Source organism: Melospiza melodia, chromosome 2, assembly GCF_035770615.1.
Source record: "Melospiza melodia melodia isolate bMelMel2 chromosome 2, bMelMel2.pri, whole genome shotgun sequence".
Lineage (NCBI taxonomy): Eukaryota > Metazoa > Chordata > Aves > Passeriformes > Passerellidae > Melospiza > Melospiza melodia.
The window spans coordinates 79,630,860-79,752,755 of NC_086195.1; the positions used below are offsets into that span (position 1 = coordinate 79,630,860).

The following is a 121,896-nucleotide window of genomic DNA, read 5'->3' on the forward strand; positions in this document are numbered from 1 at the left end:
GTCACCCACCTGGACCAATCAGGCTTTTACTGTAATCAGACATTCTAGAGACAATGTTAGCAGATAGTTTAACCTACTGGAATTTAGTGAAAAGGTATGAACTATGTGCTTTCAACATATCAGAAGATACCTGAGAAAAAAAGACAGTATATCTTTATATACACACTAGAATATATAAACACAGAATTTCAATGTAACAGTGTTTTCCTTTCCACTGAAATTGACTTTTACACTTCCATCAACCCCAGCACTTTCACAGATGCAGATATCAGATCTCTGTGTCCTTAACTTGGCTTCTGGCTTTCAGAACCCAGACCTCACTTCACCAATCGCTTCTGTTTATAACTGTATCAATTTAAGTTATTACTCATTATCAGCAGCATGAGCCAGAGAGGGATCAGAGCTAGTTTCAATTTTCTGCTATGACTACTGACAGATTCAGAGCTACAGACAGAAAAATAAGTGCAGAATGAATGCTTCTGAAGTGTCTTCAAATTCAAAATTGCTGGTGAAGAAACGTGGAAAATGGTTCTTTGGGCCTCCCAGGTTACACTCACTTTGCTTGGTGGAGAGATCTGAATTCTAATTCTGACCATGATAAGTTCTGATCAAAACCTCATGGGACAAACTTCTCCCAGAAAAAGAAACATGTTTTGAAGCAACAAAATTTGTTAGCAATCACATTCATTTAGCACCATACTAGGATCAAATGTTTTCAACATAAAGGAAAATGCTGGGAGAAATCGATACTATAAACAGTTGCACCTTTTGATATTACACAGTCCTTGTCTTTTTTTTTTTTTCATTCAGGATATTGCACTATTTCATTAAAACATGAAGGGAAAAATCATGTGATTTACAGGAAAAAAAGAGATGTTTCAAAATCATGCAGAATTATTTTAATATATTATGTTCTGTATAATAAGGAATGTTCAAAATTTCTGCAGTTCCAAGCTAAGAACAAAAAAGCACTACAGTGAGAAAAAGCCCCATGGGAGGTAATTGTGCATTTGTACCAGCTCTATTAATAGCCCTGAAATTCTGATTAAATTTGGGCTGCAGGCCATAAAGTTAGGATTATCTTCATATGGAATTTGAAAGAAAAAATGGACCTTGAAAATTAGCAACTATTAACTAATTAGAAAGCTCATTACATTGGAACAGCCTGTCAGAGGAATTCATGGAAGATCTTTCTCTTGCAGCACTGAATACACAGATGGACAAAAACATTTAAAAAGTTCTGCTATGGACAAGAAAAGAATCTGATAGATTGATCCATCCCAGCAAAACATTTCCATCTCTACTATTTGTCCCTGTCAGTGAACAGTAGATGCTGAGTTTTATCAAGAAGACTGAGTTTGATCTAAATGCTGCTGAGCCTTTTGGAGTTTCATCATTTCAGCTTTCAAAAATACTTCAGCTAATTCAAGAAATTTCTCAAACCTGAATGTTTTCTTTCATCTTTCAGAGGAAATTATTCTGAGCACTGCATGAGGAGTATTTTCAGCTCTGAGATTTGAACTCACAGTAGTAATTGGAAATGTGAAATTTTTTAAGTAAGCTAAGTTTTCTCCTTGAAACTTCACTCTCTGAGGCATATTTCCAGATAAGCTCTTTCACAGACACAGCATGTTCCAAATTGTCCAGTCCTCCCATGCACTGGAAATGTAGCACTTGTACCACCAGGAACAGCATGACTGCTTTTCTGGATTTTTGATTTCTAACATTTCCTTAAGCAGTTGTTTACCTCCATCCAAGTAGCAAAGTTATTTGATACACATAAAATACTTTAATGATGAAATTTTAAGGATAATCATTCATTGTTTTGTTCCATCCAGTTCATTTTTTCCAGTTTGTATGGTGAAAACCATGTGATATACATAGTAAATTCCTTGCTAGTTAAAATATATTCCACTCTCAATTTTCCAGGAACTCAATATGATCACACTGTACTTCAAGAAATGAAAAATTGACTTTCTGAAAACAAGAAAGTGTCCAAGGCTCCAAATCACTTAATTTTCTGTGGTTGGTTAGAAGATTCCATTCCCTGAAATCTGTGGTCTGGTCATTGCCTCCCACAGCTTTGTTATTTCCTTGTTGCACTGTGAAGTAATACAAATAATGTCAGCAACATTGCTAATAAGCCGGTTAAATAAATAATGCACTTGATGTGACCCTTTCAGGACCTGGATGATTCCAGTTAGCACACAATCTACACATCCAAGATATCCTCAACCATGCTAGCTCTAAGAAACAAATCCAAATTGCTTTCATTTTCACACAGTACCTCTGCCAGTGTTCCCCAGCAATAAATCATAAATCAAGATCCCACACAAGTCTCGAAGGCACACTGCAGCCTGCACCTACTTCTACATGAAGTCCTCAGCTGACAATTCATGTCTCCAGCACAATAAAACTCATTAAGGCAAGAATAAAGACTTCTCTGTACAGGTGAGCAGGGCTCCCAGACTTTCTGGGAAGGCAGCACTGAACACTGAGGTGCGCTTGCATTGAAAGCAGAGACAGCGCCCAGCCTCCCTGCCTGCTGCTCCCAGGGCAGAGCACACTGCTTTGACCCTGTCTCCTCTAAAAAGAGCCACACCTGTGCATATTGATACACCTTCTTTAGGCTTTTCAAAATTAAACAACCTCCTGGAAAATCTTCAACGGAAAGGAAAAACAATAAAGCATACTACATATTAGTCACATGAAAGGTTTCGCTGCCATAAGGTTCTGGGATGTTGAGAAATAAGCACAGCAAGCATTGCATAGCATAGCAGAGAAGGCAAAGCAAGTTAGTTTGGCTAATTTCCACTCAAATCAGGGAAATTATCCAGCTCAAACCCTCCCTACATATGCCTACAATCTCCTTATTTTCACTTCTTATCTTAAAAGGTGATTCACTAGTTGCAACAGGAGAGCTCTACCTGAAAAGTGACTTCATTAAGGAAAGAACATGCTTTTCTTACTATGCCTTGCCTATGTCAGGGGCAATGGCATGAGTTTAATGCTTTATTAATGAAGTACTGACCATTTTTAAAAATCCAAGTGCTGGTAAAATACAAATACACCTACATTAATAACATATTCCTTGCTTATATGAAGGAAAGTTTTCATTTTATCTGTCCAACTGCACCAACCTTGAGTTCCAGGAAAATTAAGGCTTTCAGATGAAATCTGAAACCAGTTATCACTGCAGCTACTACATTTGTAAAATGTCATTTTGCACTGGCCAGGTTAGTTTCATGCCAGCTGAGATATTTGCTTTAAACAGCAATACTCTTAGAGAAATCACAGCACTGAGCATTTCCCTGTATGTGGGCCGGTGTAAGAAGCCTGTTACCATAGACAACTCAGTGGTGCTCCTGACATTTTTCAATAGCTGCTAAGAATAGGACACCTAAAGCCATTTCCTCCAGTTCCCCATCTGGGAATGCAGGGAAGTTATAACAATGATCCAGAAGAAGCCACAAGAAGTTGCTTTCAACTCTGTTTTAATTGGACTCCATGGGCAGCAATAAAAAAAAAAGGCATGGAAAAAAACCCCAGTATTTATGGTAATGTGAAGGAACACATAAAAATGTCTGCTAAGATTGCCACAGAAATAAAGATGAGCTGCAGGGGAGAGGGAAACAGGAGCAGGATGCTGGGCTGAGAGCCTAAAGATGTGAGATTCTTCTGGGACAGCTTGTGGACTCAGAAAGTGACTTCACTCCCTTGTGTCATGGACCTCTTCTCTGTAAATGGCTTCAAGTGACCATTTCTGTAAAACACTTTCAACCCAATACAAAACAAAATGATGTAAGGACTAGACATCAGTAAGTTATACTCATCCACAGCAAATTTCTGACCCAATCTCCATGTGTTTCTTGAGACAATACTGGCACTTGCTGCCAAGCTGACCATGAAAGCAGGCAAAAAATCATTTTTCTATATCAAACAAATAGGCTGGATTGGCCATGTAAAGCTGTTCCCAGGAACATCCCAATGACTGATTCCTGCACATCAAGCTCTCTTATTCCCACAGCACCACTGAGCAGATGAGAGATGCAGGTTTTGTGCTCTTCAGCTCTTCCTGCAGTGCAGTGTCACACTTTTCTTCAGAGCTTACACAGCTGCTGAGTGAAACATTTACCTGCCAGGCCAAATTTTAAGTTACATGCTCACATCTTAGATGTGTCACTTTCCTTCAGTTCTTCTTGTCCCCTTTGGCCCTGCTCTGCATCCCAGTCACGTAATGTGGCTCTCCCAGTTCCATTACAGGTGGCAGAAGGTGCACAAGGCAAGGAGAGGCAGATATCTGTCTGAGCATCACAGCAAGGGCTCCAGCAGGAAAATTCAAATTATGGGCCACAGAGGAAAGGAAGGAAAAATAAATAAGGTAGTAATTACAGCACAGGACATGAGGAACACACTACAAGGACCTGGATCAGAAGAAGCCAGCTGGAAATGAAGACTAAGAACATGGCAGAGCAGACATTTATTCAAGAGGAAACAACACCTCTTCAATTTAAAGGTCACCATGGTTGACCAAAGGAAGCAAACTTTCCTCCAGTCAGCAGCCTCACTAATTTCAGTGGGATATATAAAGTTGGTCTAGCTGTAGGCCCTGAGCTCTCCTTGGGTTATTTATTGTCTCTAATAGTCTGCAAGGAACAGGCTGTACCATCTCATAGTGGTGCTCCACAAAGATCAAACTCTTTAGAAAGAATCCACCTACAGGGTTGAGGATTTTGGAAGGCAAGTGTAACCCACTTACTGCTCTGGGTGTTACATGAAAGCCTGCTTTTGTCAGAGTAGGTGAAAGGAACAAGAGGGATTTTATTGTCTGGTAAAAACCAATATGGGAAGCTGAAATATTAAGATTAACTTTGGTTTTAACAATTAACAGCAGGGCTTTTTCACTTGTACGGCTTCTGTGTTTTGAAGCAAGAGCACTACAGATAGCAACACAATGCATTGAAAAGAACAACACAGAAAAGAATTTGGGAAAGAAAATGCCCTTTGAGCAAAGGAAAGGTTCAGTAGTTACTTGGGAAGCAAAATCACAGCCTTGTACTATTGGATAGCCCATTGAGCAGAAGGAAAGTAATGGGCATGAAAACAAGCACAGATTTTAGCCCCGCCAAATGCAGCATTGTGTAAAAGGTACTGTGTGTCTCTGGAGAGTAGATTTACTCAGATACAGAGAACAGAACATCACTCCAAAGCTCTCAGTAACAGGAAGTCAAGATACAGATTTTGGGGGCCTTTCAAACTCTACAATGTTCATCAAGTGAAAGGGTCCTCCGTCAGTTTTACTTTCTGCCTTAAGATATTAGCTTTTATATTTTTCATATATTTGCAATCCTGCAATTCTTTAGTATATAAACTCCATGTAGAGTGTTAGCTACTGTTCTGCCATTTTATTCAGACAAACCAATTCCTCTCTAGGCTTGAAACTCAAGGACAACTCACTCTCTACCTGAGAGAAGTAAACAACAGTGAATTGGGGGGGGGGGCAAACTTGGAGTAAATGACTTCATTACCTGAAGCTGTAATTGGAGGATTAACCCCTGATATGTAAATGGACCAAACTTTACAACTGCGTGACTGTCATCTGTCTTGGGGGCAGTGCCTGAGAGGCTTTTGACTGCCCAAGGTGTACCTATTGAAGGCCTTCAAAAAATACCCACTTTTATTCTCTTAATGTTGTCTGTCTTCTCTTTTAGGTAGCCACTCCAAGGCATCATACTGACAGCTAATACCCAGAGCTGGGCTTTTGTTCCTGTTGATAGTGACATCTCCTTGTCACTATTTTTGGTAGAGCTCTGTGCTCTGCAAACCAGCTCGCTGCACACAAGGACCCTGCCTAAACAAGTAATTGCCTTCACCACAGAGCCCAATTAGAAGAGGCAAACTCTTTGTCTCAACTTGGTTAACAAAGAAAAACTGCAAATTGACTTCTCTGCACAGAAATTTTAGATAGAACTAGTAAATTAATTCTAGATAAAAACATTTCCCAGAAATTAGGGTAGGGGCTGAGGATTCAACTATTACTGTCAAGAACAAGAGCTGATAACTTGCTACATAGCAGCTCCTTAAAAAATTTTACCATTCATACAGCAGAAAGAAAAGTGTTCTGATAGACCCTTTGATTTAAGTGACATGCACTCAATTTTTTTGCCAGTACTAAGTGATGCCTAGAATTTTTTAAAGTAGTCTCTCACTTTCCTAACTTGTGGAAAAAAATCTATATTAGGCTTTGTCTTGACACAGAAAAGATAACTGATTATAGAAGGGGATGCTTCAATTGTAGTGGCTGCTCCAGAAGTGCTTGTGCATTGATTACAGGTCGTGTGGCAAAAGTCTTGACCACTAAATGTGGCACAAAGCCAAAGATTGTTATTCACTAAATCAGTTATGACAATGAAGTAAAAACACATAAACAAATGACCATTGAGAGAAGTTTAGAATACTTCCCAAGGTGCCCAAAAGGCCTAATGAAAAATAGGGCTAATTAACAAATCAGCTGGAGAAAGAAAAAGAAAGTAACACAGAGATAATGGTTATGCAAATAAGCATACTCACCTTAAGCCCCAGAAATTTATGAAGAATGAAAAGGAAAACAAAGCCACAAATACAATTACATGACCTTCAGACTTATGAATAACATGTTGGATTTTAAGCATCTCAGGTATAATACCAACTTTGCTAGCAATTAAATTCCTATGCTGCAGATAAACATTTGTCTCAGACAATTATGAAAAGTAGGCAGAAATGTTCAAGAAATAATAGGATTCTTCTTTGGTTAAAAAAATATATTGCCATCAAGTTTATGTCAAAATACTTTTCAATCAGTTATAAATAAATTAACTACTAAATAATAGGTTGTTTATTTATTTAACAAGTGAATAAAATAATTATTAATTTCCTTTAATTAGTTAATTTTAACTTGTTTTAATTAGTTAATTAATTATGTAAGAAGTAAATAAAGATAAACATTTAAGCATGTCTGTCTAAATGGCATGGGAGAGTTTGAAGCAGCCAGCCCAGGACTTTTCTGGCTTATTTGTGCTGAGCTTATTTGTTTAGTCCATATGGAATGTGGATCTTAAAACACCTAGGGCCTTTCAAAATGTCTTGGCATTAGGAGGAATAGTGTTTGGCTACTGTGACCTGAGCACTTACAAGCTTGTTGGCTTGGCACTGATCCCCAGGAAAGTAAGAATGAGAGTGACATGCACTCAGTTAACACAGAACGACAGAAGTTAGTGCAATCTTTGAATATCAATGTGCATTTATAGAAAACAGATTTGGTGAAGCAGCTGAATGAATTTTTTTTCATGGCTTCCTATATTTGGATGATAAAATGACTAGTGCTGATATAATAACAGCAGACCTAAGTAAGCAAGTTTGCTTAAGACTGCATGACATTTTAAACTAAATATAACCACACAATATCAACATGGCATGTATTATGTGGACTAAAAGCTGCCAAAATGATAAAATCTCTCAATTTTCCAAGCAGGATGTTTTAGAGAGATTTGATCATCACTTTTTAATATCTCAGATATTGTCATAATGGGGTTCTTTTGAACCCCATTTTGAACTTTTATTTTTTTCATTATGCTGAAAAACCACAAGTAATATGGATCCACTGGGTGGAAGCTGAAGTTAAATGGGTGAGCAATTACCCACAGGAAAGGCTTCCTGGGGGTCACACTCGAGTCCTCCTCCATGTATATTTGAAAATTCAATAATGTTGCTCTAGATCAGGCATACATGAAGTCAGCATAATCCTATGACTTGTGGTATGAAAAGTTGAACTAAAGGATGGCCCCATCTGGCCTTAATTTACACATTGTTGAGATCAGAACATGTGCCTGGGTGAACCTGAACAGTCTGTGTGGATTCCCAGGCAGAAACACCGAAAAGGGAACAATCATTCGTATCTATATGAATTTTGGTTCTGGCTTCAGAGGCAAGATTAAGCAACTGAGAATCCATCTGCTCTGGCTGCCAGGTTTGCTGCATTGACATTTGTTCCAGCAAGAAAAAGTGTGGTGAATTCATCAGCTTCATGCACGGCACAGAGTTCCTGCTGTTCACTGGGCTCTCTGAGAGGGCAGAGACACTTTCAGAGAAATGGGTTGGATCAGGCAGCAGAAATTAGTAGCAATTACTAGAAGAAATTGTCCAGGGAAGCTGTGGATGCCCCATCCCTGGAAGTGTTCAAGGCCAGGCTGGATGGGGCCCTGAGCAAACCCATCTAGGGAGAGCTGTCCCTGCCCATGGCAGCAGGTGGAATTGGATGATCTTTAAGGTCCCTTCCAACCCAAACCGTCCTATGATTCTATGGATGTTAGTTTCATCTTTCCTTCATTTGCAACACAACTATGGGACTGGCTTGCAATTTTGAAGGTATAAAATATCTATCCAGATAAATACAATCATTTTTACACAAACAGAGCATTAAGGGAGCATGAACAAAGTCAGAGTCAAAAGGGCACATCCTCACTTACGAGGCAGGTCATGATATTAACTGAGAGGATTCTCAGAAAGGCATGAAGACAAATGACTTCTGCTTAAATAAAGGAATCATACAGGGACAAAGCTGATTTTAAAGACCACACTAAATTTACCCTTGTGTCCAAAGTTATGCAAAAATCTATTCTTTTTTTAAGTTTATTTGAACTCCAGATGGGATTTAAGAAATGCTAAGACCAGCGTTAAAATGAATTCAGAATAAGTCATTGCTTCATTTAAAAACATTCTCAGAAGTATTTCCTCTTGCAGCAGGTGGCATGTTACTGTGAAAAAGAAAAGGCATGTAATCTCCTGGTGGCAGAACGCTCCTTGAACTGAATTATACGTGACCGAAAGCCCTGTCATTGCAGTGAGAGCTGCAATGAAACAAAGCACAGGTTTTTCACTCCTGAAGAGAAATTAAATATCTCTTAAAGCAGAAGTGAAGAACAGTTTCATGAGTATTGTCTGATATTCAGAAGGGGGGGGGGGCTATCCTTTCTTTTGTCTTTATGAATCCATATTAGCAGTGGAATTATTCCAAGTGTGAAGCAGTGGTGGAAAGCAGTGAGACCCACGTGTGAGAAGACAGAATTAGCCTGTTTTAGTGAGGTAATCATGAACAAGACAAGTGAAAGATGAGAAAAAGAATTAATAACAATTATTATCTCCAAGGCACTGTGCTAACACTGATGTCTGTTCTTACAGCTAGAGGTCATGTTCCATGGCTTCTCTTCTAGTAAGGGAATTCCATCACTAATTGGATTTTTATTTGCTTCACAGACTTAATGGGAGCAGGCAATATTAACTACAAATAAATAATCAGATTTCATTTCTTCTGCCTGTCCATTTTTGATTGCTACTGAGCCTTAGCCTGGAGTAAAACCTCAAAATAAAATCTTCTGAAAAGTATTCTGTTAGTGAATTGAAAACAATATGGGCAGATACTTTAGGATTCTTATGCCTAGATTTAGGTAAAATATCCCAAGGTGAACATAACAACCATAGAATAATGCTTGCACACCATTTTTCTGCTGCATTTATAGTGGATGAGTTGCTAAGACTCACAGAATAGCTGAGGATGGAAGGGACACATGGAGATCACCTAGTTCAAGCCCCTGCTCAGAGCAGGGTAAGCTAGGTCCATGGCCAGTCTGAGTTCCCTGACAAGTTGCTTTCCAGCCAGCTGGCCACCGAGTTAATTCTTTGTCTGCTGTTAATAAATAAACACAGTTCCACTCACCTGACTGGCACCTACAGTGCTTTAGAGCTTGTCTACCTTTTTAATTTAGAGAGGATCCATAATAATCTCTAGGTATTGTAAATGTTGCTCATGCAAATGCACATCTCCTGCAGGAAAAGCAAGACTGGATTAAGTATTCAGACATCATCAACGCTGATCAGACAAAAAGGACAGATTTTCTTTAATGAAGAAATAATGTGTTGAATTACACTCAAGTTTATTTTAAATGAATACTTCATTAAGTGTGAAATGGAGATGTATTTATCATCCTGCATAACAAATGATACAATGTAGAAGCAGACTGGCTTATTAAATGCATATTATTACTGGTTTTACTGTGATGGTGATGGTACCTCATGGAAGTACAGTGAAGGAGAAAAGGACAACAAATAAAGAACTGAAGGATCAACGTTATTCATCCACAGCCACAAAACTGGAAGCTCACTCCAGATCTCCCAAATTTCAATCTATTCATGTCTTGGAAGCTAGGCATTAAAAAAACTTGGTGGAAAATTTTCCTTCAGATTTTTTTCAGTGTGTTGAACTAAAAACAACTCCAAGGATGGCTGGATTTCTGTTCTGTTCCAAGCTAGATACCTATTTAAATTTGACATCTGTCTTGCTCCAAAGGTAGACTGATTCAGGGTCCCACAAAACTGGGATCCATGACTTTAACACAGCCTCCTGCATTTTGGGGTAGGAGCTCTTCTAAGATCACTGACCTGATACATTTGCTGAAGCCATCACCTTCTGCGGAAAACAAAAGGGAAAATGAGAGCAGGTAAAATCACAGGCCTGCCTTAAAATGGGATGATTCATGCCTTGGAGGACTCTACTTCTCTCCAAAACAGGGAATGAGGAAGCCTTGATGACTTGCTTAATCCTTATCACTCCTTTAGATGGCTAGATGGTTGCAGAGAGGTACCCAACAGGATCTATACAATACAGAAGTCTACTCTCCTCATGATTGCCTGCTATTAATGTTTTAACTCAGCTTTCAGCCCCAAGTGAAAAGAGAAGTTAACAGTGAATATTCTCAAAAAATAACGCAGTCAAAGGCAGAATTGTTCACTGTTGTAAACAGAACAAAAATAACCATGTCTGCGCCAGCAGGTATGCGAACCAATATCACTGGGATTTGGTAGGATAAGAGCTGGGACATGTGGAACAGTCTGGTGGGGAGATGGGAAAAGTGCAAAGAGAAATGTACAGGGGCAGACAGCACAGCCTGAGCTCTGCTGCTGTACACCCTGAATGGCACAGGGCACTGGGAGGGACCAGCAAGAAGCAGTCATTGTGCCTGGCAAGGCAGAGCACAGAAAAGGTCAGGATGAGTGGAGCTGGAGCCGGGCTCAGCTGTGCCGCCAGAACTCCTGAGACACAGCACATCCCTGAGCCAGAGCACTGAACCACATCTTGGGGGGACTGGGTCAGGGGGAAAATCCTGGACAATGCTTGACATTGTTAAGAGAATCATGAGAGGGTAGAAGAGACTAAAAGGTGAAAATAATTTATTTTAAATTGTGAATTAAATTTTGAATAATTTGTTTTAAATTGGGATTTTAAATGCACGGTTTGCTGTGCATAGTCTTTATCTGTCACATGAACATGGAGATTGACACAGTGGAACAAATCAGTCCAATTTAATTAATTACTTGATGCTTCATAGAAAACAGAATGATGAGTCTTCTTATGCCCTGTCACTGGCCTATGCATCGAAGCATAAAGATTGCTAGCTTATTTTTTCATTCATTCAGTTTACTTGTGGATGACCTAATTTTCCATATTATTCTTGATCTCTTGTTCTCCCTTGGCTCTAAAAAAAATTAAAGAAAGAAACAAAATTCACTGTCTTTCCAAATCTAATCCATGTTTTGCCTCTTACTTCAGTTCAAAACCATTGCTGTCATGTTTGCCTCTTTGGTGACAAAGAAATATCGGCAAAGGGATGCCCAAATATCAGTGAGGGCTACTCAAGTCTTTCTCTGCAAATTACAGATAACTACTTTATCTTTCTGATGACTACAATCCATTATCAGAAAAAATCCCCCATTAATCTTCAAATTATATATAGAATGTTTCCAAATTGTGTGGCATTCCATAAGCATGCTTTTCCAGATTTTTTAAGAGTTGGTTTAAACAGACTCAATTAATGCCTCATTTTGGAGATAACTGAAGTTGCTGCCTTTTCAGAAAGCAATGATCTCTGCCCTCTATAAACTAGGTGCTGTCTGAACACCAAAAAAAATTTAAAATCACTGAGAATTTTGAAATAAAACATTTTTTTAAAAAACACCCAACAAAATTTACCACTCCAATTCTAATTTAGTGAAGCAAATTATTTTTCTCCAGTGTTTCCTGAGTGTCACTTACTAACTGATCTGCTTGTAGGAGATCTGAAAAATACTCTTTAAAACAAGCACTGTCATGTGCTTCAGCACAAAGCATCACCCAGCATCCTCTGGAAATGATTCTTCCCAGGAAAGCCTGCTGATGTGCTGGGCTCTTCTGAAACAGCATATCTATTTGCTGAGACCACCTAGGAATATAGATGGGGAATTGAAAATTTGATTCATGGCCTATTCAAATAAATAGCAATTCCAACATATTTCTACAGGCTCTGCCTCAGGATATTTAGCAAACAGCTTTTAGTTATTAGCTTGGCTTGTAGATAAATCATTTACTTGACATAATTCCTACACACTGAATCTTTCTGCAGCCTGCATCCCATCTTGTGGGGCTTGGTCTTGCTGGGCATCACTTGTGTGTAACAGGAATGGAAATAATTTTCAGAGTACTTTGAATAAATTAACCTGCCACGAGAAATCTGGCATTTCCTTTGCTCTTGTCAGTCTTCTTGATCCCATTGTAAAAGATCAGCTGTTGATACCATTGACAGCTTTATTATTACTAAGTGACAGCATGTGTCAGGAAATCAAAAGAAAGCACAGCAAGAATATGAAAAGGTTAAAAGCAATAGAGGCGACATTACTGTTGCCATGGTACAGATCAGCACCTAGCAAAGCCAGCAGGGCAGTAGCAGAGACAGCCAGTGCTCAGGCAGTTTCCTTTGCTCAGATAATTCCAATAAAGTGTCTGGAAAGAGGCAGAGATCATCCTGCAGAGTCCTAGTCTGAGTGAGGACTCAGCGAGAGCCACGCTGTCAGTTTACTCTGAAAAGCTGAAGCTGATGAGGATGGAATGCCCCATCCTCCCCAAGGTGCAGGGACAGCCACTTAGTCATTTACCTCAAGGGCTGCCAGTCATATGTTTTGGCAGTGGCTCTGATCAGCCACTGAATAACATTTTATCACTTGCCAATTCTTGTCCAGTTCATGGAGCAGATTGAAAGAATGGGCCATTAATCACATCAAAAGAAGCAAACACACTTGGTATTTGCGACTCTGAAGTCCATGGGGGAAAACAAGTCAAAAGCAGCTTGTTGTCCAGTTTTGAGCTTCCCAACTTTCTTTATTTTTATTATTCTAAACATTTTGCCTGCTTTAAGACATAAATATGGTAGGGAAGAAAGCAAAATAAATAGCTGATTTAATGCTGGTGGGAAATTAAACCTGGATAAAATGTTGTATTGTGCTATTCCCTACAAATACTTTTATTTCCAATTATTTCCACCTTTTGTTTATTTTTGGCTACCCTGTCTCAGAATTATTTCTTTCAGTGGAGAGACATAGCAGAGTTATGTATGTGCAATTGCCTCAACAGCTAAACAAGGATGAAGGATTATAGGAAGGAAGGATTATAGGAATCTTCTTATGCTCATGACTGAGCCACCCTGCACCCAAGACCATGGCAGAACACCAACCTTCCTGCAAACAAAGCTGTACTCAGAGTGACTCTCTTTGAAGAACTGAGTATACAGCTTCAACCAAAGCATTTGGCTCTAACACAGTAATAGTCTTTAAACTCATTCCTTTGGGAACAACACATATCAATGTTTTATGTATTCCAAGCATAAGTTTTGTATAAAAGCTTTTACCAGAACAAACACCTCAGCTCACTGGCAGAAGCAGCCTAAGCAACTTCCCAATACTTTTGGAGGCACAGAGGGCAAACCCAGTCAGGTTCACAGCAGCTGTGTTCGTTCAGACCCACGGCAAGGGAGCAGACAGACTGTTACAGAAGAGGACCCTTGTATTTCTTCCTCCTCATCTTTGACCTCACCTGCCTTTTCCTGCTATTCCCACCACACTGGTGTGTCATGAGGAGTCGCAGCACTGAAGCAGATCACTCAGAAAACCGGCCTGCTGGACAAGTCTCCAGTTTTAGAAATGCAGAAGTTAGGTCAACCCAATCCACCTGAAGACCATCTCCAGCCTCTGCCTGCCAAGGTGGTGATGAGACACTGCTGGCAAGGCCATAGAACACTAAATCCTCAACAGAGCACCCCACATTCTCAGTGTGGGCAAGGGGTAACAAGACATTTTAGCTTCCCATCTCAGTGCTGGGGGCAGTGTGTAGGGCAGCCTTGTAGATCTGTACATCACATGGCAGGGTGTACCAAATGTCTTCCTTCAGCCTGCAGTTTTGTAGTGCACAGGTGTTCAACCACTGCTGCCCTTTAGTCTGACATTCTTGTATCTTCTCTTAATATTTTCTTAACACTTCAAATATTGGGCCAAAACAAATTCCATTATGCAGGGAATGATACTTCTTTGATATAAAATTAAGTTATACATGGCAAAATGATGCAGAAACCAATCATTTGTCTGTAGTCTGTCCCCATATGAAAGTTTCTCCCCACATTATTTATTTTTTTATTTTAATTATAATATTTTTTAAGAGTAAAAATCAGTAAATTTTCCATAAAATACCAAGTAATGCAACTCAGAGAAGGTCCTAAAAAAGTACACCTTCCTTCATGTCTTGTTTGCAAATCCTGTCCCAGCTCCCACTGCTCTGCAATACTATCAGGAAAACAAATGAGACTCTTGGTATCCACATTACTGCAAAGTCATTAATCTGCTTAGGGACCACATGAGTTCTGATTCTCACAGAGAAGGAAGGAAACTTTTGTAACAGGAGAAATTTAGGATCATCATATTTACAGAAGCATCACATGGAAATATGCACAGAGCAGTTTTGACAGACAGCTCAGTGTGTTTCTTCCATATTCCCTTTAATGCTTTTCATAGGGTTTGCAATCAAATGAATGGAGATCTTATTTCTATTACGTTCTTAGAGCTTCCACAGAGAAAGAGCCAGCTTTTAGAACCCAGGCCAAACTGAGGGAAGTTATTTGGATTCAAATCCTTCCCCTCACAAGGATTTCTTAATCTTCAACTCAGGAAAGATTTTTCAACGTGCCTGCCACAATGCTACTATCAAAACTTCCCAGCTTTGAAAACATCCCTTGGGGTTAGCCTGTTGGAGGCATCATATGCTGAACACTTCTCAGAATCTGCTAAATATAAATCCAGTGTTTGACTGAGTATTTAACCTAGTGACTTGATTTCATCCGAGAAGGATGAAATATTCTTTTCAATCTGAAGTGCAAAGAAAACATATAAATATGCTGTTTTTTCAAACAGTGGACATTGGCTGACCAGGGAGGTGGTGAACTCACTATCCCCAAAGGTGTTCAACTTGTCAAAGTGGTGATCAGTCAAAGATTGGACTCGATGATCCTGGAGGTCTTTTCCAACCTAAACAATTCTGTGATTCTGTGAAATGCAACTTGTGATATACCAAAAGGTTTGGTGATACTTTGATTGGAGCACCAGGTCCAGGTTTGGGCACTGTACATGATGAAATAGTCCTCACTGGGAACCTAGACAAGAGCAGACTGGAATAAACTCCAAACTTATGGACACAGTGAGGCACTGGAAGAGGACAGATTAGAAGACTGTGTAGTCAGAGCTTTTAAGAAAATGTTGAATAATTAAGAATCATTAATTGTATAGACACAAATTAACCCTGGCTTAGTAAGGAAAGACAAGCTAAACAGAATCTCAAGGTCTGGGGTTTTTTGTTTTCCTAAATGCTTTGTTTTTATGACAATTCACATTCAGGTTACAAGAAAGTCCTGCAGCATTTTACTCAGACAGGTTGCATAATATAGGAAGGAAAAGCTATTTAAATCAGCTTGCTTTTTTGTGCAAAGAAACCAAGAAAATGGCAGATCTAACATTTCCAGGTCCTGATCCAAAGCAGTTTGTAACCCCCTCTTTAAGAGGTGTGTAAGAAAATTGTCTGGACTTCATGGACACAGACAACCTCACTTAGCTCCTTCTCTAATCCAGGTGCTTCTGCTGAGAAGTAGGATGAAGGGCGTCATCTTCATCTTCATTCTTAACAATGTCTCTTTATAGCTTTTTACCATTTCAGCTAAAGTAAGACTAATTCAGACAGCTCAGTGGTGGGTCTTCAGTTTCTTCCAGCTTCCTTTATGCATATGGACACAAACGCCACACACTGTTTACAGAATAATTTCCATCTTCCTCATCAAATAAAAACTATCTATCTTTTCACTCTTAACTCTTTAGTGAACAGATAAAAAAAAAATTAATAGATTTCTAGATATCAGTATCTAACTCCTCTGTACTAGACAAGCCATTATTAGACCAGTTGATTGCTGTCTCAGGGGACTAAGGCACTGCTGCAAGCAGGAGACAGAGGCAATTGACTGGCCTAGGAGCACACATACTTCAAGCCACTAAAGGAAAAGGGTTGTTAGAAATTACAGACATTCATCTGCCCTGGGAGAAATCAAGGACTAGATTTCCTAGAAGCTGTTCTCCCAGAAACACTCAGAATCTGACCCAGCAATCAATTAAGCCAAAGAGCAAGCAAGCCAGCAACAGGCAGCTGAGCCATCTCTCAGACTCAATTCAAAATTATTTATGCCAAATACAAATAACATCAGCACATCCTCAGGAAAATCAAAACCCCATTAATCTGGGGAAAAGTATTCCAAGCAGGGTTTTTTAATAACATAAGTTTGCTAACACCAGAGAGAAAAAATTACAAACCTTGCTCAAGATATTGTTTCTACTAGTGTGTAACAGAGGTCTTTTAAAATAAGTGGATCAAGCATTGATCTCACAGATTACAGGACTTAAACACCTACAGGAAAATGTATTTTTGATGTCCAGAAATCCATCCTTACTGATCCTATTAATTTCAGATGGCATGCTTGGGTTTATTCTTGCAGTATGAGCTCACCCATCCTGGGGAGCTACATGGCACCAGTCTTTGACTGCTCAGAACCTTTCCAAGACCTTATTTTGGAGAAGAGTCCACAATGGAAAATTCTATCTAGTGTTTTAGGCAGCTCACTTTATAAATCTCTTGCTTGGCAAAAATGGCAGCTCTGACTTTAACCTTGACTACTGGGAAAGTTGGCAGGAGGCAGCAGGCTCTGGAGATGGGGATGATGCCTCCAGCCTGTAACTTCCTGGGGACCTCTGCTTTCTCTTGAGCCCCTCCCTCACTGGGCACCTCCAGGCCATCAGTCCCTCTTCTGCAATGGTGTTCAGTGAGACTTCCTAGGGAAAGTGCCTTTCCCTTGCAGTCCCTGACTTACCCTGAGCATTGAGAACCTGTTCTGCAGAGCATTTACAGACTGCTGGCTCACAACCCCACCTCTTGTCACACCAACAAAACACTCGAGCCTAACAGTTTAGCTAAACCATAACATTAAAAGTATCTCCATGTACTTTCGTGTCCTTCCCTAACTGATGTCAAAACTGATGGAATAGCTAATACAAAAATTAGAATCAAACAAACAAACAAACAAACAAAAAAAAAAAGCTGCAAAACTCAAAACCAAATAAATTGTCTCAAAATAAATTACAAAAAAAAAAGAAAATTAAGCTACCTTCAGTAGAAAGCAGTCTCCATATTTCTGTCCTAGGCATTTCCAAAAGAACTGAACTGAGGAGAACTTATGATAGAGTTAAGCCATGCTTGGGTAACAGGAGATATAATAAATAACAGACATGGTAGCAGAAGCAATAATGTTTTTATACTGCCGTCTGGAAAAGCTTATTAGTATTTTTTCCATTTTGCAATTTTCCCCTTAGCAGCGTTAAAGAATGACACATACCCTACCTGTAGGGTTTATGAGAAAGGGACTGCATGCTTTCTACATGAGAAGATATTCACAGTCTTTGCACCATCAAATCAGCAGTTTGCTAACTCCATATAACTTGTTGACCCAGCAAATACGTGTTCTGGACAGCGTACTTGCCAAATGCTGGTCACTGGGCTGTTAGTGCCCATTGTTTCCTGCCAAACAAAACTGAAGTATGTGCCTTTTTAATGAAATTGCATAGAAAGACATGTTAGAGCTTTTTAATAAAAAAAAAGGGAGACTTTAGATGAAATCACAGCTCTTTATTCAAGCAGTATCACAATCAACTTGATGTTTCAGTTTTTCTATTACTAACAGCTGTGGATGCAGAGCAAACTCGAGCTTCATGCAATATGGTCTCTTTTGTCTAACATTTTATATGTAAATTGTGTCCAAAAGGCTTCACAGAAGTGAAAACTCAGCTACAGGGGAAAATAGCAGAGTCTGAGAGAAGTGAAGAAGAAGAGCACAGAACTGGAGACTGAAGAGGCAAATAGATACAGGTATCCTTGGAGGCAGTCACTGCAGAGGATGACAGTCAGAAGGACAAGGTTAGGGAAGAGCCTCTACATAGAAGTGAAGGAAAAGGTTTGTGGAAGTTCAGCAGGAACCCTAAATCTGACCTTACATCATATCAATCACCTCTTGAAGGTGTTTCACGGGGAATGGGGGCTGCCATGAAGCTCTCAGCAGCTCAAGCTAGCAGGACATTCTTGAGGACAAGGTTTCAGAGCAAAATTAAAGGGAAATAAAGCAATCAATTTAACATAAACTAATAGAGACAGATGAACCATACACGCATTCTTTCAGCAACAAAGAAATTAATTATGCAGCTGTGAAGCCAGAACTGCATTTTGAGCCTAGTACTAACTGTGGGTTCTCTTCTCTGCCATATGCTTAAACTAATTAGATGAGATACTAAGAGAAAAAAACAGTGTAAATTTCCTATGACTGTCATTAGAAATGTCTGACAAACTGCTAGTAAACAGGTATTTCAAAAACAGCAAAGCAAGACTAAATAGCTACATTCAGCTATTGTGCAGTGTTGTGTATATTTTAAGCATAAAAGGATAATTCCTTAGCTAATCTTTATTATTTATAGATTTTGGTACATTATGCAAAATATTGGCCACTATTAACTGCTGCACATTTATGTAGAAGTTGTTCCTATCTTCCTTTTAACTCAGAAGAAATTAAAGAAATTTACCATAGATGTTTAAATGTAGCTGAGTTTAAAATCTCAAGAGAAGAAAGGAAAATTCTTATTTTAGAAAAGAGATTATTTAATTTATTTATACATGGTAAAGATACCTACTTCCACTGCAAAGCAAATGTTCTAGGAAAAAATCTTCCCACATCTACTCCATAAAATGACTATGCATTGCAGCAATAATACAGATGTTACAAAGCTTTGGCCTAACATACATTTAGATTTCTGGATCTTAAAATTAATACATTCTGAGTGTTCATAATGCAATTACTTAAACCAGATTACTTGATTAGAATGGCACGTTAATATAAGAATCTTGCCGTTTAGATTTTGCTCTTATTTTGCTCCCCTTTTTCCCTGGGTAATCATCATCACAGTAATGACAACAATAAAGGCCCATGTGTTTCTTTGTCTCACACGCTGCTGATTGAGGGAGCGTGGTGCAAGTTAATGCAGAATGAGCTTCACAGCTCCCTGTGCCAGATAAAGATGCCCACACAGAATTACATCAGAGCAGCCGTGGCCCCAAGGAGCAGAGCATCCTGGAAGGCTGACTGCAGAGATGGGGGCACGGCTCAGTGGGGGTTGAAAAATCAGCAGGGAGAAGGAGACAACACACTTAACACAGGCTCTGCCATGTGATTGCTTAATCATAGCCACAGACACCTACATTTGTTAAGATGAAAGAAGCTAATGCTGTCTGATGGGGTATTAATGTTGGATGTGCAGGAAGCACATGCTGCAGATGTCCCATCCAGCACAAAAGCCATGTTTTGAAAGCTGGCAGCCCCTCCAGTGAGGTCATTCATGTCTGTAACCCTCCTCTTGTCTGGAGGCACGTTTGCCACTGGTGCAGCCGTGCTGGTGCAGCTCTGTCAGGTGAGCATGGTTCACTGGTTCATATATAGCAGCACAGCTAGCTGGGTCTGCACCAGGAAAGTCTGAACCCCAGGTGCAGTTCAGTTGCCAGAGTATGAAAAATCAGTACCCACCCCTGACCTGCTGCTGTGGCTGCTGTAGTACAGACCACAGGAAGGAGCAGACTGAGAGCAAGGTTTATGAGAAGAGCTGGTGCCACATAATAGGAAGATCTTTGCAATAGTTTTTCCTGTCCAGAAAGGTAAGGATTTTTTCATGGGCTCTATTTCAGCATTTCTGCAGCTATGCAAACAAAGAGTTATCTTTTTGTTCTGCCCACAGACAACAGTGAGCCTTGTCATATAGGAGCACAATCTGTTCTCCCAGTTTTGCTTACTTTTTCCCACTTAACCTGAACACTTTTTGCAAGACAGGAGAGCACCTATGTCCATCCCCTTGCTGTGAATTTGTAATGTAAGAAAACAGAAGGTGGCTGTCTTTTTCTTTTGAAGGCTAATCTTGATGTGTCATTACTTGATGCTGGATGCCCATTGTGTTGCACACTGTAATCTTCCCCTCAGCAATATCAATTTAATCTAGACTGTGACTGTTTAGCAGAAAAATCCTGTGCATGGCTGGCAATGGTCATGTGAGTGTACACACATGCTATGCTGCCCTGTCTACTCAGTATCCTCTGCTGATATCCACAAAGATGGCTTAAAAGCACAAATACCTTTCTGGCACTGCCTTTGTGTTTAAATTTTTCTCATAAGTAATGATTAAAATTTGTGCCCATAAGAAACAGAGAGAAAATAAAGAAGAGACAAAGGGAGAAAGAACCACTACCATGTTAGATGAACTAAATTGCTACTGCCATTTCAAATACTTTATGAGGTTCAGTGTGCATATGGGGAAATCACTGGCATGCACATTTTCAGACTAAACACTACTTTTCATGAACTTCATTCATGCAAAGAGACACTCAGTTTAAAATAACTTGGCCTTGGTTTCTTTAGAGGTGCTGAGCATTATTGTTTTATACTGACCTGAGTGTCTGTTATGGATGCTTCGCTTTTCTGAAAACCAGTCCCATACTGGCCATACAACATTTCTATTTGCAACCAAATATGTATGCCTCAATGTGTAGCATATAATAAAATAGTTTTTTCCAGTGTTCAAAAAAAAGAAAGGTAAAGAATGTCACTGGGGTTCAAAGTATCATTGATTTGATTCACATCTCAGTTGATTTGGGAGAAACTTTCTCTTCCAAAGAGAAGCTGGCCTCATTAACACTGCTGTTAATGCTTGACAGCAGAAAGGAAAGACTGGCTCCATAATTTAAAGCAGCTCTATAGATTGCTTTTATAAATAAGGAAGAGCAGCAATTTCTGTATAACCTTTGTCCTCCCTCTTCATACTAAAAAAAATAGAAAATTAACAATTCTGTTGACCTCAGCAGTGCAACATTTGTGGGTTGGGGTAAAGACTGTAACCATCCAGCTCATCTTTCTTCTGCAAAATCTACTATTGATTGCTAATGGTATTGATGGATTGATCTCAATTTTCTTTTTCCAAGTGAAACCTTATATTTTGCCTCAAAAACAGTCCAACGTCTTGTTTAACTGTCCAAGGAATAGCTTTGGAGGGGAGGCTGCATTCCTTGCCAACACCACTTGCCTTGTGGAAAGCTTTCTGGCTTAGGAAGCACTAAATGCTTCAACACCCATCACAGCTTTTCCTCTTCTTTCTTAAAAGATGTTTCATCTCCACTTGGGCAGATACTTTAAATGGAGTGGGAAGTCTTTTTGGGAAATGGGAGAAGACCACTTTGTGAAAAATAACCTTAAAGTCTCTAACAGCCTTTCCTGAAGGCTACAGACAATAAACCACTAATTTTGGCATGACAGAGGGAAGTCAAGCCCGGCATTAGCAGACTTTTCTAGTTCACATCACAGCTGACCTCTCTCCACAATACATACTCAAAGCATATTTGTTGTTTCTGGAAGAATTATGTCTGACAGAAGGGCTGTATCTTGAAAATTCAGGGTAGCTATTCATCAGAATAGATGTCAAAAGCTTTGGGCACGACCACTCAGCCAAAGCTTTCTTTCTGACAAAAAAGATTTTCTTTATTGATGCAGCTAAAGATGCCAGGCTTGGCTGATCGTTGTTCAGTTTCATGCTGTTAACATTCACCTGTGTTTTACAAAATAATCCTGCGTTTGCAGCACTTCATCGTTTTGGAAAATTACAGAGATTTGAATTTAAAGACTTTTTTTTTTCAATATCTCCTTGTCTTAAAGGGAATTCAATCTAGTGAATTTTGAAGTGATTTGGTGAAGGCTACAGGATGAACAGAAAACCTGGCTTGAGGAAGCATCACTTCACTGTTTTGCCCCTCTATTCCTTTTTAAACTTAGAGAGAGAGGGTCCAGTATGGTATAAGTCAGATCTGTAGTAAAGCAAGATAGAAGAGAGGGTCACTGAATGGGTCAGATATTCTCACAAAAGTGCTTTAATTTCTAGGGCACCCCTTTGGCTGTCTAAGCCTTGTGACTTTTCTGTAGAAACCATTGATGTGTATGGACATTAGTAGTGCTTTCATTGTCCTGTTTCTTTGAGCATAAAACATTTCTTCAAGGCAACAGAAGACAAAACTTAAGAGTATTTTTTCAGTAGAAGTACATCACTGAAAAGGATGTCCAGGGTCACTGGGTCTCGCCTTGCTCTGCAGTAATGTTCCATAAAGACCTTTATGAAGTGAATTAGTTTCACCTCAAAATTTCCTATTTATTTTGGTTCCACCGTTCTTGTTTCAGAGCCTCCTTTCCATGAAGGCAAAAAATATTCTTTTCATTTCTCAAGTAAATGTATTCTTTCAGCAGGATAAGGAGTAGGCTGGCAACTGAAGAGGTAGGGGAGGATCTGTCAAACCTTGGTAAGGAGGTGGGCTAAGGCTTTCCATTCTCCTGAAGAGCACAGGAGGAAAACAATTAAAAACTCCCCCCCTACAAAGAGAGCCTTCCCAATCCACATAAATTGGGGTCTCCCATCACCTTACCCACATCCAAAGTTTCCCAAAAACCTACGGCCAACCCTCCCAGTTGACCGACTTAAATTCCTAGAGAGATACTGACTGAAAGCATTCCCTTAAACTTTTTTTAGCCCTACCTCCCACAGCCCCACAAGAACTGGCCAGCCCTTCCTAGCCTCTCCCTGATGTGCCCACAAAACCCCAGAGCCACCTAGGAAGGCTCCTGGTGCCCATCCTTTCCTGCTCTTTTATGGTATCTACTTTGCCCTTAGTGCAAAACCGAATTACTGCCTGAAGGGCCCTATTTCCAGCAGAATAATTTCATCTGTGTGATTGGGAATTTTCAAGACAAGACTAGGTTTTGTGACAAAATTGTCTATATAGTTTAAACAATCCTATTTCTTCTCCAGTATTATGTTTCTCTTTCATGTGCTAGTCTCCTTTCTGCCGCCTCGAGTTAAATTACGGAAAGCAATAATGCCCACTTTCTAAATTCAGTTCAGTAGAAGAAACTAAGTTCTTTGTTATTTCTCTCAGAGAAGATCCCCTCTGTTTTCCCCACCATGCAAACAGCCCTTTTTAAACAGTGTCTACCCCTCTGCAATTAACTCCTCCTTGAGCATTCCCAGCTTAAGCAGAGACTTACACTCCATGGGCACACTTGTTGGTGAGATTATATCCAGTGGAAATATCTTGCCTTGCTCATTGTTTGAACAAAATTGTGTTTCACAGCTGTAATACAGTCGTGCCTCACACTGGTCCCATAGTGGCTACTGATTTCATCCAGCCCTTAACAACACATCTCTTTCTCTCCAGTTAGGTCTTTCTTAGTGTTGAATTCCTACATTACTGCACAAGATACTTTTCTATTACTTCTGCTTTGTATTGTTTCCCTCTGGGTTTTTTCCCCATTTCTATTACTGCATTTTGAAGACTGCCCTCTTTTCCTTGTGTGACATATCAAGGTCTGTTTGAAGGCAGTGCCTCCCAGCTTGCCCTTTGGTGGCTCCCAGCCACTCTGACTGCCACCCCTCAGGGTCCTGCAGACCACAGACCTGCAGGCTGTGTGCACAGAGGCTGCTGCAGACTTGGAGGTGAGAGAAACGAGCAGATCTCTCTCTCACATGCTTTCTTACTTGGCACTTTCACATTTCTAATTTAAATTCTATCATCTGTTCTCTTCGCTGCTGAGTGAGAAAGGTGATTGCATTGACACAGGCCATCTGTATACTGGAAGGTGTAAGAATGAAAAATGTTCTGCTGCCACGGTAGAAAACAGTCCAAGGGAGTTGTGCTTTAGGTATTACAGTAAAATATGTCTTTGGATAAGAATAATTTTGGAGTTTCTGTTACCTCACAGAAGTTCCCTTCAATTTTGTCTTAATGCTGTGCAACTACGTTTTAAAAAAGGCTTTGGAATAATAAGTCTATTTCTCCCAATCCTAATAATAAAAACAATAAAAACATTTTTTCAGCTTACAAACATTTCCCCTCTGAAATTACTGAAAGTCTCTTGCTGACATCAGCTCTGAGGAATTCCTCCTGCTTGTTAGTTAAATTTACATCATTCGCTATTTAATGCAGGGGAATTTAGCTAGCATTACATCAGTATAACAACCCAAAAACTTACAGGGTAATTATTTGCATGCTCAGTACCATATATTTAATTACAGGAACTTTGCTCAATCTGTATTTATTTGCTTTCTGATTTAGCTCTTTATACTTACCTAAAGACTTTAGTTTTGTAAAGATGAACAAATAAAAAGAAAATGGTTGTTATTAATGTTTTACTCAAATGACCTGAAGAGCTTATTTTGAGTTAGATGGTTGGGGAAGAGGACTGTGGACCTAGGATGAGGTCTAAGGTGGCATAGAGGTGAGAAATATTCAAAAGATGGAATGAACACCACCAGAAATTAAATGGAAAACAAGAACCAAAAAGGTTATAAAGAAAATGAGGCAGATGGAACTGAAATAAACTGGAGAGGACGGGAGCTTCTGTTCATCTCCTTCAGACACCTCACTCCAGAGCTTCAAAAGCCCAAGGAATGTCTCCCCTGCAGATGCCACTGAAGCCAGAAGGAATTAAACATGAGCGCCACTGGCCCTGCAAGAGCTTTGGGTGGGCACCAGTAACAATGCTTACAGCACGTCTGATTATAAAAATACTGATTTCATTTATTAAATTTTTTTTTCATTTATTTCACATCCATACAAAGCTTTCCTAACCACAAACTTTTGAAAAGAAGGAATGAAGAATCTGCTAGAATGGCATAATGTGTACGTACACCATGATCCTTAAGTTGTTTGGCTTCATAAGGATGAAGCCTAGAGATAAAGGAAAACCACATGCTGGTAGAAGCTTTCAAAGATGATAAATACTCAAGCACATAGTGATTGAATGAAAGAACAAACCATTATTAAAAATGCTGAGTGCTTATTGTTAAATGCTATTTTGAAAGGTGTCAGAAAAAAATTATTTTCAAAATGGAAGAAAAAAGAATTTTTATTACTTGAGCAGCAGGCTGGGGAAATTACTTGTTTGACTGAAGTAATGTGATATTACAGTATTTTGAGAAGAAGGACAAGTTAATTTTTGTAATGAGCTCAAAATTCACAATTCTTTCCAAAGCTTCTAAGCCACTTTAATATGATGTACAACAAACAGACTAGGACTGACTTTGCTATTTAATAAATTACCAGATCCCATATTCCATTGTTCAATATGGAAAGCTCCTATCTGACAAGGACTGCATAATAGAAACTATGTTGCTTTCTGCTATGTCATTCTTGAAAATACATGTGTGAGAGTATTAATGCATTAAAATATGGTGCAGGATACAGCTAAAGATATGAGCCCATTTAGATATGATATTAAAATCCACTGAAAGATAATTTGGGCAAAGAAAAATACTTTTTACTTTGTTTATAGATGGCAGAGTTCTGACACAACATTGACAATTACAAATAATATCCCTGTCACACTGCATGAAAAAAGTACTTAAGCTCCACAAACAAAAAAATCAAGTATGTTTGTTGACTCCATCCCTGAAAATTATTTTATTATATCAAACCCCACATATTTTCTTAAAAATGGTGAACCAAATCCAAGATATTTGTGGACTCTTATGCCTATGGAAAAGTAACTGGGCATTCAAGTGGCATTTCACTGCCACACATGAAATAGTTCAGGGTAAACAAAACACTTAAAACAAAATTATAAAAAACAATAAATGACGGAAAATTGTAAAGGAAATGTAAAGGGGAATTGTTTTAAAAGCACTGAAAATCACTAGTTTAATATAGTTCTGGAAAATGGAGTTCATAGTATTCAGTGTTGCTGGTGAATGAAAGTATGAGACAACTTAGTTGTATGCACATTTTTATTCAGATTTTGGAAAAGGTAACGTGATGGCAAGCCTTCACTGGCCAGAATTATCCATAACTGTTATGAACAGTAACCAATGGGCTTCGTGTGTTCTGCTATTTTTAACCTTGATCTCAAAATATTAAACTATTTCAAGATCATGAAAAAAAATGGGCAAAGTATGCTCGCACTTCAAGAGAAACTATTTTCATGGATTACATTTGAAAAGTTAAAATGTTTCCTGCTGCTGAAGATGCTTTTATAAGAAGAGAGAATTTACCCAACAGTGCTGACAGTAATTCTGGAATATGTAGGTACTAAGCAAATTTTTTTCAATTTAATTATTTAATGAGAAGTTTAACCATATTTTTATTTGGAAAAAACCCAAACCAAACAAACACAAAATGAGAAAAAAATCTTAAATTATCAAGTTCATGAATCCCAAAAAAGCTAAATTTAAAGTATTACAAATACAGAATTTTGTCCATTTCTCTATAAAAACTGTACAGGTGGAAGCGAATAATTATTAGCTGAGTTCATTTTGTAACAATTTTACATGATTGATATGGGAGAAAAATGAAAAACTCTTCATTGTGAAACACCAAGTGGCAACATCAAAAATTAAATCCTAACAGCCTAGAAATTCTTAGAAACTTTTACCACTGGCAACATGACATTTTTTGAATCAATGTATTTCCCTGAGGAGCTGCTCTCATTTAATACAAGTAAATATCTTAGAGAGTAATAGTGAGACACCTGTAACTCCCAAAGCAGCCCCACTCAAGTACAGGATTGTGTAGGTCCACAGAAGAAGATTTTTCCTTTTTCATTTGTAGATAATGAAGTCAGTTTCATGGAACTGCTCATCACTACATTTCAATCTGTGGTTCCTTCATATTTATAGAATTAATTTCTTCTGGTGATCTGAATGTGCAGGTTCCTGTACCTTCTGGAAAGCTACTCCCAAAATTGAAACAAGCTCTCAAATGAGTTTTGTTTGAACTATTCCTGTTATACCTGGTCATGAATCACTCTACAGTCCCAATTTGGATTTTAAAACAACTTTTTCATTCTGTTGCTAAATGAAGTGAGTGAAGCAGATGGCACACTACATGAGGAAAATACTAAAATAGCAGAATGCAGAAGTGTTCACACTGGGATTGTGGAGGAAATTTATGTCTCCAAATCCAACAACCAAGTCAGAAGGCTCTACCCTATCACTGCCAAAACTTCCCAGTTGGATGGGTGGAACCACAAGTCCTTTTTGCTTCACCCTGTGCTTTGGTGCACACTCAGAACAGCACAGTCCAAGAGTTCAGTATCTTCCTAAAACCCATTTCAGATCAGACATTAGGCCCTCATGCTGCCATTTCTGCTTCAGTTTCAACCCTGGTAGACAGAGCTGTAACTGGAAGGCCACAGATGTGCAACTTCTGCAGGCATGTCAGAGCCTGAAACTGAGGCAAGTCTTGCCCCAGCTTCCTAACAAGACTTCAAAATAGGCAAAGCTTTTCATGTGGATATGAAAACAGGAAAGCCTCCTTGGTCCAAAGCTAGAGAAAGTCCATGAGAAAGCCCCATAAAGCCCATGGATAGCCACTTGCTAATTTCAGTGAGATTTAGATGAAGTTTTTATTGCATTACTTATAGCTCTGGAATCTACAGGGGAAAAGAAGCCTTGAACATAAATCCTTAGGAAAGGAAATAGAAAGGGAACGCCCAGTGATTTCTCATTCCAATTACAAATTCTGAAGCTAAGGCAAATAGTCAAAATAAACAAGTGTTTTCACAGCTGCTCATAATAGCTTTAAATATATAAAACTTGAGTTATAAGTTATTTTCCTATTTTAGAAATGCATCATAACTTCCACCCCCTCGTGCATTTGCTCAGAGAGCTTGCTAAAAGAATTTGCTGAGAAGTGGAGTGCATTGCCATCTGCTAACAGTCAAAAGAGACCCACTTTTTAAAAAAAATCTTGTCTTCATATTGCTATCAATTTATCTTCATCCTCTGTCTTGATGCAACCTGTTTTCAGCTTCTGAACAAATCCTGAGGTCATGAATATCAGGCAAGAATAATTGGATTGGCCAAGGCTGGCTGAAGGGAGAAAGGTGTGGAGGCAGCCATGTTGTGGCAGTTCTGTGTTCCCCTTGGCATGCCTTTTCCAGCTGCAGTGTGCTTGGAGCCCTGGGCTTTGTGGTTTGCAGAACCCAACCCTAGACATAACTCTAACCCTAGGCTGAACAGTAAAAGCAGCCTTGGCAGAGGTAGGCAAATGTTTGGACTAAATGATTCTATGAAGTCAGGGTGGAAGAACACCAAGTGAACAACAAAATCTGCCTCCTTATAACTACATGATTTCATACACATTTTCTTGCTTTAAGTACATTTTATCGCCTGCCAGTTGTCAGTGTTGCAAGTCTCTGTGTTTCTCCTGCTTCCATTCAGAAGTGATTCTGTAACTTATCGGTTCTTATTCCCACAAAGCATTTCTTCATGTCATGTGAGTATTTAGGATGGCCCTTGACATACATGTCTCACTCATTGCTTACTTCAGGGTAGGTTTGGCTATTCTGACTCTCAGATGAAGGAAAGCTGTACCCCTCTCTCATTGCCAAAGTTTTTGAAATGCTGGGCTCTGCAGTTGCCTCTCTAGCATTTTTAAACAAGGTTCCAGTACAGAGCTACACTGAAAATGGGGATCTTTCTTTCTCATAGTCTCACCCATCATGGACAACATCCCAACTGTTCTGAGTACTGTTGATTGAAGGGTTGTTCTGGTGAGTGAGGAAAAGCCATGGGACTTCTGCTGCTTAAAGAGGTGACTCCAGCAAGCCACATAGCCAAAGGCCACAAATTCCTTCAGAGAAGGAGATATTCCTGTAGTTTTCAGCTAAATAAAGGAAATAGGAAAGGTCTCCATTGTGTTTTGTTGAAGAAGAGTCAGAAGAGAAAGTGGGAACAAAGCCAAACTCCTGGATATACAGATGAGATCATGTATCTCCAGAACATCCATGCAAACCAGCAAGGATGCCTCTTCTCGAGGCCAAAATTAAATACATCACCTTCTCCATCAATTATAGGTATGTAATTCTGAAGAACTTAATCAAAGGCAATGTGTCCTATAAGCAGATGCTGCATTAGTACAATGTGTGGCAATTACTGTTCCTACAAATTGATATTATGATAGTACATTTTAATAACGCCATATGTCAGGTATCCTCTTCTTACCTCTTACTCAAATGACTTCCTTTCTATTGTGCAAAGGCTGTAAATTTTCCCAAATTAATTTTAACTGGAGAAGAGAGAGGAATACCTTTTTTTCTATTTGTTTTCACTGTAGTTCAGACATCAGAACGCCCTGACACTCATCTGAGACAATCTGTGAAACCAGTCTGTTCAAAACTAACCTGCTTTTACTCTTTGCAAAGGAGGTAAGATTTTGCTTGCTTTGCCTCACTAATTGTAAAATTTTCCAGTGACAGGGCCTGAAAAGTTTCATAAACTTAATTTCTGAACCATTTATCCATACATCTTATATTCTCACATTTTCCTCATTAAATTATTTCATCTGTAATCCAGAATAGATGGAATTGTGCCAGAGGTCTGAAAGGTAAGGCAGGGAACAAAAAGACTCCTCAAATCTTTCCATTTTGATATTTTAAGATTAACATACTCTGTTCAGCTGCTGGGTTTCCAGTAAAAGCTCATAAGCAAAGAATGGGTGTTTCAGCCTTTCAAACTTGATTAGCCAGTTCAGTATCATGTTCATGAATGAGCCATAGAAAGGGAAAGCATGAAATGCCAGTTTTGCCTGAAGACATTTCACTATGTACACGTGATGTATTGGGCTGTTTGTGTTAACTTTCAGTAATATTATTCTTTACAGTATTCCTCTAGCTGAAAGCGAGAATGACAAGCCCAAATTCTCAAATGCTCCTGCTGATTTTGGGCCCCATATTTTGGAAGTCATCTGGATGACCTTAGCAAAAACCAACACACTCAAAAACTGAAGAGCAGGTTTTTTCCATAAAATTGCAGGTCTAGAACAACAGAACTGATTGGACTGTAGTTGGTACAAGTAGCTGTTTGGATGGGAGTTTTCTGCCAAAGGATTCACAGTCCCCTCACTCGGCTTCAGGGGTGGTGGGGAGGGGCAAGTAAGCATTTAGATACAAAGACTTAGAGATGCCAAGTCTTGTAGTGTGTCTTTGAACATGTGTCAGACATTTATGTTCTGAATCAAAAAGGGGATTAAAAAAGAGCATGAGGCTGAAATGTTCTGTATCATTATTTCTTTATCAGAGATTGGGGTACGACCACATCCTGAGGTTGCTAGGCCAACAGATGTGAGATTTTTGTATCTAGAGGTCACAGAAATTCTCTGGCAAATTCAAGGTTTCTAAATCTTCTTTTCCTTTGAAGAGATCACTGAACAGCTCTACTGATTTTAGTGTTGTTCTTAGCTCGCCTTGTTGTAAACAAGAAAAGAATGAAAAACAGACATGTACACAAGCAACAATTCTTGTGATGATAGCTGCAATATTTTGTAGAGTTCAGGTACACAGAGAGAAGAAATCAAATAATTGAAACTGAAACATGGCAAGAAACAAAAACACCATAAATTTTCAAACACAATAACAAGAGCAAAAATATATCAGACATTCTGCAGAGACAAGAGATGATGAAGCTACAACAGAAAGACACAGAAACATAATGAAACTACAGCCAAAAACCAAAAACGAAGCGTATTTTGTAACTGCACATGTTGGGAAAGGGTGGGGGTGGGGAGAGGATATGCTGGCACCCATCAGAAAATTTTTTTATGGTAAGCATGTGGAAGATGTGTCTCAAGCCAAGGTGTCAGAAGCAGTAGTTATGAAGTGAAGCAAAAGAAGGAGCAGCAACAACCAGATGGGACAGGACAAGAGGAACTTGCAATTGCTAAAGGTACTCTCAAGGATAAAAAAGCCAAACCACTAAATCCTTTAAAGCTGCTTCACGTGCAGAACAGTGGCAATGGTTTTTTATGAAGGTTTTCAAGAGATTTGAGGAACGCTAAGCAAGTAACCTCGACATTTCACTGAGGAAATTGGTAGCAATTCTTCCCAGGAATAGAATTAGCAGGTACAAAGTGGGGAAGATCAACACAGTCTTTACAGAGATCAAGCCTCGGAAATCTGCCAGAATTCTCTGATTATACTTTAATAAACATGTGGACAAAGAAGATGCATTTAACATAATCTACTTTCATTTCCAAAACAAATTTGGCAGGACTTACTATGAGACGCTTTTATAGAGACAAGCTAAAATGGACAAGAGAAAAGGTCTTTGCATGGCTACATGGCTAGAAAACAAAGGGTAAGAATATTTACTTAGTTTTTATGACTGAGAAGTTGCTATGAAGCCCTGTCTGGGGCTTCACCATATCTTTAAAGAGATAGATAATATGCATAAGGGTTGTCAATGTTTGTTAAGAATACCAAGGTGTGCAAGGTAATACAGATGCCAGCTGACTGCAGAAATGCAGAAGGGTTTTATTGCTAGGTGATCAAGGGAGAAAATGAAAGATCAAGTTCAGTACAGGTAAACCTAAAATCACAGAGAGGAGGGAAATCAAAACTGTCTAATTCCTAAGAAATATTTTTCTCTGGTTAATGTAGCTCATGTAATTTCCCAGAGATTGTGTCACTGTAATTTTCAACCCCTGTGTGTGGTGAAAATATCTGTTATAATTATAAACACCAACCCTGAAATGGCAACTTGAAGTCAAGCAAAATTACCTTCTGGATAAATGGGAATGACACTTTTGAAAATAAGCCAGAGGCCTGCAGATGCAAATATAGGAAGAACCTGAATTGCTTTAGAAAATAATGAAGTAAGAGGAAGTGTTTTCCAGCATACTATGTACCAGAGATGCAATCTGATCATTATATCCACTCAGTCCCTTGGAACATAGTATATTCTATGACTTCACAAAGAATCAGGTCATGGCATTCTAACCATGTGATTTCTCCTAAATACTCTTAGAATGTTTCATAATGAACTGTATGATTTTCTCTGGTGTCTCTCTAATGCAAACCGAATACATTTTCCCTTTGCTATCAAACAGACACACAAAAATCTGACTCTATATAGATTTACTGTACAGGCTGCCAGAACCCTGACTAGGGAAGATCCTCTTATCACCAGATCTTAATGAAGGACAGAAAGGGCCACTAGGGCACCACAGAGCTGCTGCAGAGCCCAGTGCTTTCAGGTGATGTAACAGCAATTGACTCTCCCAAGGGAGAAGGGAGTCTGCTGATAGAGTGAAGAGAGCCTTCCTATTTCCATGGACACCTCAGGAAAGTCTTCATATGATATGTGCTGAAGAACCAGGGGTTAGAAGATCTGTGAGACATCTGATACATGTAATTTGCACTGGAGGGGGGAAATGGTTTATCCCCTGACAGTCGTGCCAGTAAGAATTTCAAAAAGTTCAACAACAGAAAGAAAGTGTGAAGGCCAGCAGTAAGCATATAAAAATTTAAATGGACACCTTTTTTTCTTGATTTCATTATCTATTCCAGCTTTTAGACACATTTGTCAGTCCCCTTGAAAAGGCTGCCTCATGGAGGAAGGCTGCAACCCTGCATCTCAGACCCTCCAGAATCCTTTGATAGACTTCATAAAGAACAGATATGACCCAAAAGCTGCTCGCTAGAGTCAGTGCCAAGGCCCTCTCAGAACTGCACTAGTGGGAAATGGCTTTGTGGATACAGTCTTTGTTTGAGAGGGAACTGGTAATTTTTTTCTTCAATCTGACAAGCTGCCCCAAAAACCTTATTAGTTCCTTCTCCTCAAGAACACAGTGGCAGGAGTAATGTGAGTTCCCATTCCTTTAAGGTTTTTACCTGAAGAAAGCCCACACTGGGCTTTTTTCTCACTGCAACACAGAAACCCAAGTGTGAAAGTAAATGGACCCAGGACAGGGCATTTAGGGTTCCATATTATTACTGATGATGAGAGGAGCTGGACCAACCCTGGGAGCTCTGACTCCCATCGTGTCCCTTCCCAAAAATAACTCTGGCCATCGAGGGCACACTGTACTTAGACCCCACAACATCTGCTGCCAGGCCAAAGGCTAGGACCCCCCATTGGCCCGGGTGGGTGACACAGGGCCGTGCTCTGTCCTTGCCTTCAACAGCATCTGGAAATGCAGCTCAGGTAGCAGAAGAAGAGGCAGGGCTGCAGCAATGGGCAAGAAGGAGAACACCCTGTGTCCAGAGGAAAACAGCTCCTCTGGCTCCTCTTCCTGACTTGCTGTCTGAGTGTTTGTACATGTCCATGGTGCAAAGCATGGTGCAGGTGTCTCTTTGCAACTCAGCAGCTGTGGACAACTTTTGCTGTCTGATGGGAAAGGGACAAAAAGACCTAAGTACACACACTGGCTGCAAGTACAAACAGCAGAAGCTGAAAGACAAAACTACTTCATCTAAATATGCACAGTACTGGCAAAGGCTATCCAAACATCCTGGTGCCACTCCGGGCTCCAGCATGGCTCAGATATCCACTGTGATCTCAGAGCAGGGGAATATGTCCTCCATCCATCCATCCATCCATCCATCCATCCATCCATCCATCCATCCATCCATCCATCCATCCATCCATCCATCCATCCATCCACACTGGATGAAGGTTGTGTACACAGCCGAAGGGCAACTCTGGGTGTTTTGGATCTGTTGTTTAAACAGCTCGTAGTCACAGAATCACAGAATGGGTCAGGTGGGAAGGGGCACTGGTAGGATCATTTGGTCCAACCTCCCTGCTCAGGAAGAGTCTTCTTAGAGCACATGGCTTTGGATTGTGTCCAGACAGTTCTTGAATAACTCCACAACCCCTCTGGGCAATCTGTTCCAGAGCTGGGTCACCCACACTTGACAAAGGTGTTGTCAAGTACACTCAGAGAGGAGAGCCAGGCACTATGGGCACTTGAGGAGCGGCGCCATGTGAGCACATAAGCAACATGGTTTGTTGAAAACAGGCCTGTTTTCTTTTTACTTTTTTACAGCTTTATTTCCAAAAAATACACATTTACAGTAATCTTAATTCTTAATCTCTCTTACAGGTAATTGAAACATGAAGCTGAAGTAATAGGTGTTACTTGGAGAAATTCAGAGCAGACTGCACACCATCTGAAATCCCTTGTGGAGTTCTTTGTTCTTTACTTCGGACTTCTTTTTCTCATTACACATTGCATTTCAGTCTTTAGAGGGTTGACAGGTAATATGTGCTTTTAATATGTGTCTATGGCAACATTTATTTTGTTAAAATATTGTATATGCCATACACATTTGGCAACAAATTGACAGTGTCTAAACTAATTCCAGAAATAAGAACTACAATAATTACACCTTTCCACATTGTCAACAAAGAGATCATTATCATCATCCTCAGCCTCAGCTGATTACTCAGTCCACTCCTGAACTTAATTTTGGTCTAAAACTAACCTTTTCCAGGAAACATTTGAGTGAATGTAAAGCCTTGTACCACTAGAAGGGCACCAAAATAAGTCTGTAGTGAAGTAAAGAATGAAGACACTATGAGACCAGAGGACTCTACCAAGGATCTCAGATCCACATTTCAAAAAGAACATCAAATTAATTACCTTTAAGAAAAGCAGTGGGCCTGCATTCAGCCTTCTCACATATTTATATAGTTGCAATAAGGTCCTCTTCAGTGCTTTACAGGTTAATATTTAATTTCTTGGGCTATTTCTCTACCAGTTGGATTTGCAATGCCTCTAGCATTAGCCTCATTCTCACCTAAATGAAGGATAAATTTCATGTGTTGATCATAGATTGTGTTTCCTTCATTTATTGCCTTATTTTTTTTTATTCTGCTGAATCCTTGCATGGCCTAATACTCTCCTCCAGGTTAACTCTGCCACAGAAGGATTTTGTTGTGCACAGTACACAGAGTTCTATTACACCCCTAATGCCTCTAAGTACTGCCTAAACACGTCATTTACCACATTCAAGTGTTACCTTTTTCCTAGAAAGCTCTGTTCCCAGCAGCAGCGACTTCCTCACCAAGCAAACAGAGTCAATATTGTGCTTCTTGTTAAGAAGATTCAACACAAGGTAGCAGATCATTAGAGATCATTGGCAGAACAGTTCAACAAAAATTAATTAATTCATGTCCTGCTCTAAGTGGACATTGTTGCCAATGTAACTTCTAAATCTGGAAAACTCTAAAAAATACTCTGCAATGACAATCCTTCATCCTCACTGGAAACTGGATCTCTCAATACATATATCCTATCTGTGTTAGTCCTCATGTGTGTTAGAATTCACTATCTTTGGTCTCTCTGACATCAGGTCAGGTAGAAAGGTGCTTAGCATCATCCTGAAGTACGTATTAGCCTTCTGGGATATCAGTAACATTGTAGAGATCTGATATATAATGCCAGCCCATGCCTCCAAGATTAACAAGTGTAAAAGAGTTCAGTCATCAAGAAGAGATGATTAAAGACCCTGGCTAATTCCATCTGCCTCACACCCATCACACCAGTCCCATTTCCTACACTTTATTAATGAGTGCACCATTGGAAAATCTGTTATCAATGTTCTTATTATGCAAAGGTCACAGACTGCATTAGCATTTGCAATACACCAGGTTTTTTCTAGAGGCGTGCAAGTCAGTCACTTGCCAGACAAGCCACCATGTACGGAACCCATCATCTTTCTCACTCCTGCCCAGACTCAGAGCAGAATCTATGAGATGGCAAGAAATTCATGAACATCAAGAAGTCAGTATTATCCATATTGCTCACATCTCTTCTGTAACATCAATTTTCTAGAAAACATCTGTCTACAGAAATCTTAAAAGTAGCACAGCTGAAAGTATCTAGCTGTCAGCATGTTTCAACAAATTTCTATGTTTGTTTTCAGGATGTGATTTTGTGCCTGCCACCAAGTTCTCAAGCAAATGTCAGTGCTGTTCCCAAAGCTGCAGGAACTCTATGCAGAAGACAAATAGGGAAGGAAAACACAACAGCTTTTTTTTAATCGTCAACAAACTTTACAGAACTCTGAGGTCAAAGGATGATGACATTCAGATCTTGATAATGAACATGACATTTTCACAGTTACATTATCTTCTCTAAATGTCAGAACACAGTACTCCAGTCACAATACATGAGGGCACTCAGAGAGGATCTGGTCTTCCATTCCTTCACATCAGTTTTGTACCAGTTTGACTTCATTTACATTCACAGAATTGTAAATTTTGAAAAATGTTTAAAAGAGGAATACAGCACAAGGATGGAGTCAATAATGATTTCTGAAATTCTGCAGGGAACATTTCCCTATGTCAGATATCTTAGACTTTGTAACAGTTGTAAAGTCGATTATACTTGAGGAAGAAATCAACGCAGCCATTCTCTAATATTTCAGACAGTACAATATCTGAAACTGTTCTCAGATGTAAACCAAAACTGACACTTTCCCTGGTGTCTGGTGCCTCCATAAGTGACCCTGAAAATCGGAACTAGACTTGCAGAAGGACAGTTACAAACTGGTTATGCAGAAAATGAAAAGAACAAACCAAAAAAAGGAATTGACTCCCAAATATTGATTCAGCTCCCTTCAGCGCAATCAATTCAGAAACTTTAGCTTTTTGCTCAGAATGCTTGGTTGAAAATATCAGGCAGCTGTGGGTACATGGACAGTTAGAGGAACTATATTGCCAAGACCATTTGTCATTACACTTTTTTTGGTACACATGCAAAACCTCTTAGTGAAGCTAACACAGCCTCTGGCCCATTATCTCTATTTATCCTATCTTTATCTTATCTCTATTTACCTTTTAGATTCAGAACCTGTAGTACAAGAACAAGGAATAAGAAGGGAGCACTTGAATTTTAGATCTCTGCTTGTTTCCCCTACATACTGTCATGAAAATCTTCTTACACTCATAATGATATTTTTAAATACCTTTTAAAAGGTGTAATTAACTAAACAAATACATAACTTGGACAAACCTGTGTCTGCAAACTTGAGTGGGAAAACAAATTTGTTTAATTTGGCAGATGAAAGCTCCATAAAGCACAGAAAATTGCATGGATGTGACAGAGTAACCGAGTATGAGCAGAAAGTGATTTCATTTTAGTTGAGAGCAACTTAATTTTAGCTGAGAGCAAAAAGGCAACCTCACAGTGCATTAACAGACACTACACTGTTGAAGTGTTGAAGTGGTAATAATTCAGTACATAGCATTTTTCTGGTACTCATGTCAGACAAACATTCAGAAAGCTGTTCAAATTACAGTGGCACATCCAGATACAGCTTTGCAGTCAGAGAATTAAAGGCAGTTCTCTAGTGGAAGGCAAACAGAGCATGATCAGTCTCTAGATATCTAAAGAGAAAGAGATATTTCTGAAAGCAGATTAATCTTTAAGCTAGCAAAGACATTATGAGATTCAATCTCTAGATATGGAAACTGGAGAATTTGACCTAAAAATAGGTGAAAACTGTTAACAAGGAATTAAAAACCTTTCTTATAAATGTGATTTATTTTCTTTTAAATTTACAGTATTAAAAGCAAACCTAAATGCAGTTCTAAAGGTTATTAACACTCATAGTCATTAGCAACTAGCACAAAAGACAGTGAGGACTACTAAGAACATTTTTTTTAAAAATAACTTTTATTTAATTCAGCATGCTTAAATCATGCCTACCATAACTGATAACAAAAGTTACAAAGTGTAAAAATTATTGCAAGGACTTTCAAAACTATAGCATTAGAGCTAAATGTGTTGACCTAGAACACATATTTGGGACAGCTTGACTTCCAGCTGACTATTCTCCCAAAGCCAGTGGCTTCTTATCACTTTAAGAAAATCACACATTGCAAGTGTATTTCCCACATGCCACTGCTACACGTGTTTTTTCTGTTGATGCAAATCACTAGCAGTAGAATATAAGCAGTCACATTATGTACAGAGAACAAGTAACGAGAAAATGTCCATTTTCAGATAAGAAAAATGGAGCAAAGTAGAAGAGGAAGAAACTCTAACTGAGTTAATCCTGGTCCAGTACAAAACTTCACCCATTGAACAGCAGAATGCAAGGATATCAGAGTTCAGGCACACTGAGATCTCACTACCAGAACAGTAAAACCTGTGAGCAATAACATCTCCTTGCTTCCTTGAATAACGCACATTTTTCTTGTACAACAAATTTTACCCACTCAATTTAGTTCTGCTTCAAAAAAATTGTAGTTCTGATAGATGATGCCTTATGTCAGCATAGTATCAATTTACAAGCATTACCTGCCCTTTATCTTGTAAAATATCATCATCTTTGAACTTCAAGTTCTTTTGTTTACAAATATTAAGTTACTCATATCTGCAATTCAACTGTGATGGACACAGGAATAAAAATACAAAGATCTGAAGAGTACAATATTTATTAAAATGCTTTAATATACGTTCTCTAAAATAGCCATTACATCTCAATGGCATTATTTTGAAGTGCTTGGATCACTGCAAGCAAGTATCCTCATACAGTTCTAGCATTCTCTTCAGAAACCCCTTCTTCATCTCTTGTTAATAAAAAGGAGACAGGAACATAAAATGCCTTCCAAGCACAGTTTTAAACATTTTCAATTATAAAGTGAACAGCTCTGCATGAAGATTTTTTTTCCCATGCACTTTCTATTTCCCACACTTTTCATTTCTCTCCTAATTTTTAAGATATCTGTTCCAGCAGCTTGAGAGGAGCCATCATTCACACTGACTGGCAAATCTGCAGATCCAGTTTAGTGTCTGACCATCACACAGCTAACAATAAACTCTTGACTATGTGTAATTGTGTAGGTATTCAGTAAAACTCACTTGTTAGACAGTCTTTGTTGTTGATGCTGACGCTCAACCTGCTGATTACCAAACCTACCACTTTGATCAAAAGCTTTGTTTTAAATTCTCAAGTGTATGGAGAACACTTTCAAGATGCTACATATTAAGACTGTAGGAGTAGTGAGACCACAGACAGTGGCTCACTGAGAAGGCTGCTGTAAGATACCCAACCACAGACACCAATCCAGTGCTCCTCACAAGTCTGCTGGGGACAGCTATAGCTAAGGTGCTGGAGGCAAATCCCCTGCTGCCTTACAGACTGGCAGTTCTACATCAATAGGACAGGAATCTGCTCCCAATGGATTGCCTGTGCTAGAGGCTTGATCTGGCAACATTTTGTGTATCTTTCTGCATTGCTCACATTTCTAAATGGCAGTTGTTAGTTCCTGACTGGCTGGTAGCCTCTGGCAGATTCAGTATTTCGAGACCTTTTTCACCTTCACGCAATAAGAAGTATGCTACTCCATTTGGAATTAATTTCTTTATGCTTCCATAGTTACTACTCAATGTGGCCAGCCTGATATTACAAGGATTTATACTGAATCTTTTATTTATTTACTTTTCTTCCAGAACCTTCTTTTCTCGTCCTTGTATTCATTCTTCACCATGAACAAAACAGTTTCAGAGTAACAGAAGAGTTATGTAAGATGAAAAAAGGATATCAGAGATATAAAAATTAAGGAAAACCTCTTAATAGAACAAAATTAAGTAATCCAAAACTTTTGGATTTTTTGGGCAGCAACTGTGATATTCTCCTTATCCCATTCAAATCTACATGCTTGATATTTCAAATTAAAGGTAATTTTCTTATTCCTATTTTTTAAATGAAAAATCCATGCAAAACGTTATATTAGATGTTATTTGATTTTGCTAGCCGCTATGCTACATTTTTATGTGTATTTGTAAGTGGGAGAGTGCATTTATGAAAATCCATCCCCTTCTGCATTGGTTGCCTCTCCTGCAATGAGCTGAGTGCTGGAAGCCCTCTGCCACAGTGTACAGCAACTCAACAGAGTTTAAACTGACAGGAAAGGCTGTCAAAGGGGCAAACATTTCAAAACATTCTGACTTTGGTTTCTCCACAGAGATGTAGTGAAATGCCTTTTTTCAGTTTGTAAAAATAAAGCTATTAAATAAAAAAAGTGGTTTAATTATCAATGCTTGTCCTTACTAACCTATTCTACCTCCCTGTTTCTTCACAAAGGTCTTCCCCAGGGCCTTGTGCACAGTAATATTGTTGGGGTATGCAGGGCACTGGTCTGAACTGCTTGAACTACATAGGTCCACAAGAGCTGTGGCTATAAAGCCATGCCCAAGCTAAAGGCCAAATGAGTAAATTTACCTTCCATACCTTCTCCCACATAATGCATGGAAGATACTAATAATCCAGCCTTTCTAACACAATTTCTCTGTTTGTTCTATTTCACACTTTTGTTTCTTATTTTTCTAATTTTTTCCTAAAATTCAAGTAAATTTTTAAATTGCTCAAAAAGAACTGGAGTATTTCCTAGAAGATTAAGATAAAACAAAACAGTAATGTTCCAAACTAGAGAAGACAAATGCAAGAAATTAAAGTCCATAATGATAGCTAGTTTTAAAAAACAATATGGATTTCATCCAATATAACTCCAGTTAATCCTTAACCAGGTTCTTTCACACAATAACAATCTTTACTTCAACTGGATCAGGACCAGTTACAAAGCTTTGTTATTTTTGGTAGTGATTGCAGTAACTGTAGCAGTAAAAAACCAGCTTTAGTAATTTAAATGGCATTTCAAGCATTTTTAAAAGCAGAGTTTATTTTTTACATTATTGCAAATTCATTCGTTATTCATCTTATATTGCTTGAGGAAAGCTTTAAGAGTAGTTTTTTAAGACTTTAACTCAGTACATGAATTAGATTGTGTTGTCCAAGTATAAACATACTCTAATACTAGACTTTGCACTGTATTCTTTTAAACTCACATGGCTTTACAGAAAGGCTTCCAAACATGTGAGATGTTTGAAATAGTCATAGATAAGTGTATATAAAGATCTCTAGAAATTCACCTAGTAACTTATTTTAGATATAAGCCTTTATCATGGTTGCAGAGAGGCAAGTTCATCTAACATTATTTTCCCACAGCCCTAGCTCCTCCTTTGCTGGACTATTTTCTTTAAAGCACATGAAAGTCATCTGGAGTCAAAACTCCTTCATCAAGAAGCAATCCTGTTAGTGCTTCAGACAGGGTGGGCACTGAGTGAAAATGGCTCCATTAGCAGCTGCAAATTACACAAATGAGAGAGAAGCCTTTCAAAGACAGTGAAGGGAAAGAAGGAGCAGAAAGATCAAAGTGAAGAAAACACAGCAGCAGACTAGATTTTTTCAGTGATGTGCAACTGTAAACAAAAGGCACTGAATATTATAGGGATGTAAGTGTTTAGTTTGTACAGAGTCACACACTCCCTCTGACTCCCCTGCAACCTTCCTACTGGTATCAATGGCTAAGAACTTTCTGCTTTGGGGAATTCACTGGCCTGATTTTATAGTTCTGGCTGCATTAATCATGTTTTGCATAATCAAATCATGGCATTCATTATCACAACATGCCACAGACATCATATACATAAATAGATATAAAATAATTAAACAAATTGCAGAGAGGATCTATCTATGACTATTACACATGACTAATACTTGATCTACTGATTGCAGAAGCTAAACTGACAAACCAGGAAAAGGAGCAATGTGTACGTGCAATGTTTCTCCATGCACCACTATTTACCACTACTTGATAGAGTCCCAGATTCAGAAAGGTTAGAAGGGACTTGTAGAGATAATTAATCTACTCCAACATATCTGCTCCAAGCAGAGTGAACAGGTTGTTCTCAGGTGAGTTTTGAATATCTTCAAGAAAGAAGACTCTAAAGTCTCTGGGCAACCTTTTCCAATGTTTGATCACCTTTTACAGTTAGAAATCTTTTTCTTACATTTAAACAGAATTCTCCACTTTTCCACTTGTGCCACTGCCTCTGGTCCTCTCACTGGATTTCACTGAGAAGACTCTGGCTCCATCTTCTTTCTTCCCTCCCATGAGGTATAAACACTGATTAGGACCCCTGAGTCTTCTCCGGGATAAAGAGTTCTAACTCTCTAAGCCTTTCCTCATAGGGAAGATGAGGAAGGAAAGATGAGGAAGGGAAGATCATAGGGAAGATGCTTCAAGTGCTTAATCATCTACATGCCCCTTTGTGGACTTGTTCTGGTTTGTGCATCATATTCTTACACTCGTCCTTCTTATCTTCCTAGCTTGCTCTTCCAACACATCTATCCCACCATGTTGCTGTGATCACCATGAGATTTAACCCTGCAGTGAGATGCAGTGCTGTAACTCTTCCTTTTTGCTCCCCATGGAGCATGCAGCTGCAAAGAGGCACCCCAGAGAGGTATTTGGTCATGCTGATTTAGTGGCTTATTTCAGTCTTTGGTCTGATCCTGTAAGGATGCTGATGTGGATTAACCCAGATGCTCTCTCATTCTGCCCTGCAGGTGGAATAGGGGACAGAATCAGAAGGGTGAAAGTGAGAAAATGTGTGAGTTCAGATAAAGACAGCTTAATAGTTAAGAACTAGTAATAATAATAATAATAATAATAATAATAATAATAATAATAATAGCAATCCTAATTGTGAGGAAAATATAATAAAGAAAAAAGTGAATCCCAAGAAAGAAAACTGATTAAATGAAAACAGTTTTTCACCACCAACTGACCATTGCCCTGCCAGTTCCTGAGAAGCAGCTGCCCCCTGGCCAACCTTGCCCCCTAACTCTATTGCTGAGCATGACACCACATGGTCTGGGACATCCTTTTTGTCAGCTGGAGTCAATTGTCCTGGCTGTGCCCTGTCTCAACTCCTATCCCACCCCCAGCCCACTCCCTGGTAGGTGGGGCAAGGAACAGAAAAGGTTTTGGCTCTGTGTAATCCCTGCTCAGCAATAACAAGAACATCTCTGTGTTATCAACACTGTGTCCAGCATAAATCCAAAACACAGCCCCACACCAGATACTGTGAAGAAATTTAACTCTATCCCAGCCAAGATCAGCACAGATACTCTTATAAACTGGCACTCTGAGTTTTTGCCTTTTCCAAGTAAATGTTGCAGGTAGTTACCAAAAATCATTGTCAATAGGTAGAGAACAAATGTTAAAAGGTCACGGTCCAATACCTTGCTTTCAACTAGGGTCAAATATTGCTCCCAAGAGACTTTTTAAAATATATTCTTAAGGTATGCAGTAGTTTCAAATATCAATTATCCCACTAAGAGTATATCTGTCCTTAACATTTGAACTTCTCCATCATATTTACCATAATTAGTCTTTGCTTCAGCTAAAGTACAAATTCTCACTGTTGCTCTCATTCCTTTAATTTTCTTTTCATTAGCTGTGCTTTCCTGTCCCTTCACAAGTCTGCCAGTTTTCCCTGGGACTCTATCCAACCAGGCCATCTTTTTCTTCATGTGCTTCCCCAAAAACTGACATAATAGAGCAGTGAGGCCTGCCAAACAGAGAAAGTACCTTAAGGATCTTTCAGATGTCACTTGCCCTGTTCACAGTAACAGACCATTATGTACTCCCATTTACTCTGTGACTTCTAAACTACACGACTGTAAAATCTTTCACAGAATATTTACAGGCCCAGTTTACATCTTACTTGAAGACATCCACAATGCCATGTCTGATGGAAGAAAGCAGTACTAATGGTCTTGGAACAGAAAAACATCTGAAAAAGTCTGTCACTCAGAAAGCAGGCGGAGCACAGAGGCGATATGGCACAGGCAGGAGAGGACATGTTCCTTCTACACAGCAAAACATTTCTCTTTCCCAAAAACATATTGCACCATTAAGCACTCCACCCCAAAGAATTCCTGCCTTTCTCTGAAGTGAATCTAACTTTATCATCTTGCATGAATATAGTGTACCTGTTTATCTTTATCTTCTATGGTATTGTTGAAGATAAAGCCCACAAGATCCACCCCGTAAATAAAACCTGTATGTCACAAATTAGAGCAAGCAATTTTTCATTATGAATAACCTGTGTTTTTTCCATGACTCGTTACTGACAGAACTTACAGTTCCCCTGTTTTTTTCAAAGAGAAAATGTGTTCAGTCAGTCTATTTTCACTGGCCTGAATTCCCACTAATTCAGGGCAAGAGCATTGTGAAGCAGAGATCCTGTATCACTCATTCAGTACTAGGCAGTTCCCAAATGGGAGAAGCCAAGGTGTATTAAAACAGGTAATATTAAAAAAAGGTTCACACTAGAAAATGGATGGAAGTTGCTCTCCTGACTCCAAGGGTTTCCAAGCACAAATGCTGATAAAAGTCAAAGATGCAACAACATTTCTTGAACATTGTTTAAAAAGGTTTACAAGTTGTGGTTTTTATTAAGTAGATCCAGTTTGTAAGATCAGAGATCAAGATAAATATTCAAGATTATAGATAAATACATAGCTCAATACAACTTCCTAAAAACTTCTGTTTCCATATGTATATGGGCATAGGAATTGTTTCATGAGCATGCTAATGCCACTGTCTTCTACCACTCTTTGGGAAGTGTAACACTTCTGAAAGCCAGACATATCTAGGCTATTTTAAACACAGTAGATTAATTACATTCAGTTAGGTCACCTTGTCTTTTAATGATCAATTCACTTTCTCCTTTGATGCAGCACATAAGTAAAACTTGCCTTCTGAGCAGCAGCCTCAGATGAGTATTAGAATTATCGTAAGAGCAAGCATAAAAGACATAAATAAAGGAGAATAACAGATATATTTGGATTCTGAAGAGAATTATTAATATTACAAAGACATCCTACTACTCAAGCCTTGAATCTGGAACTGAGCATCTCTGCTCCTCCTGATGATTAGGTAGGTGAGCAAGGTAAGGTGTTTACAGATTTGGGCTATCTTGAAGGGAAATCCTTCTATGTAATTAGGTCCTCTGTTCCAATAACAGCTATTACAGATTGCCAAAGTCATGGTATTTATCAGACATCTGCAGATTTCTCTGTCATGGAGGGAAGGAAAAGGAAAAGGGAAAGGGAAAGGAAAAGGAAAAGGAAAAGGAAAAGGAAAAGGAAAAGGAAAAGGAAAAGGAAAAGGAAAAGGAAAAGGAAAAGGAAAAGGAAAAGGAAAAGGAAAAGGAAAAGGAATTTTCAAGTATTCTAGTCAATGCTTTACCCTAGGGAGAGAACAGACAGTGATATCCATCAGTCTTTAAATCCCCTTGTTTACTGTACCACTAGACTTTATGTAATGTTGTTTTTCTTCCTGAAATGGGTCTGCCAGTGACATGAAATGATCACAATGTAATATCCTAAATGTTTTCATCGTGTGTAATTATTTATTTTCATGCCATTTTGAAATCCTAGGCAGATTGCCGACTTGATGATCATGTTTTCCCCCACAAAATACTTAACAGACAAGAGACAAAAGCCTTAGAAGGATCAGAAATAGAAATGTTTGCATAACCTGCCATTTGAATCATGAGAAAGCAAATGCTATATCTTATTAGAAAAACACAAACAAGCTTTTCTTGTGCATAGCTTTTAATTAATTCTTTGCCATAAATCTTTATCAACTAATTAAAATAATAATTACAAACAGAAAACACAATTAGACAAAGAAACAAAGAAAATAAGGAAAAGCCAAGCTGACTGAATTAATTTTTATTATCTTTGAAAAACCTGGCAAAAAGTTAACATGTAATTTCAGATAATGTTATTAATTTAATTGAATTATTCTAGAATAGTGGTTATATTAATCCAATTTACAGCAAATTGCAAATAAATTTACAGTATAGGATTTTAGGCTCTAAAGAACAGAAATCAGTAATAGCATCACAATCCCATCTCTTTTTTTTTAATAAAGCTATAATGTGAATACCTGAAAAATAATGTTCTGTAAATTTTCATACAAGAAGGATAATTCTGAAATCTGACATCAGGGTGGATAAAATCACATGACTTGTGGAGCATAAAGATGGTCTCTTTAGTAACGCAGCATGAAAAATGCACTTTTATCTACTCTGCAAAAAGAAAGACACTCTAGAAGTGTGCTCCTTGTGGTCAGATTATTTTACTATTTGGGTTGAATTAATTTGACTTTGAAAAGTCGGTTGTGGATAGGCATAAAATGAAATATTTGCACTTTTTTCCTGAGATTTCAGGTATGTTCAGCACTTTCTGCATACTCCTTCAAAATTTCATTGGTAGTAATCAACTGCACTTTGGTCTTTTCTCAGTCATGCTTGAAAGCACCAATAACTCCCAAACCCAGGACATGGCTAATGTGCACAGACAGAATGCAAAAAGACTTGTACAGGTTGGAGAGAAGAGAAAAGTCTTCCAGACACATTATTAAACAGCTAAATTATCTGGGCGGAATTCGTGTCAATGACAGGTTGTAAGGCAGATGTCCCAATCTCAGCTGGTCTCTCTAAGGTACCTCTGTGAAGTCATACTGACATTTTGCCAACTTCATTTCTTCCCAGCCTTACCAAAATAACTATTGTAATGGAGAGCAACCTTAGCTTAGCAGTATTCTGTATATGCTTTGGAACTCCTTTTGAAGCTGTACCTTTAAATAATACCACAGGAAGCCTGCAAAACACCATGCTGTTATGAGCCTCAAGAACTCCTGTAGCTTAGGGGGTTTTATCAGTCCTTGGAAGAGCTTCTATGGCTACATCAGCAAAACACAAAAAATAAGGTAAGTACAACCACATAATAGTTTCAGAAGACTATTTTGGGCAGGGATGAATACACTTTTTGTCAAGCTTTCTCTCTTTAAGTCCCTTCTTCCCACCTACACTTTCACAAACACCATATCTCTTTTCTACATTCTCAAGTAATCTGCCTCAAGCCTAAATCCAGCAGCTGCTGAAACAACCTGTCTTACCTAATGGCATTCCTCAACTGCAAACTCCATGCAGAACCACATCTGAGATAGATGGTTTTAAAAAGCACCTGGAAAAAAAATCAACAAACCCACACATGAAACTACACTTTCAAACCAATGTGTAGGCCCTTTCCTGGACTTATCAGCAACTCCAGGAAAACAACTTGCTTTGAATTCCTAAACATGTGTCCAGGACTCTTAGACCTATGACCTGCTTGGAAGGACTGAAAACAACTGACCAGGGATAAAATGATCAACTTTGCCTGGAATGTAACTGAGCACTGCTTTGTAAATACATGGAAATATACTCTGAAGGATTTCTAGCATTTCTGCTTATATTCTAGTATTTTCCATTATTTTAATTGAAGGCTGCTTGAAAACTTTGGATTTATTTTTCTCCTTGTTCCAGCCACTGCTCTACCACTCCAATCTGGCGGTGTATGCTGTTCAGTTTAGAAGAACAGGTTTCACATTTTCCATTTAGAACTCCAGTGATTCCTGGAACACAGGCGAGTTACGGCGAAGAACTTCCACATATTGTTTCAGCCTGACAAGTGTGACTGAAAAAATGGAGAAAATAACACAGAAAGAGAATCCAGCAAAGCGTTTCCTTCACAGAAAACAGACACTGGAAAATACTCAAGTTTTTGATTAAGGATATGTAATAAATTTTCTCTGTATATTCTCTAAAATACTAGAAACCTGAGGCACATTATAAGTATTCAAAAAGAAAATCTTGTCTAAATGAAATAAGGTGCTAGAACAACCACCATAAGAAATGCAATCCTGGGCTTTAACTGCTCTTGATGATTCCCCACTGCATTCCAAGTGGTCAGTTTACATTGAAAGGATTATATCTTCATGTGAAGAAACCTTTTTCCCATTCTCAACTCACAGTGTCATTTTTGCTAAAGTCAATGTATTAGCCAATATGTTAATTGGAATGTTTACCCAACCATGGAATACACTAAAGCTCAAAATGTATTGCAGTGATGATAAAAAAGAGATGATCTAACTACTTTATTACTGCTGACACAAATGTACCAATGCACTTGTTAAAAGTGCATTTAGACCATGTATAAAAAACTAGTCACACACCTGAAATAAGTATATGTGCTTTAAAATTTTATTGTATCTATACTTAATAATCTTGTGCTACGGCTGAATTTAGTTCTCCTAAATCACGGTACCACTCAGTAATATTAACTTTTTGTACTAGACCTTTATTAGATTCTTGGGATCATAACTTATTAGCATGGAAATACAAGCAAATTGGTGCATACAAAGAGAAAATTAAAGAAAAGTGGCCTTCTCTCTGACTGTGGCTGTAAGTGGGTGTTTAAAGCAAACACATAAAAATAGACCATTACGGAATGGTGCTTCCCTCAGTAAACTCTTTTGCTGTGAGCACTGAGAGACTAACAGAATTACAATCTATCATGTGTGCACCATCCTTTCTAATTCATGGACCATAAAATTGACTGATCATATCTTAATACATTTATAATTCTGTGTGAAGTAGTTTTTTAATGTTTCATTACGGATTGTTTTCAAAAGTGATTTTTGCTTAAGGTCTGTCATTTTATCATTTCATCAAGTGCCTTCTAGTTCTTACATTGCTTAGAAGAAATGAACAGCCATGGCTGCCCAAGTTCTTTCAGAATACTCTATCCTATACTCCATTCTTCAGCAATAGTCATCCTAAGAGTTACAGTCCATGGATGCTTTTTTCTACAATCTCTGTGTATTTCTAATCATTCCCAGTAATTCTTACCTTCAAATACAAAGGATAAAAGTGAATACTCCTGTGATTTGAAGTAATTTTTCCTCATGTATAATTATCAACTTCAATTTTATGCTCAGTATCATATGAATATACTAAAAGATAGCTTTTACACCAATTGAAGTTATTAACCACACATTTCAATTATTATTCCAGAAAAAATAATGAAAGATGAAGCAAACAGCTACACCAGCCAAAATAAACAAAAAAGACTTTCTGTTCCTAATATTTTCTTGCATTTTTAAGGAAGTGAAATTTAAAATACATCTCTTCTTTTTTTTTTTTTTTTTTTTTTTTTTTAATTGCACAAAAGCTCTGGGCATATTAATGTGCTTCATAAATAACAGCAATGCTTTATACTCTGTCAAATGGCAGATGTGCACCCCAAAAACTGAACAATACAAGATAATTTCTGGGAACATAAGACATAAGACACCTATACATAAGAGGCATATAATCCTGTTTCTCTGGGACCACAAACATATTGTTTCTTGGATATTTAATATTCTGCCTTGTGTAGATTGAAAAGTAAAACACTCACAGTCCTGAGGATGTGCTCCACTTGCTTAGCAGTCATTTTAAATTCAGATTCTCCATTTGTCATTGATTTCGTTTCTTTTTATTATGCATGAATAACACAAAAACCTTAAGACACAGAGTACCTTCTAGTAAAATATTTTATCTTTCCTAGAATAGCCAGAATTTATTTGATAGTAATTACAATGACAGGGATTGGAATGGATGTGCCACAGGGTGGTAAATCCTGCTCTTTCTAAACGACATCACTTTCATCAGTAAAGCAGCAGAATTCAGAACCAGTGCTATGTGGTACTTGTCATCCTAACAGCCATCCAACTCCTTTGTCTATATTTTTGGAGGAACATCACAAAGAAACCAAAATAAACAAGGGGAAATGATGATCAACTAACTAACAAGCTCAAGGTCCAGCAAGGAGTTAGTGGAGGAATATGGTATTAAACTGTCATTTCAATGATTTCAGTAGTCAAGCTCTTAGACCATCAGATAAAGCCTTAACCATAGAAATAATCCATACTCTTCCCTCATCACTACCCATTTTCAGTGCATTATGAAGAATTTTAACTAGTAAATCCTCTAAATGCCTTCTTAAGACATCAACAATTTTCTATGTGTTGATTATAAAAGACAAAAAAACTAATGGTTTTGTCTTATGGGGAGGTCCAGTAAGGGACATCACACATGAGCAGCTCAGGGGGATGCTGAGAAATTTGTGCAGATGCATGTGATAAAAAAATTTTATGAACAAAAGAGAAAGCTTGGTTTGCCTAGAGACAGAATTTTATCTTCAATGAGCCTAACAAAGGCTGATCTGCAGAAAGATTTGAACATCTTTTATACCTTTCCATACAAACAAATGCAATTGAAAGACCCCCAAACCAACCTCAGTGCCCACACAGAGGCTTCAGTCAGATCCCACAAGATACAGCAATCTCTCTACTTGATATTAATTTGTGTAATGGGACCCAAATCTGTGCCTTGCTACAGACATACTGAGTTTCAGAGATGCAAAGTTGAGGTCAGAAAAAGACTTTTTGCTTGTTTAACAAGTCTTTCTTTCCAGATATCCCTACCTATACTGTGTGGTCAAGGTGCATTGCAGTCTTTTCAATAATAAATCAAAATTGAGAATACACACTCAAACCTCACTACTGGCTGGACCTAGAGAGCTTCAACAGCCTCAGCTCTGTCAGGCTACAAGACCCAGCAGCTGAGTAGAATGGACCAGGCTAACTCACCATTCCATGTCTGGCTGCTTGATTCAGGAACTGTGGTAAAAATCACAGTAACATTTTAAATTAAACGCTCTTATCCTTCTAAATTTTGTCATACTTTTACTATAAATATATCTGAAGACAGATTCAGCAGATTTCCTCCACTGTGTTTCAGCCACAGTAAGATTCTCTAGAGAAAAGGAGCAGTGTGATTTCAGCACCAATGCCACAGAAGTACCTGGGACCAAACTGTCCACTGTTACACTTACAGACAGTTTGTTAGTTTTAACCAACAGGGTGCATGAGAAAAACCTATCTGGCATACCCTGCAATTAATTTCATTCACAGAAAATTAGATAAAAAGTAGCTCCTGAACATAAGCACCACTACTAAGTGTTTTTTGGGCAGTGGTACTACTAAGCCCAAGAAAGAACAGCCACTGACTGCATTGTTAAGTGCAAAGCTCCAAGGCTCTTGGCATGAATTATGAGGGAACTAAACGGTTACTCAACAACAACCTATACAACCAGCTCAGTAATCCATCCAGTATGGTGCCAGAAACACCAGTAGTCACACTAGGAAAGGGTGAACACACAGCTGGGACAAGAAAATGCAAGACCAACCTTTTCAGCAACAGCACAGGTTTAGATCAACACTAACTGGTCATAAAAAGTAATTTTAGGCACAGTGATAACAGCAATGTAGTAAATGAACATAAGTAAGTCATAACTCTTAAATTTTATTTGAGTGACTGCTGCCAGATACTAGAGCTGTAAAAATTAACTATTTATTATGCTATAAACATCACAGAAGAAAATACCAGCTGTACTCTTAGAGCAGAAATTTTGCACGTTGAGTAGGTCTAGAAATCACAAATGTACATATAGCTAACAAAAAATTGAATGATCATGAAAAGTCAGATCTCTTTCACAGTATAAATTACTTAAATCTGTGATACTTCAGAAAGGCAATTATAAGTATTATGAGCCAGGAGTTAACATTAAGTGCATTTCTCCCTCAGCTATCAGTGTCTCTGTGTTAGGCCACCACAACATTTTTATGTTACTTGTCTAATGTGTAAGCCTTCAATTGTTAATGCTACACAATTAAAGAAACCATACTTCCAACACACCTGCACAACTCCTATCTACAAACTTTACTGAATTGTGTCATTTGGCCCTGCCTGCAGTAATGTAACAGGTATCCCTCCTTTTGCAAACACACATGGAACCTGTCACATCAAATCTAGGGGAAGACTTTGTTTCTGCTTAGCACTTAATCACACAGCCACAGAACAGGGAAAAAATCTAATAGCAATTACATACCAAATAACCAAGATACACATATGCAGAATCTGTCATCTAAATCACAGCATAAAAAAAATTAAAACTGGGCAGTTTTAGTGCATTTAGTGAAAGCAGAAATTATTGCTGAGAAAAGGCAAGATACAGACAATGAGAAAGGAAGATGCAATTATGCATTTGAAGAAATAACAGATGGCTGGAAAGATTATAAAGAAAACATAAAACCAGAATAGAATCATAGAATCATTTAGGTTGGAAAGGACATCATTGACTTCAACCTCAGACTAATCACCACTTTGTCAACAAGACCACAGCACTATGCCACATCCAGTCTCCACTTCTAGGAATGGTGACTCCACCACTTCCTTGGGCAGTTTGTTCTAATGTTTGACCAGCCTTTCAATGCAGAAATGCTTCCTGATGTCCAACCTCAACCTCCTCAGTGCAACTTAAAGCTGTGTTCTTGTCATGGTTTGACGCTGGCGCAATGCCACGACACTTCTCTTGTCTCTGTCACTTGTTTCCTGGCAGAAGAGGCTGACCCCACCAGGCTGCACGCTCCTGTCAGGCAGCTGCAGAGAGTGCTGAGGGCCCCCTGAGCCTCCTTTTCTCCAGGCTGAACACCCCCAGCTCCCTCAGCTGCCCCTCACAGCACTTGTGCTCCAGACCCTTCCCCAGCTCCGCTGCCCTTCCCTGGACACGCTCCAGCCCCTCAATGTCTCTCTGGCACTGAGGGGCCCAGAACTGAGCACAGGATTGGAGCTGTGGCCTCAGCAGTGCTGGGTACAGGGGGACGGTCCCTGCCCTGCTCCTGCTGGCCACACCTGGCTGAGCCAGGCCAGGATGCCATCGGCCTTCTGGGCCACCTGGGCACACTCCGGATCATGTTCAGCTGCTGTTTGTCAGCACCCCCAGGTCCTTTTCCACCGGGCAGTTTCCCAGACACTGCCCCCAGCCTGAAGCGCTACATGGGGCCGTCGTGACCTATGTTTTCAAGCTGCATTTGAGTATGACTTTAGAATACAGCTGCAGAGTTCGCCCCCCGGCCGTCAGTCCGTCCAGCAGCACCCTCCGATGGCAGCCGAGCGAGGGGCGGGCGGGCGCGGGCAGCGTTAGCCCATGCTGCCACCTCGTGGGGACCCGCCGCCACACACCGGCCCTCCGCGCCAGCAGCACCGCCGAAAGCCAGGGGACATCGGTAGTGCCCTCCGTGCACAGGCACAGGCTGTGCCTTCCTTCCAGGATAATTACTGCTTTTTTAGGAATGATTAACCGAACCGCCCGTTTTCTCTTCAGATTTTCAGAGTGGTGTGAGCGCAAAACTGAAGAGACGATGTGGATGTGTATGTTCACTTATTCTTTCAGATATATGCTGACAGAGCTACCCCACAATATATGCATGATACATGACCTACATGCACGTCTTTATAATTCTCTGTAAAGACATGGAGAGCAGAATGTGAAGCTGTACTTTTTTTTAATTTTTACACAATTAATAATAAGAAAACTATTACTTCAGAATGTGTTGCTATTGTTCACTTAACTAAAATATAAGCAAGAATAAGCTCTCTTCCCACCAAAGAGCTAATTAGGCTAATTAGGCTTCTTACAGCTAGTTACACAGTTTTTCAGATAATCGTATTCTGCTGGTTTAAAATTGCATTCAGACCTCTAATCAAGCCAACCTTCCTATCATTTCACTTTCTCTGCTACATCCACAGCAGGTCTGCCATCACCAATCCTACATTTTACTCCTCAGCTGTTACTCATTATGATCTTAAGAAACTGTTTGTGAGTTAGATTTTAAATGGGAATTAACACATAATAAGAAAGATGAAAACAAAATTTTGGGTGCGCAAGCCTGCCCTCACCTTGGAAGCAGAGGAAGCAATTTCCAAATCTAAATACATGTTGAGAAAACACCTTAGATTTTAGCTTCATTGCAAAAAGTGAAGGGAGAACCAGAAAGACTGGTATTCACAGAGCAGGAGAAGGGGGTTTAGTTCTTATGGGTAACATAGAGAGAGATGATTAATTTCTTCCCATCTGAGTGAAATTATTTAAAAGGGAAATGAGTTTGAGGATAACTTCTCAAAAGTTCTACCCTACACACACAGATCAGGCTCATTCAAGTGTAGATTTAAAAAAACCCATGCAAACTTGTTTGATTTGGGTGTTTTACCAAAAAATGGATGAGGCCCTACTCCATAGAATTGTGTAATGTTTGAACTTCATTGCTCCTTTCTTCATGCTTTCTTCCTCATTACTCCTGAAATTCTTCTCCTGTCCTTTCAGCACACAGGACCGTAGTCTCTCCTCTTCTGGCTCTTTTCCATACAAATACTGTTTGCCTTGGCCACACCAACTGCAGTACAGCCTGTTATTAAGAAAACCTTGAGTAAGGTTTGTGTTTCAGCATTCCCTGTGCCCACTATCAGTGGTATGTCCTTCTTGGTAAGTTTTGGTAGCCTTGATAAGCTTTTGGTAACCTTCCCCTGAGCATGTCAAGCCCAAAACCTTAACATGGCAATTCCAACAAGACACTTATCATGTTAACACCTGGACATCAGCAGAGGAAAATCAATGTATCTTGAATGTTAAAACTTAATTGTATTGCACTAGAGGTGATTAAACAGACAGCTGGACAGTATCATGCTACATTTGTGACAACCAAAACATGAGTGGCAAAATACTGCAAAAATATCTCTTGCTTCTTCTGCAAGTGAAGAGAATACATGTAGAATAAAGTAACCCCAAAGCATGGACCTCAGTGCTTCTATCCAGTGCTCTGGTTTTGGCTGGGGTAGTGACAGTGGCTGATATGGGGCTGTGGTTTGGATTTGTGCCAAGCAGAGCACTGATACTACAGAGATGGTTTTGTTGTTGCTGAGCAGGGCTTACACAGAGCCAGGGCCTTTTCTGCTTTTATATTGTCAGGTTTTGAACTGGTGAGGAAGCTGCAGGTGCATCAGAGGCTGGGAGGGGACACAGCCAGGACAGGTGACCCCGACTGACCAAAGGGACATTCCAGGCCATCTGACGTCATGCTCTGTGTAGAAAGAGGGAAAACAAAGGAATGTCGGACGTTTGCAGTGATGGCTTTTGTCTTCCCAAGTTACCAAGTTACCATTGTACGTGGTGCGTCCCTGCTCTCCCGAGAATGGCCGAACACCTGCCTGCCCATGGGAAGCTGTGAATTAATCCCTTGGGGTTTTTTGCTTTGCTTATACGCGTGGCTTTTTCTTTCTCTATTAAACTGCCTTAACCTCAACCCACAGGTTTTCTACCTTCCACTCTCCCGATTCTGTCCCCGATCTCGCTGCTGGGGTAGCGAGCGAGCAGCAAGCGGGGTCCCATCCCGGCCCGCAGGCACCACGCACCGCCCGGAGCAGGGTCTCCGCCATGGGGCACGATGGCGGAGTGACCCAGCCGCGCGCGGCCGCCCCGCCCCGCCCCTCGCGCCCGCCCGCGATTGGCTGCGGCCGCCTCGAGAGGCGCCCCGGGCCGGCCGCCATTTTGGCGCGCGAGGGGCTCGGCGCGGTGGCGCGGGGAGTGGGCGCGGTGCGCGAGCGGCGGCCGCGCGTCCCTGAGCCCGCCCGCAGCGCCGCGGGCACAGAGAGAGAGAGAGAGAGAGCGCTCCTGTGGGGCAGGGACCCAAAACCACCGCCACAGAAACCACGGAAGGTGCGGGCGGCAGCACTCCCCAGGGGCGGGAGTCGGGGTCCGTACGGGGGTGGACTGCAGGCAGGGAGCGAGTATGGGGAGAATTGCACTAAGGTGAAACCATCCTTTGAGGGTACGCGCTCAGGAGGGAGGTGGGAGGGCAGCAGTGGTGGGAGCTGTGAGCTTCTTATGGTATCCAGCATTAGTGGGAGCTGTGAGCTTCCTGCGGTGCCCAGCAGTGCTGTGTGTGAGCTGTGAGCTTCCTGCGGTGCCCAGCAATGGTGGGAGCTGTGAGCTTCCTGCGGTGCCCAGCAGTGGTGGGAGCTGTGAGCTTCCTGCGGTGCCCAGCAGTGCTGTGTGTGAGCTTCCTGCGGTGCCCAGCAGTGGTTGGAGCTTGGGAGTTCCTGCGGTGCCCAGCAGTGGTAGGTGGGTCGGGGTGGAGCAGCTGAGCAGTGCAGGACAGGCTGCTGGTCTGTTCCATTTAGATTTGCTCTTCAAGGACGAAATAGGTGTGCAAGAATCCAGTACAACATAGGTGTGTATGATACCATTTCTCTGTCTATCACTTCTATTTTGCTCTTAGCAAAATTATATGAACCTATAGTGTTGGCTCGAGTGATGAACTAGGCTGTGTTGAAAGTAATTTGTCTCCGTTTTCTTTTTTTTTTTTTTTTAATATTAGGCACCATGAGTGGAATGGGAGAGTTCTCCTTGTTGGGTGATAGTAATGGAGAGCTTCACAGAAGTCGAATGAAAGATGTGAGGTATGTGGATTTCGAGATGGTGGCTTTAATATTATCAAGCTCTGGCAGCACAGTTACTGGGAAATAGAATTGAAAAAATGTAGAAAGTTTGTGTTTTGCTGTGTTGTGAGACTGTTTTTCTGTGTTATGTATGTGAGTAAAATACTCAGTTTGTGTGAAGTTTCCCTATTTGGAGTAGGTTCATGGAAAGAGACAGTTTTAATGCAATTTGGTATGGTGTCAGATACTGTGTCATACTGGTCTGGATGTATTTTTTACAAATTAGCTCTGTTGATTTATTCAGTAGTTTTTAAATAACTATAATGAATCTGAATTAAACTGATTGCATAACAATTTATTTGTGCTGGTTCTAGTTACCTGAAATACTGCATGCCTAGCAGCTGTAGTATCACCTTTTTGTATGATCAATTCAGTGTCCCAGAGCTAAAGTACTTCCCTAGTTAAGAGAGGGTAACAAATTTTTTGTGGTGTGTTTTGTTAACTGTAGCTTCTTCATAAAGTCATTTGGTAAAAGTGGATGAGCTTTGCTCTGAAAAAGCTGGAAGTCAGAATTAATTTCTTACTAATATTCTTGATGATCCTAAATCTTTACTTTTACCTCTAAAGGCAGTGTCCTAAGCTACTAGAAGAGCATTTTACAGAGCCATATCAGAGAAATGGTGATTTGTGTCATATGCCAAAAACCATTAGTGCAGAAGGTAAGGAAGGCTTTGGGATCTTTTTATTTCTAGCAGTTTTATTGTGTGCACAGCTCACTGTTAATTTTTATTTTATATGACCTGTTAAGGACAGTAGATGAGCTGCTGGATTTGATTAACACATTGTTTATTTGCTGTTTATCAGTAGTTAGCAAGAACAATCAATTCCTTTTGATTCCTCTCCAGCTCCTTTTCTTGATTAAGTGATTGTCAAGTTTGTTCTAAAAGAAACCTCATTTTTCTGGGTTTTTCTGCATGAGTAACTTTTTTCCAAGAGTTGAAAAATTGTATGGGATGCATAGTATTTATGGGTATTCATGAAGCAGTGTTTTTTCTGGTACTTAACTATGGTCTTTGAAGGTGTGGGGTTTTTTGCCTTTTTTCCTTTCCTATGGTTATCCTGTACTGAATGTAGTAACAAAATATATAGCTAAAGATAACAGATAATGCCCTAATCAGTACACACAAGTCAGTCTTTGTAATTCTCAGCTAAGTTTTATATCCATCCATCTGGATTTCTATTTCTAGCTCTTAAATTCTCTTATTAAAAAAAGTCAAGGTTCTAATTCCTGTTGACTTGCTGAATGCTCTTTAGAAGACTACACTGGTGATGGTGTATTTTTGTTGTCTTATGGATTAGGATGCCCCGCAGAAGTGGGTTTTTCTGTGCTTGCTTTTACAGTGTTGCACAGTGATGGGAAGGATGAAGACACTGATCTGTTTTGTTTCTCTTCTGCAAAAGTAAGTTGATCTAAAGCTTTCAGTTCAGCAGTCACTGTGGTGGTGTGAAGTAGCAATTTTATAGGAGCTTGTGAGTTTTCATTGTGAGTGATTAAAGCAGGCTCAGACCCCCTCTGGGTTCAGGGTCTGTGCTTTCTGACCACCTACACCCCCAGCAGGTGCTTGCTAGCATTTCTCATTACACAGTGTTGCTGTGCAGTGCATGTCAGCTGTTCAGAGCCTGGGTTTAGGAAGGTTTGTTTTTTACAATTCTCATTAGTGCCCCTTGTTGCCAGATCTGCTCCACCCTCTTGTGTGCACACAGTGTGCAAGAAAGCAACTCATTAATATGTACATTTTCTCTACATAAAGATTTAAAAGATACTAAAAAAACCACTTTGCCTGGTATTCTGTGAGTTTTGAGGTTTTCTGCTTCTGCATCTTAAAAAAAAAATGCCTTGTGCGTGATTCTTGTGTGTTATGACATGTTATTGCCATTGTTTCATTAAAATTTATATTTTGGACAAACATGAAATGCCTTTTTTTCATCTTATGAAATTCAGGTTTAGCATTTATTGCAAAATACAAACGAGTCAGATCTTTGGCATTTAAACCCTGAGATTAGGCCTTATTGAAAAGGTACATTGTAGAATCTGGTTCAGGAATCCAGTATGTTAGGAGTTTTGCATAATAATGGGGAAAATACTGATTGCAAACAGGAAGTCGGGATTCCTTTTACTTGGAACACTTTTTATTTATCACAAAGGTGCACTCATGGCTACAGATGTTCCACTTTGGAGCTCTTTCCTTAGACCTCCCCTTGTACAATTCAGCAGTACTTACTTTGAAGCTTGGTCTAATTGAAATGGTGGGCAGGTGTGGATATGAAGGTGAACACAAGTTGATAGAATACCTTTCCCTGGGATTTGGCTGTAAGCCTATGGTTTAACTTGTTTTCCTTTTCCCCCCTGAATTTAGAACAAAATGGACTTTAAATTTGGGCTGTGTGGCAGCAGCTTGGAAAGACAAGCAAGGTAAACCTTTATTAAATCTTTCCGTGTCTTTAAATGCCAGCCTGGGGGAAGATTTGACCAAGTAAGTGATTCCAGACATTTTCCTTGGGCTGATTTTTTAGTGTGTTCTTTAAACTTCACTAATGTTGTTGTTGGTATAAGTATCTGGTACTGTGGGAAGACATTGAGTACAAGTATCATTTCATTGAGAGGCAGTGAAAAACAAATTGGTTTGGCTTGAAAATGTGTGAAACAGAGTTGTAAGCACTGTGGTAGATGGCTGATAAGGGTTCAGAGGGAGAGAGATCTGCTGAACTGCCAGGCTGTGGTGGGAAGGACTCTGCCTGCTTCCCCCAACACCTGCTGATCCCATTGCCCCTTCTGTTTCAATAACCAGTCACAGCTATATGAAGATCATGCCAGCAATATTCTGTGGTCTTGTCAAATCTAAAGTACATTCGCTTGTTTATTTGCCCAGTCAGTGTGAACCTGAAGGAAGTCTTGAAGTGGCTGTCTTCCATCTGCAGTGTTATTGCTGTGGAGATTGATGTTCATGCAAATAAAGAGTCCCAGAAAATTCTTCCAGGTCTCTTGCATAAGGAACCTGTTCTGAAAGGAAGATGCAGGAAATTTGTCTTCTGAGTTTGGTGCATGTAACACGCACTGCTCACCTTGCCCAAAGTGAAAGATTTTCTGTGTGGCTGTCCGTCTCTGCAGCAGGGTTCTCCTGATGCTCTCACCATTGGTCAGATGCAGCAAACTGAGCCCAGGAAGAGCAACACAAGGCTTCCTCCTGGAATAGGGCTGGTTTATGCAGACTGCTTTTGTGGGAGTCTTGTTAGCTGATGGCAGCAGAGCAGCTGCGGTCATCATGCAATAAAACTTAAGAGCCTTCCTAACAGGTTGCCAGTAAATGGTTTTGGTGTCATTGGTCATGTATTATAAAGATTTTAACAGTAACAAATGAAAAATGAATACTGGAATATTCATAGTCATGCGTTTACTCTCACTGAGGATAAGAATCACTGCCAGCTGCTAAGGTTTTGTTCAGCCTTGCCAAAATAGTCAAATGAAAAATAGCTACATTTAAGGGGATTATAGTAAAAATTAGATTTTTTTTTTAATGGAGTATCTGCTGTATGTGTGAATTCATTCGTTACATAAATAGGTCTATATATGTATTTAAAGATAGATTTTGAAATACTCTTGTGAAGTATTTGTAGGAAGTTTGTTACTTTATTTAAAATGCATAGGTCCTTTCTTTACAATTTTTTTGTTTGCAGGCCCTTCAGTCACAGTATCAAAGAGAAAAATGTTCAGTACCCATTTTCTTCCAATGGTGGGCTGAGTGATGGATCAGCTCTAGCTCCATCATCTGACATGGTGTGTTAACATGGAATTTCCTTATATTCTCACTTGGTTTGGTATATGCATAGTTAATAGTGCACTTTGTAAAACAAAAAACTCTGCACCCTTAACAGTTTCTTGCTACTGTTCTGTCTTACCATAGGGATATGCAGCTACAGTGTTCATAAGATAACTTGACAAAATGAGCGCAGCTCAGACTCCCCAATGAGATCACAGCTGAAGACACTTAGGTCTGTCCAGCTGCTGTGAAATTATGTGTTTTGAATTTAGCTTTTCTTAAAAGATACTCCAGGCTTCACAGTGTTTGAATTGGGGACTTCTTTATTAGTTTTTAAATTTGGGGCATCTGCAAGGCTCGTGTTCACATCCTTAAAACAGTAATTCAGGGCAACAAGGTTGGTGGACAAATGCGCCTTTTTACGTTCTGTTAAATTTCCTAACCTCATCTTTCTGAATAGGTTTGTGAGGTTTTAGACCAGAAAACACAAGTTGTGGATATTTGAAAGTGACCGTAAAGAAACTGTATATCCAGTGCCAGTCGTGTTTACTTCTGTGGAGATTGTCCTGTACACTGACCTTGCAAATGTCTGATGTGATTTCTTAGGTAGTTTTGTTACAGTGCCTGTTAAAGTTTGAAAGTGGTTTCCTTGTATCGGCAAACTACTGGAAGCTAGCTATGTTTTTTGAGGGGTTTTCTCCAAGTGATATTCCTAAATATTTTAGTTTTGTTCTAGGCTGCAGTATTCCCATTCTTCTATCTCCCATGTTTTCTTTTCTCTGTATTAGTAACTTTGTTTTGCTTTTTTTTTTTTCATTTACTGTTTTAATTTGGTTTTTGTATGTGAGTATGCAATTAAATTGTTTTAAGAAACAAATTTAGCTCTGTTTCAAAAATACTACAGTGGAAATGTTCTCAGTGAAATTCAGGTGAGCCAAGTATTTTGTGTCTGATGGCCATTATGGAGCTGCTCAGAGTCTTCACATAGCTCATCAGTCATCCACATCAAATGCCTCTGTCAAAATGGCAAATGATTGTAGACCCTCTTGTCTTTTAGTTGTGCAAGCAACTTTTATGTTCATTGGCAAACTTTTCCTCAGGAGAACAACACTGGGCCAGATATTGATGAAGCTTTGGGCATAGCTGTTAGTAATCTTGGCCACTTCCATGATGCAAGCAAGGTGGGTGAAATTTAGTTAAATAAATAATTAAATAATCAGTCCTCTCCTAGACTGGAGGTTTTTGTTGTGGGTGGTCACACATTAATGCATTATTGAAATTTGCTTTTCCTGCCTTTGTTTTCTTAACTCTTTTGTCTTTAACTGTTCCATGTTGTTTCTGTGAGTACACAGCCTTAAAGTCCAGGCTACAGTCTGAGAAGTAGTCTGCAGAGGAGTACACAAGTTTGTGCATAGTTTAAAGTTAATTGCTCAATACATACATTTAGCAGAACCATATGCAAGCCAGTCTTTAAGTACTAAGTTTGTGTTTCCTTGGATCAGGGAAAAGTTCAGCTTTTGTTTTTACTCTAGCAGCTAGTCTGACTTTTAAATTCTAGTGTGCCTCTTTCTGCACTTAAAGGTGGAAAAGATGTTTTGAGAGCAGGAGAAGTAAAAAATGCAACAGAATGTGCAGAAAAATGTAAATCAAGCAATTTATATGCACAGTATAAAACATAGGAAGAATCCTAGAACACCAGCTATGTTGTTAATAGGTTTTATTAATTAGCTTTTAAATTTTATCAATGATAATATAATTTATTTAAACTTTAGCTCTTCTTAAATGTTTGAATGTGCTGCAGAAAAGCTTGCAGTTCTCTCTTTGTCATCTATTTGCATTTTACTTGTAAGATACACAGTATAGAAGTATTTAATGTTTCAAAAACTTAGTTCTGGTAAATGTAGTGGGAAGTGTCAGTGAGGCCTGTTTTCTGTTACCTTTCTAATGGCCAGTCTTTCTGTTAAGCAAAGCTATGTTGAATTCCTAATTCATTTACTAATAACATATTGTAAAAGCTTCCCATTTCAGCAGCTATAATATAATAACCCATGGGTATTATAATATAATACCAAGACTGTGGTCTTGCAACAGCTTTTCAGCAAAGACTGAGAAATTGCCAAAGCAGTATTGCACTATTGAGGTTGTTTTTCCCATGGTCTCTTCATTCAGTGTAACTGTAGTAACAAAACTGATGTTTGGCCAGAGGAAGAATTTTTTTTTCATTTTCCCTTTGTGCTCACAAAGAGTTTTTAAAAACAGTAGAAATCTCAGCATGCTGTTATCTGTATATGGTGCAGGTTTGAAGGTTAGGTAAGGACAGTGAGACATTGGGCCCAAGATCTGTGTGTTTCTTCCTAAACATAAAAGCTTCAGTGGGGGATTCAAACAGTGCCAGCTGACTCCAAGTTAGAGAAAACAAGAGAGTTGTAATGAGCTATAAGTGGTTTAATGTAACTCTGTCTGCTGGGGTATCCATCAGTGTCTTACTGTTCATTGCTTCTGTTCTGAATTTTAAAAGTAGTAGTCATAGTATTGTGAGAGTAATAAAATAATAATGAAATAATGCATGTTTATTCGTACTGAACAAAATAGGTGCTGGAATACTTGGAGTTGAAAGTAAAGCATAAAAAAGACAAAGTTACAGAAGCTGCAGATAGAACACTTGATGAACTTATTACTCTTCTGTCAAGGTAGTAATCTAGTTTTGTAGTATGGCACGGGTGAGTTACTTTTACTGCAAACCTCGTCCTAATTCAGGTGAAAGAGTAACATTTTGTTTAGAATTTTCTCGTAGCAGTATTTTGTAGTACCTGTCTTTTATTTTTACCTTTTCATTGTGGCATCTTGGAGCTGGTTTGCATGGTTGGAAAACACTAGCTTATGCTGCCTCTGCTCGTAAAAGGATAAGAAAAATTACCCATAATGTTAATTTTCTGAAAAAGCTCAATTTTGAGATTTTCTAATACTCTTATTAGTGGATGATAAATTTTAACAGCGGGGATAGCAGGGATTTTTTTATTTACTTCCTGCACATTTTCAAGCTGATAAAAGTGCAGGGACACTTAATTTCTGGATCTTCACAAATATTTATGTGTTCAGACTGGGGGGAGAGAGGTGTTAAAGCTCGGGTTTCCAGAAGAGCCTCTGAGGGGCATGGTCTTTAATTCTACCTTAGTAGAATAGATTGTAAGATTCAACTGTTTATTTTTCAGTTGGATGTGTTTGGAAATACCAGGAGGTTGAAATGGAAGAGTGCTCCAAATATTTAATTAATAAATATCTTTGTGTGACCTCCTTAACTTTTGTGGTTCCTCCAATTACAGAGTGCGTTTCCCATGCCTGTACTTCTCACTGTTTGGGGGAGATGAGCCTTGTGTGTGAGATGTATCCACTTTGTATTGTGTGGCTGGCAGCTGTGTGTAGCAGTTCAGATTTGAGTCTGTGCAGCTGAGTGCGTATTAAATTCTGTGAAAAGTAATGTTTTTAACACAGGAAAAGGAAATCATTCGCAGAATTAAAGGAGAACATCAACAACTACATTTCTAGTATTGCAAAAACGAAGGAAATCATTGAAGAGAAGAAGAAGCACTTGATTGGTGCCATTAGGACGGCAAAGGAATTAAAATTTTCACATGCTCTGAGAAACTGTTGTGATCTCGCTCAGGTAGTAACCTTCTTGCACTGTGAAATAATCTATTTTTAAGGAATATATTAAAATTTGGTTTAGACGTTTGTGGTCCCAGTTTGCTGATTTCAGTACTGACATTTTGGGGCTGTTATATTCTTACCCTGCTTCTTCACAGACACAGAATTTTTATTTGGTCTTAGTCACAAGTTACAGTCAGGTGACTGATAGAGGAAGCAAAGAAAGGTGGTTCTTACCTTGAAGAGTTTGGCATCTGAAACAGGAAATGGAGGGGGGAGGATAGGAAAACTGGCACAGTGCTGATCAACGAAAAGGTGGTGTTTGGATCAGTTTAGTTTAAGCCTTTTTTGTTCCAGAGCTCTTCATCCTTCTCACTGAACTACTCCAGAATTCATGGCCACACTCACTTGATCCTCTTGGTTCCAGGCCTTTACTTTTGTTCTTTCTCCCCATCACATCTGCTGTTCATAGAAATCCATGCTACCTGCCATGCTGTATCAGAGCAGATATTCTCTGGAGTCTCCTGTCTGGCAGCAGAGAGGGAGCATCCAAGAAACTGGGGAAGTTGAAGGTTGAGGATTTTAGTATCAATAGGATACATCAGGCTCATTACACTGAACAAACATTACCTTATTCTGTCATAAGATTGTGGAACATCTTCTTTAATGTCATTGTAGAGCTTGTGGCAGTGTGCGTGGGTGTGTAGGTATGTGCATTGTATGTACATAGGCATAGGTTGTGGCAGTGAGTTCCACCTTTTACTATTTAAAATGAGGTTTATGTAAAAAAGCTTCCTCTGTTATTTCAAAATGTGCCACTCAATTATTTCATTTGGAGCCTTTGTAGTCCTTGTGTTGAGAAAAGGAATGAATGATTGGTCGTGTCATTCTTTGAAGAAATGTGCTTTTCAGAATCATCTACTCTTCATCTGTCACTTTCCAGCTGAAGAAACTGGGTCTTCTGACTCAGAAAAGACATCTAGTTGTTCCTTTTTTCTGACATTTAGTTCTATCGCACGACTGATTTTTTGGGAACTGGCAGCCAGCACTCTCCTCTCATAGGCCTGCCTTTTTACTCAGAGATCACTTTCTCATTAGATATTGAAATAAAAGGAGTATCTGACTTTTGCTTCTGTTTGCATGCTTAGATTACAAAATCCCAACCATTAAGTGTTAATAAGGCAAGAGACATATTTGAGAATTGGCTGTTGGCTAAACTCTTGGGGTTTTGACCATAAAATTTAAGGTGTCATGCTATAGATAATAAGTGCTTGTATAGCTTCCTATTTACTGGAAGCTAAGATTGTACTTCTTCATTTCAGATTATTTATGACTTGAAGTTGCCAGTGGAGACTGAGCTCTCAAGAGTGAAGAATTTAAAGGACAAAATACTTTCAAGGTAAATGACTGGAGTGGGAGATGTACAGGGAGGTAAAAAGAGGCATGGGTTATCTTAATTCCAAAAACTGTTCATGGGATAGTTAAACAACAGAAGTTGAGCTTCTTCACTTGCAGTTGACTGAAAAACTACTTTAGGCGTAAGTATAAACTCTTCATTAAAAGTAGGCAGTAGCCTTTATGTGAGGCATGGGAGAGCAAACACGTACAATTTGCTGAAATATAGGTAAATACATATGCATTTTAAAAAACCTTGACAGACTTCTGCCACTCCTGAAATCCTCCTTTCCTTACAAATGGAAATAAATTGGGAGAATAAGGGCTTAATTACTTTTTTAGTGAGTCAGTTTCTGACCTTCATGAAACGTAAAATGCTTTTTGGACTGCTGGTGTCTAAAGAAAGTTGTGGAAAATCCCAGTTGCCATGCTGTCCTCACTGGAAGCCACTGATGATTTCTGTAAGAGAAGTGAGTAAGAAAGGTCACAGCTGAGGTACACCTGACCCTGTGCAGCTTGGTCATAAGGCTGGCCAAGAGTGCTGCAGTTCCTAGTGCATAAAGGCCACACTGGAAAATGGAGGGACAGGACAAAGATGGTGCTCCTTTGGAACATCTTGGGACAAGCTCCTGTTACATTTCAGGATGTGGAACCTCTCAGGGAATAGAGTGGGGGGTGTGATTCTGACTGGCACAGAGAAATGAGGCTGAGCAAGTTGATTATTTACATGGTAAATGCAGACAGTTTTTGTAGGATCACAGAATCATTTAGGTTGGGACAGGCTGTTAGGATCACTGAGTCCAACCATTAACCTAACACTACCAGCTCTGCCTTTGCCATGTGTTCAAGTGTAGTATCTACATGTCTTAAGTCACAGTCACAGAATGGTTTGGTTTGAATGGGACCTTCAAAGGTTGTATAGCCCAAGTGTCCTCCTGTGAGCAAAGGCATCCTCAGCTAGATCAGGTTCCTCAGAGCCTCATCCAGTCTTGACCTTAAACCTTTCCAGGGATGGGGCATTTACCACCTCTCCAGGCCACTTGTTCTGCTGCTTCACCACTCTTAGTGTAAGAAATTCCTTTTATCTACTCTGAATCAACATTCCCTTTGGTCAAGGGGTAATGGTTTTAAACTGTTGCAGGAGGCTCTAGAAAATCTGTGTGTGCCTGTGTTTCTGGAAGGTGCTGTAGGATCTCCCTGGTGCCTTGCCTTCTCCAGGCAGAACAGCCCCAGCTCTGTTAGCCCCATGTCTCCAGGGATGGTGACTCCGCCAATCCCTGGGTGGGTTGTTCCAACATGAGACAAAAATTAGGACCCCTCCTGTCTTGTTAGTTGAGTTCTTGAGTTAGAACATGGATAAAGCAATCTATAAAACCCTGTTTTAGAAAACTTAGGCCCTACCTACAAGGTCCCTGGTTTGAAGATACTGTGAGTGATGAATGGCAATTTCAGAGATGCCTGTTTAAATGCATAATGGTAAACTCTCCCAATTTAAAAGAAAGCTGAAACAACAAAATCCAATTTTTTTTTCATTGGAAAACTTTTTGAGAACTTCAGCTAAACAGAGGATAAAGGAGACCTGATGAAGGATAGCTCTGAAGGCGTTATGTACCTTGTGCCACTCCAAAATTTCACCAAAGGTGAAAAAAACCACAAGTAGGAAATGCATAGAAGTTGAGACACATGCTGTAGACATAAAATGTTGTAGAAGAAAGAGTGATACTTTCCTGAAGGGGCAGTGGGAGAGAAGCCCAGACAACTGTTCAATACTACTTACATTTTGGTTTTCATTAATTAAAACTGGATAGAAGAGTTAAGGCATTTATTTAAGTTACATTCACAGTTCCATTAGTTTAAATGTAAAAGTGCTTAAAAGATTTTTCTGGTTTTCATTGGTAAGGAAAATAGTTAATAGTTAATAGTGTAGCAATGAACAGAAGCATACATTTTGGGCTTGAGTTAAAGTTTTGTTCTTTACAAAGGAAAGAAAATTCTTTGTCTCTGTGCAGAATAATATATTGAACTAAACTGAGTTTAGATGATGAAACTGGGTGAATGCTGCAGTACTCTGTGCATGAGGGTGAAAGCATAAAACAAGAGTTTTTAAATATGAACATGAAGACAAATGAGCAGCCAAATCTGGTTTTTGTAGGAACAAATAAACTAGAGTAGGTAATTAATCTTACTTTGCCCCTCCATGAGTATTGTGCTGAAAAACACCATAGGTCTCAAACTGTCAAAGTGATTTAGGTATTCTTGTAACTCTCTATAATGTTTGTTCTCTTCTGTTGAGATTGTTCCTGAACACTTTTGAGATTACATCTTCATTAGAAAATTTGGGAGAGATTAAACAGGGAATGACAAGGAAGTAAGTATTTTTTAATGAAAGAGAATAGGTGTAGTAATTTACCTCCTCTAGTGGTTAAGTGCTTATTGGAGACCAAATAAAAAAAACTGTAGGTGCTTATGGAATTCTAAGATTTTATTGAAGCAAAACAAATCTTTATATGCTGATATTTCAATCAGCATTCCAGTCAGTTCAGTTTGTGTTTCAGTTCTGACATTTTTGTTTTGCTTGTGTTTTGCCCTAGTATATTTTGCTGAATCACCTAAGTTATCCAGAATTCATTTACACTGTTTACTTTTCAACTTTGGTTGGCACTTAATGATTTGACCATGGAACCAGTTAGGCTGGAAAAGGTCCTGGAGTCCAACTGTAAACCTAACACTGCCAAGGCAACCACCAAACTGTCTCCCTGGGTGCTGTGTTTGTCCTGCATGTAATAGAGATGTTCATCATTTCAGCACATGAAAATGCATCTAAATGAATCTCTAATGAACAGCAAGTACTGAAATTCGTAGTGTTTCCAGTTCATGGTCTAAATACAGATTGTGTCAAATGCCAAAAAATCCTTAAGATTAACAAAGAAAACCCTTTTATTTTCAAAATTACAGTTGCTTTTATTTTGTTTAGGGACTTTTTGTTTGTTTTTGTTGTTTGTTTGTTTGTTTCTGTGGTCTTTGACTAATACTTGAAAAAATGGAATGGAGTTGCTGTTAGGGCTGTTGTAGATAACAATGAATATGCTAAAAGAGATTTGTTGCATACTGTAATATTTGAAAATCCTACACATGAGAGTGAGTAGTATCTGGTAGTACAAAAGCATCTGATATGCCTTTTGTTTTCAACTTGAGCTATCTTATCACATTATGAGCATTGTTTTCAAATAGTTAGTATTTGTACTTGTGGTCTCTGATCATGTAGGTTGGGGGGTATCTCTTGCAGTAAGCTGTGCCCAAGTATATGTACTGTGTCTGTGACAATTCTTCCTAGGATTCAGAGTTATAGTACTGGTTATTTCTTGTCTTGGTATTAAAAAGTGCAATTCAGTTTATTTCCAGCAGGTCTTAGGAGGCATTTTTTTGACATAGTGATGCATTCTTAATAAAAGCTCTGCTTTGACTTGCGCTTTTCTAAAAACAGACTGAATTGTGTTAATTTGTTTCCAAATAAATTTTTTCCCAAATACAGTGAAGATAATGGGCAAGACACTCTTATCCTTGATGACCAGGAAGAAACACCTGATGTCATAATAGAAGAAATACTTGAAGATGACTTGGAAGGCAAGTGTCTTAGTACCTCATGCTTTCTGTGTTCCATTGCTGAGTGTGATCCACTTTTTGAGACTTGTATTATGCTGTGTGTTTGGCTCATGCAAGTTCTTTAATGGTGTCTGTTTCAGTTCTTTTGAGGGTTTTTTTGTTCTCCTGTTTAGCTTATTGAAAACTTTATCACAAGCTCTCCAAAGACGGTCAGAAGCACTATCTGTTAAACGATGATTTATTGTGACTTGTAAGAGTTTCTGTCATTGGCTCCTGTGGAATTCTTTTCTGTCAGTTACCTCAGCTTCTTGAATATTCTCTCAGGCCATTGTCCTATGATATTTGGCAGGAACAGCTAGGTTACTCGGCTTGTCTGGTTCTCCCTGGATTGTACTAGTAAGAGTGTAGCTGTCAAGTCCATGAAGGAATCCTTCCCCTCTGTCAGAAGACTGAATCTGGAGTACTGTGTTCAGTATTGGACCTTGTGGTACTGAAAGTCACTGTCACACAGGAGGAGGTCCAGCAGAGCCTGCCAGGCTGGTGGGCAGGAGGTGCTCAGGGTCTTAGAGGTGTTTTCCAGCCTTAATAATTCCATAGTTCTGTATGTAAGAAAAGGTAGCTGACTCATCACTCTTGAAGATGATGGCCAGGGGTGATCCAAAAGAGGCTGTGTCCCTATAGGGGAAATCATCTAAGTCATTCAGACTTCTTGTTCAGGTGCCATCTTTTACACTGGAAATGGCCAAGAGAAATCTTGCATCTCTTCTGGATGTAGCATTTCCTAAACTTGGAAGCGCGGTCCGGGATACCTGGTTGGATTGTTTCAGGTGCTAGATTCTGTGTAGTCTTTCACCCGTGATGTGTTGCAGTTCAGAGGTGGCAGTGCTCCAGGTCCAGGATGTTGCAAGTTTGTCTGGTTGGTGTGCCCTGATCAGTCATGCAGGTGACATTCAGTCTAGATGAGGTTGTCCACTCTTTGCAGGTATAAAATACTCTTGTAAGAATTGGGTTGTGGGGCTTCCAAAACTTTCTGATCCATTAACAACCTTTGTTGAGTGGCTTCAGAAAGAGAAAGCTGTCTTTTGCATCCCTAGTGGAGGGAGGTGCCTGCAGTACAGAGGATTTGGATGTTTAGTCACAAATCCTGTCTTACATAGGGTCATCTCTTGGCTAGTTCCTTGGTCTTTGTGCACTAACACTAACTATAGGAAAGTGCTTAGCATACCTGTTCTTAAAAGTAGAAGTCTTAATCTCTAATTTGCTTTCTATGTCTTTGTTAGAGGGAATAAAAACTCTGAATTACCCCCTTAAATTCAGGCTACCACTTTGTGAGACAGCGTTTTGTTTTGGAGCATAAGGGAGGTAGTTCAGAAGAAAAATTCCATCAGGAAGCAAACATGGTAATAGTTTGAAAACAAGTATGAACAGACTTGTCAGATTAAAATCTGTTAGATGTAATATTATCATGATTAATGCAACATAAACTGAATCATATGCCTGATAATATCTGGAGAGTGTTTGATAATTTGTTATGTCTTACTCAGGTTTGACAGAATTGGTGTTGGTAAGCCATGTTATAAATCCGTGCCATTTCTATGTTCGGAGATATTCACAGAAGAAAGAAGCATTTGCTTTGCAGACAAAATTAGAAGACTTCTGCTGTAGTAAGAGTTCCTATCTCTTGCCTTCAGACATTTTGGAACTAGGTAAACTGTTAATTTCTAAAGGTCTACACAGCTTAAAATACTACCTTGCAATATACCTTCCTTAGTATCATATTCTTTCTTTTTTCTCTCCTCCCTCCCACTCCTTTATGTGGTAAAGCAGTCCTATTAAAGTTACTGACTGAACAGCAACTATTCTAGAAAGGAAGATGAAAGACAATAATACATTCTTAAATCATTAAAATTATTTCCTAGCCCACATGTTGATGATGTTACCCACTTCCATAATGTGTTTAGAAAACTGATAAAAAGTATGTAATATGTCAGTGGGATTTTTGCCACTTTACTCAGAACTACAGAAGGTTTACCAGAAATTACTTTTTGATACAAGCCAAGCACCTGATAGCCTTAAAGACACTGTGTGAATGAATGTGAGAGGAACTTCTGGTGGCTACAGAGACAAGATTTACAGTCTTTGTGTCTTCATTGTAGCAGTAGCACTTTGATTACCTGTGTGGAGGATGGGGATAGGGGAGCATTATGCAGAACTGTAATAATAGTTTTGGTGTGAAATACTTTAAAATACTGAATTTAGTCCTTTTGTATTTGCTTCCATATAGGTGCTAGAACTTTCATTAAGAGTAAGGAAACTGGAATGTGGTGCCGTGGAACTATCACTGAACTAATTCCTGTAGAAAGTAAAAATCAGAGGAAGAAGCTTTGTGGTCCAATAAGATACCAAGTGTGTGATATTGCATTGCTGAAAGTATTCCTGATTGATTTTGGAAGCTCTGTAGTTCTGATTTTCTCAGGGTATGTTTGTGGAAAGAAGGAGTTTTGTCTGCAGTTGTCTTTACTGTTGTTATTCAAGATCTCTTCTGAGAAACAAGTCCTTCCTCAAATTCACATAGGTGGAAAACCAGATACCCAAATGGCTCGGGTATTCTCTTCATACACATTCCCCTCAAAACAAAAAAAGTGGCACTGTATTTAAGTGCACAAGTGAACAAGCCTGCATACATTAAAATATTTAACTGAGACATGAATTGCAAAAGCAAACTCATGAGCATGTAAGTACTAAATGCTTTAAAAAAATGCATTTCAATGAGACTTTAAAATTCTGTTTTATGGACATGACATTATGCCAATTACTGCAATAATAACTTAAAAGTCTGGGGTTTGGTTTGGGGAGTTTTAGGCATTGGATTTGGAGTATTTTGCTTTTAAGCTAGTGCTGCATTTATTCCCATTGCCATTAGATGTGATCCCACTGAAAGGCCTGATCCTGCTACTCTGCAAACTATTGAAACCCATGACATTTGTCTGTTTGTGAGGAAGCCTGACCAGCACATTGAGGCAGAGCTTGCAGCCATTCCACCTTTAGCAGTACGGTGTTCACTGAAGGATGTTGTTCCCAAAAATGAAGTAAGTACAAACTGCTTGAAGTATTTCAGGACCTTCTTCTTAAGGTTTCTGTTAAAGAATGTAAATATGGAATTTAAAATTATTTTATTCCAATATAAACAGAAGAAAACCGAAGAGTACAGGGTTTATTTTTTAAAGTTGAATTCTCTTGTAAAAAGATGTGTTGCATTGCTTTCATTGGAAAAGAAATGAAAGCTTATAGCAGTCTGCCTTAAAAAGCCTGTGAGGCTACAAATGTATATTTCAGGCTTAAATCTCACTGCTCATACTTGAGACATGTTCTTCTGTGAAGTTTAAAAAGTAATTGCAAAATTGATCCTCTTCTTTTGTGTCTGTCTGGTAACTATGCAAATAGTAACTTTCAAATGTCATCCAAACAAAGAATAAATGGCTTCTTAAAAAAAATTAAGATAATCCCTTCAGAGATTGTACTTGTTACTTAAAAATTTTTGCCACTATTGTAAAGTGTTATTTATTCTCTTTCAGTATAATCACAAATAAAGTACTGCCAACCTTTATTCTATTACCAAAAAAGGCACATATATAGCAGTATTATTTCCTTCAGTATGCACTTTTTATTAGGCTTGCTTTATTGCCACCTTCACATGGAAATGAGCTAAGTCCAATACAGCTCTGCGTTTCTGGCAGTATTAACTGTTGGTCAGTTTTGAGGAGTTTTTACCAGTCTGATGTTGACTGAAGTAATTTTAAATAGGAAAGTTCTGAAACAATTTTCTCAAGTGTAGATAAAGTGCCTTCCTTATATGTACTCTCAGTTTTCTCTGTTCCTAAGAGGTACAGATTTGCAGTATCAAATGAGAAATGCATTAACTTGATCCCAGAGAAACAAATTCAGACAGGCTTTTTCAAGGTAGATAAAATGTTACAGAGGATGCTGTGGAGAGTAGCAGTGTGTAAATTGATCAGATCAGTTTGTGTATTTGTGTAAAGACACAAGAAGACAAACTTATATTTCTGCTCTCTCAATTCATAGGGAAGTCATGAAATGAAACAGGTGAGATGATTCTGGTTAATGTATCAAAACAATCTGAGGGGATCTCCAGAAGAAACATGGTAGAAACTGCAGTCCTTTGGCCTGATTCAGTTTTATGCAGTTTAATACACATACTAATCCATCATGAAAGAATTCCATTCAGTGCTGTCCTGGCTGTAGACTAGACAAGTCTGACCATGTTCAGTATGTAATCTGTTCAGATGCATCTGTGCTTTCTTCCTTGCATTTACTTTATCTATCTTTTAATTATTTTGTTTGTATTTTTTGTTTTAACATTCTCTGACATCCTCAGTAACTTTTTCTTTCTAATCCAGGATGAAGGTTGGGGAGAGGAGGCAAAGACAAAATTTTTAGAAATGGTAAATAACAAAGTTGTTTCAATGATGATATTTAGAGAAGAGGATGGTGTTCTCATTGTGGATCTGAGAAAACCTCCATTTAATGAAGTAAGCAGTAATACACCGCTGTCTCTCAAGGATGCTTTGGTTTTCTTAGATTTGGCAAGGTATGTGTCTTCCTTTGGATCCTGCTCCTCTGTGCCATAACTGATAACAGAATAATGCTTACCAAGTGAAGTTTACTAAGCTGGTTGCTTTTGCAGTGTTCCATATGTTAATGTGTTAACTATATATTAACTAACCTTCAGCAGTGTCTGCTGATTTCCTTTTTCACCTTCACCAATGAGCACCATGCTGTACTCATTTGCACTAGTCAGACTTCATTTAGATAGGGAACTTTATTTTAGAAAATGGCAAAATATTTAAAATTTGTGAAGAAATATAGGCTCTCTAAATGAGAAGCCCTTGATGTCTATCACAGACAGAAAACCACACAGAAATGAGCCTGGGATCTGTTTGATTTGGCTGGGAGTAGCATTACAGATAATTGACTGCACCACCTGCAAGAAGGAAAGTTTAAGCTATACATAGAAGTATGAATCAAGTAATTTTTATAAGATCATTTTGTGGTTTTTGTAATGGGAAATTTGACATTTGAATATAAAAGGATTGGTTTGCAGTTCATTTTGACTGACTTTATTCAAAATTTCACTTTGTTTACCTTAGGTTTAAATTACAGCTTCCCAGCCAGTTGGAAAACTGCACCATCTTGCAGTACAGTCCACCAAATATTCCACAGGAAGGAGAAGAGGTCTTTGTTGTGGTTTGTCACATTAATAGTCCAAGTGATTTCTATCTTCGCTTGGTAAGTTTAGAAGTAAAGCCTGTTCAGATTAAACTGTGAATAAACATTTTAATGTTGAGCTATTTGTAGCCCACAGTAAATAAGCTAGAACTTCTATTAAGTTCTGTCAGTTGTTACCAGTGGTTGGATTCCTAGAATTAGTAGGTGAGATTAATTCCAACAGTCATTGATTCAGCCTAGTTAAAATTCAGGAATTCTTAAAATCCTGGAAAGGTTTTGTCAGTTCTGTAACATGATTCATTCTTTTGTGGGTGTGCAATATTTTACTGGTTATAATTGATTGAATGGGGCACTATTCAGTAGTTGTTAGGCTCTTTAATTCACTTTATGTATTCACGACCACTTTAATTTTGGAGGGAAGACTGGAAAGTACAGTACTATTGAAAGAATTATCCCTTAAAAGAGTAAAAATGCTATTAAAAAAACTGGTGTGTACATGTGGTTTGTTGTTTTTATTTCAGAGAGAGAGTGTGGAATCTTTAGCTCTTCCAGAGAAAATTCAGGAGATATATAAACAAGAGAATGGTAAAAACTTTGAAATTTTCTGCCCAGTTGAAGGCCAAGCATGCATTGCAAAGCAGGAGGATGGGAATTGGTACAGAGCACAGATTATAGGTGAAGTACTAATTCTTTAATGCTAGGTTGCAAAATCAGATGTGCTAGTAGGTCAGAGTCACATGCTGGATATGAGCAGTAACAACCAGCCAGTATTTTTACTGGGAATTATGATGCTACCAGGTAGCTTCATAAAGTCAGTAGTACTAATTCATATTCTTTTGCTATTAACAGACTGGTTTATACACCTGTTCTTTCTAAACAGAGATGCAACATATTCCATTCTCTAGGGATTATTGAAATTCTATTACAGAATTATTTTAAGTAGCATTTCTCTTGCTGTTACAGTGTGAACCCCAGCTTTGGCTATTCCAGCCAACCTCTGAGTGTGTCTGGTGTTGGTTCATAATTCTCCAAAGTCATTCCAAAGGGAGTGGGGGGCTGTGCTTGTGCTGAGTCCGTGTTGCCTGTAGGTGGGCAGTGTAGCATGTCTGCTTACATGTTTGTAAAACTTGGCATGTTTTCAGTGACCCAGTGTCTCACAAAGGGGGCTAAAATGCCAGGGCCCTCCTTTTAGGGACCTGAAAGAACTGGCTCCTGAAAAATACGCATTTTGGTTGGGGTATAAAAATTTTTAAAAAATTTATACAAGGTGATCGATCATATGGCATGAATGTGGGGTCTACTCTGAAATTCTGGTGCTTTAACCTGTATCAAATCCTAATTTTTTGTTAAAATATCTTGGGTTGTTTTCCTTGGAGGGCTGCCAAGTTGTCGGGAAGTTCTGGTAAAATACGTTGACTACGGCAACATTGCAAACTTAACTCATAAAGACATACGCAGAGTGAAACAGGAGTTCCTGAGCTTTCCAGAAAAGGTAAATGCCTGGATTAAACACTCAAAATTAACAACATCTCAGTGAATGAGAGGGGGAAGAGAGAATTGTGCACCTTCTGAAATACATTAAATAAATAAAATGTGAAGGAACTTCATTTTTGCCCACCATTACGAAGTGTCTCACTTAATGTTTTGGGTGCATATTGAAAACTCAATTTTTTTTGTATCTTTCAGGTGTAAATTAAATCTAATGTTGCTCTGCAGTATACATACTGCAGGAGAGGTATATATACAATGTGTATATATACATGCTTATTTATTCACCTAAATTTATTTCCATAATAAGCCAAATGAAATTTTGTGTTCTTTTTAAATTATAATCTCATAATAAGAGAGGGTTTTTATATGTACTTTTGTTTGCCTTTAAAATTTGGTGTGTTTCTAACTTGAGGGATGGTTGGAGTGTCCCCCTTTTGACAAGGAGGAAAACTGACTGGGAAAGAAAATGGCAAAGTATTTGTGTCAAATAAAAAAAATTATCACAAATTTCTTTGCTATTCATTTGATATTTCTGGTTACCAATCACAATTATGCTTTGAAACTTCTTATATTGGTAGGGGTTTTTTTTAACTCCTTGAAGGTACCAATGGGCTTTTTTTATCACTTCTGTGCAATAATCTTTACTGATCTCTGCACCAGTTCTATGCCTTACCATAAAGGGAGAAAAAGAGATTTAAACTCTTTGTATTTCAGCAGGAAAGTCTCTTACTGTGAGGTTCATGCTCAGCTGCTGGGAAAGGAGGGATCATTTTGAACTAAATCAGACTCTGGTAATGTGGAACCAGAAGCCAAGGTCTTGCTGTCTTGGATGAGTGCAAAGCAAAGCCTGTGATTGAGTCATAATCAGATGATTTTGATCTGTATGTGATGTTGGTTGCATAATCTTGGGTTTTTCTTCAGGCAATCAGGTGTAGGCTGGCTTGCATTGAGCCATTCAAAGGGGCAGATGAGTGGAACAGAGAAGCCAAGGAGAGATTTGAAGAAATGACTGAAGATAAGCTTATGTTGTGTTCAGTTATTGGTAAGTTACCAGGAGTGTATTAATTTCTATTTATATATTGTTAAGTTGTCTCAAATGTAGAAACAATCACTTTGAAATTTAAAATAGTATTTATTTGAAATGCTTGTGTTTGTACCTGCTCGAGATAGACTGGAGTGAGAATATCTAAACTCTCTCCTCTGATTGGAGGAGGCATAACAGATAAAATTTGCAACAAAAGTTCTGTTCATGTTTTGTCTTACAGACCACACCAATGTTACATGATATAAATAATCTGATTATTCAGGTGGGCTTGTTTCCAAAAGTACTAGCTGTCCATGGTGTTTCCTGACTTTATTGGTATCTGGGAGTGTGATTGCTGCTGCTCTGAAATATTGCCAAGAAAAAGAAAAATAATTTCAGATAACACATATATGTCTTAGTAGGATTTTTCTCAATATTGTTCATATGTAGCTACTTACTTGTTAGCCCTTGTGAAATGATGATATGGAGCCCATTTGATAAATGGAATTGTGTAGCAGTTGGAGTCATTGTACAAAAGCATTTTGTGATTATTGGTGTATTTTAAGTTAATTTTATGCATATGTGCAAAGCTGAGCATCTGTATGTTGTTGGTGTTCAGAATCAATTATTTTGTACATCAAACATAATTTTGGAGAATTCTGTCTTTTGGCATTATTTGTCATTGCTCTAAAACCAGAGTCTTCACACTGTCATTGATTGGCACTAATTATGTTGATATTATTCATTCACAGAAATTTTAGATAATAATGTCTTGTCTATTGAGCTCTTCAATGCCTCTGCTGATAATGGGAAAAAATTCAGTATTAACTGCCAGCTAGTTGAGGAAGACTTAGCATCCTACATACCTGGGTAAATACATTGTGCATTACTTTTAAAGTATTTGGAAATACATAATTTATGTATTGAAACTGGTGTTGGTGTGTCACCTCCTGTGGCTGGAATTTACCACATATGTGATAACTTGATTTAAGATCTCATCCATCAGCTGGTGTACTTTAGAGTATAACTGCAGTTCAATAGTTAAATTCTCAAACTAAATCTTAACTAATGTATTGAAGTTGTACCTGTGAAAAAACTTGAAATCAAATGTTTGCCTTGTACTTGTAGTGTCCCTAAGTGCCAAATCTTGCCCAAGTGTTCACTGTTAAGGCTCCCATTCCCATTTAGTAAGAAAAAGAATTTGTGTCTTAAACCTGCATGGTGAGTCACCCCTTTGGGAGATCTGTTACTAGAAAACACTTGGGTAACAGACAGCAACAGAAGGGTTGGGAAGACAGCAGAGTTGGGAAGTATAATAGATAATCCATGGGCTATATAATTCATGAAAATCTGTAGTTAATATTCAATTAATCATTTTTGAATACTGATGGAAATATATCATTAAATGGGAAGTTTTCATTCCAAAAGGAAATTCCTGAATTTGCTTTTTTTAGCAGGAAGCATGTAAGTGGATTTTCTCTCCTAGCTCAGAAATGTTATTAAATCTTAGTAACACTCTAATACTGTCATAGTCACAATTTTTAGTAAGATTTTTGTAAGTTATGCAGCCTGAACAGCTGAGTTGTTTTTTCCCTGTCACAAAGGTATTTTGTTGTGTCCCACCTGTACTTAGATGCCTGCTGCCAGCCTTCACTTAAGGGAGTATATTCCTTTGCCCTAAGTTGTTGTGTAACACTGATCCCTTGATTAAGGTGGATTTTATGATCCCTTACTCACTCCCCTTCTTCAGTTGGTCTGGGGAGAAAATAAAAGAAATTTGAAAACTCATGGGTCAAAATAAAGGAATCACTTGCCAAGTACTGTTGCAGGCAAAACAGACTTGGTTTTACTTAGCTATTACTAATTAGCATAAACACTGAATTACTAATTCGAGCATTGGTACACAGAAGACAAAGATTTATGGCACCTACCCTCCCCCTTTCCCAGGGTCAAGTTTATTCCAAGCATCTCCCATTCCTCTCCTGCCCTGGAGTTACACTCAGCATTCAGGGAGGCAGGGAGTAGTCCAGGGCGTTGGGGTCAGGACACAGCGGTTTATCCGTGCTGCTCCTTCCTTCTTTTCTTCTTGTGCTTTAGAATGGACCCCCCCCAAGCCTTTGTCCCTTATTCTGTGGGGCAGGAGGCCCACTCCAGATGTTCTGTTCTTATGGGCTTGGTTTTCCCTGAATGTAGAGGGATACCTTCTGAAGGAGAATAAAAATGTTACTATCATTAGTGTTTCAGAAGTAGCACTTATCCCTGTTCTTGTCTAGGCTACAACTCACTTTCTGCACAGTGAATAATTCCTGTTATTTTGTTGTTGAGCCTTTTCACTTCATTTAAAATCTGTTTAGATTTTCTATTCTAACTATTTTGTGCTCTTTACAGGTACACTGAAAAAACTGAAATAAAGCCTAATGAAATATGGGATGATCCTCTAGAAGAAATTTCTAGAACCTCAGAAGCTTTTATTCCCACAGATATGGAATCTGTGGATGAAGGAGATTTCAGATCACTTTGTAACAAGGAGTTAGATGGGAGGATTAGTCATGTTGTGTCTCCTAGTAAAATTTTTGTACAATTGCTGGCATCAGAAGGTATATTGAAAAGGTACTGAAATTCAAAGAACTTCACTTTAGTTAAAGTGTCCTTATTACAAAGTGGTGAAGTATAGTTAGAACAAACTCTGACGAGAGTTGCATTTGATACTGTGTACTTCTTGAAGGCTGCTGACTTACTTCCCTTTGTTGAGGAAAGTATAGGAGCAGAAGAGAGGTTGGCACTATATTGTGGCTTATTAAATAGTTCTGATTCCAAATTAAGTGGTTTCCAAATTATGGTCTCACTTGTATTTCAAATCAGTTTTATTGTAGTAAGTATTAGAGCCTGATGAACGCAACAGTGTCCAAAAAGATTAAATCTTCCTGCTCTTTCTTCTCTCCTTCCCATTCCCTCATTAGAAATCTGGTCAAATAAAACCTGTATCCCAAGTCTTAGAATTTCCTATTAGTGGTAGTAGCAGGGTTTTTTTTTTCAAAGTGTTTCCAGTACCCTGTTAGGAAGTTTGAACACAATTTCTAGACACAGTGTATATCAGCCTGCCTTTGGTAGATATTTAGGTATCATTTAGGTAGTCATGCCTACTCTTTGGAAATAGTTGGAAGAGTCTGTCATGATTTAGTGCATGTTGCTTATGTATTTTTTATCTTTTAATTTTCATGGCTGTAACTGCGTAAAGTACCATTTATGTAGTCATGACATTGAGGATCACACTCTCAAACTGTCAAGAGAAAACAGTGCAGTTTTCAAATAGTGCCATACAAAGCACTCGGGATTGCTCAGATTAATTCCAGTGTCTAAGTTAACATGATAGGTTTACAGACTTTTAATCAGCATGCATGTGTTTTGTAACTCCTATTTCATGTATTTCTAACATGTCAGAAAGAAAAGCTGCAGCACTGTACATCTGTTAAAACAGTACAGCTTCACTGTATGCTAGTTAAATACTGACTGAATAAGCCTTTTATTTACTGCATTACATTTTATCAGTAGAAAAACGGTTTTTTTAATGTCAGATTACAGGAGGAGATGGCTTCCATCTACAGAGAATCCCAGCCACAGTCTGTGAAGTGGGAGAGGGAAATGCACTGTGCTGTTTATGTACACGATGTGGGACAGTGGCAGAGAGGTCAGATAAGCAGGATTGTCTCTGAAACAAGTGCAGAGGTAAAGCTCTTATCTTAACAGGGCTCATACTTTTATTTTTAAACTTGAAAGCGTTCACTGATTAAAATAAGGTCAAATCTTTGTTTCTTTCTTCTGTGTTCATGTTTTCTCACAACCTTTTGCTTTTGTTGAGTTTAACTAATTCTGTACATTGCTGCAAATCAGTTGAGTGTCTTGTCAAACTTCTGGTGCCTTTAGCAGGGAATCTGGTAGTTGAGGAAGACTCATGAGGTTGACTCTTTATTTGCACTGCCGTTTGGAACATGGCAGAGATTCCCAGGCTATAGTCTAACAATTCATTTTAGATTCCAGCAGATGTGTGAAACTGAGGGTTACAGTAATTCAAACTTAATGATCCTTGTTAGAAGAGGGAGCCAGTTGAACCAAGTGCAACATCACAGGATCACATGTAGTCAGGCAGTTGCATGAACCCTAAACTGATGCTGATGCACTGTGCCATGTAGCTATAACACTTTCCACAGTAACCTCACACAGCACTGCTTGAAACATGTTCTTTTGTACCAGTTTGAAAATAATGAGCACCAGAAAAAGCATTTTGTGATTGAATACTTAGATGTCTCTAAAGGAAGAATGGCTTTTTGCTCATACAGGTAATCCAGCACTGGATTGCTATTATTTTTTTTTTTCATCGATCATGAGGTTGTGCCCAGGGTTCTTTTTAGTATGAAGCAGAGATGGGACTTTGTGTACTTCAGTTTGCATCATCTGCTTTCTGAGCCCAGGAGCCTTCAAACAGCTATTTAACCCCATCAGAATAAAAAGCAGGGGGTGGAGGGAGAGCTATTTCAGTGTTTCTTAGTTTACCAAAAAGTCAGTAAAGTTGTTTAACCTCCTTTGAGCACATTTGTATGGTTTGTCCCTTTGCTGTGCTGTGGTAGTCGCTTGAGTTGTGGTGAAGTAGTTCAGTGCAAAAGGCATTTATTAAATCCCAGTTATGTTTGAACTTTTTTTAACCTCCACAGGGATGCTTTGAGTTATCATTTCTTACAGATAACAGCATGAGAGGAGGTTTTTTCTGTTTTGTGGTTTCTTGCCTGTAACAGGTACTACTTTATGATTCTGGAGCTGAAAAAACGGTGGAGGTCAGCTGTCTAAGAAAACTTGAGGAAAACATGAAAACCATCAGGATGTTAGCAATGGAATGTTCACTGACAGAAATAAGGTAGCCTTTCCCTTATACTGAGTGGCAGCAATAGAAACTGATGTACCTTTGTTAGCACGGATTATGTAAGATTTGGATGTGGTTTGCTTTTTGAATAAAGAAGTGGGGTGCTGGCTGTGATTTAATTAATTAAGGTTTGGAGTTTTTTTCTAAGGGTTATACTGTATTGTAGTAAAGCAGAAATTGTTCTGTAGAAATAAATAATATTTATAGGTTGAGTTACAAAATAGTGAACAGATCTATTTCATTGAATACTTTCTTTCCTTGGCTCAGAATTTGAGATGAATTGGATTTCCTGAAACAGTACAGAAGGTCTCTTTTCTAGACTGTTTTGACAGGTGTCATAACTTCAGGTGTCATAACTTCTAGAACTCATGATCCTCCTCATTTTGAAATTCTGGGTTTGTGTTTTTTAATTTTTCTGGTTGTAGAGATCCAGAAATTAATAATGATTTTGTTACTCTTGACTGTAGTAGAGATTCTTTTTTTTTTTTTTTTTTAACAGTTTAGGCAGTTTAGAAAAAAAGCCAAGTTTTTGGTAGAGGGAGGAGTTGGTGATTATACTCAGGAGATGCCAACTTCTTTTGTACCTAGAGGTTATCATTTGCTCTATGTTAGACCCACAGGTGGAAGCACGCAGTGGACAGCAACAGTGTGTGAATGCTTGTCCTATTACCTAACTGGAGCACAAGTGAAGATAGTCATACAGGTTTGTAATCAAAACCAGTGGTATTTACAAAATTCCTGTCATACTGTCTGTTAATTTGGATTTTTTTCTGAAGATTTTACCTTTCAAAAAATCATTAATAAAACTTGTATAGCTGTTTGCTCTGGGGGGAAAAGGTGCTTTCTTCTTTCTGCTTTACTCTTGTTATTCACTGAAGCATTAGAGCAGTGCTGCCCAGTGTGGAGAGAACTTCATCTTTGATGTGTTTGATTACTGAATAGTAGATGTATCTTTGGGATCACTGGATGCTGACAGCCTTTATGGACAGATAAGCAAGCTGCTCAGGTTTTTTATGAGAATTATTTCAGCAGCTACTTTGCTAGTTTTCAAGCCTCAGAGACTGGAATAATTAATCCAGTGCTGTATGAATATCATTAGTAATTTATCTCTTCCACAGTTTAAAAAAAAAGATTATTGGAAGGGTTTGATTTGTTCAGTGTCTGTTATCTGCTGCCAGTGATATTTTACAGTGTGTGTGGAAATAAAAGCAGTGATGAGTGGAGTCATTTATGCATGGGTTTAAATCTCCTGCTGTAAGACAAGTGTTTGGCACTTGATTCTATTAAAAAAGCTCAGAGGAAAAGCAAACTTTTACTCTACAACTCTTTTTAATGTCATGTGTAGATAGAATAGTTGGTAAAATCATTGGAACTGTCATATGGATTAACTAAATTTCTGTCTTCTCATGTGGGCACCAGTTGTTCAAGGATGTCTGATTGACAGTCAGTACCAATAAAATGAAAAATATGCCTGTAGTTTAGAGGAAATGCATATTTGTTGTACGTTGTCCAGCTCTCCCATTTTTTCCAGGAAAATGTTGTGGGTTGTGCATTGCCAGTGAAAATTCTTTGCAAAGATGAAACAGGAAAAATGACTGACACTTCTGAATACCTTATTGAGCAGGGTTTGGCTCTTAGAAACAGAAGGTTTGGATACTTTTCTTTTGTATTCTGTCAGACTCTGATGTTCATATTTGACAAAACTAATAAAATCAAAAAATTTGGATTGTGTTCTACAGTTCTAGCAACAGAACTCCATCTTCAGTGGAATTACTTATAATGTTTTATAATGAGTATAATGTTATTTATTGTATCCATGGCACATTGCAGTTCTCTAAGTTTGTAGATGAGATGCTTGACAGTATTTTGAGATACCTTTGCCACTTCTGTGTGTTACTTGTATTATTTTGTAGTTTTGCACTTTTGAAGTTTTCTGTCAGTTAATACATTGATATTTGATTGAATCTTCTAGAACTGGTAAAGCCAATGGGGCTTGTTTAGTTTCCAAGGAAGATCTTGAAGTACATTTTGAGCAGGAGAACACACAGCTGGATGGTTGTAATTCCAAAATTGCATATGAAAGAAGCAGGACTGTTCCAGAGGAAAACACCACTATTTCAGAGAGTGAACAAAAATCACTCAAAATGCACGAGCCACTGCCTCGTCCAGAAATGGAGGAAGTGTATAAATCTCCCATTGTTCCTGAAGCAAAAGTTTTCCAGGCTGTAGTGAGTTGTATTGGAGGTGATGGAACTATTTATATAATACCAAAATCATTTGGTGAGTTTATGTAGAATAAAATACATTTATGAATCTGAGTGCTCTTGCGTATCAGATTTTATGCTGGAACACCTATGTGGTCTGGAAGATTCCCCTTGGGAGGTGATGTCTTTGGTGTGAGGGGCAGGGATTCTCTCCTTAAATCAGCTTTTCTGTCCTCCCACCCTCCCAAGCAATCCAAAAACCCAAAGCACTTGGATAGGCAGATTACTTGACTTTCTTCTCTGTGCTGTAATGGGTAAAGCAGCCAGTGCTTTATTTTGTAATGTTGACTGATCAAGTAAATGTAGTAATTATCTTCAAAGTGATGCAGATACAGTCATAAAGGTTCTTGGAAGTCAGCTTGGTTCTCAGATACTGCTGTATTTTTTTTCCTGCAGTTTAAGCTCAGTACAGTTTCTTCAGGCTCTTTATTTGCATTGTGATACATTCTATATCTCACAATGTTTCCTGTTTGTGTTGCTTGAAAGAATTTCATTTTCTTCTGACTGATGCAGTGTCACTCCTCAGTTCCATGTTAGTATATTGTGCTTTAGAGAAATATTTATGTATGAGAACATTAATTCTATCTTGTTTGCTCTACAAGTGCATTTAACTACTAGATTATGTAACTATTTTTATTCCTAAACCTTTGAAATTCAAAGTACAGTAACCCCACTTGCACAGGACTGTGTGTGCTTCCTGCAGTTCTTGCTGTAGGCTGTACCATAGCAGGAGAGGTTCTTCTGGGCACCTCTTCTGTGTTGTTTCATGGTGTTCTACCACTAAAACAGTGCTTTGAGAGTTGTTGTCTTGTTCATGCTTTGTTTTGCTCTGATAGAGTGGTGCCTAGGTGTCACTTCCAGAATTTACAGACTCTTCTACAAGTTCTTCTGAGATGAGAATTCAGAATTTCTAATGGCTTCAGAATTGGAAATGCAGTTTACTGTTAGCAACTCTTCTGCATATACTAGATATTGAACATACATATTGTGTCACTGTTGGGAAATAGATTTTAAAGCTGCACATGTGTTTGTTTATACATGTCATCTGCATCTGATGGAGTTTAGTGATGGAAATATTTTGCATGAATGTTAGAGACTATTCTTAATATCTTTTTTTATTTCACCTCCTCTCCCAAGAAACTGCGCTAAACAAATTGATGGCTGAAATACAAAATACCTTCAAGGGCCTTGGTCTCCTGATACCCTACTGCTGGAAGAAGGGAGAAGCCTGTGTTGTAAGAGGATCAGACACTGTGTGGTATCGAGCTAAAATTGTGGAAGTCAGCGGTAGTACTCTGCAGGTAAGTTTGATTGTATGGGGTAAGGGGAGAGGGTGTATGTGTATCTGCATATGTGTGTTTAAAAAAGGTATGTAATTCAATCCTGTAAAATAAATAATGGATTTAACATTTTTTCATTGCAGTTGTTCATTCTGCTTAAAAGTGTGGACTGCTGTCCTCATTTTTACATTTATTTTAAATATCATTTTTACCTATTTCAGTTGTCACAGTTTTTCCTGTAGTTTCCCTAGTAATGATTAATTTTCTTAAGTAAAAAGCTGCTCTTGATTTCCTGTAAGTAATCCCTTTTAGGTTTTCTATTTTGCTGTTCTTACCATTTGTGGAATGCTTTGAAAACAATGAGGTTTAGAATCCCATACCTGCCCTAATCCCCACCCAAAAAGTATTGGCTGTCTGTTTTGAATTCTTTCTGCTGCAAAGGTGTAGAACCTTCTTCTCATTAGCAGTTCATCTTACCTGAGCTGTTGAGTCTGCTCTTGACTTTTGAATGCAGATTGAAAAATCGATCCTAATTCACAAATTTTTTTCCTTTATATTTTAAACTGGTTATTTCACAAAAGGTAGCAATTCTTGCAAGAGAAGTTTATAAACTGAATTTCTTACCTGCCACAGCACTTTTTTAAATCTTTTCTTGCTTTTTCCCTTTGTCGCATCACTTACCATCGAACCATTATTCTTTTTCCTCCATAAAAGTAATGCTGTAAGCAAATGCATTCCCTTACTACACTTCAGTATTTCAGGAATTATTTCAGGAAAGCTTTGCATTTCCTGTAGGTACAGTACATAGATCGTGGTTACATAGAGAGCATTCCTCAGTGTCACCTGTATCCAACTACATTCTACACTGGCATTCCTCCCTTTTGCATCCCGTGCCAGCTCTACAAGACGCTGCCGGTGAGTAGTGGCACATCCCTGTGTTGGTGGGTGCTTCTCAAATCAATACCCTGCCTGGTCAGGCTGGGAGGAGTGCTGCTGTCTTCTCTTGGCTGCAAGGATTCAGAGGAGAGATGATGAGGATTGTTTCAGCAGGTCCTTGTCAGGGCCCAGCAGGTTTGCTTTAGGAGGGGACCATGCTTGAAAGGCAGCTGTCAGTGGAGTTAGACCTTTGTGAGACAGCACGCTGCAGGCTTGGCAGGGGATACTCTGAAATAATAATTCAATTTGCAATAGCACCAACAAAAAGTAAGTCCTGGATTTCTTAATGCAGAATGGCCAGACAATCTGAAATTGTCAAGTCCTGCAAAACTGTGTTTCTAACATTCTGATCTTGGCTGTGTAGGAAACAATCTATAAACTAATACAGCTGAATTGTTTTAAGGGTTTTTGTCAGTAAGTAATTGGTGTGTAAATAACATCTTCACATACCATCACACCTTGCTTACTCTGAATGGTGCACTTAGTAAAAGTGACATACTGAAGTTACCAGCTTACTTTTGTTGCTGGAAGTAGTTAAACTGATAGAGTAAGGAAGGCTGCAGGGGTGGTGGGGCAGGGACAGGCAGCAGACCTGCCAGGGAAAGCATGCCCAGGTAGGAAAGCTCCTGCAGCAGGTGGTGAGAGGCTGTGCAGCATCAGGGAGGCTGAGGAGGGGTTGGATGGCTGATTCCAAGTGCAGTCTGCAGTGAACCCGCAGCCAAACAGCCAGAAACCCTCCCAGCAGCACATGTGGAACAGAGAAGGGGCAATAATGCAGAAGAATGGAAGCTTGCAATGGCAAGGGCCTGCAAGAAGAAGAGATTTTCCACAGAGTGTGAGGTGTTCCTGCAGCACTGCTCCCTCCCTCTGCAGGGCAGAGCTCTCACATCGGGTGAGACGCCAGGGCTGAGGAGGGCAGCACCCTCTGCTCCCCGTGTAACCCCCAGTGCAGCTGACAAAAGGCTCCAAGGAGATGGAGACAGGAGTGGGTGCTCCCTTCGGGGAGGTTCAGAGGAGCCCATGTGCTGACCCAGCACTCTCTAGAGAGGGATGGTGCTCCTGCCTCTTTGTACTGGGGACATTGCTGAGAGGCTGCCAGGCCCTGTACAGTCCTCTCCCTGTTACCCAGTGCCAGGAGTTAGTTATCTACTCCTGTTGACACCAGTGATACCCCTCAGACTGCTCCTGGCTGTATCTGCAGGGGTTATCTGCAGATCCCAAGAGTGCTTGTAGGGATCTGTGGCCTGCCAGTAGCTTTTTCATCAGTCCTGTTTGGCAGAGGGAAGGGCCTTGAAAGGTTCACTCCAGTCTGGTAAGTCAAGAAATCATAACTGTTGCCACAGCCAGTGGTTGGGCTGCTTGGATGATGGCACTCACTTTGAGGAGCCTGCTCTGGTGGGGTCCTGTGGGGCCCATGTCCCAGGGAAGAAGAGCCTTTTTGGTCCATAGGTGTGCCAAGCCTGGAGAGGGATCACAGATCAGGAGACCACCAGTGGGAGCAAGTCCAGGGAAGGGCAATGAAGATCAGAGGGCTGGAGAACCTCTCCTACGTCAGGCTGAGAGAGTTGGGGCTGTTGTCCTGGAGGAGACTCCAGGGAGATCTTGAGCACCTTGCAGTACCTAAAGGGGCTACAGGAGAGCTGGGGAGGACTCCTTGTAAGCTCATGGAGTGATAGGACCAGGGGGAATATCTTCAAAGTGACAGAGGGCTGGTTTAAACTTGGTACTAGGAAGAAAATCTTCACTACAAGCATAGTGAGACATGGAAACAGGCTGCCCAGGGATGTTGTTGATGCCCCATCCCTAAAGTGTTCAAGGCCAGGTTGGAGGGGGCTTGGAGCAATCTGGTCTAGTGGAAGGTGCCTCTGCCCACAGTAGAGGGCTCAAATTTGATCTTTAAGGTCCTTTCTAAGCCACACCAGTCCATGATTCTGTGAAAGACAGGCTTGTAAGCATACAGGTTGGACAGCAAACAGATACATCAGAGAATAAAAGTATTTAAGGTATTCTATGTTTTGTTGAGTATTATCTTAGATTTTGTTAGTATTTAGATTATGATTCAGACAATTTTGTACATGTACATTATTGCATACATAGTATTGGTTAGATTTGGCAAGCAGCATCTCTTTCTAAGCCATTTCAGGATCTGAAAATTGTGGGTTGCGTTGTCACTTGAATTATGATGCATCAAGTAGTAGATAATATTTAAATGATGGTAGACAACTCAAACTAATGTGTCTTCTAGTCAGATTTCTTTTTTAATGGTTGTGTATTTCCATCTACCCTAAGAATTGGAAGAATATTACTTGTTAGCATCTTAATGTGTTGGTTTCTTGCTTTTCTCCAAATAGATTGGAAATTTTTGGCAGCAGGAGGCAGTAGAATACCTTCAAGAACTTCTCAAAAATGAAGAGGTTGAAATTCATGTTAAGGTAGCCTAATTTATTCATAGATGTGAAATTAAACCAAGTTTTGTTGTCTTTTTCCTTTTAACTGGCACTAGGAATGGTACATGAGGGAGTATAGCAGTAAATGCATTTCTTAGACAAAAGAAAAAGCACAACTAAACTTACTTCTCCTGTGACTTTACCTTTATTATAGTTTTCATGCCTTAAATATGTCCATTAGAGTTAGTGCTGTTTTTTCACCCTGTTCATGTTGAGTTGTCATTTTGACAAGTAACCTACCTATTAGCAGCATAAATTGTTCTAAATTCTATTCTAAGTGATAAAATTCTAACATCATTTATTAAAATTATAAGGAAGCACATCGTCTGTATTGTCTGAAAACAAGCCATTTCAGACAGCTTAATGATAAATTGTGAAGGGGAAGGGTTTGAGTGAGCCAACACGGGATAACATTTCAGTGTTAGGATGAGCAATTGGTGCTTCCATATCAGAAAGAGATATTCCTATTTATGTTACAGCTGATGTTAATAGGCATATTGGTCTTGTGTCTTTGAGTGTTATACATAGCAACATGAGAGGTTTGAATTTCTTGGTCACTGTGTCTAAAACTTCAGCCACTATTACTGTTACTGTCCTGTTTTGTCCTGTGTAAATAGGAGTTACCAGATAACCCACGGGGCAAGCTGTCCATCAGCCTGTATTTTGGGGGCATGTCACTGTCATCCTTCATGGCATACCAGAGGTACTGTGTTGCTGAAGATTGCCAGGACATACAAAAGCTGGTGAGACTTGTGTGTGTGTGTGTGTGTCCCCCTTTTGCTGTTGCTGTCCTACCTTTGGAAAGATTATTCAGTTGCTTGTTGTGACCTAGGAGGATTTGTTACTTTTTTTAATATTTCTGTGTGGTTTTGTGCTGTAAGCAGCAGTAGGACTGAGCACACAGGTCTGCAGCACAACATGGGGAGCTACAATGTGCTGATTAGACTCTGTGGAATAAAAAATTGCCAATAGTTTGTTCATGGACTCTGTAATGAAAAGAGATTTTTGCACTTCTGTTTAAAGTCTAGCTAGCATTCCTCTAGAACACTACAAATAGGGTGATACTTTTATACATAGAAATATATCCAAGGATGGAGTAAATTAAATCAAGTATTTCATCATAAAGCCAGTGATTTATAGGGGAGTTACCTAGGTTCTTTATTCCAAGAGTCTGGGACATCTCCCCTAAAGATCATCAGGTAAGATTGAAGTTTCCACCTAACTTGATTTTCTTAACACAAAAACTCCATACATAAGTAATTTCTCTGTATTTGTTTTCATTTTTTTTGTTCCTTGAAATCTGAGGATCAGGTTTATTTAAATTGCTAAGACTTTGTTAGTGCACTTTCCTCTTAATTCTGTTTAAGTCTGCCAATGTACTTTTCATTCCAACGAACATCTTTGCTTCAGAAAATAATTTTCCAGTACAGAGTCTGCTGCTGTCACTGCTGGTGCAAAGCTCGAGTTGTCTGCCACTGGGCTCATGATGCAGTTAGAAAAATCCCTCAGTGTATATTAGAGCTGAGTAACCATGGAAAATCTCATTGTAAATCAATCTCTTGTTGCATTTTCATAAGGTCAGCACGACACACATCTTCAGCAAATTAAATATGGATCTGGAAATGAGATTGGTACCTTTAACACAAAAATTAAATTTGGAAAACAAAAATAAAGCTGTGTAAAAAGGTTGCAGGCAAGAAGCATTCAGAAAGCCTGAAGTGCTTTCCTCAAGGAATAATTGCATTAAGCAGATCCATTCCAGGAATAAGTGACTCAGAACAACTTGTAAGAAAACAGACATCAGAAGTGTTCAGTTGTAGACCAGAAAAGAAGCAAGGTATCCAGAACTCGAGCTGAATCTCAGGAACAGCAGAAGTGGGAAGCAAACAGCTCTGAACACATTCAAACATAATCAGCTCTGGTTTTAGAGACTCAGCAGCCATGCTCACAAGACAGCTAAAGTGCATTATTTTTACATAAGGTGTAACCATTATCTATTCTTTTATTCTATAGTTTTGTAACTTTATTTCACAGCTTCAGATCAGTGATTTGGGATGAGTTAAGCTGATAAGGACTTCATTCTATGTTGTGAGCCTTGCAGCTGCTAACAGTGGCTTATGCAGGGCTCGGTGCACCGTTGCTGCAGTGTCTCTGTCTTTGAGATGTGCTTGCCTTGCACTGCCCTGATGAGTTAGGAGCTGGTCTTTGTTACCATAGGACAATCCTAGCTTAGGCACTAGCCTGACATTCCTGGTAGGGCAGTAGGATGTTGGAGAATGCATCAGAATCTCCAGGTGTGCTGAGCTTCACAGCAGTGACTCTTATTCCAGGTGTGTGTGTCCAAGTGTAGTCAGGTGGCTCCCAACTCACACTGCTCCTGATAGTTTTGCAGAAATCTGCCATTCAGTTTGTGTATCTGTGATTTAGTTAGACATCCTTTCTTTATTTGTTCAAAGTATGTACTTTGAATGGAAAAAAATCTTTTTTTCCTAGCTAAGTTTGAGGAACATAATGATTTTTTGTACTGCATCTTCTGTGAGATCCTGCAAGGGAAACAAAGGGTCATAATTAATTGTTTCTTTTTCCAGTTACGTATGTTGCTTCTACTTTTCTCTTGAGGCATTAATGAATAGTGTTCCTCAAGTAAATGTGTAAAAATGTATTTTGGAGAAATTGTACATTTTGTAACACATCATGTTTTGAGTACAGGAGATAATACGAGCTGTTTTCATGACCTATGTTCTAGCTGAGCTGTGTGCCATATATCCTTCTAAAATGTAATTTAGTGCTCCAGGGTTTATTTTGTGGTGAACCAAATGCAGTAATGACATGTAGAATTCAAACTGTAAAATACATGGTTTTAAAAGAAGATACACTGGACAATGCCATGCTGCTGAGAAAAATCTTTATCTGTACATTGCAATGTTGGTTTTTTTTCATCAAGAACACACTGCTTACTGTTATTTTACACCTTTTTAGGTACCTCCTTTGTACCAGAAGTCATAGCTAAGTTAGTTTCTGTTTTGTTATTCAGTATGATGCTCAGCTGAAGTCTGTCTTGGTCTAGGGGGTATTTGAAGGAGACCTTTCGCCCTCGTACCTGCTGCAGCCACTGCCTGTTCCAGGAGAAACCTTTCCTGTCACAGTTACCCACCTGGTGTCCCCCAAGGAGGTCAGTGTCTCACATGCTGCACTCCACTGAGCTGGTGAAAAGGAGAGCACAGATGGCAATCTCATAGCATTAGAGCCTGCAAAATGGTCCTGAGCTGTTGGTGCAGGGGGCTGTGTGGGGCAGCTCTCTGGATGAACACTGTTGAAATAACCTCATAGGTGGGGCAGTGAAACACTAATTGTTTCTCTAGAAAAAATTAATTTAAAGCATTACACTACTGCAGTCTGGTAATTTTGATGGGGTTTTTTTGGTAATTTTTTTTTAATAAAAAAAAATTAGTATTTTTGCAGTCTGGTAATCTGGTATATTTTTTAATAAGAAAATAGGTTGTTGGAATTTAATGTGGCAGAACAATAGTGAATTTTGTGTAAGCCCACACAGTTTCCTGGAGTTCTGCCCAATCTCTCAGGCAAAAGGCAGAATGTCATGTGCATTGATCAAATAAAAGATTCCTATGTGGACTTTGAATGATGAAATAGAGAAGAAAGGGGAGCAAGGAGATGCTGAACCTTTCAAAGATGGGATCTGGATTAAAAGTAATCTTTCAATAATGGTTGAAATTCCTCATTCCTAAGTTAACTGCAAAAAATAGTAACATCAGAGCCTTTTCTTTACATAGGTTTATATTTGTCTTGATTCTTCTGAGAACCTTACAAAGTACTCTGCCACAGAGAGATCTGCCAGCTGTGACTCAGAGAGCCTTAGTAAAGCCCTGAAGTGGTGCAATAAAATTGTCAAGACACTTCCTCACGTAACAAACTTCAAAAAAGGTATGTTCTGTTTATTTTCCCTGTTGTTTTGTGTGGATATTTAGAAAGCCTGAGTTTCCCTTTGTATTTCTATGTATCTTTAAAGAAAAGTTTTGGAGAGTAAGGAGTAAGGTCACACTACAGTTACATGATACACTGTAATATGTTTTTACTGTTCATTAAATTGAGGCTTTTGTGTCATTCTCCTCCACTGGAAAATGATGGACAGAACTCAGACTCCCAGTGCCTGTTGGAGTTATGAACTGACTTTAGATCCTGTTGGGCAGTAATAAAACTTTACCCTACAGGTACCTGTCACTGAACTGTGACAATTTTATTAAATATTAAAAAGACAAAAGTTATGTACAGAAAATAATGTCATAAATGTTGAGAAGTTGTGTGAGCCCTAAGGATCACCACTTTAATGTCCACAGCTGTTGGGCCTAAATTAACACAAGTATGGCTTCTTAAACCTGGTGAAGAAAGCAGTTCTCACTCATACTTGATTCTGCCATCTCATTAAACTCTGGGTGAGGTTTTAGGCATGATCTGCCTCCTGTCTTCCAGACATGTCTGTTCACCTGGAGATCAGTCTATTTACTGACTGGAGTGTGCACATGAGTCCAAGTTGAAAAGCTGGAACATTAAACTGTTTGGGTCACTATCTTTTAACCAAGCAATTTGCTGTTATTTCTCACCATTGCCATGTGAGGCAGAGAAACTTGACTTAAATTGCATAGCACTGCTTGGGTTGGAATTCAGGTAGAATTAATTGGAGGATGCATGGAACAAAATTGTAGTAGTTTTCTTGTAGTATCTACAGTAGTAGATAAGGAAGAGGAGACTTAATCTTGGTCACAAAGTAAAGTGGATTTTCAGGATCAGTTTGTACTGCACTGAGTATTGTGGGGTGTTCTGTGATGGTTTTGGTTTTTTCTTTCTTTTACAGAACTGCCTTGCCTTGCAGAGTATGTGGATGGTTTATGGTATAGAGCAAAGCTCCTCTCTATTACACAGCTTGTGCCTGTTCAGATTCTGGTTCAGTTTGTTGACTATGGTACTTACTTAGTTGCCCCAACCAGCAGGTAAATAAGAAATAACTACATGTAAAATGTCTATGTGTATGTATGTATACACTTAAATCATAAAATATGTACTTAGAAATAAATATGTGTGTGTTACATTTATTATAATTTTTTTCTAGAACTATGTATATATATTTTTTACCATCATTTACTATTGGATTTCAGTTAGAGAGAAAGTGGTTTGGCTGGTTAAATAATTTCTGTCTGTAGGATGTGGGGTTTGTGCACCTGCTTCTCTGTTTCAGGTTGTTCTGAGAAGCCCATTATTACAATATCAGATTTCTCCATTATCTCCACTTACTTAACCTGTGAGTGGGCTCAGATTCTCAGGTGCAGAATCAGATTAACCTTACTCAAAACAAGGACTGAGCCCTCCAGGTGTACAAACAAATCCCAATCCTGTGTGACTGTCTTCTACACAGAAGACAGCTGGGGAATAAACTAAGGGATAAAGGAGTATCTGAGTGGGACACACCCTGCTCTGCCTGTGTGGCACATGGATGTTCAAATCCCTGTTCTGTGCAGTTCTGAGATGCTCTGGATTATTCCTGTGCTGACACAAATGTGTCTCAGACATCCCAGGCTTTTAGGGTTCCATAAGCCTGTCTGAATTTCTCATACATTTCTATATATATACACACACATATGTACTGCTTAATCCCAATGACTTGCTCTCAAGCTTCTTGTGGAATGTACACATCCTTGCTGAAGATGATGCAGAAATGGGGATTTGAACAGATTTTGTGCTTTACAGTCTGTTAAGGTCTTGGGAGACAGTCTCTCCTGTTTCAGAGCTGCATTCTCTGCTTCCCCTTTCCCTTGCTTCTTTAGAAAGATAAAGAATGGGGAGATGACAGTGTAAACCCCAGGTACCTATTTCCAGTAGTGTGTCTAGAGCACATTCAGGTGTGAAGCATTTGGACCACAAAGGTTTGTGGAGCTGCACTGTGATTTTCACACTTGGATTCCTGTGCTGCAATCTGTGTTTGGGGTTCTGGGGAGGGGTCTCTGATGCTGGGCTGTTTTCTGATAGTTCTGTGCCAAGTCCTTCAGGGGGCCTGAGGAATTGTTGGGTCTGATGGTGGCATGTTTCTGTAGAGCAGGGACTCCAGTCCTGGTTCCCACTCCATAAAAGTGCTGTGTGAGCCACTCAGCCATCCTGCTGTCCTTACTGGCTGGTGGATTGCTGTGGGCGACGCTTCTCATTTTGTCACTTGCTTTCAGGTTGCGTCACATACCTTGTCACCTGCTGAAGTACCCAATGCAGGCAGTGCGAGTTCTGCTGGCTGGATTTAGACCTACTTCAGATGACAAAAACGTGGAAAGAATTCCTTATTCCCCAGAATGGAGCCTGAAAGCATTGTGGACCATGGTGGACTGTGTTGAAGGAAAGCGTCTCTCTGCTTCCATACTTGTAAGAAATGCCTTTTTTTTTCCCCCCTCTGGTTCTTGCTGAGCCTAAAATTCTTTCTAGCAGTCTGATTTCTAAGTCTTTGTTTTACTGTGAGTCCTCATAGTTTAAAATTGAAAACTATTTACCATGAAGGAAACCTAAGAGAAAATGGTGTGATGTTCTCAATTCTGCAGTCACAAAGTTTCTGAGCATTCCTGTTATTTTAAAACCAGAGGTATTCTTTTTATATTCACAGTTCCATTTCGACAGTGAGTGTAGCCAGTAAAATCTTTCAGTATCAGCTTGAGGTTTAAGTGTGTAACTGTCAACACTGTCATCTTTCAGACTGTTTCACCAGAGGTTACCATTTCTCTGTATGGAGATGACAAAAATCTGGTTCATCTGAAGCTGATAGAAATGGGTCTTGCAGAGTTGGATCAGTGACACGTAAGTACAGTGACCATGAACTACAAATTCATACCACTGGGGAGGAATGATTGCAGAAGTTCTAAGCAAAGTATAAACTGCCAGTAATGTGGACAACTAAAGTTTATTAGAGAAAAGATCCCTTCTGTCCACATATCCATTCTATTAGTAAAATACTTAACATAAACCAAAAAGTTGTTAATTTTTAACTTCTTTACATACCATTACTGAAACCCACAATTAAGGCACTGAAACAAAGAACCCTGGGGTGGTATAACATAAAGAGCTTCTGCTGCCAGTAACTGAGAAAGGCACTTTGCAGATGTGGCAGTGTACTCTGCCCAAACAATCAAAACTCATCTTTATTTTCTGCTTTTAATCTGTGTCAGGTGGTGCTCAGTGGTTGCTCAGGCAAACATGCATGCTAACATGCTGGTGTCCACATGTCTAAACAAACATGGAATATTTTAATGAACAGCTTTATACTATGTGTATAAAGCTCTTCATTAGGGTTATGTGTTATCCATGGGAATATGTGTTATTGATGGGGAATACCAGGGACTTGGATTTTCAGATTTCTTGGCCAACCTTGTTATGTCATTTTTCGTTCCCCTTTATTTATTCCCATTTCCTTCCCATTTAGTAAGCACTCTTCTAGCAAGTGTGAACAGGTGATGTTCCTAACACTTTCTAATATTGGAATAGTGAAACTATATATCCACATTCAATTTTTTCTGGCCTTGGAGCCTTAAGTATTGTTCTGTGATACCTTCTCATAGGAGTAGATGGAACTCATGCATAGGGGTGAAGAATTAGATCAAAAGCTGATGCTGGGACATTTTTTCTATTATCTTGTTCAAAGACTTGGAGGTAAGATCAAGTATTATTATTGTGACATAACTCTTGTTTGCGTTTCAGGTTTATTTGGTGACAGACATTTCCACCCAGCACGAGATAGGGAGCAAACAGCTGGGGCTGCATTACTGTCTTTGTTCTGGAACACGGTTGCATTGTTGCTGGTTTCTGTTTTCACTTTTGGGTGTTGTTACATCTCTTTCACTTCAGAGTTTGGGAATAAACAGTTTGGTCAGCATGCACCTGAAAGCTTATTTTCCTTTACTGCTGTAGTATGAGAGTCTGGGTGTCTCTGCTTTGTACTGAATCCTTTACCTGTAAAGCTCAGCCCCTCCCAGTCTCTCCAAGGAGAGCTTTGTCTAGATTATCAAGGAAAACACTTGTGTGATGACTCCATAGCCTCTCCAGGCAGGTAGTTCCAAGTTCCAGGGCTCAGTCACCCTCCCAGTAAAGCAAAGCAGCCTCTTGCTGCTCAGAGGGAACCTGCTGTGCTCATGCACACAGAGCCTTGCACACATGAAAGCAGGGGTCCAAAGCTGACCTCTCTGCCCAGGCACAATGGCACAGACATGGAAGGATCCTGTCACACTTCCAGTACATATTCTGGTACTAACCAGCCACATCCTAGGTGCTATTGCAAATACCCCAGAGAGCTCATGCTCATTTTCAAAATATTTTCATGTAAAGACCAAAACCCCACTGTTTGTCACCCATCTTGAAAGCAGCTCAGCCCTGAATTATGTAACAGCTGCTGTTTGAGCAGTTTGACCCAAAAGTCCAGGACCTGTCTCTGCACCCAGCCAGGGAACTTCTGGGTGAGAGTGAAGCACAGTTCTCATTGCCACCCTGTGAGCAATAAAGGGCATAGACAGAGTAAGGACAGAGCTTTCACTGAGGAGAAAGGGGAGGGGGCAGAGGAGACAAAGAGAAGAAAGTATCTTCTACCATGTGAGAGAAGGAAACAGACTTAAAGCAGCCAGCCCAGCAGCAACCTTTTGATGATAGTTACTGCAGAATTTTGAAAGACAAGTCAGCTTAAAAATACCTGCTAGGTGGGAAAACTGGATGAGATGACTTTTGTTCATTTTCTGCTGTTTCTGAGTAGCTTGGAGAATGAACCTGTCTCCCAGTCTCACCTGTTAGCCCTGTGAGTATAGGAGGGCAGTTTGTAGAACAGACACTCCAGTCTGCTAATGCTGTTGTCGCCTCCTAACTCCAAGATGAAGAAAAGATGAAGGAATAGTCCAAGACTGCCATTCCTTTGGTCTTTCAAGTCAAGCAGTAAGTAAACTGATGTCCAAAATAAGGTATGGTCTGCAGTTGTTTGAGTGTTCGCTGCCAGCTGATGTAAAAACCACCTTTTTAATGCCATATGGCTGAATACTAAATCAATAAATGGTTTCTTAAACATAGAAATGGGAAAAAAGAATTAGCAAAAGTGCTGATGTAGTAACACCCACTAAAAAATAAATTTATTTAGAGAAAATTATAAATAATATATACACAACAAGCTTTAAGCTTTTTCACTTGTTTACAGAAATGTACATTATTTTTGCTGATGTGCTAACACTTCAGCAGTTTTGACATGGTCTACAACTTGGTGTCCATGATAATATTACCATCCTTGTCCTTTATTCTGACTCTCCCAGAGACATACTTGGTTTCCTGCTGTCCATTCATGTACACAGTCTTGACAGTCCCATCTGGATACTCCCGTCTCTTAAACTCTGATGTGTGCAGTTCCCGCTGGCCATTATTGAACTCTATCGTTTTGGTTCCATCTCTGCATTAAAGGGGAAAGAAAATCCCAAGGATTATGCACTGGTGTAAGATTAGTCTCAGAACTAGCATTGGATATGTCAGCCTAAATGAAGGAAAACAGTATTTGTGGAAAAATCTGTTAAGTATCTCTGCTGGTTCATACTCAGAAACCTGTTTCTGCAAAACTGATATTAGTTCTTTATACTTGAGAACTTCCACTGCGCTTTATCTGCATCAAACCCATCACTGCTCAAGTCCAAGGGAAGTTTAAAACTTGGTATTTTGAGCACTGTCAGTTATCTGCTGTCAGTCACACCTGCTTCCCACACCAGCCAGGTTCCTAGATATTTTTTCTAGAATTATGTACAAATAGAGAAGTGTCATCATCTTATTGCAGGGGTTCCATACTTGTCTCCTTATCTCTAAAGTTTCATACCTTCTTGGTGTTTCTCATGGGTAGCTCCTCAGAGCACTGACTCTTTCTTCACAGAGCAGCCAACTGACCCCAGTTCCCGCCTCACCCAGCCACCCCACTCTTTTATAGCACTCTTCTCATTGCTTACAGCTGTGGCCTGTTAAAGTCAGGCCTCCTCCTAATCTTTGATAATTGGCCCAGCTGCAACTCCTTGGGGGTAAGATTGCTTTCTACACTATCTTTATTTTCTTATATTCTATCCCCCTACAGAGAAGTCTCTTAGGGCATGAGACAATACACTGTCTTTATGCCTTTTCCATGCTACAAACAAAAAAAACCCCAAAACTGGAACAGTAACTATGTGTTCACAGGATAGTCCATTGAAATGCAAAGCTGCAGGAGATGCAGAAACACACCTGTCACCATACAGGTGCTCCAGCCCCTGCCCAGCCCAGGACCCCCAGAAGGAAAAGCTCACCGCTGCACACGAACAACAGTGCCATCAGGAAAGATACTTTCTTCTTGGCCATCTGTAAACAAACTCTTAATTGTCTGATCAGGGAAGGTTATTTCCTTCTTGCCATCAGGATAATGCTTCTCTGAAATGTATTTTGAGAAAATATGCTTATTACATAAACACATACCTATATCTGGGCAATAATTCTGACACTTGGGTTGGATGATTTCTTTACCTATTTGTCCATTTGAAAACTGCAAGACCTCTAAGCCATCAGTGTATGTAGTGTGAGTAGTCTTAGCATCAGCATAATAATAAATCTGCAGACAACAGTTGAGATTCAGTGTAACTAATGAGAAGTTTTAAATGAGGGAACACGTGCAGATAACTAAGCATTTGTTGAAAAAGGCAGATATAGGATACCTACCACTGTTTGATCAGGCATAATCTGTTTCACATCCCCATTGAAGAAGGTTATAGTTATGGTCTTCCCATCAGAACCCACTTTTTTCCATGTTCCATTTGGGAAAAATATAAGGTGACAGCCATTTTTCAAAACCTTCTCAACCTAATGAAAACACAAGTGAGGTCAGTATTGAGCCCTCACACTCATCTTTCCCAACAGCTGTCTTCCAGAATTTCCAAGTGCCAAGCTCTCATTTTACCTTTCCATCAGGATAAGCAGTTTCTCTCTGTATCTCTTCACTGCCTGTAAATGCAGGAACAGATGGTGGGGACACATAAGCTTCATTAGGAGAGGTGTCCTGAGATGACAAGCAAAAAAAAAACAAGCTTTGTCTTTATATACTTTTCTCCTAGGCTGACAGGTATTTTTGGAAACAAGGAGCATCACAGAAGGAAGAGGAATATGGGGAGGCATAAACACAATCTGAGGTTTAAGCAACTCCAACTGTAATTCAGGTGGTACAGGAGATGGAGAGTGAGCCATCATTGGATATCTGTGGCCAGTTGTAGTCTGGACTAAAGTGGCATTCAGTGATGTGCTGTAACAAGGAGCTCAACTTGCTTAAGAAATCCACATCATGGCATGAAACAATCAAGTTCTCTAAAGCCTAAGTGTAAGCTACAGCAATTAATGTAAGAAAGAATTAAACTATTTAAAAGATCCTTGCACATGTTGCCCTACGTGGAGTTTATGAACATCCAGCCTTCTTTAGCCCTCTGAAAATGTAAAAAATTCAAAAGAGCAGGAGATGATTACTTTGTATTTTTCCTGAGCCAAAGAATAATGCAACTACTAGACAAACACTCCTCATTGACTGGTACATAGCCATTTTCTGTTACGACAATAAAAGCTGAAGAACACAAAAAGATGAGTTAACAGCCTCATCAGTCACCCTCCAGATACTCATTAACTTTTCCATTTTAGGCTTTTTTTTTTTCCCTGCTTTGAAAACCAAATCAACTCACAGGACTTACTACCATAATACTCTGAGAAGAATCTTCCAGTGCAGTCATTGCCTCAGAGGTGTTCCTCTCATTAGCAGGTCCTGATGCAGGTGTTCTAGGAAGTTTTCCTACTGAGATACATGTAATAGTTAAATTGGACAGAGAAATTAAAGTGTGCTTTAAGAGTTACAATTCTGTAGGAGGTCAAGCTGTACAGGACACCCACATTTCTTAAGTGCAGTAGAAACTGAAAGCAGGGTATTTATTAAAATGATAGGCACATGCCCAGGAAAGAATCAATCACTGACATTGTTTAATGTGTTAGCAAGAAGCTAGAATTGAAGAATCATTACAAGGGACATTTAATGCACTTCGTCTCCTGTTTCATCTCTGTAGATTTACAAAGGATTTGCCCCTCCTAGAAATTTAGACAACATTATTACTGATGCCTTATAATGAACAAAGGAAAGTGAATATCAGCTTTCAACAGGAACTGCTCAGCATATTTTTTCCACATCTTTCCTGTCAAATTACCAAAATAAAACTACCTTCAATTCTGGAACAACTTGTGTAACAGATAACATGATGGTGGATGAGCTGTCAGAGGTGTCAGAAAAGTACCCTGCAGTTACTTTCCATATGTGATTATCCCTTAGGAAGGCAGACACTAACTAACTGTGAACAAGGAACACCTGCCACAGCATTGCCCATATGATTACAGATCTGCTGATGGAAGGTTCTGAAGACACAGCAGTTCTGATGTTATCAACACACTCAACTAGACATTAGAAGGAAATTCTTCACTGTCAGGAACAGGTAGCCCAGAGAAGCTGAGGTTGCTCCTTTCCTGGGACAGTCCAAGGCCAGGCTGGATGAGGCCCTGAGCACCTCTGGTCTAGTGGAAGGTGTCCCTGCCCATGGCAGGGGGTTGGAACTGGATGACCTTGGAGGTCTCTTCCAACCCAAACCATTCAGTGACTCCGATCTAACCAACATCTGCAGCTTGGAGAACACCAGTGATGAATGTCATTTTTAATTACAGAAAGCAGCTTCTGCAGTGCTCCAGACCATCATGTAAGACCAGAACCATTTTTCACTCCAAAACTGGAGTGAAATCACAGCTTTCTCCAGAATCTCACCCTGTGAGGTATTTATCCATATGCTCCAGCCCATGACAGCTCCCACTCTTATCTCCTTTTGAGGTGGTAATGCACTCCAAAAAGCAAAACTTCACATTCATTTTATTTTTAAGACTTAACAGAATTCTCTGCATAGACAAACACTTTTACCTTTTGCTTGTGAATAACTTTTGCCATTTATCTTGCTGCACTTCTGTACTGGAAGAAGCGGAGATGCACTTCGACTTTTTAGGCCTCTGTTTGGTAGACACTAAAAGAAAGGAAAGTACTTGTGGTTTATGTGACATGTAATTGCAACTGTTCATACAGAGTGAATAAAATTTATAGACCATCTGACATTAAATTTACTGGAAGCTTTCTTCACAACCTATACAGTTTTGAGACTTGATCAGCAGAAGGGCTTGTGTGATGTAGCCCAAGCTGCACTTGGGGAACTCTTCCTCCATCAGCTCCTTTGCTATCAACAACTCCAAAATGTTAATTTGATGCAAGCAGTCCACAATAACAGTTTTAGTTTCAAAACTTAATGTAACTGCTTTAGACAATTGTGAGCTGCTTGGTTTGCCTGGTTGAGCCCAAAGGAGCAGAGGTTCACATCTTAGACTCCATCAATTACTTTTCTTTCATACTTGCATCATTTTTAATTTCCAAGATGAGTTCCTCAACAAAAGGGATACTAAATATTGTGAGCATTGACATTTGCAGAGAATATGCGTTAACAAAATTCTGTGTCTGTCACCACTAGTGTAGGCCCCACAGAAGTAAATTAAAGAAAACAGCTAAGCTGTAGCTATTGGAGTCCAAGTATATAACAGAAAACCCACCAGTACTGACACAAATATATTTAAAGCACTAAGATTGATAACTTACAGATTCTGCTCTATTTAGACTCATCCCAGGATTTTCTATTTTTCTCTTGCTTCTAGCAGCTTCTACTTTCTTCCAGGCTTCTAGACGAAACTTTTCCATAATTCTGATTTCCTCTTTTAGCTCAAAATTCTCATTTACTAAAGCTTCTATTTGATCTTTCAGGCGTCGATGGGTAGTCGACCATTTTGCCTCTTTTCGTTTTAGATCTTCCTGTAACTCTGCAATCTGCTGTTTTAAAGCCTTAGAAAAATGCATGTTTTCATTTTTAATATAATAAACTATATTTTAGTTTCTAATAGAAATACAAACACAAGGGAAAAAGGCATAAGTGGCAAAAAAGTCAAATCAGCTTAATAGTGCAGAGGTGAAAGGTAAGGAAGAGTTTTCTTTCCTGAAAGAGTGTAAACTACCAACTTTATAAGCTCTACTCCAATCACAGGATTTCTTTTTCTTGCTTTCTTGGCATTTTTTACACTTCCTAAATTGGCCAGTACAAAAACACTTGAGACAGAAACATAAAATCCTTAATACTACCCTTGGAGGGCCCTTCAAAAATCTTGGCACAGAAAACAGGAAGGACACAAACACACAAAAACACATGTAAATCTGCCTAGTTTAGCAAATGTCAATTCAGTTTTCTGAAGGGAAATTAGTAGGGAAGGAAGAGGAACATCCCTATGTTTAATATGGCTTGTTTGTGCATCTCATATACCATACATCCTGCCAATGAAGGAAGGAACAGATCTTGTTCCTTACATCACTGACACCTAAAGACCTATAAGTGATAATAAAATGTAACTTTGAAAATTGTACAAGATTACTACATAGACTGTACAAGAGTTATAGACAGAATTAAACCCTTCTGGAGTTCTAGTTTGCAGTTTGATCAACTACCATGAATAAAAACTTACAATTTAATATTTTAATTTCAATAATTTTGTTTCAAAGTTGAAGATTGTTCTATCAGTTACTAGCAGTTTTTATTATGGAAATGGGACAAAAAGATTTGCTCATGAGGAGTTTTTGCCTTAAAACCATCAAACAGCATTGTAAAGACTGTAGCTCCCTTCCTCAATTAGAATAATTTAGATTAGGAAAAAAAAAACCTTTAAGATCATGGAGTCCAACTGTTCATCCAGCACTGCCAAATTCACCTTACTAATCCACATCTGCTAGCAGTTCCCATCTGGAAATCACCTGCAATCTTTGAACTAAGTTAGAATTTAGTTCTTGACTGCCTTTAAGTGAGCTTACATGTTCCTCTGTGGACTAGAATAATAAGATATTTTTATACCTGAATTTCATCCCGTTCCTTTTTATCTGGAATTGCTCTAGCTTCTGTGGTGTATTTTTCAAAAACTTTGCGCTCCTTTTGCAGTTTTTTAATTTCCTTTTTCTTATACTCTTCTATTTCAGCCAGTTCTTGGGCTTTCTTCTGTTCAAAGTCTGAAACTTCTTTCCTATAATTATGAAACAAAGTTGTTGTTTTAGCCCAAATCTCCTTTATATCTAGATTTTAAGAAAGAAAGTGAAGACTCAGTGTCTTGTGGTCACAGATTGGAGTTCAGCATCTATTACCCTCAGGAAGACTTACTTATAAACTGTATTAGTTATTTAAGGAGTAAGAATTGTCACACAGTGGATGTTTGAAGTCCAACAATATATATTTTTATATCTTCTAGTCACAAACATTATCCTGAATTTAGAAAAGCTTTGGCCAAAATCTTGCTACATTCTTCAAAATATTAGAACACCATCCCCCAAAAACACCATAGAAAAGCATCTGCTAATAGGAGGTCAAAAATTAAACGTTAGCCAGAGACACAATGAGATTCCCAAACAAAACAAAAGTGGCTGTGGTAGGAACAGATGTGCCCCATTTATGTCATCAGAGGTAATTATTCTGTTCTATATGCCACTTAAAAATGCTCCTGTTCAAATTAAAAGATCCTCAGTGTGTGCACACAAATATCAAATCCAAAGCAAAAGCATTAAGACCAGTTCTGCAGGGCTAATTCAGGATTGTATTATCCTTTAGAACTAAAGTATACCTTCTCCAAAATACAGCCTTTAGGGACATCATTTTAACTCACCTGGGGTTCTTAACACTATTAAATTGTGTGTAATAATTACAGCTTAACATACACATAGAGCAACAACTTGTGTCTAGACCAATCTCTGCTGTAACTGAAGCACCTGAATTGTTTACCTGTGCTGCTGGTCACTGGACATTGGGAGAGTCTGCAACACACTGTGAAAGGGAATGCACCAAAATGTTCTGAGTAAAAGTTACCTGATATTTGCCAGAGCATGCTCTCTTTCTTCACGGAGTTTACTCAGAGTTGTGTTCTCAGCTCGGAATCTCTCAATTTCCTTCTCCAACTCAGCCAGTCTCTCTCTCAGCAGCTGGGATGGAACAGTGTTTCCTGTCAAAGCACAGCCACATGCACATCACCCAAATGGCATTCATAAGGCTGAAGTGAACATTATCACACACCAACTTAAAAATTGTTAAAAAAAAAAAAGAAAAACCAAGTAAATACTATTTTTAGAGACACAGTAAATACCACTGAAAGACAGCAGTAATTTTGCAAAAAAAATTCTACTATCCAAATAACACAGAAGTTATGTTTGAAGACACTGCACTATTTACAAATATGGAGTAGATCCATTACTTTTGTAGTACTTTAAGTACTAAATGTATCTTTCATCTTGGTAGAACTAAAGCTATATTTGGAACTGGAATTTGAAGGGCTTCACATCAAACCAGAGAAATAAAATGAAGGTGTGTGTAATGAGTGTATATGGGACATGTATAGGTACATACATACAGTATGATGGTACAGGGTATATTAAACAGGAAAGTTTATGGTTGTAAGTTTTTTCAAGTTTTAGTCACTACAAAGTCTGTTCACACCCATCTGGTCACACCCATTACCCTACTGTGGTTTAAATCCACTGTGGTGGAAAGGAAGGCACCACTTCATTTTCAGTTGCCCTTGCTATTTTCCTTCATTCAGAAACAGTGATCAAGCAGCTTCAGATCAAGTTACTTCAATGAGTTGAATCCTCCAGAGGGAAGGAGAAAAAAGAAACCCACCAATTAAATAAATAAATTTTAAAAAGAAGTTTTCACCCATCAGAGTCATTCTGCAAGCTGTGTAATTGTTAGATCTGGCATAAGACATGCAACCAGAGATGCAGGGGGAGAATAGGACCATTTCTCACAGCACAGATCAGTACTTAAACCCTCTGGTGTAACTTCAGTTTGGAGCTCAAGCACTAGCAGGGAACACTTGTACAACACGCCTTCCTCACCACCTCCTACCAGCTGCTGTTCCCTCACCTCCCAGCTCTGGCTCCACATTTGATTTGGTTTCATGCTCTGCATGGCAGCCTGCCTTCTGCTTCGGCTTCAGTGAAGGAAACAGTTTCATCATCAGGTTTGGTACTGGAGGTCCATTTGAATCACTGTCCACTGCAAACTCTTTGGACATTTCATCTCCTTTCTTGGAGGCCACTTTTCTCTTTATTGCTCTGTCTGGGACAGCTGTACCATTCTTATAGGAAAAGTCCATCTGCAAAGGTGTTCTAGTGTATTTTTCAGGTAAATCAATGCTAACATAATTTTCATCAAGATCACTCCATGTTCTTTCATCATCAAACTCAAATTTATTCCTACTTATAGACAACATGCTTCTGTGATCATCTGTAGCTTTCCTAATCTTTTGCTTTGACAGTGCACCACAATCTTTGTCTGACAACCCAAGCTCAGCATCTCCATTTTTGCTCTCTTTGCTGATGTCTTTAAGAGAACTGCCACAATCAAAAAATTCTGGATCACTTTCTCCGTGGTTCACGAGGGCTGTCTTAGCACCTTTGTTGTCATGCTTCAATGTGGCCCCAAATTCACTCTCAGAATCTGTAGCAGTATCACTGTTGCCCTCACTCTTATCTCCATTTACAATCCAGTGATTACTTTTTAAAGCAGGAGCTGCTTTCAGGGAAGAAGCTGAGAATATTACACCATCTGTTTTACTCAATGGATCCTTCATTCTAAAATCTGTTCCTGAATTTGAGGCTGTATGTGTTACAGGGCTATCATTTGTATTTTCCTGTGCCACACAGTCTGCCCTTTTATTTCTCTCATCTGTGAGTTCCACAGCCAGCACCTTGACTTGCTGCTGCTTTGCCTTGATAGGAGTAGAAGACATCCTACGGCCTTTTGAAGTTTGCTGGTCTCGTTCCAAGATCCTTTGCACAAATGAGGAATTACTTGAGAAAGAGATTTCATCTGCAGCTTGTTCTAGAAACAAAAATTCATCTAATTCTAGATTCTCTTTCTCTTTTTCTTTTTCCCAGTTCTCCAGTTTATTCTGAAATGAAAGTTCAAAAGACAGTTCTGAATCTTTTACAGGGTGACCTATGGGACATTTAGAATTCGAAAAGGCACTGGTCAGTTCTTGAGACAACTGAGACTTTTCAGCACCAGGTAATTTGTTTTTGATTTTGACAGTGTTAGACTTAGCAAATTCTGCTCTGTTCTCTGTATTTTCTATTTTGTTTTTAATTTCTGATGGGTAAGAATCTCTCATCTGTCCATCATGATTTTTTCCTGATTGCATTCTTGTTTCTAATGGCAAGATATTTTCTCCATTGTGATTCTTGAGTACCACTGTCTTCTGAATAGGACAATGTTTTACTTTACGGGGGTGGCTGTATTTTTTACACGGTGCAAAAGGATTTTCAGAAACCAGTTCTTTGCCAGGAAGCGCAGTTTTCTTCTGTATTTGTAATCTGTCCACTTTAATAACATTTCTATCATCTAAAGCCCTTTGTTGAAGTTTTGAAGTGTTTTCTCCAAGTTTTGTTATTTTAGACTTGGCATTAGTGAATCTTGTTAAACCTTCCCCTCTTTTCAGGAAGGGTCTCTTGATCACTGGTTTTTGAACTGCTGATCCATTTGTCTCCTGAAAACGAGTAGAGAAAAGCAAACGATAAAATGTTAAAAAGCTTCTTACACAGTTTGAAAATTTCTTCAAATAAATCCCAGACATCAGTAGAAATTTACATGGTACATTTTTACTGGATTTCTGAAGACTTAAGCAAGTAAAGTGTTTGGGGCTTATTATTTTTCAGAATGTGAATGCTGCATTCAGTGTTAGCTTTCCCTGCTAGCATCTTCCTTGTAGACTTTTAAAGCATCTATCACATCTCAGCACAATATATAAAGAAGAATGAAGGTTTTTAAATAATCAATAACCTGTAACTTCTGGGTTTCCTCCAGGCGCTGTTCCTCTAGTTGTATCTGTTCTTCCAAGAATTCTTCAAAAGTTTGCTTCTTCCCATGTATTGCAGCTTTAATAGGTCTAGAGTAAGTACAAAAACAACTCTTACAATTCTGTATAAAATAACTATGTTGAACACCACTGGTAGTCAAAGACCTGTGGTGTAATTGCATAAAAGATGGCAAATTCTGAGGTGCTTTAGGCATTAAGGTAATCTGAGAAATGCATTTTAACACTACATGTTTATCCAATCCCTGCAATAGTCAATATACATATCTAAAAGACACTGTATGCAGGTTTTGTTGCTTTTTCTTTCACTGCTTTTCTTAGTCATCCCTTCTTTTGGAAAAATCACCAAACTTCCACTCATAATTTAGTCACACTGCCAGTTCCTACAATATCACCCTTCCACTCAGGAATGCTGCTGAGATAAAGTTCCCTGTCTCCCTCTCCTCCTTCCCAGGAGTGCTGGGTCTGGCTGGCATGGAGTGAGCTTTTTTCATAGCTAACAGCACTGATAACATAATATTTTAGCTATTGCTGAACCCTGCTTGTACAGCATCAGGGCTTTCTTTGCTTTTTCACGCTGCTGCCCACCCCAGGACGCAGACTGGGGGTGGGCAAGACCTACCCAGGGGAGAGACACAGCTACATTTCATAGAAGGACAAAATCACTGAATGGTTGGGGTTGGAAAGGACTTTAAAGATCACCCTGTTCCAGCCTCCCAACCCTGCCACAGTGGGCAGGGACACCTTCCACTAGACCAGGTTGCTCAGAGCCCTGTCCAGCCTGCTCTTGGACATTTCAAACAATCATAACTCCCCATAACAAACTAAAAAGTCACAGCCCCGCCCTCCTCCCTCACATTACTACTTTCAGAACGTAACAGTGGACAGGAGGTTGTAATAAATCAAACTGGGAACAGCAATCATAACTGCTTATATACCCAGCTATACTGAAAGGTGCCTCTAAGCTGTCATTACCCCAGGCTGCACACACACCTCTTCATCCAACACACAACATTTCATCTTTCACAGCACAAGCAATTCCAAGCAAGAGCCTCTCTTACCACAGGTCTCCACAGTACCAGGAAAATCAAATCCTTTGTTAACAAATTGCACAAATTCAGAGCACCAGACTCTTTCCTTCTGGACTCAGAATTCAACCAAACTTGTGTAATTTGATAAAAAATGCATTATCATAGTTGAATTACCTTTCCTCTGCATTAGTCAACAACTGTTCACCTCCACAGGAATTTTCAGAGACATGTGCGCTTCCCACACCTAATATGTGATCAATGTGATTATCTTCACTCTCCATTAATAATTCCATCTTTTTTTCTGGACACCACAGGTCTTTTCCTGTGAAAGCAACAGAGTTGTTTGGTTTTTTTCATCCCAACAACAAGTCAGTTTTCAGCACACACTTTAAACAGCACTCAGGTCAGGTGAAAACCAGAAGGGAGCTTCACTGCCATGTGATCTGAATTCCTACATAAAACAGTTCTAACATTTCCCCAAATTAATTCTTATTTGAATTTGCATTTTCTAATGGAACAAGCAATTATGCATTAAAAAATTTCCACAGACCTTAAATAATCCATCCTGATTGTTCATCTCCTTCACTATTGTTAATGTATGGCTTAAAAACATAACTGAACAAATGTTGATGTCTGCTGTACTGGTGAGCTCTCTTATCAAGCTTCTTGTGTCCCACATACATATGCATAAATTGAGAAGAATTTGATTTTTGGCTCATGCTGCTTTTAACCAAACTCAAAAAGACAACAACAGGAACATTCTGAGGTCCGTAAGCCATCAGTAAACAAAGCAACACACCATATAAACCAACTAAAATTATAAAACCTTCAAAATAAGTAGCAGAAAATTACTCCCAGTGACAAGGGGGAAAAAAGCACCACACAGCAAGTTATGTTCCTATAAATGACTAAGCAGTAATGCATTTGTCTTCCTTGTTTTTCAAACCATTTGGCCTTTTCAGAGGCACACACAGACCTTGCTTTTCACAGGCAGACACTTCTGAAAGATTGTTCTTCAATGATGAGGTGCATTCTCTGTTGTTCAGTTTTTGTAAAGAATTGTTGTCTTGTGTATGGGAAGAAACAAGCAGAGCATGAGCTCTGTCTTCGAAGATATTCTGGTATCCAGACGATGGCAACTGAGGTGGAGGTGCTAAGCCTGTGGGGTGCCCAGGTCTCAGCTTTTGACTTTCAGCCATCACAGTAAAACCTGGCAAGGAGAAGGAACAAAATGGCTGTGTCATTCTATTTGTGTCACAAAATTACTGCTCCACAGGAGAAAAGAAATGGCACTGAAGGGCAGGATTGATCACCCAGCCCTCACCCTTATGTCACTGACCAAGAGTATGTGATTGGGAAATGTTGATTTTCTCCTCCCAAAATAAACCCTAATTTAATCTTCTCAGGAAGGCAGAGTGAAAGAAAGACAATCATTTAAATCAGGTTGGACTGACACTGGCAAGAGCAGAAAGTACCCCTTCTCAGCTCTAAAAGCTTTTCCCAGCCAAGAGCTGTCCCCTCTCCTTGCACCCAGCACAGGTTACAAGTCTCTGTTTTTAAATACAGATCAGCTCTCTATCCTGGCTCAGTTCATCACCTCAGTGAGATATGTGTGAGCACAAACAAGGAGGGACCACTTCATTTGGCTACACTGAAAGCTTAAAGCAACCAAAAGTACTGTGAGCAGCAGCTAATGAGAAAGGAAAGTAATTGTTTTACACTTCAATACATGTACTTTGAAGCAAGAGCTCCCATCACAGCACATATTGATCAAGCCACAATTACAGCTGGCATTTTATAAAAATAGGACAATATTCCTTCTTCAGTAGCACTCAACTTTCAGGCACTGAAGCAATGCAGCATTTATCTTTGATTAATCAAGTAATCTTAAAATGAAGAACCCAGAAGACACTTTCAGATTTTAACTGGAGAATGAGATTAGATCTTTCAGTTTATACAAAGCACATCATGTACATCAGTCCAACTTACCAAGAGCTGCTGGCTGGCCAGATACCATGCTAAGTAGCTTCTGCTGCTCTTCCATTAACCTTTGAAGTTGTTCCATCTGTTGTTTCTTTAACTGTTCCTGTTTCTGCTGTTGCAATTCCTTCAGCTTTTCAAATAAATAAATAAATGTATTAGAGGCTAGGCTTATTTAGAATTTACCACAGAAATATTTTGTTATAGATTGTCAATAACTTTCTAAGGACACTTAATAATTTCTCTTAAGGTACCAATAAATCAGCTCATATTTATTTAGCCACTGATTGGTATTATTGACAATATTTAAAAAGTGGGTAATTATTCTCCTGTCATGTAAAATACAGGAGAAAACTTTTATAGCACCTGGTAATTCATGGAATTCTACTCTGGAAACACACACTCTCTCCCTCTCTCCACTCCAGTGAGCAGACACAGGGATTTATGCTGATGTAGCTGCTGGCAGAGTGGGCAAGGACTTCTTAGTCCTTAACTGCAGGATTCACTGAAGTTCTGCTGAAGACTTCCAGCCAACACAATCTGTATCCAGTATTCGGGAAGAGCTTTAGGGAACAAATAACAACTTACAGTGGATTGACTGACACACTGGCATTAGGATAAAAAAAAGTAAGTAACAACATTACAATTCCAGGCATTTTTTTGTCCTGATGTCTTGGGTAGTTTATCACATCCAACACTAACATATCCCCTCATCTACAAAGAGCCAGGTATGTCACACCTACTTTGAGAACTAACAAAAGATGTTGCTATAGATACAGGAACATTCAACTCCACTGTGTGGTGAATACCTGTGATGAAGCATTACCACTGTAATGACCAGCACCCCATTTCCACAGCCTCAAGGGAAGAAATTTCAACTAGAACTGTGAGCACCTTTCCAGGAAAAGTGATTTTTAAGAACAATTTCATTTTAAACTGGAACTTGTGCCACCTGGAAACAACAGCAGTTACACTCCCAGGAATTGCACATCATGAGGAAGACACCAACTTTCATGTGAGCACAACTGGAACTCAGGATTTGCTCTTTAAGCTTGCTGTGGCCTATACATTCGTTGCAAGGGGTTTGCTTACTTGCAGGCATAACAAATCGCATGCAGGGACAAAATAAATCTTACTGTAAGCATGTCAAAGAATTCTAGGCGTATTTATTACCTGTTCAAGCTTTTGTAGGAGTGTATCACTGTGACTGGATTTCTTCTGACCATCCACTTCACCGTGGACCAAGTCTGGTTTAGAGCGTTCCATGTTTCCAGGTGCTGCTGGAAAAGCTGTTCCAGTGGTGCACTGCTGAGGTGCCTGAGAGCTGGCAGACTCTTCACACAGGGAGTCATCACTTACAGAACAGCTGTCTGAAAGATGCAGCACTTCAGGCAAAGCTGGGATGTTTTCAGGTCCAGGTAACAAATTTTCTTTCTTAAAGTTCAAACCAGTAAAACTAGGACCTAGTAAGACTCCAGCACGGGCACTACTGAGCATCCAATATGCACTGAAGTTTTGCTCACCACTCAGATTTTCAACAGTTGGCATCTTGCAAACTGTATTCCAACTTCTCTGCTGATCAGCATTAACACAACAATATCACAGTCTGTAGATTTAAGACAATATAACTTCCAAAGTTCCAGGCAGTTGGTATGGACAGTTATCTATCTGCTTCTAGCACCTAGAAATTAGGCAGATAAACAAAATCAGAAATTTACAATAACAGATTCCCAGTAAAAGAATACAACCAACTCTGTTATAACTAACCTAGTGCATTTATAAAAATTACTCATAAGCAATAGAAACAATTTGGATAATAAGTAACAAACACATTTGGTGCAGAAAATCAACAAAATCCAACTCTTAATTGTATGATTTGAGTGCAGCCATCACAACCTCAAATACCATAAAGCTGTACATAATATTTTCTTCAGTAGTACTGGGAGAGATTCAGAATTTTTTTAAACGCTAGCAACAAAAGAAGGGATTTGATGAGCTGAGAGATCTCCACCACATGACCTCCATATTAATGCAAAGTTTCACATATGTCCATCTAAACACAAACACTTTACTGCACATATTTCAATGCAACACTTATCATTTTCACATCTTCCTTAGTTTCTCAAGGAAACGCTGCAGCTATGCTGCCTGTTATCCTCCTTCTCCCAAAAAACTTCTTTAAAACCCATCCAGAGGAAATTTTAAATACAGCAACAAATCCTACAAGTGCCATAAAACGGGAATAAATTCATGTAGGCAGGAGGCCCAGAGCGATTTCCTCACTTGAGAAGAAAAAGACAAAACTGCTGCGGGTGACAGAGTGGCAGCAGGAGCCGGGCTGCTCAGCCGTGCTCCTCAATCCCAGGGCAAACGATTCCCTGCCGTGCATGCGGCGTGTCAGGGGAACACAGAGAGAAGGGGCCAGGGCACCAAGGACACACAGCCACAGCAGCCCAGGCTCAGGAGTCCTGCTAATCAGGAAATAACTTCTTAAAGCTTCCTCATTCCCAAGAGTTCAGCCCAAGCCAGCTCTCACTTCATTTTCCCGCAGTGAAAAGAAGAGTTTCAACAAGAGTTTGAAACCGCGACTGGGAGAAACAACACACAAATGTTTCATATAGAAAGGACTGCCGTGTGTTTCCCAGCGAGGTGAAGATTCCCGCAGTGGCAAACTGAAGTCTGCAAGGCTCACGGGCTGTTTTCCACGTTCCCTTTGGGAGATCCTCTGGAGGCCTCCTGCCAGTCTAAGCCTCCCCATGAAATTTACGGCAGCAGCACCTTCGTGCCAAGCGGAGCACCCGGCAGGGATCAGGCTGCTCCGTCCCGCGAAGGGCAGGAGGGACACCAGGATCCCGGGGAGATGAGCGCAGCCCCGCTCCTCAGCCGAGCCGAGGTGTCGGGCCCGGCGCCCTCCCTCACTCACCAACACCGCCCTCACAGAGCACGCCCCAAGCGCACCCCCGGCCCCGAAGCACCCGCTCCACGACAGCTCCGACCCGCGGCCCCTCGCATACAGCGAGGCAACTGTCCCGGCCCCGCTCCTCAGGCCGCCGCCACCACCGCGCCCAGCTCCGACTGCCACAGCCTTCTTCTATTACAAACCTGCCGCCATCGCACAGCCTCCCGGCGCCACAGGCGGGCGCCGCCCCGCCGCCGGGCATGCTGGGAGCTGTAGTTCGAGCGCCGCACGGCCACCTCGCAGCTGGCCTGGGAACGCGGCAAACTGGGACTACAGCTCCCAAGAGCCTCCGCGGCGGGAAGGCGGTTGATGGGCGTCCACAGTGGCGGCCGTGCCCCGGTTCCTGCCGGGGCTGTCCGGGCGGGAAGCGGCGGCGGGAGCCGCTCCGGAGTCGGGGCTGTCCCGGCTCCCGAAGGCGCCCCGCAGCTCGCAATGGCTCCCGGGTGCTCCCGCTGGTTGCCCTTTGCGGAGGCCTCTTGGAGCAGCATCGCTCTGCTGCTGGGGCGAGGCTGCGGACGTCAGTGTGCTTTCGCTGCGGCTACTCACAGCCTTTTAAACTTTAAACAGCGGCGGGACGGGAGGAACGCAGCGATAAATGGGCGAAATGCACCCCCGGGCCTCCTGACATTTCGTGTTTTAGGCATGCTCTGTCTTACTGAGCTAAATTAGCGTTTTCCTCTGAACTCCAGACAGCGATAGAGCGGCTCCGGCTGTGTCCCGGGGCTCCAGGGCCTCCTGTGGGCAGGGCCAGCACCGAGCTGGATAACCCCGGCACAGCCTCCTCGGGTGCCTTCGACTGGTCCTAATTCTCCCTCATTCTTTCTGTAGTCCCATAGGGCTCTTTCTGCTGTACTGCTGTGAAAAAGGCGTATTTTATGATTGGCTTTTCGCAAATATTAAGATGAATATTATATGTGTATGTGTTATGTTAGAAAGTTCTGTTATTTTTTGTAGTAGTGTGTTAAATATAGTTTTAGGTTATAACAAAATGTTAAAATAGAAACTATGCTATGTAGGGACACTTTGTTCCTAAAGAAAGGACTCACACTGAGATAGCAGCCACAGGACACCTAAATCTTTCAGAGAAAGGGAATTTATTGCTCCGTTATCAGGAGAAAAGAACTTCTTCCCGCCTCGCTCAGCCAGGATGACACCGTTAGGCTTATGAGGAAGAAGTTGACGATGTTCAGACAGAATCCTGTATTTGAATGGAATTTATGCATCATGTATCAGATGTATGAATATGCAACAGGCTATTGCTTTTAAGGGTTAATCCTCTGTTAACGCGTGTCCTTTTTTGGGCTTATTTTGCCCAGAAAGAGGTACCCGGACTGTCTGTAACTCTTTATTCTTATTGTCTCATATTGTCCTAATCCAAATTGTCAAAATTTTTATTACTGTAATTATTTTGCTAATTTTATTATCATTTTATTACTATTAAATTTTTGAAAACAAGTGATTGGTATTTTTCACACTGCCACCATTTTTCCTGGACTTTGGTTTAGCAAGTTACAAATATAGTGTCTACATGATTGTCCTAAGACTCAAATCTTCATTAGCATTGATAAGCTAATGTGCTGGAATATAGAAGGAACTGTACTTGTGCCTTTCTAAACCACAGCATCACGTTCAGACCCTTTGATTTTGATATCTTAGTAGGAAAATACTATTAGAGGGATTTGGGGTTTTTTTCCAGTTTACCTGCACATTTATGGTCTTACAGGACTATAGATTAATGATGGTCTGTTGTTGGATGATGGAAATTTATTTTTGGCTTCTTCTATGTGCTAAAAATATAATCCATTACTGACAGCAGTGTTGAGTTTGTGGTTTGATCATGAAGTACAAGCTTGAGTGCTTGTGTGAAATCCTTTTGAGGATCTCCACCAATATAAAATTGTAAGAATTAAAACAGGGAAAATTGTCAGCAGTTAGACTTTGCATAACTTCCTTATTAGATGCTGCAACAACACAGTATTCCAGTTATAAAAGTTTGTATTACCAGCTAATTCATCCTGAACACATAGATTAAATATAATAGTTTTAATTCAAATACAAATTCTGATTTTGAATTTTGTAAATTTTGCCATTCAAAACTAGCAAAGGCAAACACTGCTAAAATTTTTAAGAAATTTCGTTCTCTAGGGAAATAGGAGAAAGGGCCTACAATCCACTGATCACATTAATCAATAGTGAGAGAGATCAGGGAGAATCTCCCTCACTCAGGAGAGAAAAGCTGCTGAGTACATGCTTTGAACAGGTTTTAACTCAAATTCTTGATCTCTGTCAGATATTCCAAAGTTCATAGACTCGTAGAATATCCTGACTTGGAAGGGACCCACAAGGACCGTCACGTCCAGCTCCTGGCGCAGCGCAGTGATTCAAAGGCACCTACTCCACAGCAGGTACTGTAAAGCACAGCACACTTTTACTGGAGCCAGGAGATCATGCAGGGGTTAGCCCTCCATGTGCACGTCTGACTGGGGTTCATTTTGCACAGGCTTTTATACTTCACAGTTTGGCATCCGCCCTTGCTTGTTTGCTTATCTAAAAGCTGCAGCTTTAACGGTTGGGGTCTTACATAACGTGTGGTTTCTTTACCCTAGGGCTACAAACACAGTGCATAGCTCCTATCTAACACATTCATTCATCACATTCACCTAACAGCTGTTATGCTTTTCTATAACTCTGGTTTATTGATTACATTCTCCTATCTATGAAAACAAACCCTATGACTGCATTTTTCTGACTTTTTGTGACAGCCAACATGCCTCTCCTTTCTTACCCCCTTAGCCTGCTAGGGCTAGGCCTCTGCTTGCAGAATTGGTTAGAGTCAGATGCAGCAGTTACACTTAAATATTTTGCTAATTCCTACCTATGCTAAAGTGCGTATGTCACTTATGTCAGTTGAGGCCTGTGTCAGTGTGAGGTCAGTGAGACCACCCCAGGAGTCACACCATGTGCCTGAGCACACTGTCCAAATGGTCCTGGAACTCTGCCAGGCTGGTGCTGTGACCATTCCCTGGGGAGCCTCTTCCAGTGCCCAAACACCCTCTGGGTGAGGAACCTTTTCCTAATACCCAACCTGAACCTCCCCTGGCACAGCTTCAGACCATTCCCTTGGGTCCTGTCACTGGGCATGAAAGTGAAGAGACCAGTGCCTGCCCTTCCTCTTCCCCTCACAGGTGTGATAGATGAGTAATGACTGACTCTCAATGAATGGACAAATATAATGCATATAGGTTATAAAATGTTTTATAGATTTAAAGTTATGTTTTACCCCCTCAGGTGGTTATCAAGGGACAGCTGGAGTTGGGACATCTGGGAGGGCCAGCTTGTCACTCTGGCGACATCTGATCTCCAGTCAGGATTTGAGGAAGAGATCTCCACCTCTGGACAGTGAAGAAGGAGTTGATGGACAGAACTTTGGGAGGGGTTAAAGAGTTAAAAAGGGGAAACCTCCATTGTGAGGGGGCTGAGCACATGGTAGGAAAATCTTTTGCTCACGTGACCTTTTTTCTCTATTCAGTCTTCTGTTGTATTTTTGATAAGGTTTAATAAACTTTCCTAACTATGAAAAGTGAGTAGCTATTTCTCATACAAGGAAGCTGCAGACTGCAATGGGGTCTCCCCTCAGTCTCCTCCTCTCCAGGCTGAACAGACCAAGTGACCTCAGCTGCTCCTCATAAGGCTTCCCCTCAAGGCTCTTCACCATCCCTGTGGCCCTCCTTGGATGCTCTCTAATAGTTTATTGTCTTTCCTGTATGGTGGCACCCAGAACTGCACATGGGACTCAGGGTGAGGTCACACCAGCTCAAAGCAGAGCAGCACAATCCCCCGCCCTCAGCCAGAGAACACTGTGAGAGATGGTTTTGAAAGCTTTACTGAAATCCAGAAAAATTACATCAGCTGGCTTTCCTTGATCTACTAGGTGGGCCACCTTGTCATAAAAATAAAATAAGTTTGCCAAGCAGGGCTTTCTCCTCATGAACCCCAGCTGGCTGTGATTGATGACTGCCTCATCCCATTTTGTGTGGGGGTGTGTGTGTGTGAACTTTTAGGCCAAAACCACTGCTAATGCAAAAACAACCAACAAAAAACAAGAACCACAATATTTAGGTATATATTGACCTCATGTGCCCTTTGATCTGTTACCTATCTGACCTAAATGCACCTACTACCATTATCTAAAACCATTATAGAGTTGCCAGTTCCATCAGGTGTATACTGTATACAGACATGGGTAAAATTGCATCTCATAGTGTTGATTTTCCAGGTTTTACTAAAAAACCCAAATTCAAATGGATTATGATGCTCTGTCTCCTTGACTAACTACTTATTTTTAACTAATAATTTATGTTATTCCACAGTAGCCATCTGATTTCATTTTTCCTGTGCTGCAGAAGAAATGCATACATTGAAAATCAAATAGGCCAGAGGGTAAGAAAATAAACGTATTTCTTAAATGTAGTGTAGGTAACATGCTGTCAGTCTCAGGCTAAAATTATCTCAGGGTAATGTGTTTGGTTGGAGTTTTTTTTATCTGAAACCTTATCCTAATCATCTCCTCTCAACTTGGTCCTTGATAAATTAATCAAACCATAATCTTATATCAGATTGTCAAGTGCTGATGTCAGTGCCATTTAACATTTCCTCTGCATTGTCACTGTCTCTTGATTTATTCTTTCTCTGCACTAAAGCACAATCTTTCTGCAGGGTTGGTGCAAAGGTTTTATTGACCTTTTAAAGGCTTTGGCACAATTTAACCAATAATTTTAAAGCCAGAATGACCTACTGGGTAATTAAGTTATTTGGGTTGAGTCTAAAGAAAATTTTCTAATAAATGTTTCCCCATTTGTACATACACAGGGCAGAAAAATGTGATTAGGGAATGAACACAAGTACTTTGACTAGCATCTGCTTTCCCTTTTTTCCTTTTTTTTCAGTCCTTAGTGTAAGTTTCTTTATAGAAGGATAAAAGCTTAATCAGAATTTGCAGTCTATGTGGAGCTGTCATTAAGATAGAGAAAAGGCATTTTTGTTCCAAAGGGCCTCTCCAAGAGAGAGGGAAGTTCAACATCAGATGTTTTTGCAAAGCACAAGAACTGCGTTCCTCCCACATTACCTTTGAGCAAGAAGTTTCTGATTTCTTCTGCCTCCCCCTGCTAGTGCAGGATGAATTTAGAGGGGCCAAGTATTCTAGAGTGTCAGCTCTGTCCAGTTATCTCACAAATAAAATTACTTGGCCTTGGATCAGTGTGGAAAATTTGCATCATCAAGTAGCCTTTTCAGAAATATAAATAGAGTAAAAGTCTTTCCCAGTGACACTGATACAAACCCTCTGGATGAGATATGGACATGGTGCACTGGGATCCAAACATTCCTTGGTTAAAAAAGTTATGACTTGGCTGTTTTGTTTTACTTCACACTAGTTACTATAGCACTAGCAGGGTATCTGCATTAGCTTGGTTTGGAGCAGTAATGCAGTTTTCAGGCAAACCAAGAGCTGCCTAAGGTTGATTAAGTTCTCAGGGTAGTTTTGAAGCATACTCCCTGAATGCCTTTCAGAGAAAATTAAACTTTGCCCTGTGCTTCAAATAAGCTTAATGGGGGCATTGTTTTTGGCTTTGTTCTGTCTGAACCCACCCAGTCATGAGACCAGCTAGCTTGCACTGAAGACTTATTTACCACTGATGGGCTCTGAAACCCTAGAATGCCCCATGACATGCTGAGGAGCTCATATGCTATATAAAGAGGTCAGTGCTCTCTGCAGTGTGCTCATTTACGCAGTGTTTATCATTCTTTTAAAATCAGCTTTTAAAATAACCTTACACTCATTAGTGACCAGGAAAACAAATAGACATTGATGATATATTTTAATCACTTAAGCCAAATACTGACATTTTGTTGTCATAAATTCTACTCCTGTTTAAATGAAACTTTCCCAGTCTCTCATATCTTAGCATAGTTTGTCACAAATGACATGCAGCCGATTTTCGCTCAAGTTGTTTTACAGATGATTTAGATTGACACTGCTGAGAAGAGCAGCACTCCTACTTCCATCTCTCCCCTGCCTCAGTCTCACTTCCACAGCCAGAAGTGAATTCTATCAGAAAGCAGATCCGGATTAATACTGTCCTCTTGGGTCTGGGGGTTTTGTTGTAGTTGAGGCATGTGTTGTGTGTTTTCTGCATTGGGTTTAGTCTGGATCAGTTTTCCAAAGTTTTTTTTTAGATGTTGTGCTGTGGGGTTTTTGTTTTGGGGTTGTTTTTTTTTAATATTTTCAGATTATAAATCAGTTAGTGGAAACATGAAATGCAATTTACATTCTTGAGTTATTTTATAATGGTTCTGTGTCAAAGGAGAACTGAAGGTGAGGTTGTTGCAGTCCAATTTAAGGTAATTCCACATTACTAACAGCATGTATTAGCAGCAAGAGATTAAGAAAAGAGTTTGCACTTAGTTCAAGACATGATTTTACTGAAAATGTAGGTCACTCTAAATTTTCCACATAATTAAACAAAATTAATAAAACTGATTAAGATATGTTCCAAGTAGCTTTGAATACCATGCTGTTTTGGAACTCCCTGGAATTGCAAGAATATGAGAGACTACTTAGGTGGATATTGGGAAACGACGTTTTCTCAGCCAAAAAAAAAAAATCTTTTCTCTTTTAACAGAACAGCAATGGCAATCTTTGCAAACTGTGTGTTCTTTATTAATCTAAAATTCTTGCCTATTCAGGAGAAGAGCAAGTTGAAAGCATCCATAAAGGAAAATGGTAGAGTAGTTAATTTTGTGCTGAATAACAAAGTAAGTGCCATACTTATTTCTGAGATTTCAGAAGGAAAATACCAAGTGGTGTAGGTGTTGTAGAGTTTTGCCTTCACGCAGAAAAACAAGAACTGTAGAGATTGTATCTTGATTCAATATTTAAATTAAAATATTCCATTTACATTTTTAATGCATGTGATGCCATAGTAGTGAAATGTTATATAAAGAAATGAAGAGCAATGTTCTCCCTCCACAAATGAACCAGGGAAGGTCTTTTTCCCCTGGCCAAAATTGCCATGCTGTTGTTCTTCTCTTGTTGTTGGAGAGGGGAAACTCTGAATAAAAAACACATCACTGAATTGGGTTTTAGTTATGTTATTGTTAATGTAAGAATTTGGAGTCTGCAGACTGTTATGTCCATGTATTTGATAATTCCATGAAAGGCCTGGATAATTTACTAATTGAATCAGTAAACAACATAAGCCTAAATGATGTAAGTTAATGCTTGTTACTCTGTGAGGGTCAATATGTAAAGGCTGTTAGAAGTAATTTTTTCCCAGCAAACATCTATCTTGTGTTTCAGACTGGGATTGGTAATTACACTATTGATACTTCTGCACTTCAGCAAATCCATGGATTCACAGAATTGTTTAAGTTGGAGGAGACCTTTGAGTTCATCAAGTACAACCACCCTAACTCTGCCAAGTCTACCACTAAACCATATCCCGAAGTGTCACATCTGCACATCTTCTAAATACTTGCAGGGATGGTGACTCAACCACCTCCCAAGCAGTCTGTTCCAATCCTTGCTTTGGAGACTTTTATCTCAAATTTTGCTTTAGACTCATAACACTAAAACCATGCCCTACTTCCCTAGGGCAGATGACTTTTCTATTTTATAGCAATTGACACAATTCTTAGGATCCCTTTCATGAGATAAATCAAGTAAGAAGATCATGTAAGCAGATAGTCACAGAAGGCAGAGCATGCAGCAGGTTTCAACCATTCTTCAGCCAGCCATTCTCTTGTAATGGAAAAATAGTTGTAATTATAGTCCTTGCTGCTTTATCAGGTGACATGTAATTAATGCACAGCTACTGCTGAAGGCCTTTGGGTATTACAGCTGTTATTAACAGTAACTGCCTATTCACCCTTTTGTTAAGCCTATGGCTCATTTAATCTCCCTTTCCCACATACCTCAATTCTTTTACTTTGCTGTCTAATTGTTGAATAGAATAATCTTCATTCATGTAATTTGAGTTTCAATGACCTAACAAACAACTATGATTTAAGAACAAGAAGAAAATCACTGCTTAAGGCAAGAATTTTGTTAAAACTGAAGGCAAAATTATGTTAAATTTGAAGAGCTTTGCCAGTAGAATGTTCCCCAATTCTGGAATGACTTTGCTTAAATCTTATTACATGAAACTCACTTTTGATGCTCTTCCTCAATTTCTGTATGGCAGAAGAGTATTCTTTTCACTTTTAGATGTGGAAATAATGCATATTTATATGGGTTCTGGTGAGTACGGAGTACATTAGCAATATTGTATAAATGTACTAAGAAACCATAATGACTACATTGCATAAGTCAGCAAAGGCATGAGGAAATACTGTTTGTGGTAAATGCTTTTTACTACATGCAATTGTTTTGATATTA

At 39.3% G+C, this 121,896-nt stretch overlaps 2 protein-coding genes across 4 annotated transcripts; one reads left to right on the forward strand and one right to left on the reverse strand.

Moving 5' to 3' along the window:
* The first annotated feature begins 56,342 nt into the window (after positions 1 to 56,342).
* Positions 56,343 to 95,306, forward strand: RNF17 (ring finger protein 17). Its single transcript, XM_063150475.1, has 35 exons — positions 56,343 to 56,419; positions 57,026 to 57,117; positions 57,800 to 57,858; positions 58,816 to 58,871; positions 60,134 to 60,233; positions 61,317 to 61,397; positions 62,809 to 62,906; positions 63,709 to 63,880; positions 65,184 to 65,260; positions 67,550 to 67,624; positions 68,789 to 68,880; positions 70,404 to 70,565; positions 71,144 to 71,336; positions 71,783 to 71,948; positions 73,278 to 73,468; positions 74,028 to 74,166; positions 74,628 to 74,781; positions 75,483 to 75,598; positions 76,519 to 76,639; positions 77,374 to 77,491; positions 79,010 to 79,231; positions 80,197 to 80,347; positions 81,412 to 81,530; positions 82,149 to 82,239; positions 83,068 to 83,183; positions 83,509 to 83,816; positions 84,938 to 85,101; positions 85,876 to 85,995; positions 88,368 to 88,448; positions 89,081 to 89,206; positions 91,531 to 91,635; positions 92,255 to 92,405; positions 93,334 to 93,469; positions 94,694 to 94,883; positions 95,208 to 95,306. Exons 1-35 carry the CDS (start codon positions 56,343 to 56,345, stop codon positions 95,304 to 95,306), a joined length of 4,518 nt encoding a protein of 1,505 aa, XP_063006545.1.
* Positions 95,307 to 97,622: 2,316 nt separating this feature from the next.
* On the reverse strand, positions 97,623 to 113,644 carry CENPJ (centromere protein J). Of its 3 annotated transcripts, none has more exons than XM_063148987.1 (17): positions 113,606 to 113,644; positions 111,677 to 112,184; positions 110,513 to 110,636; positions 109,500 to 109,733; positions 108,698 to 108,845; positions 107,459 to 107,564; positions 105,542 to 107,165; positions 104,489 to 104,621; positions 103,490 to 103,655; positions 102,196 to 102,435; positions 101,476 to 101,575; positions 100,217 to 100,317; positions 99,442 to 99,540; positions 99,204 to 99,344; positions 99,012 to 99,096; positions 98,798 to 98,918; positions 97,623 to 97,926 (listed from the first exon to the last, which is right to left on the reverse strand). In XM_063148987.1, exons 2-17 carry the CDS (start codon positions 112,049 to 112,051, stop codon positions 97,734 to 97,736), a joined length of 3,990 nt encoding a protein of 1,329 aa, XP_063005057.1. In that variant the 5' UTR covers positions 112,052 to 112,184; positions 113,606 to 113,644; the 3' UTR covers positions 97,623 to 97,733. The 3 variants fall into 3 exon arrangements, with proteins under 3 accessions (XP_063005057.1, XP_063005056.1, XP_063005055.1); XM_063148986.1 differs by having other exon boundaries at positions 97,624 to 97,926; positions 100,208 to 100,314; XM_063148985.1 differs by having other exon boundaries at positions 97,624 to 97,926; positions 100,208 to 100,317.
* Between the last annotated feature and the right edge of the window lie 8,252 nt (positions 113,645 to 121,896).

Coding starts and splice junctions, on each gene's coding strand:
- RNF17 (XM_063150475.1), top strand. CDS start 56,343: ATGAGTGGAATGGGAGAGTTCTCCTTGTTGGGTGATAGTAATGGAGAG. Junction 57,118..57,799: donor AAAAACCATTAGTGCAGAAG/GTAAGGAAGGCT, acceptor TTGCTTTTACAG/TGTTGCACAGTGATGGGAAG. Junction 76,640..77,373: donor TATGTTGTGTTCAGTTATTG/GTAAGTTACCAG, acceptor ATTCATTCACAG/AAATTTTAGATAATAATGTC.
- CENPJ (XM_063148985.1), bottom strand. CDS start 112,051: ATGCCAACTGTTGAAAATCTGAGTGGTGAGCAAAACTTCAGTGCATAT. Junction 102,436..103,489: donor AGGAACGGGATGAAATTCAG/GTATAAAAATAT, acceptor CATTTTTCTAAG/GCTTTAAAACAGCAGATTGC. Junction 99,097..99,203: donor TTATGCCTGATCAAACAGTG/GTAGGTATCCTA, acceptor TGTTGTCTGCAG/ATTTATTATTATGCTGATGC.